At 43.0% G+C, this 144,179-nt stretch overlaps 1 protein-coding gene, 1 non-coding gene and 3 pseudogenes across 2 annotated transcripts; 3 read left to right on the forward strand and 2 right to left on the reverse strand.

Annotated features, from left to right (window-relative positions):
• The first annotated feature begins 21,718 nt into the window (after positions 1-21,718).
• Positions 21,719-96,455, forward strand: AGPAT5 (1-acylglycerol-3-phosphate O-acyltransferase 5). The gene is made up of 8 exons (XM_075556429.1): positions 21,719-22,345; positions 45,559-45,628; positions 52,612-52,727; positions 61,118-61,207; positions 72,413-72,503; positions 86,129-86,290; positions 90,581-90,704; positions 94,028-96,455. Exons 1-8 carry the CDS (start codon positions 22,127-22,129, stop codon positions 94,251-94,253), a joined length of 1,098 nt encoding a protein of 365 aa, XP_075412544.1. The 5' UTR covers positions 21,719-22,126; the 3' UTR covers positions 94,254-96,455.
• LOC142455617 (U1 spliceosomal RNA) lies at positions 81,341-81,503 on the forward strand. The gene has a single exon (XR_012785798.1). It is a non-coding gene; the product is annotated as a U1 spliceosomal RNA (small nuclear RNA).
• A 386-nt stretch (positions 96,456-96,841) lies between the features above and the next one.
• Positions 96,842-100,610, reverse strand: LOC142455438 (heterogeneous nuclear ribonucleoprotein A3 pseudogene; annotated as a pseudogene).
• Positions 100,611-101,641: 1,031 nt separating this feature from the next.
• LOC142455439 (EF-hand domain-containing protein D1 pseudogene) lies at positions 101,642-106,605 on the reverse strand (annotated as a pseudogene).
• A 24,477-nt stretch (positions 106,606-131,082) lies between these two features.
• LOC142454361 (adenosine 5'-monophosphoramidase HINT1 pseudogene) lies at positions 131,083-131,599 on the forward strand (annotated as a pseudogene).
• Positions 131,600-144,179: the final 12,580 nt, after the last annotated feature.

A 144,179-nucleotide genomic window follows, 5' to 3' on the forward strand; every position in this document is an offset into this window, starting at 1 on the left:
TTTAGCAGAGCGGCCAGACGAAAACAAAACCAAAAGGGACGCTCACTGCCATTGAGTTGATTTCAACTCACAGAGATGCTGTAGGACAGAGGAGAACTGCCTCTGTGGATTCCTGAGGCTATAAATCTTTATGAGAGTAGAATGCCTCTTCTTTCTCCCATGGAGCAACTGGTAGATTTGAACTGCTGAATTTGCAGTTAGCAATCCAGTGCCTAACCCTCTATGCCACTAGGGCTCCCTCCTAGATTAAGAATAGTACAAGAAAAAGCCTTGGGATCGATCTACTTTTGAAGATCAGTCGATGAAAACCCCACAGCTTACCAGCATTTGATCTACAACCAATTATGGGCCAAATGCTAGGACCAGCAGTGTTTCATTTCATTTAGATCCATTGGGCATGGTGTTTCCATCATTCAGGGACTAATTTGATGGTCACTACGAAGACAGCAATGAACTGTAAAATATCCCTTAATGACTCACAAAAAATGTCAGAAACAAATTCTAAGACTTCCACACTCTATTGTCTTACCTGACAAAATGAAAATGTTTTTTTTTTTTTATCATTTTGTTGGGTGCTCTTACAGCTCTTATAACAATCCATACATCCATTGTATGAAGAACATTTGTACATATGTTGCCATCATTTTCCAAGTATTTTCTTTCTGCTTGAGCCCTTGGTATCAGCTCCTCTCCCCTCCCTCCACTCTCATGGACCCCTGATAAATGTTAAATTATTATTATTTTCATATCTTACACCGCCCAGTGTCTGCTTCACCCATGTTACTGTTGTTCATCCCCCTGGAGAGGGGGAGGGGAGTTATATGGTCCTTTGCCCTGCTTCTCCCTGTTTTCCTCCTCCCACATTTCCCCTACCTTCCTGGCATTGCTACTCCCATTGCTGTTCCAGAGGGGTTTATCTGTCCTGGATTCCATGCATCCAGAGCCCTTATCTGTCCCAGTGTGCGTGCTCTGGTCTAGTCTGATTTCTAAGGTTATGATCATAGGGAGGAGGACGCCTTAAAGAATTAGAGGAATGTGTGCGTTCCATTAGCGCTGTGCTACTCTCTCTGTCTCATTGCTTCCTTGTTGACCCTTCTAAGAGGGAGTGTCCCATTATCTACAGATGCATATAGCTTCTGTGGAAACTGATCTGGCAATATTTAAAGCAAAGGAATTTATTTTCCTTATAACCCAGCCATCCTCTACTGGGCCCATACTCAGAAGAGGTAAGAAATAGACCATGACCCCTCATCTGCGCTCCAATGTTTATTGCTGCACAATTCACATTCACAAGGAATTGAAAACAACCTAAATTTCCACCTATATTAAGTGGATTAGAAAATCCTGGCATATACACACAATGAAGTATTATGCATTGTGGGATTATAAAGCGACTTTTCCCCAGTTTTGTCTCCCCCAAAGACATGCCAAACATTAGAGACACCCTCCCTGAGGCAGTCAGTTTCAAGACTACTATCTGGTCCCACCATAGGTGGGCCTGCTCCCTGCTGTTAAGGACAATGGGCTATTTCTCCCTAAAGGCTTGCAGTCATGATTTGGCTCCTGTAGGTGGAGTTCACACCCTACCGATAATAGTCTCTATAGTTGAGGCAGGGAACAGGTCAAACCAACTCAGTGACATCCAAAGTTAGGCTGCCATCCTGAATCTAGGATCTGCCCATCTTGCCACATGTATACCCCCATTCCCTCCTCTTCCTATTGCGTGTGTACCCCTAGATCACCCCCCTGCCATTACTGTATTACCTGTGGCACAAACTTTTCCTGTGACTTTTCACCTGTAATTAGGGGGCTTGCATGTCCCCAGAGAATATTAAAGGCTGGGTTAGCATTAAACAGCTCTCTCTCTCCAAGTGGACCACCAAGTGAGGCTGGGGTGAGCATTGCTACTGCTCTTTATGACTTTACTATAGTCTTTACTTATCGCTCACTGTACAATTGCACCTACCAGACCTGTGATGATGTGTTAGGGGCTGGTTCATCCAGACAATGCATCACTAAAAAGCATTGATGATGGCATGAAGCACATCGTCTCATGGGAAGAGTTGGGAGAAATTATGCTAATCAAAGTTAGTCAGTCACAAAAAGACAGGTACAACATGAGTCCACTGAGCTAAGTGTAATCAGCACAGTAGGTATGGAAGAAAAGCCACTTCTCTCACACTATGTGGGCTGAGGTACAGGCAGTCAGGCAGGGGAGAGACCAAACCCAAGGATGCATATATCATGGCAACAAAAAGAAGGGGAAGGGGAAAGGGTGGAGAGGAGGGGAAAAAAGGGGGATGATGACTGGGGAGCAGGGCACTAATCCACCCGGGGGGGAGGCATTGTTTATGTCACTACAGAAGTGGCATACCAAACCTTGAGGGCAACTTAACCACATGGAGCAACTCGTGAACATAGAGGACTACAGGGCCGGCCCCAATCAGAGCCAACTGACCCCTCCCTAGAAGTATGTGCTACAGAGGACAACGCTAAACCCCCAGGTTGGGGGGCCGCCTGCCACACTCACACTGAAGCAAACTAAGAAGGAAAGCGAGGGAAGGACTAGACCCCATCCTGGCACCCCAAGCCCTAAGGATGGAGCTACTTAGGCACAGAGAGGACTGTAAGGCTGACAACAGCTTGGGACATGACGTCCCCTTGCTGGAGCACCCCACAACAGGACCAGTGGGGAGACAGTCATAGAAGTCAGTGGGCAAACCTGGAATTATGGATGCTTTTTTGTTTGGTATTTTTTGGCTAGTTTTTTTCCCCTCTCTTTTTATTCATTCTTTGTTTTCTTTTTGTTTTTTCTCCATTATTGCTGTTTTGCCCACCTAGATAAGACAGGCATAGGAAGCAAGCCCAAGGAGAAGGTAGCAGGACTGATGGTTCTGGAGGGACTTGGAGAGAGGAGAAGGCAGGGAAAAGAAGCAGTGAGCCAACAATGCTATAGACAGGGGAACAACTAGGGAATTAAATCAGTAAGGAAGAGGACATAGAGAACCTCAGGGTGTTGGAGCAACAGCAATCTAGTTGAGAGGAATTACTGAGAAGCAGAAGGGCAAGCATGATGGTAGGACAGGAAGAAGGCAAAAGGAAACAGAGGAAAGATCTAGGAAGCAAAGTTATGGATAGAGGTATAAACATAAGTGTGTACATATGTAAATATATTAATTCATAAAAATAGAGATATTGGCCTATATACATATATTTATATGGCAATATATTGAGGAAGTGGATGGATTTGGGCTCAAACCCTCCCTCAACCAAGAAAACTTTTTTCTAACAATCTGGCATTCTGTGATCCTCACTGTGTTATCCTGGGTTGACCAGAGAAACAAATCCAGAGATACTCACATATGTGCAAGAGAGAGCTTCATATCAAAGAGTAACTATATATCAAGAAAACATCCTGGTCCAGTCTAGATAAAGTCCATGTGTGACACTAGCACCTATGTCCAACACCAGTCCACAAATTCCTCTTCAGACTCATGCAACACACACAATGATGCCAAATGCAGGAAGATCACAGGTCTGTGGGTGGAAAGTCATGTGGATCCAGTGGCAGTGGAAGCATCTCAGAGCTGGTATGGGTCTCCATGTGGTTGCCTCCATCTCCAGGACTCTGGCTGGGAAGAGCATGACTTTATGTGTCTCGTCAGCAGGAAGATGAAGCAGAGAGTGTGTGTATCCTGCCTCCAAGGAGGAAGACCGGAGTTCACAAAATCCTCAGGAGAAGGCCATGCCTCCACAGAGGCTTCATTGGCTATGACCTAATTGACAGTCTAGACTTCACTCCTTCACTCAAGTTGACAGGAGTTTATGTAACTGCCACACTCACCCTCTCAACGAGATCACTGAAGACAAAATGGGTGCATAAACAAATGTGGTGATGAAAGCTGATGGTACCCGATTATAAAAAGATATAGCGTCTGGGGTCTTAAAGGCATGAAGTTAAACAAGCAGCCATGTAGTAGAGAAGCAACAAGCCCGCATGGAAGAAGCACACCAGCCTGTGCGAACTTGTTGAAACATTTAATGGGCACTCCATCCATTCCTGGAGTCTTGTTTTTGGCTAGTGCCTTCAGTGTAGCTTACATTTCTTCTTTCAGTACCATTGGTTCTTGGTCACATGCTACCTCTTAAAATAGTTAAATGTCAACTAGTTCTTTTTGGTATCATGACTGTGTATTTTTTCCATCTTCTTTTGATGCTTCTACCATTCCATATTTAGCCGATATAATCTTCCAATATTTCCCTTGAGGTTTGACTTGTTTCCTCACTTCTTTCAGTTTAAGATGTGCTTAGCAGGCATTTTTCACTTTGTCTTCTTGAGTTGCCCTTTGAAAACTTTTAAGTTACTAGTTCATTTTTCCATCTGCCTTAGTTACTCTAAAATGAAGAGCAAGTCTCAGAATCTCTTCTGACAATCACTTTGATATTTTTTTCTTTCCTGTCTTTTTTATAAACCCCCCCCCCACACACCATTTTTTATTGTCCTTTTTAATTACCTTTGGCTTTCTTTATGTGTGTTCTTGATGTTATCCTACGGCTCATCGGGTTTGGTCACTAATGATCAATATAGCAACACTATCCTTGAGATGTTACTGTGGCTCCTGTGCACTCATTTCATTTTCTTCTAGCTCAACCTGAACTTACATATGAGCAACTGATGGATGCTCCGCTCCGCAGTTGGCCCCTGGCCTTGGTTTAGATGTTGATGCTGAGCTTCGCCAGCATCTCTTTCCACAGATGCAGTCAGTCTGATTTCTGTGTATTTCATCTGGAGAAGTCCACGTGTATAGTTGCTTTCTTTTGGGCGGGGGGGAAGGTATTTGTGATGAAGAATTTGTTGGTCTTGAAAAATCCTATCATTGGATCTCCAGCGTCATTTCTATCACCAAGGCCATATTTTCCAATTACTGTTTTTCCAAATCTGTATTCTAACTGACAATTATTAATGCATGTTGATGCATATTTTATTAGTAAATTCTTCAATTTCGGCTTCACTAGCCTTAGAGGTTGGTGCATAAATTTGAACAGTAGTAGTAAAACTTGATTGGCTTATTTTCGGATACATAATATCCTGTCACAGACAGCATTTTGTTAATTGCATTCTACTACAAGGGTGACCTTATCTGCATTCTTCATTGATGTATTCCCAGGTCCTAGAACAATGAAGCTTAAGATTTGTCTTAGAAGAAGTAAATCCAAAATGCTCCTTAACAAGCAAAGATAGTAAGGCTTCACTTCATGTCCTTTGGACATATTATCAGGTACCAGCCTCATGCTTGGTAAAGTACAGGGTTCATTGAAAAAGAGGAAGAAATGTAGTGAGATGGCGTGACATAGCAGGTGCAACACTCAGCTCAAACACAACAATGATTGTGAGGATGGCACAGGACTTGGCATCATTTTTCCCCGTTGTATATATGGTCACTATGTGTTGGAACTAGCTTAGTGGCACCAAGGGAAACAACAGGGCCTGTTCTGTACTAAATACTCATGTGATCAATGAACAAGCAACCAAGTGCTTAAATGGACACCAACAGGTGGGGAAGAGGGAAAAAACCAGATTAAGTTCTAGGTTGATCCCTTGCATGGCTGGATAGATAATAGAGGAAATAAAGAAAACTGTCTTTAAAGGTAAATAGTTGCTTGCTCAGTTATTTATCTTTAAATAATTGAGAGTCAAAATGGATCTCAAAATTGGTTTGATTCAGCAGCTCAAGGACTTCATCAGAGGCTTCTTGTCTATTTCTCTGGCCTGCCATCTGTGTGTCAGCTCGCTCGTAAAACTGATTCAAAACTGATTCACGTAATGGCAAAGTAGCTCCAACATTGCACGTTCCACCCCAATCAGCCACCATCTAGGGCAGAGGGAGGAGTATCTCTTCTGGCAGCGCCTGTAGTCAAGTAAGTACCATTCTTTTTCCAACTCCCCAAATAATCTGCTAAGGAGTCACAGCATCTCTAAGGGGGTTTTATTTCTAAATGAAATTTTGTTATGAGATGATGGGGTTATTCTGGGTAAATTCGTTGTCCAGGGACCTTTTACATAAAGGTTGTTTTGTTTTACGTGAGTTATGTATGCTGATATTTGCTGCTTTGAAATTTTAAAAAGTATTTTAATACTAATTCCTTAAAAATATTAAAATTTATTTTAATATGAATTCCTTAAAATATCAATAAAATTATTACTCATTAGTATATTATTTCTATGAAAAATACCCATATTAAAAAACAACAAAAGTTATTAAGAGTGACATTGTTTACCATTGAAAAATGAAATTAAAATATATGGCTATAGAATATACTTGAACATGCACATCTGCTCCTGAATTCTATCTGTTGGCATGCTATTTTTCTTTTTGATTGTGACACATGAGGAAATGGCAGTCTCATGCAGATATGTGATTGGAAAAAGGAAAGAGTGTTTGAATAGCTTTTTCAGAAAATGTGGTTATTTTTCCTGATCTTCCAAATATTGACACGTTCCTCATAAAATATTGAAAAATATCAATGGTTTGTGTCATCACAGATCTCATCAGAAAAACAAACCAAAAACCTTAAAGGTACTGGCAAGGTGCAAAGCCCATTGGAACAAACATGTTTCCCAAACATCCAAAATTTACTTGAAAATCTCTTTTAACGTGGGCAACAAATATTGTCAGTTGTTTTTCTTGAAGTGACAAAATAGTTTCACTCATCTTTGAAATATATATCTGCCAAATACAAACAAACAAGAATGTCTAAGAAAAAACAGGAAGTTCAGTTTATAACTCAAAGTTTTTTTTCTTTCAGAAAATGATTGTATTTCTCTCTGTTCATCTCTGGAACATCTTGTGGATCAGCAGAAATGTTGGAAGGAGCCTAGGAAGCAGAGCTGCCTTAGTCTCAAAGGGTGAGGCTGAGGCTCTGGAGTCTCAGAGGACACATCCACAGCCACGGACGTTTCCAAGAGCCAGGTCTTTTCACTTTGGTTCTAAGCTAAGAGGGACCACCATCCCTAAGAGGCAGAAAAAGGGGGCTGACAGGGTTGAGTGTTCAGGCTGCCACTCAGTTGAGCTAGTGGATATGAGGTTATCCTAAATTGAAGGAGTAGAGTTGCCAGCCCAGTGGGCTTAAAGAGGTCTGAAATCCTGGGCCCAGAAGCTTCTATCTAGGATCCAGAGAGCAAGGGAATATTGTATGGTTTAAAATCAAGAAAGATGTGTATTGGGTTTGTAGCCTCCCACCATACTTACTCAGCCTGTATGTTGAGCAAATAATCAGAGAAGCTATATCACACACGAATATAGCATCAGGATTGGAGGAAGGCTTATTAACAAACTGTGATACGCAGATGACAGAAGCTTGCTTGCTGTGAAGATGCTGGAAGAATTTGCTGATGACGATCAAGGATTACAGGCTTCAGTGTGGATTACCACTCATTGTAAAGAAAACCAAAATCCTCACAACTGGACCACTAAGTAGCATCATCTCCTCCAACCATAGTCGAGGTATGTGAATGGCCTTGCCATCAGAGAGAGAGAGAGAGAGCAGTGTAAAGTCAATTACAGCAGGTACAGTTAGCTTAAAATGCACTACCTTATCATTTGATTTCCCTTTTGACCCTTTTTGAAGTTGTTTTTAATATTTTTATAAACCCTTTTTTGATTAGGTTTTTTAGTTTTTCCAGTTATTGTTGTTATGTTTTGTTGTTTTGTTTTCTTCCTATTTGTATTTCATATGATTTTCTGTGTATGGTGCCCAGGATAGGCACACCCAGAGAGGCAGTAAGTAACTGGGTTGGTAATCTCCTAGCAGCATGGCAGGGTAGAATGGGGTGAAATGACAATGAGGACAAGAAGAAAATGTCCTGAAATTGATCGTGGTGATGACTGCAGAGATCTTCTTAATCTAATCTAATGATTGAATTGTACGGCATGTGAAGCATATCCCCAATATATGTATGTAGATATATACATAGATGTGTATCTATGCATGTATATATGTGTATACATATATATAACATGTTAAATGGAGAAAAGGTTGAAAGTTGTCAAGCATTTCATCTTGCTTAGAACTGTAATCCATGCTCATGGAAGCAGTAGTCCAGAAGTCAAACAACACATTGCATTAGGTAAATCAAATTACCTAATTAGATTTAATTAGATTCACCTAATTTGCACTCTTCAGAGTGCTTTAAAGCAAGGTTGTTACTTTGAGGACTACGGTGCACCTGACCCATGGTATTTTCAATAGCCTCAAATGCACATGAAAATTGGACATTGAAAAAGTTACACACAATGCGTTTGAACTACGGCCCTGGTAAAGAACGCTGACAGTACCATAGATTACCAACGAAAGAACAAACAAATATATCTTGGAAGGAGTGCAGCCAGATGCTTCTTAGAAGCAGGAATGACTTCATGTCATGTACTTGGGACATGTTGTCAATAGAGACCATTCCCTGGAGAAGGACATCAGTCTTGGTAACGTACAAGGGCAGTGAAGAAGGGGAAGGCCCGGACAAGATGGATGAACGCAGGGGCTGCAACAATGGGCTCCGGCATAAGCACAGCCGCGGGATAACGCGGGACGCTGTGGTGCATTGCTGTGTTGTGCGTAGGGTGCTGTGAGTAGAAAGTGACTCAAGGACACGGCACCGACAGGTACTGACGGCAAGAAGGGAGATCGGGTAGCACTTGTAGTGACAGTAGAAGGGAGTCAAGCACCAAGGGCTCAAGTAGAAATTGTTTTGGAAATGATGATGGCAACATATGTACGAATACGCTTGATATAATGGATGTATGGGATGTTATAAGAGCCCCCGATAAAATGATTTTTTTTAAAAAAGGAGTTGGGGCAATGGGCGCATACACATCCAAAACTGCACCAAAAAACAAAACAAAACAAATAGGAAGATACACAGTCATAACCTCTGGGTCAGAAAGTAAGATTTGAAAACACTGTGGCGAGTTCTATAATTGCCAATATTCAAAAGAGAATATATTTTGATGTTTTAAAACAAAAGTGCCTTTTCCTTTGTACTGAAAGACAGCATGAATGGGAGATTTTTAATGAGCAAGGAGAAGCAGAGTATTGGCTATGATTTTAAGCAGTTGTCAGTGACTAGATGGTATTCTAACTAAAGATCTTTCCATCCTTTGACACTGAGACAAGCAAGTTTACCTTTGCTGAGGAGAGTATTACATTTACATCAGCACCCTTCTGCTACCACCAAGGGTGGTCAATTTACAATACTGCTGATTAGGTTACAGCTTTCTTTAATTACAGTCCAGGGCTGAGTCCATGTAGGCTGGATTTGAATGTTCCCCCAAGGACTTGAACAAAGCGCTGAGATCTCCTGCTTCTAAGGCTGTCTACATGCTGTCATTTGTAGTATGAAAATGGTAAGTTTTATTCAACTCGACTTTGTCAGACATTCCAAGATCTCTTGGGACTCACTATTTGATGATTTTGGGCCTTAATAAGCCAGGTACCTCAAGATTACAAATGATCATCCTAAATATTTCCCATTATATTTTCCAGATTTTAAAAATTTATATTTTTGTTTAAATCTCACTTAGTATTATTTTGCAGCAGATCGTGATGTTTTTACACAACTTTCCCCTTCAAAATACATGTAGAATTGTACCAATACCTATTTTTGAGTAACCCATCTTTTTCCTCTTTCATAATATACAATGCTCAATACGCAGACACACTGTATGTAGGTTTCCAGAAGCTCCATTCTAGTCCAGTGACCTCTGTTTCATTCTGAATTAGAAAAATGCTAGTTATTGTAGCTTTGTGTTCTTGTTGTTGCTGCTGGGGACTAAAGCAGCTCGGAATCGCATTGTGTAAGGCGGAACTAAGCACTGTCTGGTCCTGTGCCATGCTTATAATTACTGCATCTTTGAGGCCTTTGCCGCAGCCATTGGGCCATTCCATTTCATTGAGGGACTTTCTGCCAAGCATGATGGCCTTTTCCAGGGACTGGTCTTTCCTAATAATGTGTCCAAACTATGTTAGGTAAAGTCTCCTTATCCTTGCTTAAGATGAAGTCTAGTTGTACTTCTGCCAAGGCACATTCATTATCCAGCTTTCATGTGCATATTAGGCAACTGAAGATATCATGGTTTGAATCAGGGTTCCCTTGGTCCTCAAAGCAACCTGTTTGCTTTTCAACACTGTAAGGAGGTCTTGTGCATCAGGTTTACCTAGTGCAATGACTTGATCTCGTGACTGATGCTTCTATGAGCATTGATGTGGATATAAGCAGGATGAAATCCTTGCAACTTCAATCTTTTCTCCATTTATGATGTTGCTCATTGGTCCACTTGTGAGGATTTTGGTTATCTTTACAGTGAGTTAGAATTCATACTGAACACTGCAATCTTTGATCTTCAAAAGCAAGTGCTTCAAGTCCTCTACCATTTCAGCCATAAGGTTGTATCATCTGCATATAGCAGGTTGTTATTAAGCCTTGCTCCAATCTGATGCTACATTCTTCTGTATATAATCTAGATTCTCTGATTATTTGCTCAACTGTCAAGTGAGCAAATAAATTTTATTGGAAGAATTCGAGAATGCTTCTTAGAAGTGAGGATGTACGGATGTGCTTTATACAATTGATGTATGTATATGTATGGATTGTGATAAGAGTTGTATGAGCCCCTAATAAAATGTGAAAAAAAGAAGTGAGGATGACAAGACTCATGTACTTTGTGTTATGAGGAGGACCATTGCTGGAGAAGGGCATCACGCTTTTTAAAGGAGCCAGACCAAACCCAGGGATACATATGGTAGCCAACTAAAAAGGAGGGGGTAAAACAAAATAAGATGGGTAGCGGGTGAACAGGGTACTAACCCACCCAAGAGGAGGGAGTTGTTTATATCTCCACAGGGAAAAAGGGATCAGACTTCAACCTGGTGGTCCAAGATGTTAATGCAGCATACAGTCATGAAGCAGGGTCCCAACAGAGAGGTCTGAGGGGCCGGCCTCAATCCTAACTACGTGGACAGCTCCTGTTTCCCCCAGGAGAATTCACTTCAGAGGACAGCAATGAAGCTACAGCCCAGGGCGAGGGGCATGTTTGATCAGAACACACAGGAGCAAATGAAGGGGGAGGGAGAGAGAGTGGAGCACCTCCTGTGTCACCAAACCTGGGGACGATACTCCTACTCAGAGCAGCCAATGCACAGAGAGGACCCTCTAGGAGACCTGATGTCCCTCACTGACCCATAGTGCTACAGGGGACAACGCTGGAGACACAATGCATGAATTGTGCCAGATCGGACCCCACCACACTGAGGCTAAACACAGAACAGCAAGGAGAGCAGAGCAATGAAATCTCCAGGGAATATCAAAAATAGGCTTTGGGGCCAGGGCATGGCATCCAATCAGACTCGACCAGAAAACACTCCTAAAGGTCAACAAACGGACTGAACTATTTATAGGTTTTTATTTTTTTGTGGTTGCTGTTGTTTTGTTGCTTTGTTTTGCTCTGTCTTATTTTTGCGAATATTATTATCTCTGCAGAGATCTAGCTAGATAAAATAGGCAGAATAAATAATCTGGGGGAGAAAAACCCCAACAGTTCCAGGGAGACATAGGAGAGAGAAAGGCTGGGGAAAGGAAGTGAGTGTTAACAAACCCAGGGGCAGGGGAACAAGTGATCCAAAATCGATGACCAGGAGGGTGTAGGAGGCCTGGTAGGGCTTGATCAAGGGCAGTGTAACCGAGAGGAATTACTGAAACCCAAATGAAGGTTGAACATGATAGTGGGACAAGAGGAAAGTAAAAGGAAATAGAAGAAAGATCTGGGAGGCAAAGGGAATTTATAGAGGTCTAAATACAGGCCTGTATGTATGTAAATATATTTATATCTGACAATGGGGAAATATACTTATGTAAAATTATTAATAGGTTTAGTATTAAGGTAGCAGATGAACATTGGACCTCTACTCAAGTACTCTTTCAATGCAAGAACATTTTGTCCTATTAAACTAACATTCCATGGTGCTCGCCTACCTAACACAATTGCTGAGAACAAAGCAGTTGCATAAGCAAATGTGGCGAAGAAAGCTGATGGTGTCTGGCTATCAAAACACATAACATTTAGGGTCTTAAAGGCTTGAAGATAAACAAGTGGCCATCTGAGAAGCCAGCTGAGAAGTAACAAAGCCCACATGGAAGAAGCACACCAACCTGTGTGATCATGAGGTGTCGATAGGATAAGGTATCAGGCATCAAAGACGCAGAACAAAAAATCATATAATTGTGAATGAGAGTGAGTGCAGAGTAGAGCCCCAAAGCCCATCTGTAGGCAACTGGACATCCCCTTACAGTAGGGTGGTGGGAAGGAGATGAGCCAGTCAGGGTGCAGTGTAGCACTGATAAAACATACAACTTTTCTCTAGTTTTTTTTATTGCTTCCTCTCCCCCACTATCATGATCCCAGTTCTACCTTACAAATCCGGCTAGACCATAGCATGTACACTGGTACAGGTAAGAGCTAGAAACACAGGGAATCCAGGACAGATAACCCCCTCAGGACCAATAATGAAAGGAGCGATACCATGAGGGTAGTGGGAAGGTGGGTGAAGAAAGAGGAAATTGATGACAATGATCAATATATAACCCCCTCACTGGGGGATGGACAACAGAAAAATCTCTAAAGGGAGACATCGGTTAGTGTAATAAATAAAAAAAAATCTTTAAGTTATCAAGGGTTAATGATAGAGGGAGGAGAGGGAGGGGGGAAATGAGGAGCTGATACCAAGGGCTCAAGTAGAAAGAAAATGTTTTGAAAATGATGATGGCAACAAATGTACAAATGTGCTTGACACAATGGATGGATGTTGTATAAGCCCCAATAAAATGATTTATTAAAATAAAAAAATTTAAAAGTTGAGAGTCATTGATAAAAGGGAAGATCCTCAACTAGATGGTTGAGCCGGTGGTTTCAATGATGAAGAGCTGGCTCGTGTTTAATTCTGTTGTATACAGGGACTGACTGTGGGCTGAAACCAACTAAACAGCACCTAATAACTTTACCAGTGCTTTATAAGTTGGGAATTTTACATTTATATTTTCTTTCTTCTTTTGGAAAAAGACACATCCATTCATTCTACTTTTATGCTTCAAAGTGTTATTGATAAGACTATATCATTTGGATTTGTGGATTGAGTTATTACTGTTACCAGTAAACAATTTCATCATCTGTCATGAGATTTGATGGAACCAATTACTTAAATAAAGGTATATTGGAAATTATCTACTAATAGGAGAGAATTAGTGGGTGTTTTTAAATTGTATTTAATTTATTCTAAGATGCATTCATTGTAAAAGAAACAGGATTATTGTGTGTCTCTTTAACGGTCGTCGTCTAATTATAAAATGGCAAGGGAGACAGAAAGACAAGTGCAGGATCTTGGGGCAAACATCAGCGAAGCGATGATCCTCTCCAGGAGGGAGAGACTGCAGCACCTGGGCAGGGGGTGAGGAGGTGAGGAGAGAACATATTTCCTAGTCTCCTGCCTCCTTCTAGCTCTCCCAAGACCTTCCTATTGTGAAACCAGCACCTTGACATAATCTAGACCATCTGCCTCGCAAGGAGAGGTGTGGGAAGTAGCCCTGGAAGGCAAAAGGCAGGTATCTCTGGGACAACACTGGCCTGGAGTCAATGTTGACTTAAGCAACTCGGAAAGGGCGAAACTGCTCCTGGGGTACCGGAGGCTGTGATCTTTATGGGAGAAGAAAGCCTTTCTCTCTCCCATGGTGGCTGCTGGTTTTGAACTGCTGGCCTGTAATTGTAGTAGTCAACCTCAAATACGCTACTTCACCAGGCTTTCTTTGGTCCTATGGCATAGTCACTCTAAGGAGCATGGCAGCTGTAATGCTTCCAAGACAGATGGGTTTGCTCCTCGGACAATCCATGGTATGGTCATGGCATATTCCCAGCAGCATCATAATACAAAGGCATCAGTTCTTCTCAAACATTCTTCATTCAATTTTCTGCTTTCACATGCAGATGAGGCAACTCCTAGGAGGACTCTGGCTGTACATCTTCCAAGACAGATTGGTTTGTCGTTTTAGCAGTCGCGGTCCTTAAAGTGTTCTCCAGCACCACAATTCAAAGGCATCAATTCTTCTTATAAAGTCATACAAACTTCCAAATCCAGGACCCTGGCTTGGCATCCCTCGGCTTCTTATGGAGGCTGTTCCGGCTTTAAGTCCGAAGGAGCATTTCAAAATCGGGAAGGTTGAAGGTACAATCTGGTGCCTTAGTGGAGTTTCCCAGTCATGTGACTTTGACGTGGTCCAAAGGAGTGCGTTGGTGTGTGTTTTTATGGAGCCTTAATAAAAGTAAATTGTAAAGTTGCTCATTGCAATCTAAAATAATTTTATATCTTTCCAATTCAGGACAAGGCAATGGTAAACAATGTGAGGTGGGAGAAGTGGGGAATTTTTAACTGTAATGTTGCTCTGTGGTCAAGGACTCTGTAGGCAGATCAGATTTCATTAAGTTAGAGTTATGAAAATTGAGGCCCTTCCAACTATTCATGGCCTGTCCACTGGAAAATTGTCACACGTTCTCTGGAATCTCCTTATCCCATCTGTTGGATACTGGTAAATGGGGCAAGGGAAGGAGAGAAGGATGATAGTGGTCAAGGAATGTACAAAGAATGATACTAGGAAAATTGGAAGTAATTGAAAATAAAATGGAACACATTTATATTCTAGGCAGTAGTGAGCTGCAATACACTGGTATTGGCCATTTTGAATCAGATAATCATATGGTTTACTATGCAAGGAATGACAAATTCAAGAGGAATGGCTTTATATTCATCATCATAAAGAACATGTTAACATCTATGTTGATAGGAGATGTACATGACAGGATAGTACCTGCAGAGCTGTAAGGTAGACAAGTTAATACAACTATTTTGCAAATTTATGACCAACCATTAGATTCAACGATGGTGACATTGAAGAATTCTGCCAACTTCTTCAATCTGAAATTGATCAAGCATGCAATCTACATGCACTAATAATTACTAGTGATTGGAATATTAAAGCTGGAAACAAAGAGGAAGGATCGGTAATTGGGAACTATGGCTTGATGATAGAAAAGAAGTTGAGATCAAATAATAGAATGTTAAGAAACTGATTACTTCTTCACTGCAAATATCTTTTCCCCCCAACAATGTAAACAGTAACTATACTCAGGAATCAAATTGCCTTCATCTATGGGAATTCATTTGAAAGTTCAGAATGATGTTGAAAGAAATTAAAACAAGTCTATAAGAGCCAAAACACATCCTTTAGTATACAAAAACCACAAACTCACTGCCATGCAGTCAATTCTAACTCACAGTGACCCTCTATATAGATCAGGGTAGAACTGCCCTTCTGGATTTCTAAGACTTTACAAGAGGAGACAGGCTCATCTCTCGCTCTGAGAGACAGGTTCATTGACACTGCTGAGCTACTGCACCGGGGCTTGAGGTCACCTCAAGAGCAGATTTGGCACAATGAACTCTAATGCAATGGTTGGACTTCCGTTCTCATGGATTTGACTTTGGCAGTTAAAAATTGACCTTGCATTATGAGCACATGATGGTCTGCTTCACAGTTGCTCTCTGACCTTGTTCTGATGGATACATGGATCTCCATAATCGATACACAGATGTAGTTTTAAATCTATGGTGCCGTGTGGTGGTTACATAATCTGGTGTCAACTTGAGAATATTAAAAGTGAAGAGGTGGAGTCTAGCCTGTCAATCAGGTCATAACCAATGAGGCCTCTGTGTGGGCATGGCCTTCTCCTGAGGATTCTGGGAACTCTTGTCTTTCTCCATGGAGTTGTGACATACACTCTCCCCGTGAGACATTCCTGCTGACAAGCCAGATAGAGCCAGAGCCTTGGAGCTGGAGGAGCCACATGGAGCCCCACACCAGTGCTGAGATGCTTCCACCACCCAGAGATCCAAAAGACTTTCCACCCCCTGGCCTGTGATCTTTCTGCATTCTGCGTCATGGCAAGTGTTGCGTGAGTCTGAAGAGAAATTTACAGACTGGTATCGAACATACGGGCTAATATCAGACTTATGAACTTGTTCTGGACTGGGCTATTTTCTTAACATACAATTACTCTTGATATAAAGCTTTCTTATACACATATGAGTCTCTCTGGATTTGTTTCTCTAGTCTACCTGGACTGACATATGTAGGGTATTAAATTACTATGGTATATTAGAATCAGCTCAGTGGCAATGGGCTTTTAGGGGCCTATTAAAAAGCTTTATACAATGTGATTTTAAAATGCCATTCATAACTCCTAGAGATTACTTCCTTATACCTAGTTACATTCATGGGAAAACTTTTTTTGTGGTAGTTACATACTCTCTTGTCAATTTGAGACTTAAGAGTGAAGGGGTGGAGTTTAGCCAGTCAGTCAGGCCACAGCTTGATGACCTCATTTGGAGGCTCTAAAGAGAGAAATAGCTTGCTGGAGGCAGGGCACACGTGCACTCCTGGGAGACATTCTTTCTGACATGACACATGGAGCTATTCTAGAGCCCTGGGAGCTGGAGGAGCCCCGTGGAGTCCCCTATCAGCACTGACCTCCTTCTACCGCCTCTAGATCCGAAAGACTTTCCACCTACTGGCCTGTGCCTGTGATCTTCCTGCACTTGGCATTATCTATGGCTGTATGAGTCTGAAGAGAAATTTATAGACTAGTATTGGATATATGGGCTAATATTGGTCTTATGGACTTAATCTGTACTGGACTGGGATATTTTCTTAATATGCTCTTTACTTTAAGCTCTTTCTTACACACACGACCGCCTATGAATCTGTTTCTGTAGTCAACCCAGACTAATACACTTTTTAAGGTATAAATCCAAAAACATGTAAAGGGAATGCATAGCTTTCTCTGAGGGAAATCTCTCGCCTCCCCACAAAGTGCATATATATTACTCCACATTAGTCTTTCAGTGCTTTGAGGACATTATGTTCTCTTTGCTTTATGAATTCCAATATGGTATTCTCCTTAAAAAGTTCTTCCTTCAAACGGGTGCATAAGCAAATGTGGTGAAGGAAGCTGATGATGCCTGGCTATCAAAAGGTATAGCATCTGGGGTCTTAAAGGCTTGAAGGTAAACAAGCAGCCATCTAGCTCAGAAGCAACAAAGCCCACATGGAAGAAGCACACCAGCCTGTGCAATCACGAGGTGTCAAAGGGATCAGGTATAATGTATCATCAGAACAAAAGAATCTTACCATAGTAAATGAAGGGGGAAGTACAGAATGGAGACTCAAAGCCCATTTGTCGGCCACTGGAGATCCTTTGCAGAGGCATCTAGGGGAGGAGTTGAGTTAGTCAAGGAGCGATATAGCACCAATGAAAAATACAACTTTCCTCTAGTTCTTAAATGCTCCCCCCCCCCACACACACACTATCATGATCCAAATTCTATCTTGCAAGTCTGCTTAGACCAGAGGATGTACACTGGTACAGATAGGAACTGGAAACACAGGGAATCCAAAGCGGATGATACCTTCAGGACCAGGGGTGTGAGTGGCGATACTGGAAGGGTAGAGGGAGAGTGGGTTGGAAAGAGGGAACCGATTACAAGGATCTACATGTGACCTCCTCCCTGGGGGACAGACAACAGAAAAGTGGGTGAAAGGAGACGTCGGACAGGGCAAGATATGACAAAATAATAATTTATAAATTATCAAGGGCTCATGAGGGAAGGAGGAGCGGGGAGGGAGGGGAAAAAAGAGGACCCGATGCCAAGGGTTTAAGTAGCAAATGTTTTGAGAATGATGAAGGTAATGAATGTACAGATGTGCTTTACACAATTGATGTATGTATGGATTGTGATAAGAGTTGTATGAGCCCCTACCTAATAAAATGATTTAATAAAAAAAAGTCTTCCTTATCCCAGCATAACTAACTCCACCCACATGTATCATCTTAAAAAAATCATTGTACTGAGAAGCCTTCTTTGTTTGAGTGTATATTAAATCTGCTTAATGTGCTTCCATAGGACCATGAGACATAAGTGCTAGGTGCTCTCACCAAAGGACACTAATCGTTGGGGCTTTCCAGGTGGAAGATTTGATTCTAATTTTTAACCAGAACCCTGCAGCCACAGCCACAACTCACCTATTAGTGGAGGCTTGTGATTTGCTTTGATGACAAACCAGTTTCAGTAGGGTTTCAGAGTAAACAGACTCGGAAGGAAGACTTGGTTATCCACTTTTTAAAAAAAGAAAATAAAGAGCTAATGAAAATGGCCTGATCCTGTCGAGCATGAGATTCCGATGTGGTAGGGGACTCACTCAATAGTAGCTAACAAGGGTGCTATATTTCCCCCTTTCAAAAATAACTTCTAAATGTAATTCTTTGTGAAACCTATGCACATCACAAAGAAAGGTAATCACTAGAGAGGCACAAACAAACTAGTCTTTCCACTGTCACGTCCCAGTGCCCAGCACAATGCAGAAACACTAGGCCAGTTGTACTCTTCAAGAACTATTTACCCTGCTTGTTGCTGACCTCTATGAAGTGATCCCTGAAGATGTGCATGCTATAGGGCACTGTGGTAAATAAACTACCGGTCAATGGTGTTTGGCTATCAGGACAGCGTCTTCGGTCTTAAAGGCTTATCTTAAACCAAGCAGCCATCTAAGTCAGGTATCAGCCAGGTCTATCTATCTATGTGATCTAAAGACTGTAAGTAATACAAACCAAACCCAGAGAAGGAAATGGTTTTAGAGCTTAATTCTGAACACCCAGTTTGCAGAAGGCGATGGATGACAGTGAAAACCCAAGACCCATTTGCAGTGCGCCCCGTATGGATTAAGCTTCAGTGGAATCCCCAATGACTAGGGATCAAGGATGGGGAAGGAGTTGTTATCAAAGAGAGTACTTGTAGGGTGGATTAGTTGTAGTTAGGTAACAATGTGACACCATGTCACTGGATCTCTCTTGATCCAATGTGCATTTGTTCCAGTTTTTAATATTTTATACTTTGTTGTCAATTGAAATTTTTCTGTTTCATTGTGTCATTGTTGGGTTGTGTTTTGATTCTGTATGTTTTTCAGTATATGAAACCTGGGATAGTTAAATCTATAGCGCTAACCACTGTATTAATAGTTTCAAAGGGGCACCACAGGGGAGGTAGGCAGGGATTGGAGCTGACAAAAATGAGTTCATGGATGAAGAAATGTCCTGCAACTGATGGTGGTCATGGCTGCACAACTGTTATGAATTTGATTGAACTGCTGGAATGTATGATATGTGAACAGAATGCCATTGATACTATAAAAAGTAATTAAAAGGAAAAAAAAAGAACCATTTCTGCGGAATGGAAAGGACGTCAGATTGCTGGAATTAACAAAAGTACCAGGTAAGGAAGAAGGCAGAGGGTGTAGGATGATCATAGCTTAATGAATTTGAATACAAAATGGGGAAAAATAAAAAACAAAACAAAAAACAATGCAAGGGAGTGGCAGCAAAGTGGCAGTGGTAGAGGATCTGCACTGTCAATACCAAGAAAGGAGGATAATAATGTTTTGGGTTTGGATATAAACAAGGGATACAAGAAATTTAAGAATGTATTAGGCATTCATTTAATGTTCAACTATCTTGGTAAGAGTTACACATTGAAACATTTTTGCTAACAAGCCCACATGGAAGAAGCACACCAAACTGTATGATCATGAGGTGTCCACAGAATCAGCTAACAGGCACCAGGAGAACCAAAACAAACAAAAACATATTGTTGAGAATGAGAGGGGTTGGAGCAGAGACCCCAAACCCATCTGTAGACAATAGGGCATCCCCACACAGATGGGTTACAAGGAAGCGATGAGTCAAATAAGGCACAGGATAGCACAATGAAACACACACTATTCCTCTGGGCTTTTGAGGCTTCCTCACCTCCCACTACCATGACCCCAGCCCTGCCTTTCAGTTCTGGCTAGACCGAAGCATGTACACTGATACAGAGAAGAGCTCATGACACATGGAATCCAGGTCAGATAAACCCCTCAGATAATCCTGGGAAACTCCAGGAGGGTTGGGGGAAGTTGGGGGAGAAGGGGAGGAAGGGGGAACCAATCACAATAATCGACACATGACACCCCGCCAGGAGGACGAACAACAAAAATGTGGGTGAAGGGAGACAGCAGTGGTGTAAAATATGAAAATAATAATTTATCAAGTGGTCACAAGGGGGTGAGGGGGGAAAAGGAGCTCATACCAAAGGCTCAAATAGCAAATGTTTAGAAAATGATGATGGCAACATATGTGCAACTATGCTTGATACAATTGATGTATAAATGTTATAAGAACTGTAAGAGCCTCCAATAAAATGATTATATATATATATATATATATATATATATATATATATATATATATATATATATATATAACCATTTTTACTGTTAACCAACGGACAGTGGAAAGATCCAGAAGATCTTTAGTTTTGGATTCCCTCCCCTCTTTCTAATCAATAACCAACTTATTTTTTGTGAAGATCATAAAAGTATGAAATATTTAAGTATTATACTCGCACATGTGAACACAAGTACTTTAGGCATTTTACAAATAAGGCTCCACAACAAAAATTAGAAGCAAGGGCCCCGTGGGAAGCTGAGAGCATTTTTTTAAAGATCCTATGAAATAAATGGTGTGGAAAGAACCTGTTAAAAATATGCTAGGCTTTGCACAAACACGTAAATATCATCATTACCGCGGTGGAAGAAAGGAGCTTAAGTCTGAAATACTTTATGAAGAATTAGAGTTAAGGAAGACACTGCAGAGAAGCTGATGTGCGCTTGCTGGTTGGTGGGTGGGTGGGTGGTTCGGCGGGTACGTCGGGGTCTGTAAGAGTAATCTTGAGACAGAACAGGACAATTTTGCTAAGGTTAAGTATTGGGTAGACGATCGCTGGTGCTTTGCCCGTGCTAGGGAACTTTGATAGTAAGTTCCACAACTACTTCACTTCTGTAGTGTTAGCCTTCCATAGAAATCTTAGTGAATTTTAATTAAATTCATCAACTCCCCTTTTTTTGGTATGAATTTTTAATTAACATTAGAGTCTTAATGTAAACAATACTTTTATTTGATACTCAAAATTTTCTAAATAGTCATATATATATATATATCTTCTGCAACTGTCTGTAACAGTGGTTCTGGACCTTCCTAATGCTGCGACACTTTAATAGGTCCTCATGTTGTGGTGACCCGCAAACATAAAATCATTTTCGTTGCTACTTTTTAAAAATGATTTTATTGGGGGCTCATACAGCTCTTATCACATACTTTTATGTCCTCAGCGTGATGTCTCTTGTACCCCAGGTTGGGGACATCTGGAAGTCTCGGCTCAAGGACGCATCCCCAAGGCATGCAAGCAGGAGCTGCGGCGCTCCAGGAGGCCCGAGAAACCTTCCAACTCATCCAAGCTCAGGGATCCACCCGGCGGGTCCCCAGGCCTCCCTTCTCCTTGCCTGCACCCACTTGCAACCCGTTCGCTAAGTCTGCACCAGCCTTTCCCGCGGCTACGAGGCAGGAGGACCTTGCAAGCATGCGCAGTGCCTACGCCTGAAGCCCGCGAGCTCCGGAGTCGGTTGCACTTAACGGGCGCTGCGGCTCGGCCAATCAGGAAGCGTCTTATTGCCCCGGAGTCCCGCCCCCGAGCAGGAGAAATATGGTGGCAGGCGAGGGTCATGCGATGTAACCACTCCTGAACTGCCCGAACCCAGGAAGGACTGCCCCGAGGCCGCGAGCAGCTCGCCCGGCACCGCGGGCGCTTCCTCCTGGCCTGGCCGGCGTCGGGCGCTGCGGCATCCGGGCCGCCACCGCCCCGGCCGGGGACCTGTCCGCCCGCCCGCCCCGCCGCTCCCGCGCAGCCCAGGAGGCTGGCGGGCGGAGGCGGCAGGTTCGCGTCTCAGGTGGCGGTGGGCGGGCGGCCCGGGTGAGGCGGCGGCGGGCTCCGGCCCGGGCGCCGTGATTGGCCGCCGCGGGCAGAGGGAGCGGGGCAGTTTGGGGAAGCGGCCCCGGCCGGGAGCGGGGAGGTGCGGCCGCTGCGGGTGCCGGCGTGGACGATGCTGCTGTCCCTGATGCTCCACACGTACTCTCTGCGCTTCGTGCTGCCCAGCGCGGTGCTCCTGGGCTCGGCCCCCACCTACGTCCTGGTCTGGGGGGCCTGGAGGCTGCTCTCCTGCTTCCTGCCCACCCGCTTCTACCATGCGGTGGACGACTGGATCTATAACATCTACCAGAACATGGTGCTCTTCTTCTTCGAGAACTACACCGGGGTGCAGGTGAGGCTCCTTCTGTCGGATGACTGCGGTCGCCCCTCCTGCCTCCCAAACTCTCCACCCGAGGCCCCCGCGGGGTCTCCGAGCAGTTTTCCCCATTTCAAACTAGCCCCCTCTCCTGACCCCACTCCATCCCACTCCTGATCCCACTCCACCGGGGCTTAAGGTCGTTCTGTTTTATCTGCAGATAGGACCTCAAGCACACGAGCTACCTCGACCCAGCCTCCCGCAGTGAGGGAAGTCTCCTGGTCTTAAGCTTTGGTCCAGTGCTGCACGCAGCCCTCTGTGGTCACCAGGAAGTTACAGTAACATTGCTGACACTGCAAGGGGATATAATCCGCACGTAGACCCAAGAGTTCGTTTTACCCCAGTTTTGAGATATTATCTGTTTAGCGAAGTACCTAAGGGCAGGTGAACATTGAAATAGGGCAAACATTTGACATGTTCTGGAGTTGTGCTCAAAGAGATGGTAGTGCTGCAACATGATATGTTCGAACTAAAAAAAGTGTGCTTCTAAATCTGTTCTTAGAAGACCTCTATTGCAATTTACACTGAGCAAGAAGTACGTTGTTTGGCATTCTTCCTAGGGTAAGTGATATCTAGGCGAGGAAATGAATACATTTGTTGCAATAGAAGCCTTGCTGTGCCACAAAGTTCTTGCCAACTGACTAGGCTTAATGTGTGGCTGCTAATCCTTTGCTGCAATTTTATTTCTCCCTTTTTTTTTTTGTGCAGAGATTGGATTTGTAGATTGAATTTGCAAAACTGAGACAATGAAAGTAAAAGGCCCTCAACATTTGGTTATTTGAAGTCTCATAAAGACAAACATGAATTGTTTTTTATTTCATAGTTTGAGAAAAAAACACTTTCCCCCCTTCACTGGAACAGCTGTTTCCACTCTGCCACAGGATCGAGCTTGCAGTTGCACGGCTCATGATCCTTAATGCTGACTTTGGCAAAGTTGGAAGTTCTGTGGAGGAATGGGAATAGGAGAGGATAGAGGCGAAATTTAAACCTGTTTCAGTAAGTGTTTCATGGACAGACAAACCACTGTTCCAGTTAGGGTTTTCTGGTAGCTTTTGCTGCTGTTGTTCATTTTCTCTTTTAAAAAAATCATTTTATTGGGGGCTCATACAACTCTTACCACAATCCATACATACATCAATTGTATAAAGCACATTCATTATCCTCATCATTGTCAAAACATATGCTCTCCACGTAAGACCCTGGCATCTGCTCCTCATTGTTCCCCTTCCCACCCTGCTTACACCTCCCTCATGAACCCTTAATGATTTATAAATTATATTTTGTCATATCTTACACTGTCCGATGTCTCCATTCACCCATTTTCTGTTGTCTGTCCCCCAGGAAGGAGGTTATATGTAGGTCCTTGCAATCAGTTCCCCCTCTCTACCCCACTCTCCCTCCACCATCCCCTTATTGCCACTCTCACCACTGGTCCTGAAGGAATCATCCGTCCTGGATTCCCTATGTTTCCAGTTCCTATCTGTACCACTGTACATCCTCTAGTCTAGCCAGATTTGTAAGATAGAATTGGGAGCATGATAGTGGGTGGGGAGGAAGCATTTAGGAACTAGAGGAAAGTTGTATGTTTCATTGTTGCTACACTTGCACCCTGACTGGCTCGTCTCTTGCCCGTGACCCTTATGTAAGGGGATGTCCAGTTGCCTACAGATGGGCTTTGTGACCCCACTCCGCACTCCTCCTCATTCACAATATGATTTTTTGTTCTTTGATGCCTGGTAACTCATCCCTTCTATACCACATGCCTTCCATACTTTATGACCACACAGGGTGGTGTACTTCTTCCATGTGGGCTTTTTTGCTCCTGAGCTAGATGGCCGCTTGTTTGTTTACCTTCAAATTTTTAAGACCCTAGATGCTATATCTTTTGATAGCCAGTCATCACCAGATTTCTTCACCATATTTACATATGCACCTTCTTTTTCTTTAGCGATAATGTTGGGAAGGTGAGCATCATGGAATGCCAGTTTAATAGAACAAAGTGTTTTTGCATTGAGGAAGTACTTGAGTGGAGGCCCAATGTCCATCTGCTACCTTAATACTAAACCTATAAATATATGCACATAGATCTAGTCCCTATTGTTATATATAAATATATTTACATATGTACGTGCCTGTATTTAGACCTCTATAAATACCTGCTATAGTTTATTGTGCCAGCCCTTTGCCTCCTAGTTCCTCTATTTCCTTTTACTTTCCTCTTGTCCCACTATCATATTTAGCCTTTATTTAGCTTACAATAACTTTCGGTTACATTACCCTTGATCATGCCAACCCAGGGACAAGGGAGCAACAAGTGATCCAAATTGGTTGTGAGGAGGGTGTAAAGAGGCCAGGTGATCAAGGGTTTTCTGGTAATTTTAAGATTAATATCGTTTATTTATTTATTTAAAATATTAAAAAAAAACATTTTATTGACCTATAATTCACATATCATACAATTCAAATGCTTAATTTCTTTTAAAAATCATTTTATTAGGGGCTCATACAATCCATACATACATCCATACATGCATCAGTTGTGTAAAACACATTTGTACATTCATTGCCCTCATCATTCTCAAAACATTTGCTGTCCACTTAAGCCCCTGGCACCAGCTCCTCATTTTTTCCCCACTCATCCCTCCAGAATCTCATTTTAAATTCCCTCTTAATCCACACCTCATCATTTCTATGTGCCTCACCAAATTCTCTAAATTTAAAGCCGCCTGATAGTTAAGTATCAAATTCACGTTAGATGACAGCTGTCCTAGGCTGGTGTACAGACTTAGAAAGTAGATACAAAATCAGTCGCCTTTTAGAAAGCAGTTCTATTTTGGTTTGAAAAATAGTGGTATGTTCCACACCATATAGTGCAAGAAGTACCATAGAAATTTTTGCTTGGCAAGTTTATTTTTAAAAAATTATAAAATTTCACATTGTTTCAAAAGTTGCATATCTTACCTCATATTCTGTCAGTAAAGAACATGAGTCTATGTCTTGATTTCCTAGCAGGTGATTTTGTTTTGCATGGTTTAATTGAGTTGGCGATAGCCACCCCTGACCCCATGTTCCTGTAAAGCAGCGGTTCTCAACTTTTGGTTGCAACCCCTTTAGGGGTTGAATGACCCATTTCACAGGGGTCTCCCAATTCATAACAGTAGCAGCAATGAAAATAATTTTAAGGTTGGGGGGTCACTACAACATGAGGAACTGTATTAAATGGTCACAGCATTCGGACGGTTGAGAACCACTGCTGTAAATGGATCTAGTAGCTGTAATGACTTCCATGCCTTTCTAACACTATGTTTGATGACTCAAGTGTAATTCCAGTTTCATTGACTGTATGTTCTTTGATGAACTGTATTAGGAATCCTTGGACTGATTGTCCATTGATCTTCAGATTGTGATCATTTTAGAAAAAATATACATCTAAGAGTTCCTTTTCTTGTATTGTTATTAGGGACAAGGAGTTATTTCCTGGTTAGTAATGTAGCCGGGCTTTTTCAACATCTTAGGCTATGTTCTTGGACAATCAGCATAAGAACAAACTTCTTCAAATGTAAAATGCAAAGGAAAAAAGATTCAAAAGAAAGTTGTACCATTTAATTTTATTATTATTATTTTACCTATTTTCCATCAGATATTTTGTGTTAATGTTTTGATTACAATTTAGATTCTTTGTAATGACTGTGAGAATCCTCTTAATTGTTCCATATATGTTATCCCATTTCATAAGATATTTAAGGAGTACGGGGGTCAGCTTCCGCACAAGCGAATGGGTCCAAGGGTCCAATGGCCCCATTACAATTGTGTACTTGGGTAAAATGAAGAAACATTAGACAAGATAAATCGTGCAAGTCCTCCCAGCAGAGAGAGAGAAATATCATCTCACGAGTTTGTATAATTTGGGGCACACAGGCCACAGTCAGTGCGTACATAACAGGGAAAGGTTGTACAATACACATACTTGTAACAGGAGGGGGATGAGCCAGGGGTATACGCACAATAGGAAGGGGAGGTCCTGGGGACACACATGTGACAGGAAGGCATACACCTAACAAGATAGGTGGGCTCGAGTCAGGATGGCAGCCTAACTTTGGTCCACCCTAAGTTGGCTTGATCTTAGGTATCTTGGCGCTCTCTCTCCTTCAGGGGATTAATCCATTTTCCTTCTCAGAAGGGAGTGGACCCTGCTTAGGGTGGGACAATCAGACAGTGGCGTCTGATCGCTTTAGACGGCTGACAACCTTCAGGCAGGTAACCTTCAAGCAGTTGACCTCCAACTGTATAGTCAGTGACCATGTGTTTGCAGATAGCACCTTACATGTGGGATTATTGTGGAGGGACATCTTGGGGACTAACTTATTTAGAAGAACGTGAGCGGGGTGCAACTCCAGCGGCAAACATGGAGGTTCCTCCATGGGAGTCTTGGTCTCCCGGGCTACTTAACTTCTGATTGCTGAGCATTTCTGCAAGCACTCGCTTCCCTGTTCTGTTTCCCACAAAGAAGAATTACTTTTCTAAATGAAAATAAGTTCATTAAATTATATACATTAAAGGGATATTTTTAAATGAAAAAAAATCATTTTCTTCTTTTTAACTCTGGTGTGAAAATGAAATGACTCATAATAGTTGTGACAGAATATTTTCTTTTGAAAAGAAGGCTTAAGCTGAAGAAATAGCAGTGCCTGATCTGTGCTTAACAGACAGACCTACTTTCAAGTATACTTGGCTATTCCTTTGGACTCTAGGTAAACATCTGTTCTTCTCTATTTTCACTCCTCTATTGTTATGTGCTCTCTCAATAAGGGGGGGAAATCAACCACTGTTGCTAAAATTACTAACAACTTGTTTATTCTTTTAGGTTTGCCCAGAATCTCCCATTAGTCCCAAATCTCAGGACCATTTTTACCACATACACAGTGCTATACAGTATATACCATATATACATACATTTTACCAGAATAAACTGTGGATCTTAAAAGTTTTAGGTAACCCACTTAATTGAGATTCAATGAAGACATGAGTTTGGGGTATTAATCTACTATTTTGAGGGTAGAGATTCAAGTAATTACATTTCATGTGGCTACAGTAACAAATCACCTCATCCTCGGTGACTTTACATGAGAATGTTGGCGTTCACAGTTCTGGAGGCCAGCTTTATGAAGCCAAGGTGTCTGTGGGCAGCATTCCCATTGGAGGCTGTAGTGCAGACACTGTGCTTTGCTGCTTCCAGTTTCTGGTGACTTTTGAACATACTACTCTAATCTTACTGCTTCATCTTCACCATGCCTTCTCTTCTGTTTCATATCCCTTTGTGCCTTTCTCTTCTAAGGACTCGTCTTTGGATTTAGGGAGGGCTTACCCTTATAATCCACTGACACAGTCGTTTCAACAGTGGGGTTAAACATAGCATCACTTACGAGGATGGTGCAGGGCTGGGTTTTGTCCATCAGGGGACGCTGAGTTGGAGCGGAGCTGATGGCACCTAACAACAGCCTGTAATCCTAGATGGTCACCTTATCTCAAGATGCTCAATCAGGTGTGCAAAGACCCTTTTTCCAAATAAGGTGACATTTCATAGGTTCTAAGAATTAGGATGTGGACATATCTTTTGGGGGTCCACATTAAACACATTTGAATAATGAACTCTTCTTTCCCCTTATTCAGTGTTTGTTACTGTTTTCACACTTCTCTTTATTTTATTTAATTTATTTTTCTCCTTTAAAAATCATTTTATTGGGGGTTCATACAATTCTTATCACAATCCATACATCCATCCATTGTGTCAAGCACATTTGTACATATGTTGCCATCATCATTCTCAAAACATTTGCTTTCTACTTGAGCCCTTAATATTGGCTCATAAGACTTCTTTATATTTTAGAGCAGTTGTTCTCAACCTTCCTAATGCCATGACCCTTTAAAACAGTTCCTCATGTTGTGGTGATCCCAAACCATAAAATTATTTTCTTAGCTACTTCATAACTGTAATTTTGCTACTGTGAAAGGGTTGTTTGACCCGCAAAGGGGTCGCGACACACAGGTTGAGAACCACTGTTTTAGATCATGGTTCTCCACACCGAGGTCTCTTTTGAAATATTAAAAGGTTTTTCCTGTGTCTTTTAAGCTCAAATGCACAAATTCTTCTGTATATGTAGCCCTTACTTTACAGCCCTTACTTTATGTAGCCTGATGACATAGGACGGAGGTTCCATGTTGGATTGCTAATCGAAAAGTCAGCAGTTTGAAGCCACCAGCTGCTCTGCAGGAGAAAGATGAGGCTTTCTGCTCCCATAAAAGTTTACAGCCAAAAAAAAAAAAATTTACAGCCTTGCAAACCTACAGGGCCAGTAGACTTCTGCTTATGGCAGAGAGTTCAGATTTGAATTGGTACCTACATGTAGGATATTTGCATGATTTTAAAAAAGTACCACACCATCATTACTTACTTTAGTAATAAGGCCTTTGTCTGATGTGTTGTTGCTGAAGATGTTTTTCCAGTCAATGGGCTCTCATTACTCTCCTGGTGAATTCTTTTGATGTACACAGGTGACTTACCTTCAGTATATCCCAATTGTCTATTTGTGACTCCTCTGTATCCTTCCCTATTTCCTATAGCCTATGTATTCCCTGTGCCAAGGTTCTCAGGTTTATCCCAATTCCCTCATTAATGGCCCTAATTGTTTGGGGTTTTACCTTGAGGTCTGTGATCCACCTTGAGTTTATTCTTGTGCATGGAGTGAGGTGAGGATCTTGCTTCTGCAGGTAGATATCCATTTTTTCCTTTGTCACTTATTGAAGAGGGCATCTGCTTCCTATTTGATATTTTTGGGGCCCTTATCGAAAAACAGTTGTCTGTATGCTGATGTTTCTATTGCTGGGTTTTCAGCTCTTCCTTTGGTCTAAATATCTGTCACACCAGTACCACACTGTTTTGACCACTGTGGCTGTATAAGTAGGTGCTACAGCCAAGTAGGGCAAGCCCTCCCACTTTGTCCTTCTTGAGGAGTTCTCTGCTAATTCTGGCCTTCTTCACTTTCCATTTGAAGTTGGTAATCAGTTTTTCTAATTCTTTGACGAAGGTTGATGGTATTCATGTTGGGATAGCATTAAACTTATATAGTGCCTTGGGTAGAACCAACATCTTTATTGAGTCTTTCAATCCACGAGCATGGGATATTCTTCCGTTTGTTGATGTCACCCTTGGTTTCTTGTGATCCATAGTTTTCCTCATATAAATCTTTTTTTTTTTTAGTCTGGTATATCCCTAGATATTTCAGTTTGTGCTTGGCTATTGTAAAGGGTACTACCTTTTTAATCACTTCTGTGATCTTGTCTGATGTGTACAGCAGTCTGATAGGCTTTTGTTTCTTGATCTTGTATCCTGCCACTCTGCCATATTCCACTATTGCTTCCAACACTCTACTTGTGGAGTTTTGGGAATTTTCTATATAAAAATCAGAATAACAATAGTTTCGCCTCTTCCCCAGATAAATACCTTTGATGTCTCTTCTTTGTCTTATTATGTTAGCTAGGGCCTCCAGTATGATGTTAAATAAGAGTGGGGACAGGGGTCATCTTTGTTTGGTTCCCTTTTTGAGTGGGATTGTTAGTCTTTTCTCCATTGACGACCACATTGCCTGCTAGTCTTCATATATGGCTTGTACAATATTGAGGAATTTTCCTTTCATTCCTATCTCCTTGATTGTCTTAAACAAGAATGGGTGTTGGATGTTGTCAAATGCTTTTTCTTCATCTATTGATATTATCATGTGGTTCTTAATAATTTTTCCTGTCCGTGTGGCAAATGATACTAATGGTCTTTTGTATGTTGAACCATCTCATCTCTGCATCTCTGGTACGAATCCCATTTGGTCATGGTGAATTATTTTTTTAATATGCTTTTGTATTCTATTTTGTTAAGGATTTTTGCATCGATGTTCATTAGGAATATTGGTCTGTAGTTCTCAATTCATGCGGTATACTTACCTGCTTTAGATATCAGAGTTATACTAGCTTCATAGAAAGAATTTGGGAATTTTCCATCTTTTTCTATGTTCTGGAAGAGTTTATATAGGATTGGTGTCAGTTCTTCCCTGAATGCTTGGTAGAATTCTGTGAAGCCATCTGGTCCAGGGGATTTTTTTTGTTGGTATTCCCTTGATAACCTTGTCTATTTCTTCAATTGCTATGGGTCTGTTGATTCTTGACACCCATCGGGGATAGTGTAGGGAGGGATTGTTTTTCCAAATATTTGTCCATGTCTTTCAAGTTGTTTAATTCATTTAATTAAACAGTCCTTCGTAGTACTGTGTAATTATCCTTTTGATTTCATTAGGGTCCGTTGTAATGCCCCCTATTTCATCCTTCATCTTTCCTATTGAAATTTGTTCCTTCCTTTCTTTGGTTAGGTTTGCCACCGGTCTGTCAATTCTGTTAATCCTTTCAAAAACCAACTTTTAACTTCATTAATTTTTTTCATAGTTTCCTTGTTTTCTGTCTCTATCTCAGCCCTGATTTTTATTACTTACTTCCTTTTGCTATTAGTTGGGTTGTCCTGTTGACACTGCTCTGATTGGTGTAACTTTTGTGCTAGCATAGCAACCATAAGTCTCTCTCTTTCATGTGTGCACGTATTGCTATTAAACTTCCTCTGATAAATTCCTTTGTTGTGTCCCAAAGGTTTTGGTATGTCATAATTTCATTCTCATTGGTTTCTAGAAACTTCCTGGTTTCATCTCTGATCTGGGCCAATACCCACTGCTTTTGAAATAGATTTATTTATCCTCCAGTTGTTTGCCCTTGTTTTCTTCATCATCGTTTTGTTGACTTCCAGCCTATATGGCATAGTGGTCGGAAAGAGAAGTCTGTATAATCTCTATGTACTTGCACTTACACAGGTCCGACTTGTGTCCCAGCTTGTAGTCTATCTTTGAGTCGAAGAGCACTGGGCTCTTCTCTTTGGGGAACCCGTATGGGTGCTTCTTTGAACTACCTGCAGGTAGCTGCAATTTGGGGTCAGGCTCCTGCTGTATCTTCCTGTGGTTTCACTCTTACCGTCATCAACCAGTATTCTGTTATTTGGAATGTGAGTTGGATAGTCCTCTCATGGGATGCTGGTCAGGTGGTTGTGGTCCCACGAGGATGTTGCTTCACTGGCTGATATTCCAAGAAGCTGTGGTGGTGTGCCCCATGGGGCTTGGAGCCTCTCAGATGGCATATGTGGTTTCCCGTTGCAACTGGAGTTTCACGGAGGGTGGGTGGGTGTATCCTCCTTGGTGTAGAACACCGTGGATGGCAAGTGGAATTACCTTAGTTGGAGAGATCGCCGGTCAGGTTGGGTGGATGTTCCTGCAGCAGCATGGAGCTCTACAAACGGCTGGCAAGAATTCCCCCAGTCACTTGTAGGGCCTTGGGGTGTAGGCAGGAGTTCCCCCAGCCATTTGAAGGGGAGATACCCCAGCCATTTGAGGTACAATAGAGGGCATGATTTCCCCAGGTGTGTGTAAAACTCACAAGTATGAAGAAAAAACAAAACAAACAAACAAAAAAAAACCTCAAGTATGGGTGGCAGCTCCCCCGACAAGGCAGTCAGAGTTTCCCTAAGTGGAGGGCAGTGGCCTGGTGGCCGGTAGTGGCATGTGGAAGGAAAGAGATGTGGAAGAGAAGAAAAAGAGAGAAAGGAGATGACAGGAGCAAAAAATTAAAAAAACAAATTAACACACACACACAAGAGCTAAGACAAAACAAAGTCAAAGGAACAAAAAAGAAAACTACAAAAAAGTGAGCCTGCTGAGACTGTGGTGAGAAAGACAGGAGATAGAAGCAAAGGGGAAAGAAGGGGAAAAAAAAGTTAGCTGAGCCCTGTGCCAGGCCATGTGCAGCTCTGCCTATGTGTGCCCCACTGCCTTAAGCAGAGGGTATGGGGCTGGGAGCCAGCAGTGGCATGTGGAAGGAAAGAGAGGGAAAGGAGAGAAAATAAAAATGTAGAAGAAAGAAAAGGAAATGAAGAAAGTGAAAGAAGGTCAAAACCCACAACTGCTGACTGATGTGGGAGAGACGAAAATAAAGAGTAGAGAGATAGCTGAGCCCTGATCACCTGAATGTGGGGCTGGAAGGGTCTAAACCCTGAACAAGGTGGTGGGTGGGTTGCCTTTTTGTTGCAGGTCCCAGGGGTGCTGGGCGGAATTGCTCCAGTTGACAAGATCACCGTGGAGGCCAGGCAGAGGTTCCCTCATCAGCGTGGGGCGTGGCGTGCTGGAGATGGCTTTTTAGCTGCCTTGTGTGGTGTACAGCACCTGCGCTTTGGGCGGCGTTGCCCTAGAAGCCAGCACTGGCGGGTGAAAGGAAAGAAAGAGAAGAAGGAAAGAAAATGAAACAAAAACAAAACTGGGCCCGCTGAGACTGACTGCATGGGAAAGAGAAGGGAGGGAGGGAGAAGAAAAAACATTAAAAGTAGGGGGATAGCTGAACCCTGATCACCTGACCGTGGGGGTGGGGGCTTCCAACCCTGCCTCAAGGAGTGTGCCTGCCTGGTGTAGGATCCCACAGATGCTGAATGGAATTACCCTTGTAGGCAAGATCACTGCAGAGGCCAGGCAGAGGTTCTCGCAGCCGTGTGGAGAGCTGGAGATGACTGGTATAGCTGTCTTGTGCCTTATCCAACACGAGCAGGCAGGGAGGGTGGGGGAGGGGCGGAATGGAGTTCACTCTGCCTCCTGTTGCGCCCCAGGATAGGCTGGTGATCCCTTAGCCATGTGAAGTACCTGTAGGACCTTCCCACCCCACCTTTCCAACTGTGTGTAGGACCACTGAGGAAGGACAGTAGCTCGTCCTCCCCCCCCCCCCGTCCCCCCCAATTGGGCTTGCAAAGTTGCCCTAGCTAGTGCCAAGACCACTGATGCCCAGGGAAGTTTTTGGGTTTGTTTTTGCCTGGTCAACTGGAGTTAATTTGGCCCCCTGGCTATGGACTCTCTGATTGTGCTCAGTGAGATAACTCTGGGACTGATGTTTGCTCCAGGGGCTCTTTGTTATGTTGAAAGCCACTGTGCTTGGGAGCTAACTTCTGGCATTCTGTAGCTCTGGCTTCCTTATTACAGTAATGTATGCTAAAGGTTCTGTTCTGCAGGTTTGTCTTGGAGTTAAACAAGGAGCCAAGAAAATATTTTTTCTGTTGTGGGGTTCCCTGATTTGGGGCTGTCATGCTGAACCCCAGGGGGAAAGATCTAGCTTATCAGAGAGGTTGTTTTCTTTTCTCGGCCAGCTGGGCTATGGCACCTGCTTATGCTCTGGCACACTGAGATCTGACTCAGGTAAATTTCAGCTGCTGTAAATCTATGGCTACTCGGTGCTGATCCCGACCCCTAGGCTAAGATTGCAAGTAGCTGTCAGCTGGGGGAGCTGTGGTGTGGGGCCTTGTGACTGGTGTTCAGCGGCTCTCTCCGAGTCCGGCATTTGGACCACTTTCAGACAGCAGCCTGGGGTAAGCTCTGCTCGTTTCCGCACTAGAGAGCTGGCAGGAGCTTGGTCCGAAGCTGGTGAGCCCAGCACAATGAACCTAGAGTGTTTCAGTGCATTCTCAGGTCGCTTTGTGAGTGAAAATTTTAAGAAGCAGGGGTCTGGTTAGACCCTAGTACCCTAATTATCATTTGAGACTTGGCCTCCCAGTCTCCTCCTCCTTACCTCTGAATTTTCTGGTCTGGCAGCAGGAGCTCCGGCAGGTTTATCTACCTGGATGCCGTCTTCCCTCTGTTCGCCAATATTTTTGTCTTTTTAATGACCTTTTTCTTTATTTATGTATAGTCCTGATGTCATCCCACAACTCATTAGTTCTTTAGCATTTAATGCATCAGATTAATCTGAGATACTCTCTCAACTCAGGTTGGATATAATCAAAGTCCTGTTTGGACCTGCATGGATTTGGTTTAATTTTTATCAGCTTCACCCTGCAGTTACATATGAGCACTCGATGGTCTTTTTCCTAGTTGGCCTGGGCTTTGTTTGGCTGATGATGTTGAGCTTCTCCATTCTCTTTCGGCAAGGTCCACATGTGTGGTCCCATTTTTGTTGGAAAAGAAAATGGGATCTGCAATGAAGAAGTCATTACTCACTACCATTTAGATTCTGACTCATAGAGCAGGATAGAATTTCTCATTTCCCAAGGATGAATGGTGGGCTCAAAACCCCGCCCTTATGATTAATAGCTCAATGTGCAGCCCACTGCAACACTGGTCTTGCAAAATTCTGTCATCTCCAGCTTCTTTTCTATCACCAAGACCATATCGGTTATCCATAGTGATCCTCTTTGTTTCCAACTTTGACTTTGAAATCATCAGTAATACCCGTGTATCTCGATGGCGTGTTTGATCAGTTCAGCGGTTGGTGCATACATTTGATGAATAGACTATCTGAACTTGCGTGGATATTCATCCTATCACAGACTACAGTGTGCTTGAGGATAAATATTTAGATGATCTTTTTGACAGTGAGTGAGGTATATTTAAATTTGTCATTCCTGGCATATTAAGCCTTATTATGATCGTGGGACTCCGATTGGCCACTGCTTCAGATACTGATCTTTATGGGCTTCATTTCATTTTTAGATGATTGAGATTTTCCTAGATTAATTGTGCATTTCAAGTTCCCATTCTGAACAGATGCTTGTGACTGTTACTCCGCATTTTGAGTTATTCCCTGTCTGCCAATGAAGGTCCTTAAAGTTGTACTCCATCTACCTTCTTTTTTTTTCTTCCATCCACATTCTTAAGATTGACTCCACTTTGAGGGGGCAGCTCTTACCAGTCTTACTGTGAGTGCCCATCTTCCAGTACTATACCTGACAATGTTTTGCTGTCAGTGGCTAGCCCCTTAGAAATGGACAGACTAATTTCTTTTTACTGGTCTGTTTGTCTGGAAGCTCTTTTGAAACATATCCACTATGGGTAACCCTGATGGAATTTGATTGTTGATATGGCTTTTGGAATCACAGTAAAACAAACTGACAGATGATTAGTGGTGTATGTACATATATGTATATACATAAACACATACACTCATACAAACAAGGGTGTTTCAAATGTTCAACCTTCACTTACCATTTTGTATAATTTTTAATTTCCTTTAATAAACTCTGTCTTAAATTTGGTAATTTAGCAAGGAATCTTTAGCAGTTCTCTAATCCTTGGTAACTATTTATAAATTTTGGTTACTGTCTTTTTGGCTTATCTAGATATGTCAAATAAACGTCAAATCATGTATTACTTGCCCTTATGTAAATGACTTATTTCATTCAGGTTACTGTCTTCAGAGTTCGTCCGCGTTGGAACACATATTAAGACGCCATTTGTCTCTGGATAAGTGGTATTCCACTGTATGTATTTACCACGTTTATTTATCCATTAGTCTGTGGATGGATATTTAGGGAGGAAAAGCTGCTTTAAAACCATAACAATAAGATAGCACAGGCATATTTCTAGGTAATTATGTAGTGACTTAATTCATTTTATGATTAATTTTAAAATTATTAGGAAAATACTGTGGCTATCTTATTTATATACCCACTGATAAGATAGTAATAACTGAAGTATTTTGAAAAACCTACATTCTTAAAACATTTTGCTTAAAACTGAAAACAACCTTTCTGTAAACTGTATGGAAGAACTTTGATAATTTGCAGTTAGAATGAAACTCTTGTTTCTCTTTGGAGCCTTGAATACATAAATCAAACAAAAGACTTTAAAAATCTGGTATATTTGGAGGGGCAGGGTATATTTGCATGCCTAAACATTATAGTTATATGTTCTTTGTGTAATTAGCATTTATTTGAAGTATTTAATGATTTCCACATATTATAGGGATAGGCAGTTCACAGTTTTACCTTGCTTTCAGATCCCTTACATATGAAAGATAACTTTTATAGAAAATACTTGTATTTTGTAGAGTATATTCTAATTTATACTTCCATTGATAAGTGAAAATACTTAGAAGCTATCAATGCAAATCTGGACTCAGAGATTCCTGAGCTTTGTTTTCTCAAAGGCATACCATCTTTTTTTTAAATCATTTTATTGGGAGCTCATACACCTCTTATCACTATGTATCAAGCACATTTGTACATTTGTTGCCATCATCATTCTCAAACATTTGCTTTCTACTTGAGCCCTTGGTATCAGCTCCTCATTTAAAAAAAATCATTTTATTAGGGGCTCATACACCTCCCATCACAATCCATACATACATCAATTGTGTAAAGCACATTTGTACATTCGTTGCCCTCATCATTCTCAAAACATTTGCTCTCCACCCAAGTCCCTGGCCTCAGGTCGTCATTTTTTCCCCTCCCTCCCCACTTCTCCCTCCCTAATGAACCCTTGATAATTTATAAATATTATTTTGTCATATCTAGTTCTGTCCCACGTCTCCCTTCCCATTTTTCTTTTGTATGTCCCCAGGGAGGAGGTCACATGTAGATCCTTGAAAGAGGTTCCCGCTTTCCAACCCATCCTCCCTATGCCCTCCCAATATCGCCACTCACACCACTGGTCCTGAGGGGATCATCCACCCTGGCTTCCTGTTTCCAGTTCTCATCTGTACCAGTATACATCCTCTGGTCTAGTCAGACTTGCAAGGTAGGATTCAGAACATGACAGTGGGAGAGGGGAGAGGAAGCATTTAGGAACTAGAAGAAAGTTGTATTTTTTATCATTGCTACATCGCACCCTGTCTCGTCTCCTCCCCAAGACACTTTTGTAAGGTGATGTCCAGTGGCCTACAAATTGGCTTTGGGTCTCCACTCCGCACTCCCTCGCTCATTCACTATTGTAAGATTTTTTTGTTCTGATGATGCCTAATACCTGATCCCTTGACACCTTGTGATCATCACACAGGCTGGTGTGCTTCTTCCATATGGGCTTTGTTGCTTCTGAGCTAGATGACTGCTTGTTTACCTTCAAGCCTTTAAGACCCCAGATGCTATATCTTTTGATAGCCGGGCACCATCAGCTTTCTTCGCCACATTTGCTTATGCACCCATTTGTCTTCAGCAGTCATATCAGGGAGATGAGTACAACATATGATTTTTTTTGTTTTTTGGTGCCTGATAACTGATCCCTTCAGAACCTCGTGGTCACATAGGCTGGTGTGCTTCTTCCATGTCGGCTTTATTGCTTCTGAGCTAGATGACCACTTGTTTACCTTCAAGCCTTTAAGACCCCCAGTGATATATCTTTTGATAGCCGGGCACCATCAGCTTTCTTCACCACATTTAGTTGTTTACCTACTTTGTCATCAGCAGTTGTTCAGGAAGTTGAGCATCATAGAATGCCAATTTAATAGATGAAAGTGTTCTTGCATTGAGGGAGTACTTGAGTGGAGGTCAAATGTCCCTCTGCTACTTTAATACTAACCTTATAAATATATGCACATAGATCTATTTCCCCATCTTCATGTATAAATATGTTTGCATATGTACATGTCTTTATCTAGACCTCTATAAATGCCCTCTGCCTCCCAGCTCTTTCCTCTATTTCTTTTGACTTCCCTCCTGTCCCACTATCATGTTCATCCCTACCAGGGTTTCAGCAATTCCTCTTGGTTACATTACCCTTGATCATGCCCAACAAGGCCTCCCACACCCTCCTCACCACCGATTTGGATTGCTTGTTGTTCCCTTGTCCATGAGTTTATTATTATTAACACCACTACCTTTCCCCCCCACTTCTCTGTCTCCCATGTTCCCACGGAACTATCGGTCTGTTGTTTTCTCCTCCTGATTGTTCATCCAGCCTATCTTACTTACACAGACCTGCGGAGATAATAACATGCACAAAAACAAGACAGAGCACAACCAAGCAACAATATACAACAAAACACAACAAGAAAGAAAAGCTTGTAGTTAGTTCAAGGATTGTTTGTTGGCCTTTAGGAGTGTTTTCCAATCCAGTCTGTTGGGGCATCACGCCCTGGCCCCAAAGTCCACCTTCAGCTTTCCCTGGGGACTTCGCCGCTACATTCCCGTGCTGTTCTCTTGCACCCCCTTAATGTTTGGCCTCGGTGTGGCGGGGTCTGGTCGGGCCCCTCACTGTGTCTCCGGTGTCCCCTGTAGGCCTATGGTCAGTGAGGGACGTCATGTCTTATAGTGGGGTTGGCCATGTGGTCCTCTCTGTCGACTGGCTGCTCTAATTGGGAATATCAACCTCCTGGCCTGGTGGGCGAGGATGTACTCCACTCTTTCCTCCTCCCTCTTCATCTGCTGCCATGTGCTCCGATCAGATATGTCCCTCTTCCGGAGCTGTAGATTCATTGCCGTCTTTTGAAATAAATTCTTATGAGGGGAGGGGCAGGTGTCCACTAAGTAGTTGGGGTTGGGGCCAGCCCCCCCAGACCTCTCCACTGGTTCCCTACTCCACGCCGGCATGTTGCATTCACATCTTGGAGCATTGGATTGAAGTCTGGTCCCTCTTTGCCTGTGGAGTCACAAACAATACCCTCCCCTTGGGTGCGTTAGTGCCCTGTGGCCCCCCGCTACCCTTTTCTTTTTTATTATTATTATCTTTTTCCTTTCCCCACCTCCATTTTAGTTGTCTACCATGTGTATCCCTGTATTTGGTCTGCTCCCTGCCATGTTACCTGGTCCTCACCCCAGGAATATTTTTATACCGTAGCTTTTTCCCTATGCCCCATTAGCCTTTCTTTTTGTAAGCATCCTTTCAAGTCTTTCTTTATTTAAGTCAATATTATCTTGAGGTCTGTTTTCTCTTTTTTGCCCTCTGGGTGAGGTTCTATGTGGTGGTCTCTTATTTAGGCTTGGTAAGTGTTGTTCTTCTGCCCATACTCGGTCAGCAAGGATCTTTTGGAGGGCTGGGTTTCTTCTAACGTATTCTTTGAATTTTTCCTTGTCTGGGAACACTCTTCTCCATCTACCTTGATCGATAATTTGGCTGGATAGAGTATTCTTGGGTTTGAATTGTTTTCTTTCTATTTTTGGAATATGTTACTCCACTCTCGCCTCTTCTTCATAGTTTCTTCTGATAGGTCTGAGCATATTATTATTTGGCAACCTTTATATGTGATTGCTTGTTTTTTCCCTAGCTGCTCTCATGATTTTCTCCGTTTCCTCAAAGTTGGATAATTGAACTATTATGTGCCTTGGTGAGTTCCTCTGGGGATCCAGTCTTGCTGGGGTTCTTTCAACCCCCTGAATGGTTGCCTGATTTTCATTCACTAAGCTGGGGAAGCTTTCCTCCAAGGATTCTTCTTACTATTGTTGCAGATGACTTCTTTGTTGTGTCTTTCTCCGGTAAGCCAGTAATTCTAATGTTCCATTTCATAGTATCAGACATAGCTCTTACGTTTTCTTCAGCTTCTCTGATGATCTTATTAGTGTAAGGTAGTCGAGAGGCGCCAGAAACCGAATCAGCTGAATTTTAAGCAAACAGGCTTTATTAAGGAAAAAAACCGCACCTGGGTAAAGTCCCACAGTCCGCAACATCCTGGCTGGGGAAGTCGCGCCTCAGGGCTACTGGAACAATCCTTTTATTGCCAGGAGATGTGCAGTTGGGCTGGCCCTGGGCCCGTATCTAGTAAGGTGGTTAGGGATTGGCAGGCACTGGCAAGTCTGAGGAAGGCTGCTGGTGATTGGGGGATGCAAGCACGTCCCCGCCTCTCGCCAGATGAGGAAGACTGCTGGTGATTGGTAGACGCACGCCCGTCGTGCTCCTAGTCAGATGAGGGAGCACTTCCTAGTTCCCGTTTGAGCATGCACGTGGCCGAGTGCAAGGTCTGGAGAGAGTTGCATCAGCCAACTTTGACCAGCTCCACATGGTGTGGGGGTTTATTTTTTTGGCCAGACAATTAGATTTTTGTTTGCATTTGTTAAAGTCTGCTTGGCTGTCCTCCAAGTCACTGATGGAGTCCTCTGATTCGTCCAGTCGCTTCTTGAGGTCTGTGAGTCTGCTACTGGTTTTTGTTATCTCCTCACTAAGCTCCTGTATTTCTTTTTGATTTATGGTTTTTACCTCTTCTATCATTTCATCCTTTTTCTGTATTGTTTCCCTCATATCCTCTATGACTCCAAGTATCATTCTGAAATTTTCTTTCTGTGGCAGAGCTCAATGTTTGCTTCCTCTATGCATGTCATTATGTTCAGGACATCTTCTGCCATTGCCTTTTGTTTTTCCCATTTTTTCATTGAGGTCGTTGGGCTGATGGCTGTTTGCATTGCGTTGTTTTAGAGGAGCCAGCTGCCATTTTCCAGGGAGTCGAAGAACATTGGCTCTCTCTGGGAGACTTGTAGGAGTGCTTCTTTGAACTGCCTATAGCTTACTTCATTATGGAATTAACCTACCAATTTATCCTTCTGTGGCTTCTCTCTCAGGGGAGTGACCCAGAAAGGTTGCCTGCTTTGGTGTTGTGGAGGTTGGGCAGAGGTTCCTGCTTCAGCTTGGAGCATTGAGGAGTGTAGGCCAAACTGCCTTATGCCCCCAGGCACACAGGCAGGAATTGCCCAGTAAGAAGTCGAGCAGAGTATCCCTTGGTGGGGTCAGCAAGGCTTTTCCCAGTCTGGCTAGCTACACAGGGTGGAGCTCACCTAGCTGAGTTTGGCACAGGCGTAAGTGCCCTAGGCTAAGGGGAGTGGTCTGGAGGTTAGCAGTAGAGTGTGAGATACCAAGAAAGAGGCAAAGAGGAGGGAAAAAAAAGTTAAAAGGCAAGCCGTGTGAGCCTATGGGGGGAGGGTATAGGGGAGGGGGGATATAGTGAAGAGATGGAAACAAAGCAACAATGTAGCTGAGTCGTGATCCCCACCAGTGGCACTGCAAGGGTTTAGTCCCTGCTCTGAGGCGGCAGCGGCAAGCTGTGGCTGTGTTGAGAAAAGGCCCCTTCACAGACTTCCAAGACCGATTTGGGGACATAGAGGAGACGCAAGGGTCTAGTCCCTACCCCGAGGCGGGTAGTGGCAAACTGTGGCTGTGTTGAGACCAAGCTGCCCTACAGGCTCCAAATGGTCCCGGTTCTGGCAGAGACAGTGGCGGGGCCAAGGTCAAGCCCCAGCTTGCCTCCACTGAGGTAAGCCAAAAGCCCCCAGCCCCTCACTACCTGGTAGGTCTATGCCTACTTATCTTTATGATGCTCTTCCTGCATTCCAGCATTGTTGAATTTCCCTCTAAGCAACTCTCCTGCGCTGAATTCTGTGGAGTCCCTCTGGTATGTGTTACTCTGTTGCCATCTTGCTAGAAGTCCTCCCGCTTACCATCTTTTTTTTGCTTTTAAGCTGGAAATAGCTGTTATTTTAGTTAGATGCCACACATCTTGAAGGATCATCTTAGAATATTTATATGAGGGTAAATCAGAAGTATTGCTAGTAGGCTCCAGTTCCTGCAGCACACACAGGATTATTCCAAGCAACCATGCTTCAGCCTGTCTCTGCTCAGTCGAAGGTTTCATACAAGCTCTCTCAGTAACACTTGTCTTATTATCCTTAGAGTGCCTTCAAAACCAACCAAACATAAAAGGTCCAATCAAACAGTGGTTTCTGAACAGGAGATCTGCTAGGACAGTAAAATTCAACTCACAGAGGTTTGTTCAGAGGTTATGACAGGATGACAGTGGAAGCCCAAGATACCGTATTTACTTGTGTGTAAGCTAAGGTTTTCAGCATCTTATTAATGCAAATTTTGTGGTAAAATTAGGTGCCTTGACTGATATTCTGGTTGGTTTATACTCGAGTAAATATGTTTTATGCATATATATGTACCTATATGTATATAAATATATTTATATATAAATATATATGAGATCTACACAGGAAATAAGCCTCCTGTGATTTCCCACTATCCATAATGAAAGGTTGGGTATAACCTGGTTATCAAACAGTGCATTGGAGAGATGACTATAGGAGATCAAAATGATAAGCTTGTCTTGAACAGTTGAAATCTTGTCACTTGATTCCCCCTGTGATACATGGTAGAACTGATTGGTTTTCAAAGCTGTCTGTGCTTTTGTTTTATTTCCATATTGTGGTTTATCTCTGCTGTATTTGGTCATTGTGGGTAGCCCTCTTGAATTTTTGTTACGTTTTTCTGTTTTGTATGAAACCCAGATTGATGAGCATATAGAGACAACAAGTAGGGTGGGGGGTAGTGTGGGAGAGAAGGGACCAGAGGGGAGCTGATGTCAAGGAGCGCAAGAAGGAAGAGAATGTTCTGAAGCTGACTGTGGTAGCAATTGTACAACGCTGCTTGATGTGATCGAACTGTGCAATGATATGATATCTGTCTTAGCTCCCAATAACATGGTTTTGGGGAAAATAAAGACAATAAAATCTATCTACAAAGGAAATAATCCAAATTAGGGCAGGGTTGGGGTGAAGAAAGCTATGATATCTGGTTCTGGGGACTCCTAAAGAATAATCTTAATCATTTTCTTGAGGGAAACAGAATGATCATAGGAGCTTATGATGAAGAAGTTTAAGAAAACTGAAAACTGCATTGGTGAGAATAAGTCCAGGAAAAGTGAATCAGGCATTCTTGTTTTCTATCATGACAATTCCCCTGCTCATTCTCATAGGGTGGCAAGGGCTCACCTATGAGACTTTCATGGGGAAACCTTATCCTACCCAGTGTATATAGGCTTTTCGACATCTTTATATTCATAATACTCAAAGGATTCCAAAGAAACCCGATATGAGCCCCTCCAGGATGCCAAGCGTGCTGTTTTGGAGTGCTGTAAAGAGCAGCGCGCTGGATGCTTTGGGGGAAGATTAGAAACTTGGAAACACTGCCTTCAGATCTAGGTATAGATCTAGATAGAGGATATATTGGGAAATAATTTTACATTTTGGTATTTTTAATAAAGGTTTCTTCTTTACTTATCCTTTTACATATCTTTATATCTGAGGAAGCTTTTAAAAGTTCTTAAGAAAATCTCATATTTTAATTTTTCCATGCTTCCCCCCGCCCCCGCCAAAACCATGGTATTAGGAGATAATTCAACATCATACGATTCCATAGTTCAATCATATCAAGCAGAACATTTCTTCCTTCTCGAACTCCTAGATATCAGCTCCACCTCCCCGCCATACCCCCTTGTCACCTGATCGCCCTTCTGGTACACTTTGGGCTTGGTAGGTTTTTAATATTTTCTGTGCTTCTTTGTTTTTTTGATATTAAGATTTAGCTATGTTGTATTAACCTTCTTGACTCTGTGGTGTGTTTTTCTATGTTTTCAGTATATGAAGCCCAGGATAGGTGGCGAGAGAGACAACAACTAGAGTAAGGGTTCCGTAAACTTTTGAAGTTCCTTCATTTAAGACCTATGACTTTGCTTGTCCATATCACTTCCGTTCCTTTTTAAGTGATTTTGTTCAGCTGCATTTTACCCAATTAAATTGATTACTTATGTGATCTTCTCTTTAAACTACTGGAGGTCAGTTTTTAAATACCTGGCACATTCAGCTTTGTATTGAGCTAATCAGATAATGTATTGAAAATACCAGTTTTTTCCGAGCCATTTTGGAGTCTGGAAAATTAAAGAGCCTAATAGTGTCTTCAAAAGTAGTTTTCTACAAAGCTTTTAGGTTCATGTTTGTGTCTTAAGAAATTTAGAAGATTGTAGCATTTTTAAAGCCATCCTGTTTGGACTGAATCAATTAAACCACAACTTTTAAATGTTCTGATCCTATTTAAGAAGTGCTTGCTTGTGTGTCTACTTATTTTATAAACGTACAGCATAATTTCAAACCCAGTATATACATTTTTAAATATTCAACTCATTAAATCAATTCTAACTCATAGCATTAGAATTGAGGCCAACCCTGTATGGTAATAGAAAGTCTTATTTGTTTCACTTGCTGACCTAGCAGTTCACAGGCACAAGTGTAACCTACTTGGCCACCAGGGCAAACATAGTAGCCATAAAATCATTCTGGATCTTTGTTCAGAGAATGGTTGCTCAATAAGCCATAACTTCAGTCTAACCTTGAGTAGATCAGACTCATTTTGAAGGGGAGGGGAGGAGATGACAGATAAACTTAATTTCTAACAGCATCAGTGGACAAATACTGAAACACGTTGCTATGTGTGGTTTTTCTAAGGAAGATAATATAAACTTCCATCTCAGTCTCTGACTTCATATCATTTAATTGCATTTATTTTCAAAGATATTAGGCTAATGTCCGTTCCCTTTTCTTTCTTTTGTTAAGATAGTAATGAGTGTCATGACCCAAAGATAATCCATGTGGAGAAGATAGATAGCTAAACATTATAGCTAATTTTAAGTCTATCACAATCTATAATGACTAGCTATAGAAACAAATGCTCTGAAATATTACTAACTTTGAACCCCTGAAAAATGTGCTCCCAGTGAAAAAATTATGGAATATTTAAGCTCTAAAAAATAACAAATTAGTGCCTATAATACCCACCACCTGAAGTAGGAACAAAGACGGATAGGTAGGGGTGAAGCCTACTGTGTACACCCACCCTGTGCACCCCTTCTCTAGAAGTCACCCTTATGCTGAACCCTTATTTATTTTTTCATAGAAGTATAAAGATTACTAATACGTATTATATACCGGATCTATTTTGCATCTTTAACATGAAATAAAGTCTCTTTTGTTCTGGTTCACATCTACTTTTCTGGTCTTGTGTGCTCTCCAAAGGGCGCTCCGTGTTTTGTCCCTGGCACTGCCATGCACCCAACAGATCTTAGGCATTACCACATCCATTTTCCTGTTCATACTTTGAAGGAAGCTTTTCCCTTCATCTTACCCTTTGAAATCATACCTAGTAAAAATGCCCTCTCCTCTTCAGTTGAAAGTTCCACTAAAAGGTAATCCATAAATTTTATGTTATGTCTCAGTTACTGTGTGCATACCTGCTATTGCCTCTTTGGAGGACAATTTATCTTATAAACACAATTTTATATATTATAAGCACTCAATAAAGGCTTGTACTTTTCCTTGGAGGATATCGATCATTCTGTTTTTACTCTATGGTCAATTATCCTGCTCTATACTTAACCACTCTATGGATATGTGCCATTTCTGGTCTCAGACTCCTATGATAAATTTAAATTTTATTAATCATGGGTGGAATATCTACAACAGTCTATTTTGTTAAATTGTGAACAGTCTCTTTTGTGTATTACATGTTTTAAAATATCAAAAATGTTTCTTTTATTGTGTCTTTCAGATATTGCTATATGGGGATTTACCACAAAATAAAGAAAATGTAATATATTTATCAAATCATCAATCCACAGGTTTGTATTTTATTTGCATGCAACCTAGGTTATTCTGCAACACAGAGACATTCAAAATAATATTCTTTCTGATTTTAATGATATACTCTTTAATAACAACTTAAATTTTTAAGTAGATATTATCTCTAACTTACATTATTTAAAAATTTTTATAGAAAGTTAGAAATATTAACGCAGTGAATTTTTGTGAACTTAATCTCTTCGCTTTCTTGGGTATAAATAGTTGGGGGTTCCCCTTCCCCCCTGTTTCTTTAAATAGCTCTTTAAATAGTCTGTACATTCTTCTTTCTGCATTGGTGGAATGTAAGTTATGCCACAGGAAGTAGAAATGGTGGCTTAAAGTGTATGTTGTTACTGTTGGTTCTCTACAGGCAAGTTGTACCATTATATTTTAGTATGTGAGTACTAATTTCATAAGTCCAGTAACAGTTTCTAATGTCGGCAGTTGCTTTTAAAAATATAGACTCAGGTGCACAAGCGGCCCTCTAGCTCAGAAGCAACAAAGCCCACATAGAAGAAGCACACCAGCCTGTGTGATCACGTGGTTCCGAAGGGATCAGTTTATCAGGCATCAAAGAACAAAAAAATCATATCATTGACTGCACACCTCCATGATACGATCGCTGAGGACAAATGGGTACATAAGCAAATGTGGCGAAGAATGCTGATGGTGCCCGGCTATCAAAAGAGATAGTATCTGGGGTCTTAAAGGCTTGAAGGTGAACAAGCTGCCATCTAGCTCAGAAGCAACAAAGCCCACATGGAAGAAGCACACCAGCCTGTGCGATCATGAGGTGTTGAAGGGATCAGGTATAAGGCATCATCAAAAAAAAAAATCTTACCATAGTGAATGAAGGGGGAAGTGCAGAGTGGAGACCCAAAGCCCATTTGTCGGCCACTGGAGATCCCCTCACAGAGGGGTCTAGAGGAGGAGGTGAGTCAGTCAGGGTGTGACGTAGCACTGGAGCTTTCCTCCAGTTCCTAAATGCTTCTTCACCCCCACCCCCACCCCACTACCATGATCTGAATTCTACCTTGCAAGTCTGGATAGAGCAGAGGTTGTACACTGGTGCACATAGGAGCTGGAGGCACAGGGAATCCAGGGTGGATGATACCTTCAGGACCAGGGGTGTGAGGGGCGATACTGGGAGGGTAGAGGGTGAGTGGTTTGGAAAGGGGGAACCGATTACAAGGATCTACATGTGACCTCCTCCCTGGGGGACAGACAACAGAAAAGGGGGTGAAGGGAGACGTCAGACAGGACAAGATATGACAAAATAATGATTTATAACTTATCAAGGGCTCATGAGGGAGGGGGGAGTGGGGAGGGAGGGGAAAAAAGAGGACCTGATGCAAAGGGCTTAAGTGGAGAGCAAATGCTTTGAAAATGATTAGGGCAAAGAATGTACAGATGTGCTTTATACAATTGATGTATGTATATGTATGGATTGTGGAAAAAATAAATAAAAATATAGACTCAGGAATTTGCAGAAATAGTACCTAGGGTTCTTAGTTTCCCCAGTAGTGACACGTAACTGTGTTGTGATTACAAAACCAGGAAATAGACAGTGGTCAAGGTAAGTTCTTAGGATAATCTGATGCAACCCACTTCATATCTTACATAAAGCCTGCTTTTGTTGCATACTTTAAAAAATTCCTTCTTTATTACTTTAAAAAGTACATTATCTAGAAGCTTAAAGCTAAAAGCAACCTAATCAATGAACCTATTCTTAATGGAAAATCACTAATGCCTGCGGCTTTTCTTTATCTTTCTCCTTCAACTGTCTCGTCATGCTTTTGTTGCTTTTTATTCAACATAGTAGATAATCACTTTAGAAAATTCTGCCTTCAATAAGGTCCCTGGGTGGCACAGAGCTTTTATTGCTCCCGTAAGGTGAGTCTCAGAAACCCTGTGTGGTAGAGTCCCTGTGAGTCGGAACTGGAACCGACCTGCTACAGTGAGTTTGGAGTGTGTTGTGTCCTAGCCTAAGTGTCGGCGCCGTGGCCCATGCGGCGGCACAGCAACCTGCGCTTTAAAGGAAGGTAGCCAACAGAACTCTGTGGAAGCCGTTCTGGGTTGTAAAACAGGGTCACTGTGCATCAAAATCTGCTTGAGGGAAATAGTTGTTTTTATGCCATAAGGGATGGAAAGTACAAGATTTCAAAATGCATGTTTCTCAGCTTATTAACTATTGCATTGACTAATAGGACATAGGTTGAAGCTACAAGGGATTGATGGAGATTTTGATGTATAATCCAACCCGAATGTCAGCCAAGGCACCTAATCTTACCACAAAAACTGCATTTAAAATGTGCCGGAAAACTAGGCTTATACAGGAGTATAGACGATATTTGTGTATTTCCCAACTTTTTTTTTTTAACAAATTTATTTTGTTTTATTTAATTCAAAGGATACCCTGGCAAACCCTTCCAGGACCCTATGATTTAGTGTGTTCATAAGATGCACTTTACAATAATGAAATTAATAGATTTTATTGAAAAAAAACTTCCAGGATAAACAGCCCATTTTCAACTAATATCTAACCTGATGTTTAAACAGTTTTTCAACTTTCTACTTTGTGATCACGATTAGAGAAGAAAATCTCTTGGTTGGAAGTGAGGTGACAGACGGGGAAATTCTCTCTGTCATCACTGTCTTCCTAAGTTTCATTTTTATTAACCCCCCAAAGTTGATGAAATAAAATGCTATTTTCCCCTTCCACCAAAAATTTCCAAACACCTCTATACATAGCACAGCCCTTAAATAAAGTTGGTTTGGATTTTAGCGTTCAGTTTCTTCTACTGAATTATTCAGGGATTTATTGAGATGGTTATCACACACATAGTGATCTTTTCTGCTGCAGTGCTGCGTTCAGGCTCCCGGGGCATAGCCTACTTCAGCAACACTGTCGGCTCAAGCGTTCGCCCTCTGGTTCACACACCTGGAGATTTTAAAAGCACTTCAATAAAAGTTAGTGTAGTTCCCAACTTTATTAACCTGATTCAGACTATTAGCTGGAGTTATGTTTGACTTTAGCAAAAAAAATAAAAATCAGAGCAATATTCATGGTTCACATCTCCTTATAACTCTAGTCTATAAACTATAGAGTCTCGTTTCTTCCTGCATTTTGATTGTTTTTCCAGAGGTGTCCTGGTAGCGTGGTGGTTATGCATTGGGCTCCAACAGGAAGGTCAGCAGTCCCAAACTCGTTAGGAGAAAGACAGGGCTTCTTACTCCCCTAAAGAGTGTGCGTCTCGGAAACCCAGGGGCAGTTCTGCCCAGTCCTACAGTGGCGCTATGAGTCAGCGCCGACTTGATGGCAGTGAGATTTTTTTCTTTTCTAGGTATATTGGCTGTCTCTACCGGTGAATTCTTCACTGGTAAATTCATTTCTACCTAATCATAGTTTTAAAACCATATAATGGAGATCGTTCTAGCTTACCGAACATAAAAGTAGGTACACACTGAATAAGTTCTGTGAACTACATGTATATCGCCAAGGCTAAAGTACATCTGAGACATACATGCTGGCATGAATGTACCATGATCTTCAGAATTCACATATCAAATAAACAGGATCTATGGACTCCAGGTAAGAATCGGCTCATAATAACTTTGACCTTCCCCAGATTTCCTTCATAGTGACTTACTTGGTAATTTAAAGCTACTTTTTTTTTGTTCACACAACTCTGTCTTAAAATTTTGTGTCCTATTTCATGCCAAAAACCCTGCTTTGTACAGGTTTCATTTAAAGTTTCAGGGAAGGGGGAAAATGCAATATCATAATAAAGCAGTGGTTCTCAACTTTCCTAATGCTGCGACCCTTTAATATAGTTCCTCATGTCCTGTTGACCCGCAACCATAAAATTATTTTCATTGCTATTTCATAACTGTAATTTTGCTACTGTTATGAATCTGGTGATCCCTGTGAAAAGATCGTTCAACCCCCCCCCATAGGGGTTGCGACCCACAGGTTGAGAACCGCTGTACTAAAGCATACCTTGTTATATTAAGGTCTATAATGTATTTCCAGTGACTTTTTAAAAAAGCATACAGCATAACAATACAGAATTGTTGCAGGAAAATATGCCATGTCTATTTAGCTTCACACCCCAAATAGGTCTCAAGATGTACTTTAGCTTAGGGACATACATTTAGTTCACAGAATTTAGTTCACAGTGTAAGACATGGCAAAATAAAAATAATTTATAAATTATCCAGGATTTGTGAGGAAGGGGAACGGGGAGGGAGAGGAAAAATGAGCTGATACCAAGGGCTCTAGTAGAAAGAAAATGTTTTGAGAATAGTGATGACAACATATGTACAAATGTACCTGATACAGTGGATGGATGTGTGGATTGTGATGAGTTGTATCAGTCCCCAATATAAAGATTAAAAAAGAAAAGATCATTGATAATGATCTCTCTAAAGGGAACCAGAGACCTTTACAAAGGTTAGATTTGGGGCTCACACTTAATTCTAGCCCCAATCTAAGAATAGTTAGTTCTTAGACATGGCCTTGCTTATTGCTTGCCCTCATGAAGAGATTAAAGATATGGGTGCAATATCAAAGTGTGGTGAAGAAACCTGATGGTGCCCATCTAAGTGAGGTGTCAACTAAGTCCACATGGAAGAAGCACACCAGCCTGTGTGATCCAAGGATTATAAATAATAAAACCTAAGTCAGAAGGAGGGTGAAGTATCGGAGCTTAAGTTGTGGACACCTGGTTTGCAGAGATAGGAATAACAGTGTAAGCCCCAGTCCGTTTGCAGGGTGCCGCCCTTGTATGAAGCCTCTGGAGCCTCTCCTCGGAGCACAGTCGGGGTGAATAGCATTGTGAAGGTGATTATGGCAGATGTAGTTAGGTTAAAATGTAGACTTTGTCATTTGATCTCCCATTTGATCCATTTTAAAGTTAAGTTTTTAATATTTTATGCTTTATTTTTGCTCCAAGTTTTTTGTTTTATCTAGTCATTGGATTTTTGTTTGTATGATTATATAATTGTAATTTGTATGCTTTTTTATATATAAAATGTAGGATAGGTAGATCTATAGAGACAGTAACTGGATAGAGGCTTGTCAAGGGAGGATGCTGGGATGTAGAGTGAGAAGAAAATGTTCTCAAGTTGATTGTGATGATCACATAAATCTTATTTGATTGGACTATTAAATTGTATGATATATGTATACCAGTGAAACAATTAAAAAATTAATATTGATGATGGCAACAGATGTACAAATGTGCTTGAAACAATGGATGTATGTATAGATTGTGGTAAGAATTGTACGAGCCCCCTAAAAAATGATTTAAAATAACAAAAATTCAATATCCCAGTAGCACAGTATTTCAAACCGAAAGAGGAGAAATGTTGGAGGCACCGCTATTTATTGGGATGTGTAATAAAATTTGTATACATCAAGTTCCTGAGCTAGGAATATCTGACTCAGGCACACTCAGTACTTGCCATCAATTTTAAGTAAATTGGCCCTCACTTTGAACTGATTAAACCAACCCAACCTGACACAGTCTTCATCAACTTCCTTTTCATGTGGGGCAGCCGAGATGACAGCGGTGCCTGTCTTTTTCTTCATGTCCACATCGCTCGTTTTCAAGGCCGTTCACCCTGTTCCTTCCATTCTCTCTTACTCCATTGAAACCTTCCCTTCTCTTTTCTATCACATGCTCACATTTTGATGAGTCTGGGGGACACAATGGGGAGGTGCTTGGCCATTCTCCAAAAGGGTGTCTGTGTAAACCTGTTTCACAGCTCTGGGGGAGAAAGACCTGACTGCTCCCATAAAGAATATAACCTAGAAAACCCTTTGGGGCAACTCTGCTGTGTCACACGGTGTTGACAGGAATTAGACGGACTCCTCCGCACATAGCAACAAGCATACATTTTTCTGGTTCCTCTGTCTTTGTTGTAGCAAAAGCCAGTTCCTCCAGGTGGAGCTCCTTTTTGAAAACAAACCAACAACTTATTTCTTCTAGGAACTTTTGTTGTGGTCATTATATGGGTATTCTTTAATTATCTGATGAGGGACACATAGCTGCTTAGTATAGTTGTAAGCTTCTTAATCTCTATTTGATTACTCTTATAACCTAGTTGTGCCCTAAAGCTAATCAATAAAGATAAAATCTTTGTTTTTTGCTGATCATATACTAGCATATACAGATTATTTAGTTATGCTTGAAAGTTTCATTTAGCAACTTTTTACTTTTTAAAAAATAATAGTTTTATTGATATCTTACACATTCCTATTGGGTTATTCAATCATCAATGCTATCTGCTCCCCTTTCACATACACACCCTCCCTCCTGTGCCCTCAGGAAACCACCACTCCAGTCACTGTCTCTGAGAGGTCATCCATCCTGACCTTCATGTACCTAGTGATCCTAAATGTACAAATGAACATAGGCAAATCTAATGTGAATCATGAGGTAAAACATAAAAACCTTACTAGCATGGGGAGGGAATATTAAAGAACTCAAGGCTAGTGATGAGGTCCATTCGTGCCATACGGCACCCTGGCTCTATCGTCCGGTCTGTGTGGTCCTTCTGGGAGGGACTACAATCATCTTGTAGGTGGATTTGGGGTCTCCATTGCATTCAAGCCCCTTCACATTGAGTGGTTGCATGTTGCAAATTTTTGCTTTTAATTTCCTATTCTTATGAAAAATATCTTTATATTTTACAGAACTTAAGAAGTAGACACGATTGTTTTATTTGTACCTATTGCTTTTGGATTACTTTGGTTATCGTGAAATTTGTGAATTTCCTTAAATAACTCCTTCAGAAATGCAAATAAACAGTTGTTAAATGGCTGGAGTAGTTTTATCACAGTCTCTAATAGTTTAATTACAGTATTTTAAAAGTATATACGTAATAGAACACCATGAAGCATCTTTCTTTTCCTGTCAGGGAATGCTGAAGTTCATAGGAGGTGGTCTGTACACTAGTGAATTGGTTTTCTTTGCAGTTGACTGGATTGTCGCGGACATCTTGGCTGCGAGGCAGGACGCTCTGGGACATGTGCGCTATGTGCTAAAAGATAGATTAAAATGGCTTCCATTGTATGGCTGTTATTTTTGTAAGGTAAGTTTTTCCATGTTCTTCACATATTGTAATTTATAAAAAGTTAATATATTGAACCACTTAACATCTTTTTTTTTTTTTTTACAAAAGTGTATACTTTTTGGTTTGGTGTTTAATCTGAATTGAAGTAAATTTATTTGATATTTTTAATGTGTTTTTATATACATGTTTGATGACTCAAATTGCAAAGATGTAGATGTACAAAAGTGAAACAAATAGGGAATTTAAAGTCTTAGAATTTGATGATCATGCCGTGAAAAAACTAAATAAAAGTAGTGTTCAGTAGGATATCAAAAAATAGCTATATATGTCAAGTGTTTAACAAAATATTGGGAGCACAATATGTTATTGTCCCAGATTTATTTCAAAATTATACAGTGGCCCATGTGGAGGGAGCACTGTGAGACCACCTTGCATTTCCAGTCTTGCCAATGTTCTACCTTTAACAGGGCAGTTTTAATTACTTTTTAATTCCTCAGTTTAGTAGAAAATACTTGCATTTTCCTTTTCCGATAGGGTCTAGCTTTCCCAGTTCCAAGTAATGGCAGTATCACGGATTTTATTTCATCACACTGAGGTTAACATACTTTCTCCTGCACAGACTGCTGGCTGTGTCCTTTAGGTGGCTGATTGTTTTAGTGCATGCTTTAAAGACCCCAGACCACTATCCTTTTTAATAACTGGGCACCATCTAATTTCTGCTCTCTGCTGTGTTATAGCACCCATGCGTTAGTGACCATCCCATGTGGGTAATTGCAGTGGGCCACAGTGAAAGGTCTAGTTGACCTTTGGTTAGTCAGAAAACCTTAAAGTTGGAGCTTAAGCCCATCTGTACAGTATGCCTTGTCTATATACTTACTGACTTCCTGGGTACCACATTAGCTTCCTGAGAAATCATATGAGAAGTAAACTTTTCATAACATTTAATAACTCTTAATTATAATGGTGATTACAACTAGTATAAATCCAGCGAATAATACAGATCTAGTCCAAAGACCTTCTTTTTCATGGAATGGGCAGTCAGCTTGGGGAAACACATGGAACCATGTTTTACATATATGGAACCATATGATTTGCTTTGTTTCATTTTTCACTTTATCAGAGGTATTAATTTGAGTGTAGCAATAAGTCTGTCAGTTGTCAGCTTGCCCTGCTGTGGTGGCTTGTGCATTGCTATGGTGCTGGAAGCTCTGTCACTGGACTTTCAAATGCCAGCAGGGTCCCCCACAGTGAACACATCTTAGTGTAGCTTCCAGACTGAAAACACAACAACAAAGAAGGCCTCAGCTCCTTGCTTTGGAGGGAGAAGTCACAGAGAGCCTTATGCAGAGCTTGGAAGCGCTTTCAATTACTGAAAGCCTAGGCAAAAGGAACTGAACATTGTCAGAGAGACTGCTGGCAGATGGGATCCTCACGTCCGAGGGCACTGGAAATGTGACCGAAGAAGAGATGATATCTTGGATGGGACGGAACCATGATAATGTGAGTCCAGTAAAGCCTGGTGGAATGGAGCCTCTGGGCTTTTCATTTGCTGATGGTGCATGACTTAAGGTAATATACAAAGGTAATGACTTAAGGCAATATACAAAGTATGAATTTAGGGAAAATTGGAAGTGGTCAAAATGAAATACAACACACTAATCCTAGGCATTACTGAACTGAAATGGAGAAGTATTGGGCATTTTGAGTCAGAAATCATATGATACACAATGCCGGGATTAACACAATCAAGAGGAATGGCGTGGAATTCATTGTCAGAAGGGAACTTGCTAAGTCCATCATGAACTACAGTGCTGTCTGTGATTGGATTATATCTATCTACCTTCAAGGAAATCTAGTCAATATAACTATTATTCAAGTTTTTGCACCAACCACAAAAGCTAGTGATGAGAAAAATTTTAAAATTCTACCAGCAACTTTAGTTGGAATTGATCAAACATGCTGTCAAGATGCATTGGTAATTATTGGTGATTGGAATGCAAAAGTTGGAAACAAAGAGGAAGGGAGAGTAGTTGGAAAATGTGGACTTGAAAGAAAGTATGCTGGAGATCACATAATAGAATTTTGCAAAACCAACAATTTGTTCATAGCAAATACTTTTTTGAATACCAGGAGAAGAGACTACTGCAAGGTTTAAAATCAGGAGAGGTGTGTGTCAGTGTATCTATCCTCTCACCATGCTTGTTCAATCTATATGCTGAGCAAATCATCACAGAAGCTAGTGTTAAGAAGAGTGCAGCATCTGCTATAAGCAGATAACACAACCTTGCTTGCTGAAAGGGAGGACTTGAAGCACTTGCTGAGGAAGATCAAAGATTGTAGCCTTCAGTGTGGGTTACAACTCAGTGAAACAAGGACTAAAATCTTCACATCTGGACCAATAAGTAACATCATGATAAATGGAAAAGGTTGAAGTTGTCAAGAATTTTGTGTTACTTGAATCCACAATCAGTGTTCATGGAAGCAGCAGTAGAGGGATCACAAGCTGTATCACATTAAGTAAATCTGCTGCACAAGACCTCTGTAGAGTATTGAAGAGCACGGAAGTTTCTTTGAGGATTAAGGTGTGCCTGCCCCAAACTATGGCATTCTCCACTCCATCATATGCATGTGAAAGTTGGACATTGAATAAGGAAGACCATAGAAGAATAGATGCATTTGAATTGTGCCGGAGAAGAATATTAATAGTACCATGAACTGCAAAAAGGACAAACTGAGAAGTAAGGCCAGAGTGCTCATTAAAGGCAAGGTTGGCAAGACTTCACCTTACATACTTGAGTTAGTGTGGGTTGACTAGAGAAACAAATCCTAGGGAGACTCATGTGTGTAAGAAAGAGCTTTATATAAAAGAGTAGTTGTATATTAAGGAAACATCCCAACCCAGTCCATATCAAAGTCTTTAAGTCCGATATTACCCCTTCTGTCGGTACTATTCCGTAAATTCCTCTGCAGACGCACACAGCCCTTCAAGGATGCTGAATGCAGGAAGATCACAGGCCACTGAGTGGAAAGTCTTGTGGATCCATTGGTGGTGGAAGCATCTCAGCGCTGGCGTGGGTCTCCATTCACGTGGCTCCTCCAGCTCCAGGGATCTAGCATTGCTCCATGTGTCTTGTCAACCGGAATGTCTCGCAGGAAGAGAGCCTGTATCTGGCCTCCAGTGAATTATTTATTGCTCTTTGCACCTCCCAAATGAGGTCATCAAGCTGTGACCTGATTGACAGCAAGTCTCCACCCCTTTACAAGTTGACAGGAGATTATGTAACTGTTGCACTCCTTTGGATATATTGTCAGGAGAGACCAGTTCCTGAAGAAGGACATCATATTTGGTAAAGTGGAGGGATGGGGAAAGTGGGAGCCCCTCAATGAGATAGATTCACAGAGGGGCTTCATCTGTGGGTTCAGGCATAGGAGCAATTGCGAGGTTGGTGCAGGACTGTGCAATATTTGGTTCTCTTGTGCATAGAATCGCTATGGGTCAGAACTGACTCAATGGCACCCAACAACAAGACTTAGAAGTATTAGCAATGGCCCGAACCTCACCTTGTGCTAATGCCATCTCTTGGGGCAAGCTATCTACTTATATTACTTACCGCTGGTCATTAGTCACTTTTGCACAGGGAAGTGACTGTTGGATTAGATAAGCATTTCATACAATGTTATCTTAGATACCAATTAAAATAGTGATTTACTGTCTAAATTTGTCTCCATCTCCCAGGCTGCTAGTTGAGTGTGTTTCTCCGAAATCAATTGAATTCTTCAAATAGCACAACTCCACCCAAAAATCGGTCTTGCTAGTTGATTTAGACTTCTATACCATAGGTAACAGTTTTTGCCAAGGTTCACCATTAAACCCCTCCTTTTGATATAATGTAAATATTCTTTCTACCTTTTCTTCTAGGTCCAATTTGGGTGCCACCAGGAAATACCGAGCCTGGTGGTTACTTTTCCCCAATCTTACTTTTGATTTTGACTTATCTTAATTATAGCACTTACTGGCTTTATTAAACAGATCTAGATAGCTGACTTCCTCAGTCATTTGCAAGTTCCTTTAAGAAAGCTACTTGGTCTTCTTTTCTGCTGCTTACATATATCTAGGAATGAGGGAAACATCTTTTAATATGCTTTAGAATTAAGATAGGCTTTAAAAAGAAAATTAAATGATTGAAAAAAGAATAATGTGTAAAGGAAAGTCATGTTTGAGGAAACATGTGCTCTTTATTTTTAAAGAGTTATTGAAAGATGAATTTACTCTAATTAGTTTGTTCTCTGTTTGCGTAAACATTGGCATCAGTTGTATAGAGTTTATCTGCACTCAGGTGAGTCATTTCATTGGATATGATCCAGGGGTAGAAGCCAAGGCCACCTAGCTTCTTTGCCTGTACACTGTAGATCTTTATTTTTTCTTCACTTACCTTTCTTTTACCAAGTGCCAAGTCATAGCAATCCTACGGGACAGGGTAGAGCTGCCCCTGAGGGTTTCGAGACTCTAACTTTCTACCATTTTCTTTTCCACTGCACAATATTCTGGCAACATCTGACTTGATCAGTCAATTTATGTAGATTGTGAAGTATATTTATGTAAAAATGTTAGTTACTCGAGTTCTTTAATAAAAATAATTCTTACAGGTTTGTGTAGTAGCAAAGCGTCCACAAATTAAGGTTTTCACGTGTACAATCTAGTTACATTGATTACATTCTTAACATTGTGTAACCATGCTCACTGTCAGTTCTTAAATTACTCCCCTATAGTTATCGTAATCTCACTGTCGACCTAAGGCTTGTCGCCCAGTCTTTTGAGTTGCCATTGTCAATGAGATCTCGTGTAGGAGAGCTTTTGCAAAGAGCATGGGTTTAAGGCAGACATTGTTTATACTAGGCTAAATTATTGTGTGGTTGAAAGATATTTTCAAGGAATAGTTGATATTTAAGGCTTCCAGCTTCCAGTTTATCTCAGGGCAACAGTTTTGGAAGGGTCTTTCAGTTCCAATGGCTCAAAAGTTTAGAATCTGAGAATTTGGAATTCTTGTTCCATATTATTTTCCCTTTTGATCAGAGAATTATTTAGGAGAATTTCCCCTAGGTGATTTCCGGTCAGAATATTTCCAGTTGTTTTGGTGTCTTGGAAATCAAGGCAGTTGTTCATGGATGCAATTTGAGAAACACTACAGTTCCTTCTATTTCAGAAGCCCTGATGGAGTAGTGGTTATGCTTTGGGCAGGGATCTACAGGATCAGAAGTTCAAAATCAGGGGTCGCTATGATTCAACATTGACTCCGTGTTAGTGAATTTGTTTTGTTTTGTTTTGTTTGTCTTCATATACTGCTTCTCCAGGGAAATACATACCAGATCAGATATTTTATTTTAATCTATTATTAATTGGGAGTTAATACACATATCATTCCATAGTTCACTCATGTCAAGCAGTATTACATAATTGCTACCACAGTCACTTTCCAAACATTCTTTTTCTTCCTGTTCTCCTTGACATTCTTTCCCTTTTACCCTTCCCCCCACGACTATATACCCTCCCTCTTCTCACCCCCCAAAACCATATTCTACTTGCTGCCCCTACAGGTGCATTAATCATGGATTCCAGATGCCGAAAGACAAAGACAGATAATAACTTCAAGAGGGTGACCCCTGTGACTGAACACCTCTGAGATAAACCCTAATACAAACAAAGAAAAACAAAACAAAAATAGGTCCAACCTTCATTAGTAGGCGGATCACCTGACAAAGTTTTAACTGTTCAGGCCGACTTTCTGCCTTTGGTCTTCTGTACTCATCTCTCCAATGCACTCTGTTTAGTAACCACTTTCCTCCCATCCCTCAATTATGGATGGAGGGCGATCACTGGAGGCTTATTTCCTGTGCTGTTTCCACAAATGTATCTGGGGCCCACTGTCATCCATAGCCTTCTGCAAACCAGATTCTTACAATCCAGGCTCTGACACTAACCCTTCCTTTGACTTCGGATTATATGGATCCCAACCCTTCAATGCCTGGTGGTGGTGAGCTCTTCCATGTGGACTCAGTTGATGACTGCTTGTTTGGAGACGAGCCTGTAAGACCCCAGACACGGCTTTGTCTGATATCTGGGCACCATTTAACTGCTTCACCACATTCTGCTATGGCGCCTATGTCCCTGGGTCCCTTCCTGAGGGTGAGTACTGAGCAGGGCCATGAGGTAAGCACTAATTGTTCCTAAGTTGGAGGTAGGATTTAGTGTGAGCCCAAAACCCATTCCTGGATGTATGTTTGTTTATTTGCTTGGTGTTTTTTTTTTTTAATCAACCTTTGACTGACTCCCTTTCAAACCCTCCCTGTTAATTTACAGTAGAATTATGCCCCCTGGGGCATAACAATCTTCCATTAATATTGTCCTTGATTAGCCTCAGGTATTAATTTTCTTAAAGCTCTGTTGAGAAATTAATATTGGGCCAATATAAGCTAATTCGATATCACAGGACCTGGATTATTCACTTACATTTTGGGGATGGGTGCTAGTTACGCAGACATTGGGGGTTAATCGTAAGGTCAATGTACAGTAATAGTCACTGAGAATGTCCCAGGTTTTCTGGAATAATACAGCATATAGAGCATTGATGTAGCAAGACCAGGTTTGTCTGCCTACCAACAGTTCAACAGTCTCGTTAAAGCTGTCTTCTGTTTCCTGAGACACCATGTACTTTGTGACTGAAGTCCTCAAGTTACAAGTGTGTCTGAGGCACAGTTCACCTACCTAGTGGAGTTTCTGCAGTGGATCTCACTAATGCAGCCTCTGGAGCACGCAGTGCTCCTTGAAGATCCAGGGTTAATGCGGCCGATTCGGTGCATACCACCAAAAGCACTACCCCGCTAAGGTCCCCAAAAGCATTTTTTTTGGTCATTTATACCCCCAGATGTTTTGCTCCCTTATCCCTCTGATAGGGTTGTCTACCATCCCCATGTTCTTTGCCTGTCCTGGGCTTCTTCCCTCTCCATATGAAGTTGGTAATAAATTTTTCCATTTCTTTAAAGAATAATGCTGAAATTTAGATTGGGATGGTATTGAATTTGTAGATTGCTTTAGGTAGTTTGTCCAGCAATGTTTATTGAAGAGAGTATCAGCTTCCCATTTAATGCTTATTGGGCCTTTGCCAAAAATCAGTTGTCTGTATGCGGATGTTTTTATTTCTGGGTTGTCTGTCTTCATCCATGGACCCATGGATCTGGCATTGAGCAGCACCAGGCCATTTGGGCAGTGGTGGCTGCACAGTAGGTTTTGAGTCTGGGTAGTACAAACCACCTACTTTCTTCTTTTTGCCGAGTGCCTCAGGCAGTATTGACATTTTCACAATATCGAGGCTTCTGGTCCGCGGACATAGGATAGTCTTCCATCTGTGTCGATCCCTTTTAGATTGCGTTGAAGACTTTTGCATCTTATGTTCATGAGGGATGTTGGTCTGTAGCTCTCTATCCTTGTGGGGTCTTTGCCTGGTTTGAGTATCAGACTTACGCTGGCCTCATAGAATGAGTGTGGAAATTTGCGGTCCCTTTCTGTGATCTGGAAGAGTTTGTTTAGGATTGGTGTCAGTTCTTGTTGTAATATTTGATAAAATCTTCTTGTAAAGCCATCTCGCCTGGGGCGTTTTTTAGTTGGGAGTTTCTTGTTGACCTTATCTGATATATTCTTTATTGGGTTGGTTTGGGTTTTTTTGATACTATTTTTTTTAGAGAACTTTCAGGTTTGCAGAAAAAAATTTGAATTAAGTTCCCATATTTGCCCTCTGTGTCCTGTTCTTATTATCTTTTATTATTATCACTTTAAGTTAGTGAGGTACATTTGTTAGAATTGATAAAGGAGTATTAATTATTATTATGATTAACAAATATCCCTAGTTTGCATTAGGATTCACTCTTTGTTGAAGGTCGCCGAGTTTTGACAAATACATACCACCATGAATCTGCTGTTCTGGAATTGTACCGAATAGTTTTACTGTCCTTAAAATGCCCTGCTGAGCCCTCCTCCTTTTCCAGTCTGAACCCCTTGGGACTGACTTAATTTTTACAAAAAGGCCACATACGTATCTGGATTTGGACTAATATTTTAAATACCTAGTGATTAAGAGTGTTGATATTTTAAGGAACTTTTTTAGTTACTTTAGTGCCATGTGTCTACATAGAATATGAATTTAGTGTTATATTTTTCATACAATGTAGCAATATAACTATTTAAATTATGTTGAAACAAAATAATTCCTATATGTTAATATTTGAATTATTGAATATTTGTATTTGAAAGTATAATTTTATTTTTTAAGTTGCCTTTGTAATGACTATAACCACTGGATATTTTAAAAGCAAATACTTTGTTTTCTTCAACTTTCAAAAATTTTATTTGGCAGCATGGTGGAATCTTTGTAAAGCAAGGTGCCAAATTTAACGAAAAAGAAATGAGAAACAAGCTGCAGAGCTACGTGAATGCAAGAACTCCAGTAAGATCATGCTTCATTTTTATTATCTCTGTCCACTCAGTCTTTTCATTTGAGAATTAACTTAAAGTTTAGAATTGTTTTGAAAATACCTTATCTCATGCACAGCAAATCAAGTGTGACAACAAAAATGCTCAAACTATAAGTAAGCAGTTCTTCCTGACCATCAGAAAGAAGAACTCCTGCAGTCACTAGATTCTTTGCTTGTGGTTGTCCACATTGACCTCCGAGAGGCATCTAGAGAGCATGTGGGTGTGTTTTAGAATCTGCCAGGAGGAAAGAGAACTGTACTTGTTATGCGAGACTGCAGCCATCTGAAGAGCTCACCTCGCTCTGCGTGTCCTATAGCATCAGATATATTTTTAAGGAGTGATTTTCTTTTCTCTCATAAGTTTGAATTTCTTATATAAAATTGAGTTACTCCAAAGGCCAAAACATTATAACTATTTACATACAATTACTCAATTTGAATATTATTTTATAGCTCTTTACTCCCCAAATAAGAGGAATTAAAATTTTCTATTTAAAGTGCCAATTCCTGCTAAATGACTTTTCCCCTGACTCCTTTGTAGGATGTAATTGCTTGTGCTTTATCTATCAGGGCGTTGTTATGTTTTGTTGCTCAGAAGCTTTATTTTGTGTGTCCTGGTTCTTTTTTTTACAAATCATATTATTGGGGCTCGTAAAATTCTTATCACAATCCATACATGCATCTATTGTGTTGCGCACATATGTACATTTGTTGCCATCATTCTCAAAACATTTGCCTTCTACTTAAGCCCTTAATATTGGCCACTCATTTTCCCCCTCCCCCCCATGAACCCTTCATAATTAATAAATTATTATTTTGTAATATGTTGCACTGTCCAATGTCTCCCCCCCCCCCTTCTCTGCTGTCTATCCCCTAGGGAGGAGGCTATACGTAGATTCTTGTGATCAGTTCCCCCTTTCTACCCCACATTTCCTCCACCCTCCAGGAATCGCCACTCTCACCACTGGTACTGAAGGAGTCATCTGTCCTGGATTCCCTGTGTTTCCAGTTGCTCTCTGTACCAATGTACATCCTCTGGTCTAGCCAGATTTGTAAGGCAGATTGGGATCGTGATAGTGAGGGGAAGGAAGCATTTAAGAACTAAAGAAAAGCTTTATGTTTCATCATTGCTACCCTGCACCCTGACTGACTCATTTCCTCCCCACAACCCTTCAGTAAGGAGGTGTCCAGTTAACTACCGATGGGCTTTGAGTCTCCACTCTGCACTCACCCACATTTACAATGATATGATTTTTGGTTCTTTGATGCTTGATACCCGATGCCTTCAACAGCTCGTGGTCACACAGGCTGGTGTGCTTCTTCCCTGTGAGCTTTGTTGCTTCTGAGCTAGATGGCTGCTTGTTTATCTTCAAGCCTTTAAGACCCCAGATGCTATATCTTTTGATAGCCAGGCACCATCAGCTTTCTTCACCACATTTGCTTATATACATGTTTGTCTTCAGTGATCATATCAGGAAGGTGGGCACCCACTGGTATAAATTTTAGTTCTTTGATGTCTGATAACTGGTCCCTTCTACACCTCGTGGTCAGACAGGCTGGTGTGCTTCTTCCATGTGCACTTTGTTGCTTCTGAGCTAGATGGCCGCTTGTTTATCTTCAAGCCTGTAAGACCCCAGACACTATATCTTTTGATAGCCGGGCACCATCAGCTTTCTTCATCACATTTGCTTATGCACACATTTTTCTTCAGCAATCGTGTCGGGAAGGTGTGCATCCTGGAATACCAATTTAATAAAACAGTGAGTTCTTGCATTGAGTAAGTGCTTGAGTGGAGGCCCATTGTCCATCTGCTGTCTTAATACTGAACCTATAAATATATTCACGTAGATCTGTTTCCCTACACTCTTATATAAATATATTTACATGTGTACTTTCCAGTCTGTAGACTTCTATAAATACCCTTTGTCACCTAATTCTTTCTTCTATTTCCTTTTACTTTCCTCTTCCTCCACTATCATGCTCAGCCATCATTTGGGTTTCAGTAATTTCTCTCGGTTACATTGCCCTTGCTGAATCCCTACCAGGCCTCTCACACTCTTCTTGCCACTGATTTTGGATCACTTGTTGCTCCCCTGTCCCTGGGTTGGTCAGCACCACCTCCTTACCCCCGCCTCCCCTTCTCCGGTGTCCCCCCGGAACCATTGATCCCATTGTTTTCTTCTCCAGAGTGTTCATCCAGTCTATCTTATCTAGCCAGTTCTGTAGAGATAATAATATGCACCAAAAATCAAGCCATAGCAAGATAGTTGATGAGTGAGAACACAGCCATGACAACAGAAAAGGAAACCAATTACCCATAGAAGGATAAATGAATTAAAAGAAAAGAAAGAAAAACCTGTAAATAGGTTAAGGTCTGATTTTTGATCTCTAGGCGTGTCCTTCAGTCAGGTCCAATGGGGTACCATGCTCTGGCCCCAGAGTCTGTTCTTTGTACTCTCTTGGGGCTCCCTGCTCTGCTCCCACGGTTGCTGTGTCGCATGCTTTTAGTGGTTTGCCTCGGTGTCACAGGATCAGTCCTGACACTGAGTCTCCAGTGTTGTCCCCCTTAGGGCCCAGGGCCATCAAGGGACGACGTGTCTCATAGTGTGCTCAACCATATTGTCCACTCTGTCCATCGGCTGTTCAGAGCAGGGATATCGCCCTCCAGATTTGGTGGAACAGGATGTGCTCCACTCTCTCTTCCTCCCCCTTCATTTGCTCCCGTGTGCTCTGATCAGAAATGCCCTTCTCCCCTAGCTGCAACTTCAGTGCCGTTCTCTCAGATAAATTCTTCGGGGGGGAGGGGCAGTTGTCCACATAGCTGGTATGGGGGCCAGGCTCTCAGGCCCCTCCACTGGCTCCCACTCCTTGCCGGCATGCTGTATTCGTCTGACACTGGCTTTAAATCTGGTTCCTCGTTCCCTGTGGAGACACAAACAATACCCTCCCCTTGGGTGGGTCAGTGCCCTAGTCCCCCATCACACATCTTTCACCTTTCCTCCTATTCCCCCCCCCCCCCCGCCGTTTTTAGTTGTCTACCATATGTACCCACTGGATTTGGTCTGGCCCCTGCCATACTACTGTGTCCAGGTTCTTTTATTCTGGCCCTCTCTGTCCTTCACTTCCATCGCCCCTGCTTTTCTCCTCTTCCTCTTCTCCTACTTCCCCCTCTTTCCTTCCTTCTACTTTCCCTCCTTCCTCTCTGTGTTCTTCTCCCCATCTCCTCACCCATGCTCACAGGTTGCCAGAGCCCCTATTTAAAGAACACATTTCCATAATCCTCTCATAATTTAAAATTTAAAAACTTTTTTTAGCTTTTAGATGACAGAATCCCAGTTTCGGTCATGATCTGTTATAGAATGGAATGAGATAAACAGTGCAGTGTGTCCTGTTGCAGTTTATCCTTGAGGACAAGTATGCTGCTTGAATGGTTTCGTTTAGACCAAAATATCTTGAGAAAATTGGGCAGAATTGGGGTCTTTGCTTCTGTATACATCAAAATAAGAATATAATCGATTGCTGATATAAGTATCTATATTCCTTAGTTTTTTTAGTTTTTATTTTATTGGGGTCTCTTATATATATCCATTGTGTCAAACACATCTGTACATGTTGTCATCTTTTCCAAAATGTTTTCTTTCTACTTGAGCCATTGGTATCAGCTCCTCATTTTTTCCTCCCTCCTTCCCCCATGTCCCCTTCATATTACATTTTTTTCCCATGCCTTACATTGATTGCTGTCTCCTTTCACCCACTTTTCTACTGTCTATCCCTCTGGGAGGGGGGGCATACGTCTATTATTTTGATCAATTCCCCCATACTCCCCCCGCCCCCTTCCCTTATCCCCCTAGTATCATTGCTCCTCTTATTGGTCCTGAGGGGTTTATCTGTTCTGGATTCCCTGTGTTGCGAGATCTTATCTGTACCACTGTACATGCTCTGGTCTAGCCAGATTTATAAGATGGAATTGGGGTCATGAGAGTAGGGAGTGGAGGCCAGGGAAAGAAGCATTAAAAAAGTAGAGGAAGGTTGTATGTTTTGTTGGTGCTATAACGTACCCTGACTGGCTCATCTGTTCCTTGTGACCCTTCTTACAGGGGGTGTACAATTGACTACTGATGGGACTTGGGTTTCCACATTGCTTTCCCCTCAAGTGACAATGAGGTGTCTGGGATCAGGTATCAGACATCAAGGACCCAAAACAAAACAAACAAATAAAAATCTTTGAATAATCTCTGTCATCTCACCTCCAGCTGTACATAACTACTGTTCAGTTTCTTGTGTTGTCTTTGGAAACCTTGCGGATATACATATCACTTCTTTCTTATATAAATGTTGTGTTTGTGTTCTCTGTACACATGTCTTTAGCCATACTACATTTTTCAGTAAACATAATTGAGATTTTTCAAATTAATATCCACAGAGAGTTAGCTCACATATTTTAATGGGTGTATAGTTTTAGTATTTCTCTATTTTAATTTATTTAACCAGACCTTTATTGAAGAACTTTTAGGAACTTTTAGGGTGTTTCCAAACTTAAAACTTCCTTTCTAAGTGTAATCTAAATACTTTGAAATTCATTAATTTTAAGTGTGCCATTCAATGGTTCTTATTAAATTTATATAAGGTTGTCTAAGTACGGCCTGTCACAACCCAGCAAGAACATTTCTTCTAGTTCAGAGGAATTCCTAATGGCTCCTTACAGTCAGTCTCTTTACCTACCCCAGACAACCACTAATCTGTTTTCTTTCTTGATGGATTTCCCCTTTTGGACATGTTTTATACACTGACTTGCACAGCATACAGTCATTTGGATTGTTCACTCCTTTTCTTATTGAGTTGTATTCTATTGAATAGATAATTGTCTGTACATTGTATGGATATCGTATGCAGACTATCATGACAGCAGTGTCTGACCTCTAATTTCACTAGATGGAAAGAGAATTAAAATCCATTGTCCAGGGCTGATTCCGTGGAGGTAGAGGTCAGGCATGCCTCCGCTCTCCAATCTTTTTACCAGTTCGGACACCACACTACCTGCAGTAACACTCTTCTTTTGGATCTGGTCATTTGTTGCCATGGCTATACAGAACTTAGACAATACTCAAATTATGGGTGTATTCAGGAAGTAATACCAGATCTGGTGGTGGTGTGAGATCAGCGTTGGACTGCTAACTGCATGGCCAGCATTTCAGACCCACAAGCCACTCCATGCTCTTATAAAATGTAGGCCTGGAAAGCCCTATAAAGGATCACTGTGAGTTAGAATTGACTTAATCACAGTAAACAAACAAAACCAAATGTACTGCTTTTGCATTGATGCTCACTCAGTAACCGTATAGGACAGGGTAGAACTGCCTCTGAGATTTTGAGGCTAACTCTATTCAGGAGTAGAAACACAAGTTACAGTTTAGGAATTACTTAGGATACCATTGTTCTGTCAGGACAGCTTCTTCTTAATAAGCTGCGGGCAGGCCTCTGCTCTGAGCAAGTGTACAAAGCTCTTTTATATCAGAAACACTCTATTCCCGTGGGAAGCCTTGGCCTGAAAGTGCCCTTGGGTTGACACTCCTAACTCCACCAAGTGCCCAGAGACACTCCACTCTACCAGCAAGCCTCCCACCTGGAGGCACTGTGCCTTCTAGCTCCATGCATCAAGATTCCCAGGGCTCTGTCTTATGCTGATCTCTTGGTTCTACTGCCTCTGCTGCTGCTGCTCACTGACTGCGGTGTCACACTTTTCACCTGCATCAAAATGCTTCTGAGCTCAGGGATTCTAGGTCCACAGAACACCCTCCACTCCAGTTCTTTCTTGGTCAGCGTGATCCCTTCTTCCACCTCTGAGATGGCTCATTTTTAAGTCAAGAAGCCCTGATGGCACTGATTAGGCATTGACTGGGCATTGATTGGGTTGCTAACAGGAAGGTTGGCAGTTCAAACCCCCCAGTGGCTCCATGGAAGAAGGATGAGGCTGCATGCTTTTGTAAAGATTTATACCCTCAGAAACCCTATGGAGCAGCTCTGCTTGGACCTATAGAGTCACTATATGAGTCAATGGCAGTAGGTTTGATTGCATTGAACAATTCCTTGGACCACTTGGAAGCAAACAATGTGGCTGATCATATGATTTTTCCTGCCTACAGAACTGTGAAATAATTTCTGTTCTTATAAGCCACCCAGCTTATGAAAACCATGGAAAACTAATGTTCATACAGTGCAGTGTTTTCTGGTTTCTTTGCATAATGCATTGTAATTTTTTGTTGAGAAACAACATTTTTAATACTAGTATGTAGCAACTCTGAATATCAACGCTTCATCTATTATGGTCTTTGTTACTGTTATTTGTGGTAGTAGTGGTTGTTTGTTTATTGACTTTCCTGAACTGATATTGTAAGCTATAGTCTTTGCCCTGTGTGACTACTGACATTGCTATTGGTCAGTTAGTGATTGTACAGAGATTTACACTCAGAACCAAGAAATGGTCTCCAGAGTTTTATAGGTACGTGATCTTTCATCACTCAACCAGGTGGCTTACAACTGTATTCGCTTGCACTTTATGCTTACCCAGAGCCAGCAGGTCCGTCAGTCTGAAATAAGAGCAGTCTTTCCTAGATCCTGTGTAGAGTGTGACAATTTTATTTTCCAGGAATATGTGGAAACTTTACAAAGCCATGTTCTTTAAAACATGTCTGACCTAGTCTTTCTTCACTAGTCTATTGCTTGTTCACTTTCCTAGGCAGAAGGTAGAGAGTAGTTAGTTGCCTGTAAATATATTTTCCACTAATGCCTCCTGAGTAGTTGCCTCAGCATTGGTGAAATGCAGGGAGGGCACCAGTGAATTTTGTTTTGCTCTCTCCTGTGTGTATCTGTAATAACAGTATGGACTGTTACCTGTGGAATGGGATGCCAGGGTAAGGTAAAACACCAAAAAACTTTCTGTTCTTACCAAAGTTCTGACTTTTCTTGATTAAGCACTTTAATGTTGATAATTTCCAGAGTTCCAGGAAAGATGATCGTGATGGCTTTGTCAAGTTTTATGTGACTTTTATGTAGTCATAGACGCTTGGAATTTCTTACCTGGCCGTTTTCTCTAACATCTCTCTGTTGTTTGACTTTTTTCCTACTTTAGAATCATATTTTGTTGCTTGTTTTCTTGGTTGAATGATGGGCTTTCTGAATTTTCTGTTGAGTGGTTTGATGTCATATTCTTTTTAAAATAAAATTTCTTAGTTCTTGGATTTGCATAATCAAATCACTTAGAATTGCTTCAATTATGTTGTTGCTCATTTTTAGGGTTTGTTAGGATGGACCTACAGCAGTCTTCAAAGGAGCCCTGGTGAGATAGTGAGCCCTACATTAAGTTGCTAACCTTAAGGTCACCATTCTAACCTACCAGTCGCTCTGCAGGAGAGAGATGACTGCCAGCTGCTTCCATAAGGATTAAAAGTCATGGAAACCCACGTGGGCAGCTCTATGCTGAGCTCTGTGCTGCCTTAGAGTGCCTATGTGTCTGAATTGACATAATGGTAGTGAGTTTGGGTGAGAGTAGTCTTTGGTAATTCTTTCACATCAATTCTATTTGTTGTTTGTATATCCCAAAATCTCCCCTTTGATGCGAAGTTTGTTTCAGCTCTTCTGTGATGGTTTCAGATTGTTCCTGCTAATTTCTTTGTGGTACCTACATATGTATATTACTAAATCATTTATTGTGGCCCACTGATTTACATGTATATTCTCACCTCAATATCAACACTGTCTTGATTATTGTGGTTTTGTAGTAAGTTTCAAAATATGGTAGATAAATCTCACCAATTTTCTTTTCCTTACAAAGTTGTTTTAGCTGTTGTATGTTTTTTGTATTTCTCTTTAAATTTTAGAAACAGTTTGTTAGCTTCTACAAAAGTGCTTTTTGGGCTTGTGTGTGTGTGTGTGTGCGCGTGCGCGCGCGGTAACTTTGTAGACCAAACTGGAGGGATTAATGTTTTTAATTTCTGGATACATGAACATAGTCTGTAGCTCTGTTTAGGTTCTCTTTATGGTCTTTTGGTATTATTTTATAGTTTTTAGTATATAGGTTTTACATATCTTTTGTCAAATTTATTTCTGAGTTTCATATTTATGATTCTTTGTAAATGGCATTTTAAAAATTTATTTCCAATTGGCTATTAATAGCATCTAGATATATAATTGATATTTTATATTGACTTTCATCCTATTACCCTAAGAAACATTCATTATTTATGGATGTTTAAACTTAATATTCCCTTGAATTTTTATATTTAATACTTTTTCGTCTAAATGTAATTTGTATGTAAATTGGTATAATTGCATAAATGGCAATGTTAGTTCTGTTTAATTTTTATATCTATTTTGTTTTTTCCTTGCCTAATTGCCCTGGTTAGAATCATTGGTGAAAATGCTAAATAGAATTGGTGAGCGCAAAAGGCCTTTCCTTATCCCCCGATTGTAGACAGAAAGGATACATTCTTCTTACCAGTCTTTAGTGCTTAGTCCAGTCACCCATTGCTAATGCATTTTTGTTATTTTTCTTTTTCTTCTTGAAAAATACTCCTGCTAATAGGAGAAGAGAGTCCTGGTTTTTCTCCCCCTGGGTTTTTGTGCTTCTGAGCCTAGCCATTTAGTGGGGTGGTAATGATAGCTCATTGTATTTTTGATTGATTTTTCCCTAATGACTAGCGCTCTGGTGGCACAATGGGCTAGACATGGATCTACTAACCCACCAGCTACTCTGCAGAAGAAAGATGGGGCTGTTAGAGCCTGCAAAAATTTACCAACCCTACATAGTGTTGCTGAGAATCAGAATCAACTGGACAATTATCTGTAATTACTGATGATGGTTGGACATTCTTTCCATGTACTTATTGACCATTTGTTTAGATTCTTGGGATAAATTTCTCTTCAAGTTATGTGCCTGTTTTTTGTTTTTATTAACTGAGTCTTTTTGTTGCTTAGGAGTAGAAGTTTAGTATATTGTTTACCTTAAACTTGTACTGGGTTTAGGTTTCTAAATGTGTTCTCCCACTCTGTAGGGTATCTCTTCACTTCCTTGATAAATTCCTTTGCTGCATAGAGTTTTACATTTTTATGAAGTCTGCCTTATCCATTTCTTAAGTTTGCTGCTCATACTTTTAGTGTCATACCTAAGAGTCTAGCGCCCAAATCTGAATCCTGGAGCTTTATCCCTGTTTTCTCATAGGATTTTGTCATTTTAGCTTTTATCGTCAATTCATATTTGGTTAATTTTCATATATGGTGAGAGGTGTGGGTCCAGCCTCATTCTTTTGCATATGGAAATTCAGTTGTTTCAGCCCCATTAATTGAAGGCACTATTATTTCCTCATTGATGGTTGTGATACCTTTGCCAAATATTAATTAACCATCGTTGTCAGTTTAACTTTTTCTGTTTTAACTTCCCCAGATAAATGTAACCATTTACATGAATTGGCTACTTAATAAACAACCAACCTGATATTCCTTTTCATTTATAAGTATTTCAGCATGCAATAAATATGCTGTGTATGTGAGTGTGCTTTGAAAAGTTCATGGAAAATTTCCATTATCTTCTCATTTCATTTTCCCATGAATATTTTTAATCCCATTCATTTAAAATGCATGTTTTTGTATATCAAATCATTTAAAATGTACATTAATCTTGAAATATGAGTATTTGCTTTTATATTGTAGAAATTTATATATTTACATATGGTTTTCCTCAAGTGGGACATACTATTAGTGCTTATATTTAAAGATAATGGATTTCTAAATTTTACATCTTTTAAAAACATCATTTTCTAGCACTTTAGAAGTTTTAAAAAAAGCTGTTTCATGAATTAAAACTTGGAATTGAGTCAGTATTTCTTGACCAAATTTTAAATGATTACATTTTGAATGTTATCATGCTGTTAGAAATGTTGTTAAATTCTTAGTGAATGGCCTATCAGTTAACGTAGGACTGCATTTTAAATATAGTCCATGTCATTGGGCCTCCACTCAAGTACTCCCTCAATGCAAGAACTCTTTGTTCCATTAAACTGGCATTCCATGATGCTCACCTTCCCAACACAATCGCTGAAGACAAAGCAGGTGTATAAGCAAATGTGGTGAAGAAAGCTGATGGTGCCTGGCTATCAAAAGATATAGCATCTGAGGGCCTTAAAGGCTTGAAGACAAACAAGTGGCCATCTAGCTGAGAAGCAACAAAGCCCACATGGAAGAAGCCTGTGTGATCACAAGGTATCAATGGGGTCAGGTATCAGGCATCAAAGAACAAAAAATCATATCATTGTGAATGAGGGGGAGTGCCCATCTGTAGACCATCTGTAGATGGGCCCAAAGCCTATCAGGATACAGTGTAGCAACGATGAAACATACAACTTTCCTCTAGTTCCTAAATGCTTCCCTCAACCCTCCCCACCCCCCAGTATCATGATTCCAATTCTACCTTATAAGTCTGGCTAGATCAGAGGATGTACACTGGTACAGATAGGAACTGGAAACACAGGGAATCCAGGACAGATGAACCCCTCAGTACCCAGTGGTGAGAATGGTGATACTGGGAGGGTGGAGGGAAGGTGGGGTAGAAAGGGGGAATCGATCACAGTGATCTACATGTAACCTCCTCCCAGGGGGACAGACAACAGAAAAGTGGGTGAAGGGAGATGTTGGACAGTGTAAGACATGACAAAATAATAATAATTTATAAGTTATCAAGTGCTCGTGAGGGAGGGGAGCGGGGAGAGAGGGGGGAAAATGAGGAGCTGATACCAAGGGCTCAAGTAGAAAGCAAATGTTTTGAGAATGAAGATGGCAACAAATGTGCTTGACACAGTGGATGGATGTGTGGATTGTGGTAAGAGTTGTATGAGCCCCAGTAAAATTAAATAAATAAATATATATGTATATATACATGTGTGTATGTGTGTGTATTCCGTGTTAGGGAATCAATGGCAGTGGATTTGGTTTGGTTTGTGGTTCAGTTGAAATTTAAATGAATCTTTGTGTTTGGGTGGTTCTGTTTGTCATAAAAGTCAGATGTAAATGAATGCATATTTTTCCACTGTAAACTTTTCTTTTAGCCTTAATAGAGTTAGCATTTGCCAGTTAACAACAAAATAAAAAGCACACATACAAAACCCAAATGTTCTTTATACCCACAGATGTTTCTTGTGATTTATCCAGAAGGAACAAGAATTGATATGGGACTAACCAAAGTTCTTTCAGCTAGTCAAGCATTTGCTGCTCAAGAAGGCAAGTAAAATATGACTGTATTTATAAAATTGAAAGACTGTCTTCTCTGGTCTTTTTCTGGAGATGTTCTAGGCAAACTTAGTTTTACCGTGCTCCACTTGATTACAGTTTGCAGAAACTTTGTTCTTTACAAACTGAATGTTCGTGGCAACCCTACCTCAAGCATCTCTGTTTAGAACCATTTTCCAACAGTGTTTGCTCACTCTATGTCTCTATGTCACATTTTGGTAATCCTCACAGTATTTCCCACTTTTACATAATACTGTTGTGCACTTAACCCACTATATAAGGATGTACTCAAATCAAAATAGTCACGTGAATCACTTAATCGGGACAATCACTTTATTGCAGTAATCGATGTATGTCTGCATTTATGTTTTGTGACAGTTTTGGAATCTATGTATCATGTGATGGGTCGTGGCTTCTTAATTCATTTACATATTTTAATGTATGTCAGAGATCTTCAACATAAGTCTGCTAATGTATGTATATATTCTTGTGCTTTGGTACATAAAACCTTTCCTATGCAAATGATTATGTCACTAGAACATTTTTCATTTTCAAACTGATGTGAGAGGTGTAAATAATGAGTGGGGTATGCATAATATGAGGGGAGTTCAATAAATTAATGGGGAAATTCCATTATATTTAATTCCATTTTTTAAATTTAATTCCATTTTTAACAAACTTTTAAATGCCCCATTTTTGTGTGTATGTGTGTGTACACATTAGCCTGCCTCATGAGTATACTTAAACATATTTAAATACTGAATTCAAAGATATGTGGAAAATCCTACTAAGACTATTACACAAAGTTGGTTCATAGTACATGGAAGTTATTAATATTTCTAGCACTGGGAATATTCTTAAATATTATCCATATTCTAGATAATTGGATAACTGATACCCATAAGCTTTAACCAAATTGGAAAATAAACAGAAAGCGGTGAACATAGGGCTGCATTTTAAATATCATCCAAAACAGCAATAATACTGTACTCTTGGGGCTGTCATTGAAGATTGTGAATTAATATGTAATCTCCAGGTATTCATCAGCAGGCACCCATGGAGAAAATCCCTTGCTCCTGATATTTTGCCAGGGTCTGTGATGCAGGTTCTGTGATGAGCCCCGAGTTGGGACAATGGGTTTGGTTTTGAGCATGATAGAGCTGTCTAACAGAACTTTTCTGCAGCAATGGCATTATCTAGATCTGCTCTATCCAACCCATATTTGGCAATTGAACTTCAGAAGAATGTGGCTGTGCCACACCAGAAGAAATGGCTTTTTAATTTAAATAGCCACATATCTGTGATTACAAAGTGGGTAAAGAGAAATTCTCACAAGATCCTTTAAAAGCAATGACAGATGCATATGAAATAACTTAGAATGATAAGGATTTTCTTAATGGTAAGCATGTTTAACATGGTAGTTTGTTTATCTTATTACAGATATGCAAACCCAGTAGCCAGGATGCTCAGGAATAAGAGGGCTCATGTAATTTTCTTTCCATTCTGTCAACGCCCCTTGGTCTATCACCAGGGTGGACCAGGCCTGTTGCTCTTTAGCCATAATGTTACCTTTGTTCCCCTTTGCCATTAAAAAGAAAGACAACCTTCTTTCTCAAATCCTTATCTTCTTACTGCGAGTATGTCTGTTCCCTTACTCGCAACGCCCTCCGCGTGCATAATCTACGTTTTTGGATGCACTTTCTCCTTTCTTATTCTTTCTCAGTTCATTGTGACTGGATAGGAATTCTTCATACTTTTCCAGTGAAACCCCTCCCTCCGACTTGTGCTGCTGTTCTCCTTATCTTGTCGCCTCTCTGGCAGTTCTTTCTTAGTCTACTTTTTTATTTGTTCGACCTCCTCTCTGATGCACTCTTTCTAAATAATGTCTTTTATGTTGTTTCTAACAACGTTCACCTTCACCTTAAATGTTTTTCTTTGTGGCCTTCATTTAATATTGTGGCTCTAACCACCATTTATTTGACCTCTAATGACACAAAAAAGATGTTTATTCTTTATACCTCTTTGTCTAACCCTAAATCTGTATAACTAGTCCCCCTATGAAGAATTTCATTTGTCTGGCCATAAGCAGATCTCAAACACAGTATGTTGAAGATGCACTTTCGACATATTTCCGTATTTCCTAGTTGGTAACGCTATAATTCACCCAAAGCCTAAGAGTCACCCTAAACTCTTTCCTTTTAATCATCAAACATCTAATAAATCAATAAATCCTGGATTAACTCTCCAGCTCCACAATTACTGAAATGTTTAAAATATTATCACCTTTTTTGTTGAATTTTCTATGTAAGGAAGCACTTAAGAACCTAATTGATTACAAATAGTAACAATCATTTATTTTTCACAATTCTGTACTATGGGCCAAACTCAGTGGGAATGGCTCACATCTTTCATATGATCAACATTATTCTCTTGTGTTACATTTGGCTGGAAGCTTGGCACTAATGAGAGAGAGAGAGAAAGAGTGTGTGTGTGTGTGTGTGTGTGTGTGTGTGTGTGTGTGTGTGTGTGTGTGTGTGTAGAGAGAAATTGAAATCAAGAAAATGACCCATACAGTTGTAGAAGTGGACACTAAGAGACCCCACAGACTGCTGGTGGTTTGCAGAAGTGAATGAATCCAAGTTTAACAGGTGATGGTGGTAACTGGAGAAAGTATTGAATCCAAAGTCAGCAGCAGGTCAGGTGGCAGGCCACTGATGTCTCTCTCCTGAGATCACCAGGCAATATGCAGACCATTCCACTGGCTCAAAGAACTGAGCTAAGTTCAGGATCCAGACACAGCAAAAAGCACAGCAGTTGACAGTTGATGACATTGTGTTATCTCACATCATGAAGTGTGCGGGAAGGCCACCCCCGCCCCTGCCAGCTATTGTGGGTTCGATAGGTACAATTATACAGCAATAATAAGTAACGATTATAGTAAAGTCATAGACAATAAGAGATATATAAAAGAGTAAAATAATGGAGTCAGATACATTTCATGGTAGTATGCTCACCTGAGCTCCCTTTGGGCGGTACAGGCCAAGAGAAAGAGAGATTTACTGTTAACCATGGCTTACATATTTTTTGGGGTGTGCATGCCTCCTAATTACAGGTAAAGACATACGTCACCGGAAGGGATTGTACAATAGGCAATACAAGCAATAGGAGGGGGATATACAATGGGCATAGGTGTAACAGGAAGGGGATGAGCTAGGGGTGTACATGTGACAAGAAGGGCGGACCCTAGATTCATGATGGTGGCCTAACCTTGGCCACCCTTGAGTGGGTTTGACCTCCCTGGGCTCTCCATCAGGGAAACAATCTACTTAGGGTGGGATAGACCATACAGTCTGATTGCTCCAGATGGCTGATAACCCTTAGGGAGAATAACCCCTGACCTACTTCAGTTGACCTCCAAGTGTATAGTCATTTACACAGTGGAGCAAGCAGCTAAGTTTGGCATATATTTGGGGAGACAACTTGGGAGAAATCTTTCTGTTTCCCACAATGAAGGATTACTAATCCTTAACTGCCAAACTACTGAGAATCCTAGCCCAACCAAGTTGACCAAAAATTATCTATTAGGAAGAGCTAACCCAAGTAGACAGCAATGTAGCTAGCTAGTGAGCGCATTCCTGCTTTTCCCTTTGGAGGAAGAGCGGTCACCTTGTTCTGTAGCATCAATGTGTTTTGACTAGAAATGCTTAATAGCTTTGAAAGCCTTGAAGCTATTTTCATACTATTTTCTTATAAGCTTTTAGTAAAATAGATGTTATTTTTGTTTACTTCTTCTGCCTCTTCACACTTTTTTCAGCTGCCCTTTTGTGAATTTTTGTTTCTCTCATTTTATGGTCTAAACCAGCGGTTCTTAACCTGTAAGTTGCAACCCTATTGGGGTCAAATTGCCCTTTCACAGGGGTCGCCTAAGACCATTGGAAAACACATAAATATTTCACAATATGTAATTACATATTGTTTTGTGATTAATCGTTATGCTTTAATTTTGTTCAGTTTGTAACACTGAAAATACATCCTGCCTATCAGATATTTACATTACGATTCATAACAGTAGCAAAATTACAGTTATGAAGTAGCAATGAAAATAATTTTATGATTGGGGGGGTCACTACAACATGCGGAACTGTATGAAAGGGTGGTGGCATTAGGAAGGTTGAGAACCGCTGGTCTAAACTCTCAAGTTAGTGTACCTGTAGCAGCTGTACTTGAAATACAGATTCTTCTAATCCAGCCCGCATCTGTTGAGCTTGGAATTCTAGAGGGTGGACTCATCAGTTAATTTCACAAGCCTTCCAAATAATTCTGAAGCATTCTAAAACTTGAAAACCACAGGTGTAAATACACATACAAGTTCGCATGTCCCCAGGTTACCAAAATCAGATTCACTGTCAAGTCAATACCTAACTCACAGCACCTCTGGGTAGTTTATGAGGCTGTAAATCTTTCTGTAAACAGCCTTGCCATCCTCCTGTGGGATGCTGCTTATCTGACATTGTCAAATATTGTTGCTTCAGCCACACCTTGTGGTTACAATATTTATAGAGGAAACCTCAGTTTCATTACAAAAAAGAAAAGATAGCACTTAGAAAATTACAGGAAACATGGAAATGGAAAATAAGAAGATTAACTGAGGTCCTATTCAGGTACTGGTTTAATATTTAAACCTTTATCAGTGATAAGAAGTATCGTAGAACCCCAGACCTGGATGCTAATCTGTTCTAGAAGGAGCATTGAGATGCGATGCAGTTGAGTTCTGAATAAATTTTTCCCATAAGAAATAATGAGAATAGAGATACCAGGAAGTTAAGGGGGAGGTAGGGGAGAAAGGGGAAATCAATCACAAGGATTGACATATAACCCCTTCCCACAGAAAAGTGGGTGAAGGGTGACAGCGGATGATGTAAGATATGAAAATAATAATTTATAATTTATCAAGGGTTCATAAAGGAAGGGGGAGTGGGAAAATGAGCCGATTTAAAGGGCTCAAGTAGAAAGAAAATACCTTGAAAATGATGATGGCAACAAATGTACAAATTTGCTTGATACAATGGATGGTAGGTATGGATTATGGTAAGAGCTGTAAGAGCCCCCCAATAAAAGTATTTAATGAATAAATAAAAGAAATAACTGAAAACTGATTAATCCATTCTTGACCAAGGTTTTACCCTAACCTTACCTTTTTTATATAAAACATTACACAGAGATTTCAAAGTAAGTAAGTACGTTCAGAGTTAAATAATACAATTTAAATAAAAAACACATTAAAAACATTTTTAACAACTACAGTATGGCCCATACCTTGAGACTGATGAGGATCTGGATCTGTGGACTTGGACGTGGAGAGGAGGGATGGAGAGAGAGGCGTTTTTAAAAAGTCCCGATTTTTGGAAAGAAAGCACGACAAGCTAGGCTGTACAGTTTCCGGCCGCCACGTGGCTATTCCGCCAGGATATGAGTTTTATCGGTGGTGTCCCGCTTCACCAGTGTTAAAATCTGGCCACCTTACCCAGTACCCAACCTTGCTTCTCCCTTGCAATTCACGTCGTGGCTGGTGTGTTAGCTCTGTCTTGCCTTTTCTCAGTCCTAGGTCATTTCGTTTGTTTTCTCCTTTCAGCAATTGGTAAATTCTTAGAATCTATGCTAATCGACTCTACCATCCAATCTCCGCTAAGCCAACACTGCTCTGTTTGGGAGTTCATTTATTGAGTTCATTTTGATTCTCTTATGGTTTCCAGATGTTTTTGTTTCCTCATATCTTAAAGTTTCTTTACTCTGAAGAAGCTATGTTTCCTGCGTTTGTCGGGTGCTTCCTCTCACTGACACTTGGCTTCGGTAATCTACTGCTGTGTAATCTGCCCGTGGTCTCTGAAGTGTTCTTATTATTTTTTCCATTCCCATTTTTTATTTCTACATAGCTGTTTATGGACTTAATTGCTTTTATAAGCAGCTGAAATTTGGCTTTATTGTAGAAATAAATAAGGAGTTGCATGTATACTGCATGGGAGATTTCAAAAGGTTCATAGAAAAATTCCATTTCCTTGTCATTCCATTTTTTCTGTGACTTCTTTGAAGCCTTGTCCGTTCAGGTGCACACATTAAGGTAAATATCGTACCTCCTCTTAACGTTCTCCTGGATTTTTCATTACTCGGGCGTCCTTCTCTCTAATGAAGCATGCTTGCCTTTTTGTCGCTCCTCCTTTAGTTTTCTGAGCACTGGCGTTACTTTGGTGATTTTGGCGCTTCCCAGAGGCGTGCCTCTGGCTCACCTGTGCCCTCTTACAGACTATCCTGGCTACTGATTCATCAGTGTTTGACTACTGCAGCTGCAACCTGTCCAATTCAGACTCCTGCTCTCCTTCTCTACCTGCCACCCATTACCCACCTCGCTTTGTGTGCCTCCCCCACCCCGCCCCCACACAGACGGTCTCTCTCCCACCCCCAGCTCTTCCTGACCATTCTTTCTGTTACAGCACTACCTTGTCACTGTCTCTGCTCCTCCGTCCCCACATTAAATTAGAGTGTGTGTGTACAAATTTAAAAGAGAAAGCACAGACAGCTAATACTTAAGCATCTATAGTTTTAACAGATTTTTATATAGATATTTATGTATCTCTATAAATGTATATGTATCTGGGTATTATGTCCTTGCTTTCTCTTTTAAATTTGCAACACTGCTGTCTTAATTCAGACTTCATTGTCTTTATTTCTTAACCTCTAGACTTATATCTCTGCATTGGCCTTTGTCCTACAAGGCCCCACAGATCAGTAAGTGCAGAGCCTCATTTTTAAGCTCCGAGCAATCTGACCCCAGTGTACTTTTCAGTGTTATTTCTGACTAGCTCCTTCCATGTGCCCAACAGACTGTCCGATTTCTCTCTTCCTTCCCCTTGTTATGCCCAATAATATCTTATCCTTTCTTCAGTGCCCTCTTATTTTTTGTGAGGATTTCACCTATCAGCAATTAGTAATTTTTTAATGTAATATATGAGAAATATTTTTTAGAGGGGCTATTTTTTTTCTTCAGACATTCTATTTCACCTCTATTTGTACAGAGCAGTGATAAAACCAACAGACCCCTCATGGCATGGTGAGTGTGGAAGACCTTATACCCAGTAAACTCAGGTTGTCAGTCCTGCCGAGATGGGTACTGTATGAGACAGACCATTATTGTAAAACATGAAAAATGAAGAATGGAGAGTTCTTTATACCAAAAGAAATAGACTTTTATGATTATGGGGAGGTCTTTGGGAGGAGGGAGAGAGAGAGAAGGGAGCAAAAGACGGACACACAAAGAAGTAAACAAAAAATATAAAGCAAATGACTATTTTACCATGTGCTATGGCTATTCTTTTTTTATTGCTTTTGCTTCATTAATCTCTAACCTATATATTTATAGTTTTATTTTGCTAGTCAATAATTTTTTTTAGCTAGGCTGTTGGCTAGTTGTATGACTGTGAGCAAGTTACTCTATCTCATTGAGCTTCAGTTACCCAATTATAGAGAGCTATGATAATATATTAAATACACTGCAATTGGAATTATTTATGTAAAATTTCCTAAGTGAAACATGAAGCTTCTACTGTCTACTGAGATTGTAGTTTCTAAAATGGAATTAATTTCTATATTTCTAGAATATAATACAGCTAAATTTCTGTTGTACCCAGCCACTACCATATGTAGCCTTTAGAAAGAAACATCGGAGGTAAAGCAGGTTTTCTTTGGTCTCCAATAGACATTGAGGCAACCTGGAAATGGAAACAAGTCAAACAGATACTAGGTATTGTCTAGGGAAAATGTATACATCATTTTATTTCTGCTTGGGGCTCAGTCCCTCTGTGGAGTTGTCTGGAAGCCGATGAGTTTTCACTGGAGCAGTTAATTAAGACCTCCTCATTACTGGGCGGTGCACACAGAGTGGAGCTGCTCCTGTGCGTTCCCAAGTGTGTAACTCAGCTTGGTCTTTCTCCCACAGAGTAGCTGATGGTTTCCAACTGCTGACCTTGTAGGTAGAAGCCCAGTTCTTACTCCACTATGCCACCAAGACTCCTTTGAGTCAGAATTGACTCAGTGATGATGAGAGACTATTTGATCAGAGATTATTAAAGATCCAGCATGGAACAGTTTATGGCCCTAATTTAGGATTGTAATATGACGTCTCAATCAACACAACAAACAAACCACTGCCATCTATGCCATTCTGACTCATAGAACCCCCCCCCCCCAAAAAAAAAAAAAGAAAAAGATTTCTGAGGCTGTAAATCTTTACTAGAACCGAAAACCTCCTTCCAAGTGGCTAGTGCATTTGAACCGCCAGCCTCACAGTAGCAGCCTAAGGTGTCCCTGGCAGCACTTCCTCGGGCTATTCTGAATCAACAAAAAAGGGCCACAATCTGATTGTTTCTTTGGTGAAGATATTTCACGCTAACCGAACTCTCAGAAATTCATACTAGTGTATGTGGGTTTACATGGTTTATCCATTACTTGATGGGCATTTGGATTGTTTCTACTCTTTGGCTATTTATGTATAATTCTGTTGTGAATATTCATGTACAGGTTTCTTATGAATATGTGCTTTTAATTCTCACAAATCTATGTGTACTAATTTAACTGAGAAAATACTGCAATTTATATAGAAAACTAATCATATGCTTATTGTCCTCAATTAGCTTTCTTTCCTTTGATTAGATTATTTACTGAGATGGTAACAGACAGATAGCTTTCCAGAGTGTAATCAGACATGAAAATTTTTTATTTGGATTTTCTACTGCCTATTTCCAGAGAAAAGTAGCTGCGTAAGAAAGAGCAGCGATATCCGTACCTGGCAGGGGAGGTAGCATGCTCAGGAAGGTGGTTTTCCCGGGCCAGGCTTGTCCATTGCACTGCAGGTGTGCTGACCCCTGCGACTTCCCCAAATGTGGGAAACTCGACTGCATACTTTGTGGTATTGGGGGACTGTGTTTACTCTCTCCCCTAAAAAAAAAAAAAAAAAAAAGCAACTATAGTATGGTGAGGTATTTCAGCAGAAGAATTTTTTAAATGCTGGGTTGGTGTGGGAAAGAAAAAGATTCCCACAACCACAGATCTGATTTAAATCCCCAGGGCAGAAGCAGTGTAATTTATTCATAAACTAGTAATAAAATCTGAACAGTAAGCCAGACTAGGAAACACTTTTTGTCTATTAAATTAGCTAACACTTGCCTTATGTGCTACTGAAACACATTTTATTAACGTCCAAAGTTTTATAGAATTGGCTGATGGATCAACCATGTGTACCCATACAATGGGATATTATTTATCCATTTTAAAAAGTGAAACACTGAAGCATGTGACAACATGGACGGACCTCAGAGACATTATGCTGCCGAATGAAAGATGCCAAACACAAAAATGCAGAATAAGAAGATTTATGAAGACCAAAAGGGTAAATTATTGTAGCCAGGGACAAGGAGGAAAGGTGCATGGGATATCTACTAGGTAATATGATGGCTTTTTAGGACGAGGAAAACATGTTGCACAGGAGTTAAAGGCAACAGAGTTAAATACTATCGTGTACAAAATCCTACAGTAACAATAATAACCGTAATCTGCAGATGGATGATAGATATACATAAGTAGAGAAACTAAACAGATGTAGGAAGGTGACTGGGGTTGTACCAAGTATATAGGTAGGCTTGACAAAGTATGTATTTACATGTATTTATAAGTGATGCAAATATATACATGTATACAGTAGGACATTCATGGCACATGGGAAAAGTTATGAAAGTTTCTCAGTGATACTGAAACACCATGAAGGGCATGAGTCACTGGGGATGGGAAATTAATGACCACAATCTCATCTCGGGAGACTTCTAAGTCAATTAGCATAATATAGCCTACAAAGACAGTGTTCTACAGCCTAATTTCCTAAAGCATACAAGTAACCATTTAAGATACAACTATTGGTCTTTCCTCATCTAGAACAAAGAAGGGTGCAGAAAACCAAAGATGTGAGGAAACTTGTCTAAAGGACTAGTGTACATTGCAAACATCAGCCTCCAGGACCCAGAGATCAGACGGAGTAGGTGGTACCCGGCTACCATTACCAATGTCTGATTCAGATCACAGTGGAAGGTCCTGGGCAGAGGAGGAAACAAATCTGGAACAAAAATCAAAATAATTTTTAAAAGACCAAATTTAGTAATCAGACAGACTACTGAATCCTGTGAGATTATGGCTCCCTAGGCACATTTCAAACCTGAAACTGACTGTATCGCCATACAATGGCTAGACCTATAAAGTAAACCATAACCTGGGGGACGATATTCTAGCTCAGAGCAGCCAGTGCACAGAAAGGACAATAGGGCCAACCCTACTACGAGACACAGTGTCCCCTCCCTGACCCATAACGCTACAGGGGACAGCACTGGAGACACAGTGCGGGAATTGTGTGCGATCTGACCCCACCACACCGAGGCAAAACACTAAGGGTGTGCATCAGAAGAGCACGGGGAGCAGAGCTATGAAGTCCCCAGGGAACACCAAAATTAGACTTGGCACCAGGGCGTGGCACCCCATCTGGTTCAACAGAAAACACTCCTAAAGGTCAACAAACAGACCTTGAACTATTTCTAGACTTTTCCTCTTTTTGTCATTGGTTTTTATTGTTTTGTTGTTGCTGTTTTGTTTTCTTTTGTTGCTTAGTTTTGCTCTTTCTTGTTTTTTGTGCATATTATTATCTCTGCACAAAAGGTCTATCTAGGTAAGATTAGCGGGATAAACAATCTGGAGGAGAAAACCTGCTGTTGGTAGGGGGTGGGGCAGCTGGGGAAGGCTGGGCAGGGGGAAGGAAGTGGGTATTAACAAACCCGGGTACAAGGGAACAACAAGTGATCCAAAATCAATGGCCAGGAGGGTGTAGGAGGCCTGGTAGGACTTGATCAAGGGCTATGTAACCGAGAGGAATCACTGAAACCCAAATGGAGGCTGAACATGATAATGGGACAAGAGGAAAGTAAAAGAAATTAGAGGAAAGAACTAGGAGATAAAGGGCATTTATAAAGGTCTAAATGCAGGCATGTACGTATGTAAATATATTTATATATGGTGATAGGGAAACAGATCTACATATATTTATAGGTTAATATTAAGGTGGCAGATGGACATTGGGACTCTACTAAGTACTCCCTCAACACAAGAACACTGCGTTTTGTTAATCTGGCATTCCATGGTGCTTACTTTCCCGACACGATTGTTGAAGACAAAGCGGGTACATGAGCAGCTATGGTGAAGAAAGCTGATTGTGCCCGGCTATAAAAAGACATAGTGTCTGGGGTCTTAAAGACTTGAAGATACACAAGAGGCCATCGAGCTGCGATGCAACAAAGGTCACATGGAAGAAGCACACCAGCCTGTGTGATGACAAGGTGTCGATAGGATCAGGTATCAGGCATCAAAGACTCAGAACAAAAAATCATATCAATGGGAATGAGGGAAAGTGTAGAATGGAGACCCAAAACCCATCTGTAGGCAACTGAACAACCCCTTTCAGAATGGTCGAGGGGAGGAGACGAGCCAGTCAGGGTGCAGTATAGCACCAATGAAACATACAGCTTTCCTCTAGTTCTTTAATGATTTTTCCCTCCAGAGTATTACGACCCCAATTCTACCTTACAAATCAGGCTACGCCAGAGCATGTACACGGATACAGATAAGATCTGGGAACACAGGGAATCCAGAACAGATAGACCCCTCGAACCAATACTGAGAGTGGACTACCAGGAGGGTAAGGGAAAAAGTGCGCAGAGATAGGGGGAACTGATTTCAATGATCTACCTATAATTCCCTCCCAGGGGGATGGACAACAGGAAAGTGAGTAAAGGGAGACACTAGTTCAGTGTAAGACATGAAAAATAATAATTAATAAATTATCAAGGGTTCATGGGGGAGGGAGGTGAAAAATAAGCTGATACCAAGGGCTGAAGTAGAAAGAAAATGTTTTGAAAATGATGGCAACAAATGTACAAATGTGCTTGACACAATGGATGTATGTATGGATTGTGGTAAGAGTTGTACCAGCCTCCAATAAAATGATTAAAAAAGCAGAAAGAAAAATAACAGAGAGGAACACATTCCTTAAAACAATCAAAATAGCTAAAAAGGTAATCCTAAGAAAAAGTAAAATAAAAGTAACTAAAAAGGTGGCGTTTACCCTGAGATAAAGCTCAGAAGACAGCAGGTGCAGTAAAGGCCAAGTATAAACGGGGACTTGAGGGTGGAAACGGGCATCACAGTCGACGTCGTAAAGCAAAATGCATATAAGTTGTTGAGTGGAAATTAAATTTGTGGGCCCTGTTGGCTCAAGTGGAAAGCAAATGTTTTGAGAATGATGATGGCAACAGGTGTACAGATGTACTTGACACAATGGATGTATGTATGGATTGTGATAGGAATTGTACAAACCCCCCCCAATAAAATGATTTATAAATAAAGCCATGTTAATCTAAAATATACAAATTGAACAAATATTAAAAGATAGTTTCTCCAAAAATAAAAAGTTTACATATTAAAGTGCAAAAAAAATTATGAGCCCTGTCTGAAAAATCCATAGTAAATATCTACATCATTTTGGAGAGTCATTTATTGTTCCTTTGTATATCGCTCTATGTAAGACTGCAATACTTCAGGTCCTACTTTGATGTGGATTGTAAAAGCAATTGTGACATTAAAAGAAAGACAAAATGAAATTCAATTTGTTCTTTAAAGTTTCACCAAACCACAATATAAATTGAAAGAAAATGTGGATTTAGACAGGGTTGATGGTTACACGACCTTGTGAGCACAGAGTGCTCCCAAACGTCCCTGGGAAAAATGGAATTGTAAGATAACATCAATTTTTCATGAGCTTTATGATGTCTACTTTAATATAAAATATGACAGAATTGCCTGTTTCGAATGGTAGATTGTATGGTATGTGAATTGCATGATTTTTTCTAAGCTCCTATAATGAAACTCAACCTAAGTGTACCAGACTTATATTCACTTTATGTAGATCTCATTAGCACTTATTTCAGATATTATCTTCACGGAGGGCCATGATTTAGGTGGTTTCCCAACACCCACTTTTCCCCCACCTCTCATTGAAGAGAAGTAGAACTAATGTAATCATGGAGCCATCGAGTCAGAAGCAAATATGAATTGTGCTCCTAAAACATCTTGAGTGACAATGGGCAAGATGCTTCCACTCCCCTCTTTGTTTAATATCCAGAAATGAAGGCATTAATGCTTATCTTTAGCAAGGTTTATTAAATTGTAGGGTCTCTGATAGGTCATAAGCTTCTTGAGGGCCTATTTCCCCACAGTGTCCAACACAGGACATTCTATCTGGAAATATTTAATAAACGTGTGTTAAATGAAAAATTAAAACCGGACTCACTGCCATTGAGTTGATTGCAACTCCTAGCAACCCTGTTGGATTAAATTTTTAAAGGCACAGAAAGTGTTTTTTAAGCTTAAAGCTCTAAAGATATGAGGCGACGATGTTAATATTTTCTGATATGACTCTGTTGTATGTGCTTTGTACCTGACTTTTGGCCATACTGAACCAACTTCTTTTCTAGGTCTTGCAGTATTAAAACATGTGCTGACACCAAGAGTAAAGGCAACTTATATTGCTTTTGATACAATGAAAAATTATTTAGATGCAATTTATGATGTGACAGTGGCTTATGAAGGGACCATAGATGATAAAGGGCAGCGACAAAAAGCTCCGTCAATGACTGGTAAGACCTGTGGTTTTAATGAATTTATATTTGTGAATGTTGAATTTCATGTTTAAGAATAGGTAAGTGCTCTTTCATTACATTTCTCTGATATATTTTAATAGGCTATTATCATGTAATAGTTGAAATTTCATCCGTCCTGCTAATTTTCGTGCATTTTAGACGCCATACTCATCAATTGTGCTTGCCCATTGTCATTAACCTAGCTTCTTCCTATCTGAAATCCACACAGAAGAATGGAAAGCTATATCACTCGGAGGAATAAGTGAGGAAGGGACATGTTAGCCTAGGGTTGTAATCATATTTTGTATGCATTTTTATAAAGTATTTTTGAAATTTAATGGCATTGTTTGGCAAGAAGGAAGTGTATGTGTGATTCCTTTTCCACCAGTGCGGTAAGCTTAAAGACATCTGAGCTACGGTCTCTGTAAGGTATAAGAAAGAACAAAATGAATTTTAAGTGAGCAAAATATGTGAAACATAACCAAAGACACCCTTGAGTGGTAGAGAAAACTAAACATGGGATAATGAAACAGGGAGGTATGGAGACACTGTCCTTGAACTCACCCTTTAGCACAGCTTCTCCTTTTGAAGGGATCCTTCGGAGCTCTAGTCAGTAGTTAAGAGCATTGTTCTAGACTGCATTGACTTTGTATTTCACCTTGACAGCTGTTCCAGGTTAAAGGAAATGCTTGTCTGAGTGCCTATATTAGTAGGCTCTCTGGAAGGCAGATATTAAAAATACAAACCACCCGCACAATTTGTTTTAAATTTATACCTAGCTTCTAAAGCATTCTTCTGCCTTTTTTTATAGCATAAGATTCTTAATTTCAGTATAACATTTACAAAAATAAACATTATTAAAATATTTCAAATAAAAGTGCCTGGTTCATTCATGTACCGCCAGTCTCTAACTTGGAGTTCTTGTTCTGTTATTGTGGTTACTGACCTCTTCCATGTGCCTCCATCCATGTTGGTTGTCATTACATGGATTCCGATCCTTGCTGACCCATGTCTTTCAGCAGAGTTGTTCCATGGGTTTTCCTTGGTTTTCATCTTAACAGGGAGTTCTTGGGTGACACAGATGACTAGCTAAAAGGGTGGTGGTTTGTATCGACCCAGAGGTATCTTGAAAGACGGGCCTAGAAATCTGCTAGCAATGGGGTCACCAGCCTTGGAATCATCAGTGGCAACTAACAACGATACTCCTTAGGGAAGCAGATCACTAGGCCTGTCACCCAGGGTACCGCCAGACAGAAGAGTGGAAACCATTGCTGCTACCTTCTACATCTTCTTTATTTTAGAATGGTGACTTCTAGAGAACAGTCAATTTAGCAGGATAGAGATAATGTAGCCTAACTTTGCATTTCAAGCTCTCTGGATATGGACAAAATTATGCACTGTTAAATTATTTAGTAATATTGTGTGTGTGTTCATGCCTTTCCCAAGTTCAATTAAAATACAGAGAGCCAGAAACCCACAGGGACAGTTCTACCCTGTCCTGTATGTACTATGAGTCAGAGTCGACTTGATGGCAGGCAGTAAGTTTGGAGTATATTGTTTGTGTTTAAGCTTTTCCCGAAGTGCAATTAGAATATAGTTGTAAAAAAATTTATTGCAGTTGGTGCTCCATATCTGCAGGTTCCCCACATGTGCATTCAACCAATTGCAGATAGAAACTACTAGGGTTGGAGGAGGCAATTACTGGATATACTTGTGTATAAGCCAAGTTCTTCAGCACATTTTTAATACAGTTTTGTGGTAAAATTAAGCGCCTTGGCTGATACTCAGGTGGGCTTATACTAGAGTGTGTACTATAAGTAGTCAAAGCAACCCCACAAGGTTAAGCAGGAGTGTAAAGTGCCAGTTACATCGTATTTACATTATATTAAGTGTTGTACATAATGTAGCGAAGATTCAGAGTGTACTGGAGCTTTATATCTTCTTATTCTGTGAGTGTAACTGTGGTGTAACTGAGTGGGGATCGGAAAAATTGGCAACATTATAAAGTTTCATAACAAAATGACCAAAAATGAGTTCTAAAAAAATCAACATGTAGTGAATCAGGCGCTTCTGGCAGCGCTTGCCGGTGGTGCAGATTGTTCAGGCGGAAAGGTGCTGCAGTAGAAAAAGCATGAGAAGGTGCCCTGCACTGGAGGATGTGTGCAGGTTACGTGCAAACGCATGCCGTCTCGTATCAGTGACTTGGCCGTCTGTCGAAGTGGGCCTTGGCATCCGTAGGATCCGTAGGAACCGGTTCCCTGCAGTTAGCAAGGAGCCACTATATTTGGGTAAGTCAAAGTTGCTACGAATCATGGAACCCTTTATTAACAAGAATATCAAAATGTGAAGCTGTTGTTTCTCAATGTCCTCCTTCTAGGTCTATGCACTTCTGAAGGTGGTGAGAGCCCGGTGGCATAGTGGTCTGGGGTTGGACTGCTGACGGCATGGTCAGCAGTTCACATCCACCAGGATTTCCCCTAGCGGATGGTGAGGCTCCGATCTCGTACATATTTACATTTTCTGAAACCCAAAGGAGCAGTCTTATTCTGTCCTGCAGTTACTCACTGTCAGTGGACTGGACCAGATAACAGTCAGTTTGATTTTTGAAGCCCTTCCTCGAAGATTGGTGTGATCTCTGACTTACACCATGTCAAAGCAGCAATAATTAAATATAGCTGAAATCAGTTGACCAATTGTTACTAATATCCTCCATTCACATTCTCAAATCAGCGACTTTGTGCAGGCTGTTTCTCCTTTCCAAATGAAGCCTGTTCCTTTAAAGCCGCCAAACTCGCTGCCACTGAGTCGATGCAGACTCACAGTGACTCTGGGCAGGGTGGAATGGCCCCCGTGGGTTTCCGACACTAACTCTTAAGGGGGTAGCAGCTGGTGGTTTCAAACTGCAGGCCTTGAGGATCGCAGCCCACTGTCTGTCACCAGGGCTTGCTCTCTTCTTCGCTGTAGCATATCATTTCTGACATCCATTTCAAGTGCCGGTAACCCAGAGAACGTGGCCTGATTTCACACCTGGACGGTTCTCACGTTATTCCTGTTCGCTGGCAGAAAATGCCCTCCAAAATGGGGCTATAGCCACAGGTGTATGAAGTCTAGAACTATATCACATTAGTAATGATGGCTGGAAAGGCCATATTAATTAACTCTAACTGAAGTATACATAGACGCAAACAGACACGACACACACACACACACACATATAGGTTTGGCAGAGAACATTTAGACATGTGCATTGACGTTTGCTGCAGCATATGTTTATGAATGTGGTAGAACACACAGGGGGCAAAGCTATGCAAATATTTTAGACATAACCAAACGAGTTGAACAAATGAGTTGTTGGGCCTGGGACCTCAAAATTAATATCTTGGGGGACATCAAGGTCAGCTAGTAGGCCACAAAGATGAACTTCTACCTCGTTTTTTATGTAACAGCTACTGGGGTATTCTGAGCTTGTGGGTGTCATCTAAGGTGCGTCTATTGGTTTCTCCCTGTCTAGAAAAAAGAGAAGTGATGAGTCTTATCAGTGGACAGAGAACTTATCAATGCAAAGATTTAAGAAAATTGAAGGCTACACTGAGGATTTCCACCACCACCACCCCATTACTACAGTGCACTTGTTTATTCTTTGAGGGTTACAGTGGCTGTCCTTTGAGAATTTCATTGGGACAACTTACCCCTTTCTTTTTGTGCTGCATATTGGCCCTTCAGACATCTTTTTGTTCTTCGAACCCAAGAACATGACAGTGGAATGTGATTTGAGTCCTTTGAGGACGCCAGCTATGTCTTTGAGTATAGTTTTTCAAGGCAGGGAAGGGAGCTAGAAACACTGTCTTCAGAAGTCTCCAGACCTAGATGGAGGTATGCAAAGAGACAATAGGCTTACATTTTGATATTCGGTTTTAATAAAAGTTTCTATGAGTTGGTAGCAATGCTATTGGCTTACCTCTTGTATATTTCCAGTACAGTCTAATAGAGTCCGTCTTCTGATTGTTGAGTTACATGTAAAAATTTAAAATATGAAAAAAATCATATACCTTTACCTTAATGACAGATTTAATTGGTTTAGACTTGGCTTGAAACCATAACAAATGCTTTATCATCCTTACTTTTTTGTACCTTTTTTGGGGGGCCCAGGGAGATAAGTGAAAAATATGTTTATGACATTCTATTAGTTTTTGCCCTTTCTTTGGCCTAATTTTCTGTATAAATCCTTTCATACGTAAGTCAGAGCTATGAAAATCTAAGAAATGAAGTATTTTTGTTCTTTTTTAGAATTTCTCTGCAACAAATGCCCAAAAATCCATATTCACATTGATCGAATAGACAAAAAAGATGTCCCAGAAGAGCAGGCATATATGAGAAGATGGCTTCATGAACGTTTCGAAATCAAAGATAAGTGAGTACCAATTGTAAGACTTGAGACTGATTTCAATGTAGCGAACAATCTGAACTGACGTTCTTATTATCCTGACGTGTTTCATTAACGCAAGTCAAACTTGAATTATGCATAATGGGTTCATGTTTTAAGCTTTAATTTTTAAGATGCCATAGAAGAGCCTCTCATTTTTCATTTATACTATTTCCTTGATTATACTATGTGGTATGATATAAGACTTTTCATTTTAAGATGTGCAAAATCCTGCTTTGTGGATCAGGCATTGTGTTATTGTCCAAGGACTGTTACTATCCCACCAACCAACCAAAAACATGAAAATCACTTCCATCCAGTCAGTTCTGATTCATAGTGGCCATGACTTCCCCTTGGAGTGGTCCAAGACTTTAAATCTTTACAGGGGCAGATAGCCTTATATGTTTGTATAAAAGCAACTGGTAGGTTTGAACCACTGGTAAGTGGTTGGTGTGCTTAGAGGCTCAATGCATAGCCCACTACTCCCCCAGTGCCCTGTTATTATGCCAGAGGGCTGGAGACCGAAGCCAGGAGAATAGAGAATGGTGCTCAGTATATATTCTTACTATATGTTTTAGAAAAGGAAAAGGCATTTTATGATTACTATTATTTTACTTTTAAAATATCTTCTTATACTATTTGTAGTATTAGAAAGGTACCTGTTAATAAATTGTGAGTATATTCATATGTCTCAGAAGTAAGACACAGTATAAACAGTTAAACTGAGCAACTGAGCTAGTGTGGAATGCCCATATGACAGAAAATATTGAAACCGTGTGCGTCATTAGTATAGTACCTCTTTGATTAAATATAAAGAAAATTAGATATTTGATACTTAGAAATTAAATTTTGTTATATGAGAATTTATTGCTCTCTTTTTACTTTTGGTTTTGGTATCTATACAAGTTTTACCTTTTTTGATGCATTTGAGAGATTTGTTTTAGGCAGGGACTCTGGTGGCATAGTGGGTTACATGTTGGGTTGCTAATCATGTCTATAATTTTTCTGATCTTATTATAAAAGTCAATTCATTAGTTTAAGGTATGCACCATTTACTAAAGTCATCTTGGAAAGTAATTTTTAGAACCTAAAAGCAAGCAATCCTACAATTACATCAGTGTTGAGAAGATATACCCAAAGATTTTATTCTCCTAATAGATAGGCTTCTTCTGTGAAGGCTCTCAGTGCTCTCTCTTTCCTTGTTTTATTACAGATGTTTCTTGTTAACCACTTTTTGTTTAGCTTTAATAAGTAGTGTATATAATTTCTATTTATAAATGTGTAATCAGTGTGTGAATTGTGTCTATATTTCACTTATTCTCACTTGTACATAATTTACTAAATGAGTGATTCAGTTCCTTCTGGCCATAGAGGAAATTTTAAAAGTAAGAACTATGTCTGAAAAAAAAAAAAAAAGAACTACCGTATATATTCGAATATAAGCCAACCCAAGTATAAGCCGAGGTACCTAATTATTACCTGGGAAACCAGAAAAACTAATTGACTCGAGTATAAGCCTAGGGTGGAAAATGCAGAAGCTATTGGTGACTTTCAATAATAAAAACAAATGAAATAAAATTACTAAAAACTGAGACATCAATGAGGTAATGTATTTAAATATTTATTTTAAATAAAAAACATAAATAAAAGGACAAGTCATTTAACATTAGTAAACCAGCACAGTAAGTGGAAAATAGGTTCAACAAAAACAATAAGGTATCAACAATGATACCTTAAGAGGACTATTCCCTGAGCTCAATCAGCAACCAAACTAAAATGTAAAGAGTTAAAATCCTTCAAAACTGGATTCTTCATCATCATCCGTATCCCAGTGCAGAGCTTCAGCTGGTGTGAGGTCATCATAGACGCTGTCCTCACTGAGATCGCCGTCATCATCATCACTGCTGTCATTTTCGTACAGAGCGCAGTCTTCACTGCCATCCATAGCGTTACTAATACTACATTTCTGGAAAGCACGTCGCACCATGTCTTCTGGAATGTCTTCCCATGCATCTCGAACCCACTTTGCTATTAACTCTATGTCAGGCTTCATGAGATTTCCTCCTTTTGCTAGTCGGGCTTGACCAGATGACATCCATTCATGCCACATCCTTCGCACATGGTGTTTAAAAGGCTTATTCAAAGATACATGTCACAGGACGGCTCTGATTGGTTAGATGTGAGTAAACAAACATTCAAAGCCCTGCAGTGTCAGCGGGGCTTTGAATGAACAGTGAAGAAACAGCAATCACCCGCGAGATAACGGGCGCTCATCCCATTACCTTGTGGGGGGGCCCAGTGAGGTGTAACATCTCGCTGGGGTACCACTGACCCGTGTATAAGCCGAACGCCAGTTTTCAGCACATTTTTGTGCTGAAAAACTCGGCTTATCCACAAGTATATATGGTATGTATGAAAATACATTCTTTTAAAATTACTGAATAATACATACTTGATTGCCATTTAATCTTACGTGGGCTTCTGTGTATTTAGTATGTGTCTGGACATTTCTAAACAATGGTTATTTCTAAGAAATATGATATCTAAGGCTATACAAGGGCTTTTCTGCATGTTAATATTTGATATTTTATGTGGAGTGCGCTATTTTTTACATTTTTAATAAGATAGGAAAACAAGTTAGCTACAACTTTTTTCACTTGCTCTCATAATTCCATCTACATCGATTTTTTCAGAAACTATGTGATTTTTACAAGCTGCTCTTTTCGCTTATTTAGCGTGGAAGCGGTAGGAATAAGGAGGCGTGAGGGATGGGGAAGCACAAAAGCTGAGTTGAGTCTTTACTCACTCAAGACTGAGAGGATCATTGCAAGATTTTATAAACCTAACGTTAAAAATCCAAAATGGTCTCTATCTGTTTAAACCTTCCGCAGAGCATAATTTATATATGCTAATCAGAATATGGAGCACTGGTGGCATAAGTGGTTAGCATGTTGGACTGCTAACCACACGATCTGCAGTTCAAACCCAGCTCTCCCAGGGGAGAGAGATGAGGCTTTCTGCTCCAGTGAAGGTTTACAGCTTCAGAAACCCATAAGAATAGTTCTCCCTTGAACTACAGGGTCGCCGAGAGTTGGAAAAGACTTGTTGGCAATGAGTTTAATCATAGGACATTTAAAGCTATTTCAAAAGTCTTAGAAACTCCTTACATATTTCTGATAATTTCCTTACTCATACTTATTTGTCAAGGACTTGCACAGAATTGTCAACCATTAGGAATATGTTGAATTGAAATATTGATATGACTAAAATTGAAACTTGGCCTTTTATTTGTTAATTTCATTCTGGCATAGGTTGCTTATAGAATTCTATGATTCAGTGGATCCAGAGAGAAGAAACAGATTTCCTGGGAAAAGTGTTAATTCCAAATTGAGTCTTAGGAAGACTTTGCCATCAGTGCTAATCTTAAGTGGTTTGACTGCGTGTATGCTGATGACGGATGCTGGAAGGAGACTGTATGTAAGAACATGGATATATGGAACATTAATTGGCTGCTTATGGGTTAGTATAAAGAAGTAGCCATCTCCATTCAGTAGAAGGTGCTACACTTTCTATTATTGGTGGCTGCACATTACATCAAATTGTTTCCCGGATTTATTAAGAAATGTAAATAAAGCCTTGTTGATTGAACGTTGGATAAAAATAGAATTTCTGGTGAAAGCCTGTATGCAGTTGGTCTTGGGAAAACATACATGGTCTTACAACTTTAGTGCTGATGCTACTGGACAGGTCAAAGCTAAATGAAATGTATGCTTTACTTTGCATTTCCCATGAACTAGTGTCAACTGCAAGGGATTGTAAGGCTGTAATTTGTTAGAGGCAGCTGTATTTAAGCACGGCAATGCAGTGTGTATCGATCACTGTGTTATATTTTCGTTTTTACAGCTGATCCCAAAATCTTATCACAAAAGTCTCTAGTATCTTGCACATATGTAATAGTTTCCTTTTTGGTTAGTTTCTTAAAGTCATTCAATCAGAGAAATTGTATTAAATATCAGAATGTTCCAAGAAAAATGCTAAACAATGTTCATGCGGAAGAAGCTCTGTTAGTGCTTGTTTTTATTGTAGTGCATTACTAGCTAACTACGTTTTTTTATATTGCAAAATAATTTAACATTTCTAATATTTATTAAGACAGTTTAATTTGCAAACGCTGTACTGTGCACAAAAGAATGTTTAAAATGGGACGATTACATCTAAGTTAAAATTGTGACAGATTTGGTCTAGCAGAACTTTAAATGGCCCAGCTTTTAAAGGCATTTTAGATAAGCTGTTAGTGCTTTCCAGCGTCTGTGCTGTAAGTGTCTGAGATATCTTGTTATTTTCTTCACATCAGAATAATCAGTGTAAACTTTTACTGGACTCTGGGTTCAGAGATATTTGAAGGAGAAGCCTTCAAATGTTCCACCTAGATTCACTAGCTGTGCCTTTTGCCTGTTGCTCTTTGATTTAACAATGTATTTAATCCAAAAATCATTTTTAACGTTACCCTGATGTAGACTTGCGCTGTTGCTCATTTGAATTCAAGTCTTCGGTGCTATCCAGTGGCTTGCCCAGTAGACTTGCTCGGAAGGAGTATACAACCAACCAGTGTTCGTTCGTTTTGACAGTCAAACTCTTAATTCTTGTAAGCAAGTTTCACCAGCTATTTGCCTCATGTCAAGAAAGCCACCCTCCTCACGTCAGTGATTTGATTCAACAGGATGGAGTGAACTTGCTTATTTCCCATTGATTTTAATGGGCTGCATGATTAACATGCATTGTCTCAAAACGAGATCTACGTCCCAGGAACCAAATTACACGATATTGAATCATGGAAAAATGTGGATGAGGAGCTCTTTTAAAAATGTGCTTTGCTCGATTTTATCACTTAAATTTCGTTAGTGTTTTAAGATAATAAGATACTGCGCATGGATTTTGTTGCAAAATTGTCAGTGACCCAGTGAAAATACACCCATTGACTGCTGACAAAATGAAAAGGGAAGTGTTGTCTGTGTTACACTACTTCTCCCAAAGCAGGGCAGGAGCCGTTGCAAGCAACAACTTGGGGTGAATCGGTGTGTGGGTGTGAGGATGTATTACACCCATTCATGTACACTCGTGTATACAAGATACAATTGGTCTAATTATGAATTAGGCATAGCTAAAACCTTTGAAAAGCACTCTTATGTCAAAGTGTAATTTTTCTTGTGAAGTGAAATTTAGATGAATTCCATGTCTTTTGTTAAATAGCAGTTAACAGTGCTGACGTGAGAACCCATCTCTAACTAGATCAAAGCACCATGTCGCTTGTGTGCCTATCTTGAGCACCGTGGATGGATATGTTCTAACTTGCTGCGATGCCCCTGGGATTATGTGTTTTAACTGAATAAGTGGGGCGTAGATCACCTCATGTTTCTTCTGATTGTACTTATGTTCTTTTCCCAAGAGGTCTAGAAATGTTAGTTATAAATTTTATCAGAATGTGTGGAAAATTGGAAGCCTTACCTTAACATGCAGTGATATTTTATTGGCATTTATTTTTTCTAAAATTAGAAGCCCTGCGCTTTCCTGTAAACCTTTTCATATAATATCATTTAAGCTTTTATTTGAATTGTTTATTTTCAGCTTAGTTGTTACATAGTCTTTTCTTTGTAAGAATGCCACCAATATGCTTGTTTTTATGTTTTTTGCAAAGGGTGTGTTTGGATGAAAGTTAAAACAATAAAATCTTTAACTCTCTCTAATGTCTGTGCTATTTTTTTTAAGTTAAACATTTCTTAATTTTTTTATTCCTGGTACCACTGCCACAATTTACAGGGCAATACCTGATATAATGAAAAGAAAAAGGAAAAGCTACAACAGACAAAAGTCCTCCGAAATGTACATATCCATTGCATGCGTCAATAGCTGCACTTTTGGCAAACTGCCCCCGACAGTCCTGAGCAGGAAGAGCTTCCTGTTGAAGCTGCAGTAAGTTTCTGACTGCGGATCGTGGCTCCTTCTGTGGCAGACTTTGCCAGTTGCTCTACGCACTCAGGACGGCTGTCTCTGAGTGACCTGCAGCTTTCCTGACAGCGCCTCGCTCTCTCTCCTGCTGACAACTGAAGTCCTTTTCTTGGGAAGTTTTAGAGCCCTCCATGACCACCACTGTCACCACCAGAGCCATAACCACCACCGGAATGACTGCCAGAGCTTCTTCCACCAAAACTAACACCCCCCCCCCCCCCGCTCATGGGTCCATAATTTGATTTCTATTGTCCACTGTAATTTCCACATTCATTATAGTTCCCACAAGCACCCGAGTTACCACCGCACAATTTCCTCCCTCATTGCAACCATCATACCCTCCACCTCCACCACCATATCCACCACCTTGGTTCCATATCCTGGTCCTCCACCACCACAGCCCCCTCTACTACTGTAACCAGGACCTCTGCCATAGTTGCCACCAGCACCTCCAAACCCCTTATAACCACCATCACCTCCTCCATAACTCCCTCTGCTGCCACCACCTCCACCACCATAGCCTCCTCTTCCACCAAAGTTCCCACCGGGACCAAAGTTTCCTCCAGCACTTCCAAAGTTTCCTCCTCCACGGCCCGTAGAGTTGCCAGCTCCACCTCCACAACCTCTCCGATCCAGCAGCCTGTATCTCTTGTTTTGAAGGGGCCTTTTCACGTCACAGTCATGCCCATTAACAGTGTGATATTTCTGAACAACAATTTTATCAATGGTATTATCATCAAAGGTTACAACGGCAAATCCTCCCTCTTTTCCACCCTGCCTGTCCTCCATGACTTCTATGGGTTCACTCTTGCCGTACTTTTCAAAGTAGTCTCAAATTTTATTCTCTGTCTTCTTTTATGCCACCAACAAGCATTTCCTTCACTGTTCAATGGGCACCAGGCTTCATGGAATCCTCTCTGGACACAGCTCTCTGAGGTTCCAGCACACGCCCGCCAACCTTGGGGGCCAGGCACACCCTGCTGCTTCTACTCATCAACACGAGGAAGTCGCAAAACCAACGCCCCTGGAGCGTTTTGTTGAGGGGTTCTCATCACCACACAGTCTGTGAGTGTGCCCATTTCTCAGGAGGTTCCTTAGACTCTGTCTGTGGTTTCTAAGCTCAGACCAGCAAACAGTTTCCACAGCTTCTCAAGTGCCTTTGGCTCCGACCCTCCATTTTGAGATGGGTTTCGCCTCTTCCAACTCGAGTTCTGTATGAGACCTGTCTGCTATGTGAACCCAAAATTCACTAGTAGCATCCTGTTAAATAAGACAGGGTTCATGGCTGAATCCTGCACGCTCAATTTACACGAACCATGATGTTTGTTTCTTAGGTATTGTGCAAATTAATATACTCAAAATTGTAGAATAATTATTTTAGTTTGGTTATATAAACTTAATATAATTTATAAGATGTATGGCAACTTTCAACTTCTTGGAAACTGTGATGGGTTTGGGTAGCTCTAATAAAATTTGTCAGTTGTCTAAAATTGTCCAGAGTTGATGTCTAAAATGCCAATCTATTCGTGACATCATACATACAAATGATTTATTTCATGCTTCAATTCCATGCGTGCACGCGCACGTGTGTGTGTTTTAGAGTGACACCACTTTTCCTGAAATCAAATGGCAATGGCATTTTTCCGTGGACTTTTTTTTAAACACCATTGTGTTTATAATGAACCACATCCTCAGTCAATAGCGAATCCTATTTATCTTGTGTTCTACTGTGCCCATACTTTCTGTTTGGGCCAAAGACCAGTCTCTTGATCATTTTGAACAATTCGCCAACTTGTCTTTGTCCATCCCTACTGCTTTTGCGCCTCTCACCTGTGCCAGTCGTTTACATGATCTTGGTTTTTTTCAGGTAGAGACGATGGCATAGAAAATTATGTCCTTCCCACCAACTAGCCTCATCCCAATGAGTGATCACTGACTTGAATGGGAAATAGCCAGTGTTTACTATGGGAGAGCATATTTTGTCAGGATAATGGAAACTGACGAGGAAAGCACCTCATGTAGAAGGGCGTTGAGCTGATGTATATAAATTCTTAAAGGGCACTTTGAAGAGAGTTAAAACTAAAAGGATTTCGAGGTCAAGCTGTTGTTCAGGAAACATGCGGCTGTTTTGAACAATTGTGAAGGTGTGCCTAGTAGTCTAGTGGTGGACCTATAAAAAAAGCTATGGGCGGGAGGGCTGATTCCAGGAACCCAAGTGGAAGGCGAATTTTGAGAATGACAAGGGCAACGAATGTATAAGGGTGCTTTGCTCAATTGATATATGTATGGATTGTGATGAGTTGTATGAGCCCCAATAAAAATTTTATTAAAATTTTTTAAAGGATATGAAAATAATAACAATTTATAATTTATCAAGGAGTCATGAGGGTGGGGGGAGTAAAAGAAGAGGATCTGATGTCAAGGGCTCAAATAGAAGGTAAGTATTTAGAAAATGATGGCAACACGTGTACAAATATGCTCGATGCAATTGATCTATAGATTGTTATAGAGCTGTAAGAGCTCCCAATAAAATAATCTTTTAATTTAAAAAAAAAGCTATAGGGATTCTTTATTTTTACTAGACCAAGGGGCTTCAGAGTAGCCATTGAAAAATTCCATTATCTTTTTATTTTTAATTTAAAAAAATCTTTTTATTGGGGCTCATAAGGCTCTTATCACACTTTGTACATACATCAATTGAGCAAAGCACCCTTATACATTCGTTGCACTCGTCATTCTCATAATTCACCTTCCACTTGGGTTCCTGGAATCAGCTCGGTTTCCCTTTTTTCCCCCCCCGTCCCCCTCCCTCCCCGATCCCACCCCTGGTCCCTTGATAGTTTATAAATAATTATTATATCTTATCTTACACTCCCCGGCGTCTCCCCTCACCCGCCTCCCCCTTGCCCATCTCCCAGAGAGGAGGTTACACATAGATCTCCGAGATCGGTTCTCCCTTTCTACACCCCCTTACCTCCTGGTGTCGCCACTCCCACCGCTGGTGTTGAGGGGTTCGTCGTCCTAGATTCCCTGTGCCTCCAGATCCCCACTGCACCGCTGTACATCCTCTGGTATAACCAGGTCCGCAAGGCAAGGTAGAATTGGGGTCATGATTGGGAGGGGAGAAAGTGTTCAGGAACTAGAGGAAGGTTTTGAGTTTCATTGTTGCTACACTGAACCCTGAGTGACTCATCTCCCCCCCACTACCCCTCTGGAAGGGGTGTCCAGCAGTCTCCAGATGGGCATTGGGTCCCCATCACGCACTCTCCCTCTTTCACGGTGATGTGATTCTCACCACCACCCCACCTTTGTTGTTGGAGACCTGGTCTCCTCTGCCCTTCACGATCGCCTATGTTGGTGTGCTGCTTCCGTGTGGGCTTGGTTGCTTCTGGGCTAGATGGCCGCTTGTTTTCTTTCAAGCCTTTAAGTCCCCAGATGCTATATCTCTCAGTAGCCGGGCACCATCAGCCTTCTTCACCACACTTGCTTATGCACACTTTCGTCTTCAGCGATTATGTGAGGAAGGTGATCACACTCCATTATCTTTTCATTCCATTTTTCCTCAGACTTTTTGAATTGTAGTTGAAGGCCAACCTCATGAAAAGTCAGGCAGAATTGCTAGTAGCACACCTGTTCAGAAGGTGTCCACAAACATTAATTTTATGTTACCATGTGTTAGGTGCTGTCCTATGAGTTGACGTAGCACAATTATGTCCTGAGGTTTCTACTTGCCGAGGAAAGAAAGCTTGGTGGGGATTGCAGCAAAGTCCGAGATGCTGCTGCTTTCCTATAAAAGCGGTCTGCGTCCACTCCATCCTGCATCTGTCTGGCTAGACTGAACGTGATACTCAGGGAAGGTGGACAACAGCTGTTTCTGACAGAGTCCATTGTTGGCACTCTGTTTTAGTGTGAGATGATCGTTTATTTAACACGAAGCAGCTGTAAGGTAGAACTTTCCTTTATTTAAAAGATAGAAACTTAACTTTAAAAGAGAATAAATATGACATGAGTAATTGTTTTTCTTGAAAAGACAGCAACCCCCTGGTATTTATGATCAAAGCCAAGAGCTTACAACATCATGGTTTTTTGTTGGTTGGTTTGTTTCTTTCAATAGTGGAGGTAAGGAGATTGTCTCCTTGTATCCTTGGAGCAGACGTTGGGAGTTGGCTAGATGATGACCATGGCCATGACTTTTCAGGTTTGGGAAGGCCCTGGGCTTGTCGCTTTGGAACGTCAGAGATCTAGAATATAACTGGCGTAGAATTCGAGTTAAACAAGAATTTTTCTACTCAATGTTAATTCTACTCTTTCACTCATCATTAAGTCCCGCAGGAGTTAAGGATAGGAATTTTTTTAAAAAGATGAAATGGGAAAATATCAAAGGGGAAGGCAAAAGGGACGGGAGTAAGGCTGGTGGGAAGGAACTGAACTCCCCACATTTTCTCTATTTAACATCATCTCTACTTCTGGTTCCTTCTGTGGGAGCTGAGGTGGGAGGCAGGCTCCCTTAAAGCCCACCAATACTGAAGGAGAGGACAGAGCAGCAAGCTGAGCAAGTGACAAAGAACAGTGACTGGGGAACAAAGGGGAAAGAATGCAGAAAATTCTCCAAGAAGACAGGGTACAGTGAAACTACAGACCCTTGGGGGCTCTGCTGTGAGGACCACAAAAGAGGGGTGCAGTGCACGGGAGCTCAGCACACCACTCTGGACAGAGGCACCGGCAGAGTGGTGAGCAGGGCATTTGGGTGGCTCCCCACTGGGACAAGGGAAGACTGCTACCACTAGAAAGCTGTCAAGTTTGCACTGGGCAGTGAATGGGTGTTGAGGGCAAGGAGGGCCCATTAAAGTGAGGGGGCAGGGCCATATCTTCCTTTAAGGCACAGCTGTAGGCTGAGGCTAAGGTCAAGGCCAGCAGGACTATGTACTGCAAGCCGCCTTGAGCTCCCAGACTGCCGCCCTGAGGACCCTCCTCTCCTCTTCCTCTGGCTTCCGCTCTTCTTGCTTGGCTTTTAATTCTGCTTCAAGTTTACTGGCAGACGACAAGGGTTGGACCTTGGCTTTGAAGAAGTCCTTGATGCCCTCGAGGGTGACGTCAATCTCAGTTTGGCCAGTGCCATCAGCCCACTGACCTGCAGCTCCCTGCCTGTGACCTTGTGGAAAATGAGCAGGAACTCTGGGAGGTGGAGCTTGCTGTCCAAGTCCTCGTCCACCTCCTTGATCATGCCCGTCAGGCCCAGGTGGGTATGGGGGCCCCTAGCTTCTCTGTCATCAGCCTCAGCTCTGCCAGGTCGCTGTATCCATCCCGCCTGGCATCGTACTGCTTGAATGCCTGGGGGAGTGTGGGCGCAGGCTCCGCTCTGGCGTGTGTGTGTGTGTTTAAGGTCAGTGATATTACATGAATCTGTTAGATCTCTCTGGAGCTAGAGTTATACCTCAGTCCTTGGCCCCGCACGAGAAAGAATTCACGCCGAAGCCTGGCTTGTGATCCATGTGAGTTTTATGATAGAAGTTTCAGGTTTACACAGCACCCAAAGGACTTCTCCTGACCATGCAGCCTGGTGGGAGCTGCTCAGCGTCTCACAGACAAGGTCTCTCGACTCTAGGCCCCTGCCTTTTCAAGGATTCCACAGGGAGGCGTGGTAGACGACCCCTGGTGGACCCCATTGGCTGAATTGAATTCACCTGGCCTAGGTGGGCCAATCCAGGTTTAGCGCCCACCCATGCCTACCGGCGGAAAACCTGAACCTGTGAGCATGTGCAGTGCGCCACTCCTTTGTTTCCGTGGCTTGGCTCTCTGGGTATGCATTAATGGACATTCCTTAACCCTGTGCTAGCCTACCTAACATTCCCCACTTGAAGAGATATGGACCCAAATCTTTGGGGTACTGGACGACAACATCTCTTGCTACTTCCTGCTGGCAAATGGGGTGAAGTGGGGTTTTGGGTCCATACCCTTCCTACTCTGTTAGAAGGGGTTGTCCATTTCGAGCCCAGGATAGATATGGTCAAGGTGGGTCTAGGAGACAGTGGTCCTGGAGCTAGCCCACTTGGTTCAGAGGCCTTAGTAACCTGAGAACTGGAAAAAAAACAAAAACCAACAGGTGAACAGTTTAAGCGAGACATGGGTAAGATTGGAAGGTGGCCAAGGGGAGGGTATTGTTTATATCTCCACAGGGAAAATGGGACCAGACTTCAACCCAGTATCGCAAGGTGTGAATGCAATATCCCGGCGTGGAGGAGGGAACCAGTGGAGAGGTCTAGGAGGCTGGCCCCAGCACCATAAATTAAGTGGATTCCTGCCCCTCCCCCAAAAAGAATTTGTTCCAAATGACGACATTGACTCTGCAGCTCTGGGAGACGGACATATCTGATCAGAGCACACGGGAGCAGATGAAGGGGCAGGAGGAGAGAGTGGAGCACAGCCTGACCCACCAGGCCGTGATGATGATGTTCCTGAGTAGAGCAGCCAGTCCACAGAGAGAACAACATGGCTGGCCCTACTATGAGACATGATGCCCCTCAGTGACTAAGGGCGATACAGGGGACAGCACCGGAGACACAGTGTGGGAATTGCACCTGACCTGATCCCACCACACCGAGGCAAATCACTGGGGGAGTGCAGCGGAACAGCAAGGGAATGGAGTGGCAAGGTCCCCAGGGAATGCTGAAAGTGGACTTTGGGGCCAGGGCGTGGTGCCCCAACAGACTGGACTGGAAAACGCTCCTAAGGGCCAGCAAACGATCCCTGAACTAACTACAAGCTTTTCTCTTGTGAACTGTTTTGTTCTGTTCTTTGTCAGTGGTTTGTTTTTGTTGTTTTGTTGTCTGGTTGTATACTGTTGCTTTGTTTTCCTCTGTCTTGTTTTCGTGCATGTTAGTGACTCCACAGGTCTGTCTGAATAGGACAGGCTGGATGAACTATCTGGAGGAAAAACAACGGGACCGACAGTTCCGGGGGGACTTGGGGTGGGGGGGTAAGGAAGTGGTGTTAACAAACCCAGGGACAAGGGAAAAACATGGGACCCCAAATGGTAGAGAAGGGGGAGTGGCAGGCCTGGTGGGAAATGATCAAGGGTAAGGCTGCTTAGAGAAGAGGTATACTCTAGCCCAGGTGGCGATGAAGCATGGTAGTAGGGCAGGAGGAAAGTCAAGGGAGATGGCGGAAAGAGTTAGGAGTCAAAGGGCATTCATGGAGGTCTAGACAAAGACATGTACATGCAAATATATATAGGAGGATGGGGAAATAGATCTATGTGTCTATATTTATAGGTCAAGTATTAAGGTGGCGGAAGGACCTTGGGCCTCTACTCAAACACTCCCTCAATGCATGAATACCTTCTTTTATTAAATTGGAACTCTATGATGCTCACTCTCCCGACACAACGGCTGGAGCCAAAGTGGGTGAACAAGTAAATGTGGTGAAGAAAACTGATGGTGCCCGGCTATCAAAAGAGATAGTGACTGGGGTCTTAAAGGCTTGAAGATAAACAAGCGGCCATCTAGCTTAGAAGCAACAAAGTCCACATGGAAGAACACACCAGCCTGTGTGATCGAGTGGTCCCAAAGGGATCAGTTACCAGGCATCAAAGAACAAAAAATCATATCATCGACTGCACACCTCCATGATAGGATCGCTGAAGACAAATTCGTGCATAAGCAAATGTGGTGAAGAAAGCTGATGGTGCCCGGCTATCAAAAGAGATAGTGTCTGGGGTCTTAAAGGCTTGAAGGTGAACAAGCGGCCATCTAGCTCAGAAGCAAAAAAGCCCACATGGAAGAAGCACACCGGCCAGTGCGATCACGAGGTGCCAAAGGACCAGGTATAAGGCATCATGCAAAAAAAAAAAAGATATAAGTGTGTGTATGTATGTGTATATATGTGCATATGTATATATGTATGTGTATATATGTATATATATATCATATTAAATGAAGGGGGAAGTGCAGAGTGGAGACCCAAGGCCCAAGTGTCGGCCAATGGAGATCCCCTCATAGAGGGGTTTAGGAGAGGAGATGGGTTAATTAGGGTGTGAGGTAGTATCGATGAAGAACACAGCTTTCCCCCAGATCCTGGATGCTTCCTCCCCCAACTACCATGATCCGAATTCTACCTTGCAGGCCTGGATAGGACAGAGGCTGTACACTGGTACATAGGAGGGCTGGAGATACAGGGAATCCAGGGTGGATGATACCTTCAGGACCAAGGGTGTGAGGGACGATGCTGGGAGAGTGGAGGGTGAGTGGGTTGGAAAGGGGGAACTGATTACAAGGATCCACATGTGACCTCTTCCCTGGGAGAGGGACAGCAGAGAAGGGGGGAAGGGAGACTCCGGATAGGGCAAGATATGACAAAATAACGAGGTATAAATTACCAAGGGCACATGAGGGAGGGGGGAAAGGGGAGGGAGGGGAAAAAAAAAAGAGGACCTGATGCAAGGGGCTTAAGTGGAGAGCAAATGCCTTGAGAATGATTGGGGCAGGGAATGTATGGATGTGCTTTATACAATTGATGTATGTATATGTATGGATGGTGATAAGAGTTGTATGAGTCCCTAATAAAATGTAAAAAAAAGAAAAGAGAAAAAAATGATTAGGGCAAAGACTGTACAGATGTGCTTTATACAATTGATGTATGTATATGTATGGATTGTGATAAGAGTTGTATGAGCCCCTAATAAATTGTTAAAATTAAAATTAAAAAAAAAGATTGGAAGGTGGCAGTGCCCTTGAAGTTAGGTTAGTGTCACAGGAAATCAATAGAAATCTTGGGACTAAGAGGCATGAGAGTTTGGTCACTGTAAACACAGGAACGGGGTAAAGGCATTCACTGACCTAAAGGCTGTGAGGGGTCTGAGGTAGAATCGTCTGTGTAGCCCTCATCTGTCCTGGGTGGCGATGAAATAACATCCTAGGACCGTCCAGTGGCTCACAGGAGTATTCGTCTGCAGCCTCTGCCTCGGAGGGCTCAGATGGTGAGGGTGTCCAGGGTTTCACTCGTGTATGGTGGATCCAAGCACTCTGCCTCGGAACTTTGACAGCAGTGGGCGTAGAGAGAATTACTGGCAAAGGTCCTTTCCAAACAGGCTGGAGTTGGGAATTGGGGGGCCCGTTTTTCCAAGTTTTTATAAGAACTAGATCTCCCGGCTGGCACAATGATGGTAACTTTTCCTCCCCTTGGGTCTGAGTGAGCCCAAACTGATGGAATGCCTCCTGACACTGGGCTACTTGGGTGGCATATTGCTGTGCTAAGGCTCCCTCAGAGTCTGTAGCTGGCTCTGTTACAAGAAACGGCCGCCCATATAAAACTTCATAGGGGCTCAAACACGTAGGTTGCCATGGGGCAATCCTGTAGCAGAGCTATGGGTAGTGCATCTTTGAGGAAAATCTTTACAGGGGTAGCATACTTAGCTTTGCCAGGGCCTTTTGTGTCCCAAACCTTAGGAGTTATGGCCTGTTCCCACAGTTCCTGTCGGGGAATCTGAGGCTCCTCCACTGTGAGGAACAACTGGAAAGCTGTAGAGGGACGAGGATGAGGCCCGATGAATATGCAGGTGTGCAGCTTGGACAGTAGGTCTCGGCCTAGGAGAGGAGCTGGACATTCAGGGATCGCTATGAGAAAAATAGAAGTTATCCCAAAGACATCTGAGAAATTCAGTAAAATATTTAACTACAGGTTTTCCTGACACTCCCTGGATGGAGCAGGTGTGGAGTGCCAGGGGTCCAGGGAAGGAAATAAGGACAGAGAAGGTGGCCCCAGTATCCAAAATGAAGTTCACTGACCTTCCTGCCACGTCAATGCTCACCCTAGGTTCCAGACCAGTAACAGTTATCTTTTTCTGCTGGGCCGTCCGAACTGGGTGCATTCGATCCTCCTCCTCCATTACCAGTTGCACATTGGCCTGTGGGCGCCTCCCCTCCAGGTTTTGGGCCTTAGGACAGAGGCCATCCCAGTGACCAGTCTGCTTGCAATGGACGCATGGCGTCTGAGGAGGATTGTTCCAGTTAGGGCAATTCCTAGCCTAAAGACTTTGTCGCCGGCAAATGTAGCACTTGGTAACTGGTTCAAAGGTCTGGGTAACCTGGGAGGCATTCTACAGGTGTCTGTTATTGAGTGCAGCTAATACCTGGGCTTGCCTAATGTCCTTTCTTCTCTCCTCCCAGGCTCGAGCCTCCCCTTCCTGCTCCCTATTGTAAAAGGCCGTATTAGCACAAGCGACCATCTCCTCTAGGGTAGCTCCTTCAGGCTTCTGCACTAGTTTTTGGAGTTTCTTGCGAATGTCCTGTGCGGACTGTGTGAGAAGCTTGTCCCTGAGCAAGACTTGCCCCTCATAGGATTCTGTATCCACAGCAGTATGATCCTTTAGGGCTTCCTTTAGCCGCTCTAATAAGCTTACAGGAGACTCCGTAGGTCCCTGGTGAATCACTGCCACCTTGGCATGATTAATGGCCTTTTGCCTGCCTGCCTTTAGTCCACTTGTGATGCACACCAGGAAATGTTCCTGTGCGTACTTGTCCTGAGGCTCACTATGATTCCAAGCAGGGTCTGTTAAAGGTACAGAAGTTTCCCCTACAGGGTACTTTTCATTCATCACAGGTAACACCTCTGCAAACTAACTAGCAACTTCGAGCACTCGCTTCTTCTCAAAGTCTGTCACATTCTGTCCTAGTATGACCATTACATCTTTCCAGGTTAAATCACAGGCTAGAGTGAGGTGCTGGAAGTGTTCTGTGTACTGTTCGGGTTTGTTAGAGTAACTGCCCAAGTCAATTTTAATTTCCTTGAGTTCAATTAGGGTAAAAGGCTTGTAAATTACCTGGGGACAAAATTCCCCTGCTGTCTCTACTGCAGGTAGATTATTCAGGGCTGCTTCAGGGTTGGGGTAATAGTTGCCCTCTAGTCCAGGGTCCCTTAGGGGGTTCTGGGTGCACTGGGAATAAAGTTCTTTGTTCTTCCTCAAAAGGAAGAATGCGCTAACATACGGCATCTCCCACCACCTCTCCATCGTTTCACAAAAATGGTCTAACTGTTGCAAGGCTGGAAGGGAAAGTGTACCATTGGCTGGCCACGATTCCCCTTTCTCTAAAACATACTGTGGCCAAATAGAATTGCAAAGAGTAATCAGCTTCTGTTTGTCCAGCTTTTCCGGATACATTCTTTCCCAATTGAACAGGATACATCCGAGGGGCAATTCCTGGGTATCGAGCTGGTAGGTCACATCTAGAAAACACACCGCAAGGACGCTATTGAGAGCTTGATGCCTCAAGGTCAGTAAACACCGATTCAGTGCTCACCTCTGGGGTGCCATGAATCTGAGGCCTCAGGCAGGTGCCCCCGTCCAAGGGAGGAGTCGAAGACCAGTTCCTGCAGCCGACACTTTGGTCCAACCGTTTTCTAGAGCACAAGCTAGGAGGGCTACTGCGTGGTGTGGCCCACGGCCTTCAAAGACGCCTGCCGGCAGGAGCAGACTCTCAAATCTCTGAAGGGAAGGGGCGTCTATCTGGAGGCTCAGGGAACCTTTAAAGAATCGGGATTTCTGGCTGGAACATCCTGGCGGTGGAGCTGTATTAAGAGCTGTCCCAGAAAGTTCCAGAGGCAGCATCACTGGAAGGCGAACTTACCAGTTCTCGGGCTCGGCTTCCGAACGCCTTTGGCCTAGGCCTGGGCAACGGAAGGCCAACCGGTAGCAAGGAACAAACCCATACCGGTCGAACACTGAAGCAGCTTGTTTGGAAAACCAGGAGAAAGCGAAAGGGAATGGAGGGGAAAAGGGAAACATTTGGCTCCCGCGATAGAGCGGGGGCTAGCTCCCTAGTCACCGCCCCTCCACGTGGCTGGAGCGGTAGGCGCCGTCTTGGCAGGGTCACGTGCTCCGTTGCCCCGGAGCCAAAATGGCAGACACCAGGTGGCGTTATGCTGCCAGGACGCGGTGACTCACGTGCTCCGGAAAATGACGGCCGCAGGTTGCGGCCTAGAGGAAAACCAGCATGGGGCCAGCCACCGGGGCCAGAGCACAAAACAGGCAATTGAGATGCAAGGAGGTTTTGAGGATGGCAATTCTCTGAGCCTGCAGCCCACAGCGTCCCAGCCCCCTCCCAGGGACCCAGCCTGGGGACGGCATGCAAGCTCCGGGAAGGCGAGCACAGAGGGGCAGATGTAAAATCCCGACCACCAGCAAGAATAAGCAGACAGACACAAAAGGATGGGGCTGCGTCAGTACATTACGAGTGTCCCCATGAGTCGCTTCGGGGAGCCATCCACCTCCCAGATGTTGCCGGAGCAGTTCAGCCTGGCTCCTTTCCAGCTACGTGCTGTCTCCCGAGGGTGGTGAGGTGAAAAGAGTCCAGAAGGTGCCCGAAACCAGTGACACCAGGATGGGACGCCCGCCCTTGGAGCTGGCTTTACCTTATGTATCCGAGTCATGGTACCATTTAATGTTAGATCTCTCTGGAGATAGAGTTATACCTCGGTCCTTGGCTCCGCGCGAGAAAGAATTCATGTCGAAGCCTGGTTCGTGATCCAAGTGAGTTTTATGAGAGTTAGAAGAAGTTTCAGGTTTACACGGCTCCCATAGGACTCCTCCCGACCATGCACCCTGGCGGAAGCTGCTCAGCGTCACGCAGACAAAGTTTTCTCTCCTCCTTGCAGACCAAGTTCTCTCTCCTCGACTCTAGGCCCCTGCCTTTTCAAGGATTCCAGGGGAGGCGTGGTGGACGACCCCTGATGGGCCCCATTGGCTGAATTGAATTCACCTGGCCTAGGTGGACCGATCCAGGTTTAGCGCCCACCCATGCCCACCGGCGGGAAACCTGAACCTGTGAGCATGTGCAGTGTGCCACTCCTTTGTTTCCGGTGACTGGGCTCTCTGGGCATGCGTTAACGGACATTCCCCAGCTCTATGCTAGCCTACCTAGCAAATCCCAAACAGATTAAAGTGCTGGCAGAACAATACATGGCTCCTCAGAAACACATCATTGGAGACCTTTTCAACCCCGGACTTCTGTCTTAAAATAGGCACCTTTTGTTGGCAGGTGACCGAAACAAGGCTCCCTACCATTCATTTTGTCTCTGCCTGTCTCCTGTTTATGAAGGAGATTTGAAAAGGCATGGCCAGGAAGAAATGGACAGGGGGGACGGGAGCATCCCTTCTGGAGCAGGCTGCTCAGGTGTGAGTGCCCTGCCAGCTGAGGGACCTTGATCAAGTGCCTTAATCTCTGCACCGCACTTTGTGTAACTGTCAAGTGGAGACGGTGGTGCCTCCCTCGTGGGGTTGCTGCTCGGGCTAAGGAGCCGCCTGTGTAAAGCACTGGGATCCGTGGCGGCACACCCCAAGCCCTCCAATCGTAGCGCTTGCTGTGGCCGCTGTGCCAGTGTGAGCTGACGATGACATCAGGAAGTCCAGTGTAAGATGGGTGAGTACATTACATAAAAGCCGATGACGGCACATGCGCCCGTTACTGTAAACTACCTCAGAATTCATCATCTATACCTGGGTTCTGTCTTCTTGTGCATATAACATTTTTGTTTTTGGGTTTGTTTTTGGCCTAAGTCCGCATGTGATGGGTACAAACTAGATATTGTGAAATGAAATAAAATATATGAAAAAATCCCAAAACAGTAAATCTATTTCTGCTTATCTACTGATGTCTTCCTTCCTTTGTTTTTTTTCTGTTTCTAGAAGTTGAGATAAATGCAGGGGTTTACATCTATAGTAAATCCGATACAGTCTCTCCCTGTGTCATCGCAGACCCTGGCCCTGCTCTCTTGCATGCTTTTATTCCTGCCCCCACTCCCGGATTTTCTGGTTGTTTTCTCTCTTTGTTGTGCCATTTGGTTTGCTGCCATCACTCATTATTGACTGCTAGCTCTAATCTGACAGAACACTGCCTGTGATGCTGCAACTGAGCTCAGCCTCAAGGCAGTACAGTCTACAAAGCGATTGATCTGAAAGTCAGTGGTCGGGATGGTAATGAAGCGCCAGCTCTGTGATAGTCGCCCTCCCGCCCCTCCTCCCATTCCTGGACCTAAGCATAGTAAATGACAGTTGCCAAGGACCTTCCATCTTTTACACTTGGCAAACCCTACACTCCTGGATTTCTAAGGCATTCTTCCAGCCACTTAGGCTTGATAGTAATATATCCTCCACATCTTCCTCTAATCTCCCTGAGCAAGTAGACTAAGCAGGTTTTCCTATTACCTCACTTAGAACTCCTAAGACACAGCCCCAATCTCTCTACCTATACTATAAAAAGTATTGCTATGAAATTATGTTGTTCGGTGCTGTCCAGCCAGTTCTGACTCATTTTGAGCCTACGAACCACAGAAGCTAACTGCCAGTCAGCCTTCCAACTGTTGTTATGTTTGGGCCATTGTTGCAGCCATGGTCCCGATCCAAAGTCTTCATCTTTATTGTTGACCCTCTACCTTTCCAAGCATGATGTCCCCCAGGCACCGAGTCCCCCTGATGGATGTCCATAGTACTTGAAACAAAGTCCTACTATCCTCTCGCGTTATGAACATTGTGGCTGTACTTCTTTCAACACAAATTTGATGTCTGTATATTCAGACTTCTTAACCAGCACTATAATTCAGAGACATCAATTGTCCAGGTTTCGAATGCATATGAAGAGATGGAAAATATCATGACTTGGGTCAGGCTAACTTTAGGCTCTAACATATCATAGAAACCTTTATTAAACAAAAATACCAAAGTGTGGAGCCATTGTTTCTTGACATAACGACTATTTAGGTGTAGACATTCAGGTGCAAGGATAGCAAGACTTTTTGTCTCATGTACTTTGAACTGATCTGGAAAGACCAGGCCCTGTGGAAGGACACATCGTGCTTGGTAAAGCAGAGGGTTAGTGAAACAGAGGCAGACCCTCAACGAGCTGGACTGACATGGTGACTGCACCAACGGGCTCCAGCACAGGAACCATTGTGAGGGTGGCCCCGGACCAGGAGGTGTTTTGTTTACAGCAGGTCACTGAGTTGGAACCAACTCAGACCACCTAACAACAGCCCTTCCCTGAAGAATTCACAGCCAAATGGCAATTAGGGCATCGCCAAAGGACTACAATTATGTTCCTTTGACAGAGTCTTTAGGATAGGGGAACAGAATGGGGTCTGTGTGGGGGTAAGATGAGGGCGACCGGGTGACTAGCATAAGGTTTCCCAGTGCAATTCTCACGGTCAGTACCTGCTACCCCCCAAAGAATGAGCAGGTGTATTCCAATAGAAATGGCTTGGCAAAATTTCCTGCCCTTTTTCTCACTGGTGCGTTTTCCATTTTCTTCATCATAAGCCCTTGTGATTGTCCTGTAACTGCTGGGAAAAAAATTGACCAATTTTGCCCTGAAAACCTTCACCATCATCTTGTGAGCCGGCCCAGCAAATTTATCTGGCCCACTACTTGGGAGCCATGTTGAGATTGGCCGCTTTCAAAAGGCACCCTACCAAGTCTAGGATAAGCATATCACTGAGACACCGTCCATGCAGAACCACAGCCACTACCACAGAGTCAGGTCCGACTCCTGGGGTGCCATTGGACAGAGTTGGACTGCCCCTGTGGGTTTCTGAGACTAACTACAGGAGTAGAAAGCCTCATCGTTCTCCCACAAGCAACTGGTGGTTTTGAACTGGGGCCTTGGGTTAGCCCCCATCATCGACTAATCACAGAGACATATTTGTATACATGTTTTATTTGGAATAAGCCCAGGCATGTATGAATGGGAACCCTAATAGCATTCATAGCATTTTTTGTTAACCCTCATGTGATTTCATATGTGAAATAATTGTGTGTGTATATATTTGCACATATATATAACCCAAAAGTACCCATTGCCATTGAGTTTATTGCATTTCATGTGGGCCCCTATGGGCCAGTAGAACTGCCCCCCTTGAGTTCCTGACACTGTAGTTCTTGCTGGGAGCATAGAGCCTCATCTTTCTCCTGCATAGCATCTGGTGAGTTTGAACTGTGAACCTTAATGTTAGCAGCCCAAGCTAATGCCCAGTGGCTATATCTAATTATATATATGAATTACCATTGAGGCTACAGAGCTTTCAAAGTAGCAGATGTGTACCCTTAGGGAGCCTTCTCTACTGACTTTCTTTGACAAACCTTCTGCCTCCTGAGTATGTACTCAAGGACTCAGTGAAGCCAGCCAGCCCCTGCTCCCTGAGCCTCATTTGGAGACATTGATATAAAGGGCATAGCCTTTGGGATACTTGAGGTTTTACACGTGCCCAATTATCTTCCAGAGACAGTGTAAAAGTCTTTACTTACTAAACCATTGCTGCATAATTTATATGCTTATTCAGGTGTCCCTCTGTCATCCCCGTTGCTCTGATTTCTGATGTAACTCCTCAGTTGAAAAAAAGTTTTAAAGCATCAGCTTTCTCACATTCGGATAATGGCCCAATTGAAAATAATTAGAATAATAACTTATTGCGTATTGACTACTCAGTAGATAATATACAAAATATTTTAGATACATTGTATGTAATTCTCTCAACCTCATGAATTCCCTTGAGGTCCCCACATGTCCTACAGTAAATGGTAATGACCTTTGAAAAATCTCAATATCCACAAACGGGAGTCTGAAAGGAAGCCTCATAGTTGCTCTTGGGTCACATGGTGAATCATGTCCACGGGGGGCCTGAGGACCCCAATAACCAACCCTGGCCCCCTGTGCTGCAGACACAATTGTCTGTGTATCCTGTGGCCTGCAGCGAGGGGCAGGCCTGGAAGGGGGGAGGGGGGAGACAAAGTGAGTGTTTTCCACCAGTTTCCTTTGCAATTAGGGGAGACGTGCTTTCTCATTGATTGTTTCATAAACTGAAGGCCACTTGGCCCAACTGGCTTAAGTGAGGATCTGAAAATCCAGTGTTCCCATGACGGGGCCACTCAGCTAATTTGTGTGAGCTTGCTTTACACTTGGAGATGGAAGATCACCTGCAGAGGCCTTCTGGAGATTCAGTGAAAGAGTCTGACCTATGAGTTGATGGTGAGCATGGAATCAATGGTGGAAAATGGTGCTTTCTTGCAGGTGTGGCTGTGAAAATGAAATGTAAGTGAAAGCACTTCGTATAATTGCCTGGCACCTAGTAGCTGTGCAGGGGTGTTTTCAGTCATAAATATCTGGTGTTCTGAGTAACCAGAGAGCCCCATTTAAGTTATCTGCCAGCTCGGACTATTGATGGCGGTGATTATTCTTATGCGGAAGCAAATCAAAATGGAGAAAAGTGCCCCGTGGGCAATCTGGGGAACCGTAGACGTATTCTGCAGAGCGTGGTTTTCTTCAGTTTCCTTCTGGGGGGTCCTGAGGCAGAGGACCGGTGTGCTGAGATCGGACATCGTCATCTCTGCAGCTTCTGCCCCAGGCACCAGAGAGGGGAGGCTGGGACATGGCTGTTCAAAGCTGTAATGCCCGGGTGGCTGGGTATGTCCTCAGGACCCTGCCCACGTCATCTCTGTCCTGTCCAGCCTGCCCCAGCCTTTGTAGCAGGCAAGGACCCAGAGGCAGCCAGAGGTTACATCATTTGGCCTGCATCGCTTAACTGGCGAGTCACACGCTTGGTGGAGCTCCTAACTGCTTACTGAAAGGTCACAGTTGAAACCCCAGGGCGCTCTGGGGGAAAACACCTGAAGAGCCGATTTGACCCCAGAAACCCCCTGAGGCAGTTTTACTCTGCCCTGCATTCTGGCGACGAGGTGCCTGAAGGGCCCACAACATCCGCAAAGGGCCCACAACATCCGCGTAAGGGCCCCAACAGGTCTGAGGCCAGAGCCCAGCCTGCATTGCCCTGAGAGCGTCATGCAGCTGGGAAAGCCAGGGCGAAACTAGCGAGATTGGCATGGCACTGGCACGTGTGGCCCAGAGACACAGAGGGAAAAGAAGCCAGTGGGATTGTATGAGGGCCCTTCAAAAGTCTGTGGGAAAATGCAATTTTAAACAAGAATGGCATTTTGGAAACCACCCCTACCCTCCCCACTTCCACCCCCCCTCCCTTGTATTTGAAGCCGTGAACATGCACGAGAAGGCCTAATTGATGGTATTTAAAACACAATACACACACTTCAGACTTTCACATGGAATGCTACCTGAAAGCCTCCCTCCACAGGCCACTTGTTGTTGAGCCCATTCCCCTTTGCGGACAGACACGTGTTCTCAGAGGGTGACTAGCAAGCGCATCTTGGGGCCCTGCTGTCTGTTTACCACTGCAGGGGTGGGGTCGGGGTGGCTGCTTGGTGGCAGAAAATGTTAGAAGTCCCGGGAGACAAGGACCTCCAATGATAGCCCGACACCCTTCAGCCCCTAGCCTGTCCTCCCAGATGGTCTCCAGCACAGCTGGGCTTCCGGCACACTGGTCTCCCACCCAAAAGGAGCGGATCTTCGGTTAATTCCGTACCTCCCTGCCTCAGGTGTGGCAGCTTGTCCCCTGAAAATGTTGCCGTGCTGGACAGTCTGTGTTGTGCTTGTTCACAAGTGACAAACTCCCTTTATCTTGCCACTTGCCCCTTTCTTCCCCTTGGAGGTCACTAACCCCAGGCTCGCGCCCAGCTGGCCGCTTGGAGTGCACAGGTGCAGCTTTCACGTCTCAGCCACTTGAATGGGGCAGTGGACCAGCAAGGAGGTCTCTGTGGATACTGGCTTTTTCAGCTGTTTTCTGTGCCCTATAAAATCTTTCAGCTCCGTTTCTGGTGAGATCATAATCTCCCCGAGGCAAGTTCATAAACACACCGCCGACGTGGAATCCCTGCCCGACCCTCTGCAGATGGTCACGCGCGCACACCAGCCACGCCAGCCACGCACATGCTGCCTGGGTTCAGACGAGGGGTCTCTGGTCTTTGGAGAATCACAGATCTTAGAACTGAAGAGAGAATACTGGGCCCATTTCTCGCGGCTTGCCGGTTTTCAGCGGAGGAAACGGTTTGCGGGCGAGTGGTTAAGGCCCAGTGTCATGACTGGAGACAGAGGCGAGGAGAGGCTGGCTGGAATCCAGGGTCTACGGAGCAGCAAGAGGATGAGGGCGTGGAGGTCCCCTCCTGGCCCAATGGAATGGGGGTAATAGCCAATCCTTGGAGATGAGGCAATGCATCCAGTCGTGAGACACCCTGCAGATCTCGCTAGATCCACAGATGCTACAGCCTTAGGACTTGACAGCCGGGGTCCATCCAGGCTCAGTCTGCACTCAGCACCAGTCTCCTCCCCACCCCCATCCCCATCCCCATCCCGAGGGCCATTTTTGCCCACTCCAGTCAATGTCTGGCCCAGGGGACTGCACACAGCATGCTGAGCACAGCTCTAGCCTCGAGGCACAGTCCCAGCCAGTATGCCCCGGCCTCCCTTAGCTTCCGTCTGCCATGCCTGAAAGGGTTTTGCAAACGTGTGTGGGAGCACAGTGTGTCACAGAGCAACCGAGGCCAGTTCCCAAGACCCTGGGAACCTCCTCGACCCTGCGGCGAGGCCCCCACGCTGCCTGAGAATTCTGGACAGCTAGGTCATAAGGAGCGCCTTGTGTGTACCACATGCAGAGGGAAATCTGCCAGGCTTTCTTTCTGGTCTCTGAAAGTGTCCTGCAGGCCTTGCACATTTTGTCAGTTCGCTTGTTCCCTAACAGCTCTGTGAGGTGGTCTCACGTTTACAGCTAAGAAGACCGAGGTCCAAGAGATAAAGACTTGCCCGAGATGACATCCCTCACTCAGACTCACTGTCACTGAGTCGATTCTGATGCAGAGTGGCCCTGCAGGACACGGTAGAAATGCCCCACCCCTGCGGATTGCCAAGGCAGAAACTTCACGGGAGTAGAAAGGCCCGTCTTTCTCCGGAGGAGGGGCTGATGAGTTATTTCATTCCCTCTGTTCTCCATTCTGTGAATGAGGTGAAAGAGGTCAGAAAATAAAATCAAACCTGTTCCCCTCCCCCGAAAAGAATTTGTTCCAAAGGACGACATTGACTCTGCAGCTATGGGAGATGGACATATTTGATCAGAGCACACGGGAGCAGATGAAGGGGCAGGAGGAGAGAGTGGAGCACAGCCTGGCCCACCAGGCCGTGATGATGATGTTCCTGAGTAGAGCAGCCAGTCCACAGAGAGAACAACATGGCTGGCCCTACTATGAGACATGATGCCCCTCAGTGACTAAGGGCGATACAGGGGACAGCACCGGAGACACAGTGTGGGAATTGCACCTGACCTGATCCCACCACACCGAGGCAAATCACTGGGGGAGTGCAGCGGAACAGCAAGGGAATGGAGTGGCAAGGTCCCCAGGGAATGCTGAAAGTGGACTTTGGGGCCAGGGCGTGGTGCCCCAACAGACTGGACTGGAAAACGCCCCTAAGGGCCAGCAAACGATCCCTGAACTAACTACAAGCTTTTCTCTTGTGAACTGTTTTGTTCTGTTCTTTGTCAGTGGTTTGTTTTTGTTGTTTTGTTGTCTGGTTGTATACTGTTGCTTTGTTTTCCTCTGTCTAGTTTTCGTGCATGTTAGTGACTCCGCAGGTCTGTCTGAATAGGACAGGCTGGATGAACTATCTGGATGAAAAACAACGGGACCGACAGTTCCGGGGGGACTTGGGGTGGGGGGGTAGGGGGGTAAGGAAGTGGTGTTAACAAACCCAGGGACAAGGGAAAAACATGGGACCCCAAAGGGTAGAGAAGGGGGAGTGGCAGGCCTGGTGGGAAATGATCAAGGGTAAGGTTGCTTAGAGAAGAGGTATACTCTAGCCCAGGTGGCGATGAAGCATGGTAGTAGGGCAGGAGGAAGGTCAAGGGAGATGGAGGAAAGAGCTAGGAGTCAAAGGGCATTCATGGAGGTCTAGACAAAGACATGTACATGCAAATATATATAGGAGGATGGGGAAATAGATCTATGTGTCTATATTTATAGGTCAAGTATTAAGGTGGCGGAAGGACCTTGGGCCTCTACTCAAACACTCCCTCAATGCATGAATACCTTCTTTTATTAAATTGGAACTCTATGATGCTCACTCTCCCGACACAACGGCTGGAGCCAAAGTGGGTGAACAAGTAAATGTGGTGAAGAAAGCTGATGGTGCCCGGCTATCAAAAGAGATAGTGACTGGGGTCTTAAAGGCTTGAAGATAAACAAGAGGCCATCTAGCTCAGAAGCAACAAAGTCCACATGGAAGAACACACCAGCCTGTGTGATCGAGTGGTCCCAAAGGGATCAGTTACCAGGCATCAAAGAACAAAAAATCATATCATTGACTGCACACCTCCATGATAGGATCGCTGAAGACAAATGGGTGCATAAGCAAATGTGGTGAAGAAAGCTGATGGTGCCCGGCTATCAAAAGAGATAGTGTCTGGGGTCTTAAAGGCTTGAAGGTGAACAAGCGGCCATCTAGCTCAGAAGCAAATAAGCCCACATGGAAGAAGCACACCGGCCAGTGCGATCACGAGGTGCCAAAGGGACCAGGTATAAGGCATCATGCAAAAAAAAAAAGATATAAGTGTGTGTATGTATGTGTATATATGTGTATATGTATATATGTATATGTATATATGTATATATATATCATATTAAATAAAGGGGGAAGTGCAGAGTGGAGACCCAAGGCCCAAGTGTCGGCCAATGGAGATCCCCTCATAGAGGGGTTTAGGAGAGGAGATGGGTTAATTAGGGTGTGAGGTAGTATCGATGAAGAACACAGCTTTCCCCCAGATCCTGGATGCTTCCTCCCCCAACTACCATGATCCGAATTCTACCTTGCAGGGCTAGATAGGACAGAGGCTGTACACTGGTACATATGAGGGTTGGAGGTACAGGGAATCCAGGGTGGATGATACCTTCAGGACCAAGGGTGTGAGGGACGATGCTGGGAGAGTGGAGGGTGAGTGGGTTGGAAAGGGGGAACTGATTACAAGGATCCACATGTGACCTCTTCCCTGGGAGAGGGACAGCAGAGAAGGGGGGAAGGGAGACTCCGGATAGGGCAAGATATGACAAAATAACGAGGTATAAATTACCAAGGGCATATGAGGGAGGGGGGAATGGGGAGGGGGGGGGAAAGAGGACCTGATGCAAGGGGCTTAAGTGGAGAGCAAATGCTTTGAGAATGATTGGGGCAGGGAATGTATGGATGTGCTTTATACAATTGATGTATGTATATGTATGGATTGTGGTAAGAGTTGTTTGAGTCCCTAATAAAATGTAAAAGAAGAAAAGAGAAAAAAACGATTAGGGCAAAGACTGTACAGATGTGCTTTATACAATTGATGTATGTATATGTATGAACTGTGAAAAGAATTGTATCAGCCCCAATAAATTGTTAAAATAAAAAAATTAAAAAAAAATCAAACCTGTTGCCAATGAGTCTATTCGTGACTCATGACAAACCCACGCGTGTCAGGGAACTGTGCTCCTTAGGGTTGTCATGAGCGGCGACCTTTCAGAAGTAGGTCACCAGACCTTTCTTCCCAGGCACCTCTGGGTGGATTCGAACCTGAATCCTTTGAGTTGGTTGGTGCATTTAACCATTGGCACCACCTGAAACACCTGATAGAGAGGGTAGGATCCTCATTCTACAGATGGGGAAGGGGAGTGGTGGGTGCATGTCCTCAGCGGGCAGAACCATCTCGGGAAGGCCCATTCTGCTTGAGCTTTTGAAGGCGCTCTCCAAGAAGAAGGGCCGTAGGAAGGGAAGAGGACGTGGTTCACACCCATCTGTACATCACAGGGGGATGGGCTGCAGCTCCTGCCCTCCTACTCCCCACCAGCCTCCAGGATGCCCCTCCAACTTTGTTTCCCCTTTGAGGCTGATTTCAATATTTATGAATTTCAAACTTGAGGAAGGGGCAAGGAGATAAGGTGTTAAGCCTAATTTTTATTTCTTTCAACATTAGACCTTGCTTAGGGTCTCCCTGGGATCCCTGGTGGCGTGTGGTTATGCGTTGGGCTGATAACTGCAAGGTCAGCAGTGTGCAACCAGCAGCTGCTCTGGCGGGGAAGGAGGAGGGTTTCCCGCCCCATAAAGAGTTACAGTCTTAGAAACCCCCAGGGAGTTCTGCCCTGTCCCGTAGGGTTGCTAAGAGCTGAGCTTGACATGATGGCAGTGTGTGTGTGTGTGTGTGTGTGTGTGCGTGCACGCGCGGGCCATTTTTTAGGTTTTCCCTGAGTGTGTTAGACAGGGTTCTCTAGAGAAAACCAGGACACTAATAATTTTGTATAAATTTATAGAGATAGATAACATAGGAAATAAACAGTTAACTAATCTCTAGAGCAGTACAAATGGCTCAGTGCAACTCACTTCCGTGAGACAGCGAGTGCACTGGCAGTCCCTCAAGTCTTGAGGGCCGCTGGGTCGTCCTCTGTGGTGCAATGCAGGCTATCCAGCCACAGGCAGCAAACAGCAAGGCAGGTCACCAACAGTCAGCCAGATGACAAGGTCTGACAGTCCTCAGCTCAAGAGATGTACTTTCCAGTAGCGTGGCAAAGCAGGTCTTGAAGGAACCTCAAGTTACAGCAACACAGTCCACGGTTTAGGCATCCCACAGGTAGTGTAGCTTGCAAATGGCTGGACAGAACCAGCAAGGCAGCTGCACACTGGTCCGACGATCAAAGAGCAAGAGAGAATGAGGTGAGGCTTGCCGAGCCATTTATCTCTCTGCCCTTCAACCAATCTCCTATGTGTTCATTGGCCATATTGGCACAACAAACCTACCTATCACACTAAGATACAACCTCCATCAAAATTTCGGTCAGTTGACCCATGACCCTACAGGGGACAACACTGGAGACACTGTGGGAATTGCACCCAATCTGATCCCTCCACACCGAGCCAAAACACTGAGGGGGTGCAACAGAATAGCAAGGAAACGGTGTGGCGAGGTCCCCAGGGAATGCCAAAGGTGGACTTTGGGGCCAGGGCTTGGTGCCCCAACAGACTAGACTGGAAAACACTCCTATAGACTGGAAAACAAAGTCCTGGAACTAACTACAAGCTTTTCTTTCTTTTGCTTTTGTCATTGGTTTGTTGTTGTTTTGTATTGTAATGTTGCTTGGTTTTACTCTGCTTTGTTTTTGTGCATTTTGTCTCCACAGGTCTGTCTAGATAAGATGGGCTGTAAAAACAATCTGGAGGAGAAAACAATGGGAACGACAATTCTGGGGGCACATGGGAGATGGGGAGGTGGGGGGAAAGGTAATGGTGTTAACAAACCCAGGGACAAGGGAACAACAAGTGATCCAAATCGGTGGTGAGGAGGTGGGGCATGATCAAAGGTAAGGTAACCAAGAGGAATTACTGAAACCCAAATGAAGACTGAGCATGATAGTGGGACAAGAAGAAAGTCAAAGGAAATAGAGGAAAGAGCTAGGAGGCAAAGGGCATTTACAGAGGTCTAAATAAAGGCATGTACATATGTAAATATATTTATATATGAGGATGGGGAAATAGATCTATGTACATATATTTATAGGTTGAGTATTAAGATAGCAGATGGACATTGGGCCTCCACTCAAGTACTCCCTCAATGCAAGAATACTTCGTTCTATTAAACTGGCATTCTATGATGCTCACCTTCCCAATACAATCGCTGAAGACAAAGCAGGTGAAATAAGCAAATGTGGTGAAGAAAGCTGATGGTGCCCAACTGTCAAAAGACATAACATCTGGGGTCTTAACAAGAAGCCAACTAGCTCAGAAGCAACAAAGCCCACAAGGAAGAAGCACACCAGTCTGTGTGATCACGAGGTGCCGAAGGGATCGGTTATCAGGCACCAAAGAACAAAAAATATCATTGTGTGCTCACCTCCCTGATTTGATTGCTGAAGGCAAATGATTGCATAAGCCAATGTGGCAGAGAAAGCTGAAGGTGCCCAACTATCAAAAGACATAACATCTGGGGTCTTAACAAGTGGCCATCTAGCTCAGAAGCAACAAAGCCCATATGGAAGAAGTACACCAGCCTGCGTGATCACCAGGTGTCGAAGGGATCAGGTATCAGGCATCATCAGAACAAAAAAATCATATCATTGTGAAAGGGGGTGGGGGAGTGCGGAGGGGAGACCCAAAGCCCATTTGTATGCCTCGGGGTCTCGGGGAGTAGAGGAGCCAGCCAGGGTGCAGTGTAGCAACAATGAAACATATAACTTTCCTCTAGTTGCTAAATGCTTCCTCCCCCACCCCCTGCCACTATCATAATCCGAGTTCTACCTTACAAATCTGGCTAGACCAGAGGATGTACACTGGCACAGATAGGAACTGGAAACAGGGAATCCAGGGTGGAGGACCCCTTCAGGACCAGTGGTGTGAGTGGCGATACTGGGAGGGTAGAGGGAGGGCGGGTTGGAAAGAGGGAACCGATTACAAGGATCTACATGTGACCTCCTCCCTGGGGGACAGACAACAGAAAAGTGGGTGAAAGGAGACGTTGACAGTGCAAGATATGACAAAATAATAATTTATAAATTATCAAGTGTTCATGAGAGAGGGGGAGCGGGGAGGGAAGGGAAAAAATGAGTAGCCGATGCTCGGGGCTTAAGTGGAGAGCAAATGTTTTGAGAACGATGAGGGCAATGAATGTACAAATGTGTTTTACACAATTGATGGATGTATGGATCGTGATAAGAGTTGTATGAGCCCTTAATAAAATTATTTAAAGAAAATCTCGGTCAGTCTGATGACTAAGTAGGCAAAGTCATGTTGGCCCTGCCTCGCCAGATTTTAAGCTCACTTCAAGGATGACAATGCTTTCCTGGTGCTCATTGAAGAGTGTGCTGGCTGCCTTGGCAGCTCCCCCGAAGGCTTGGCTGGCAAAATGTGACTGCCATGGCCCACAGTTCATTTCGCAAGTCATGACCCAGAGCAGACACTAACTTCCTAGCAGTTCCCCAAGAGCTGTCATCCGATCCCCTGTGTACCTGCTCTGGGCATACGGATCCCAGCCTTCAGCTTCCGGCCGGCGGTGACATCAGTAGCCTAAGAAATGACTTAGGATCTGTAAGTTCCAAGGAGAAATGGAGCTTCATGGAGAACACCAGTCTTGAGTAAGACCTGGGTAGCAACAATTACAACAGCAAGTAACTTTCATAGGCTGAAGGCCTAGATGCTTTCCTTGTTTAATCCTCACACTTGTATGCAGCGGGCACATTATTTTCACTTCACAGCAGGACCGCTAAGTCTCAAAACCCAAGGTTATATAATTTACAAGCTGGAGAGCTGGAAAGAGAGGGAATGGAAAAAAATATATATATATATGGATCTGTCTACAAAGCTTTAGGAAGCAAATCAAACAGAGGGCATGGGTGGGGGAACACTTCAGGCAAGGTGAATGAGTGGGGAAGGTCCCAGGGGTCTACAGGTGGAATAGGGCACGCAGCACACTTGATCATCATGTTGAGACGGGGTGTGGGGATGGAGGGGGCTGCTTGGAGAAGGAGGACAAGGGAAAATATAAGGAAATGACTCAACATTAGGTCATGTTTAGTACATGCCTCACACTGTATTGGAAACTTAACGTGTTCATTTCTTACAAAACCTCAATGAAACAGAAATTAGTCCTATTTCTGCAGCAGAGAAAAAGGAAGCTCAGACAGATTTAAAAATCAGTTCGAAGTTGCCAAAAGAATAACTGACAAAGTTAGATCCCAATCGGTTTGCTAGACACCCCGGCTGGGACTTTCCCCAGACCCTGATTGTGCTTCATTGTCAAGGAAACAACAGGGCCTGGAAATTAGGAGATAGGGATCTACCCTCAATCTTTGTTCGACTTGGCAAGACACCCATCTCTCTGCGCCTGTTTCCCTCATCTGTTTTTTTTTTAATTTTTAAATAAAGGTAGTTCAAGATAATCTCCAAGGTCTCTTTCAGCTATAAAAACAACAAAACCCTAACTAGCTTGCTATTGGGATGTGTGGCGCACACTGGTGGCTGAGTGAGTTCTGAGCAAGAGGGGCCTGGGCTATGCTCCCCCCATGGTCGGTGGAGACCACGGACCTCCTTCCTCATTCTACAGTCAGGACCTGCTGAGCAGGGCTGAAAAGTGGCTTCTGACAAAGAGCTGTTTGTTCTCAGTGCCAGCCTCGCCTGGCTTCTGATTGTTCATTTTGCTTACAACATATCTGCCCGGGGTGGCTGTGACTTGGACAACTCTACTCTCGTCTTCCTCAATCCAATCAGAAATCCAAATGGGACGGGCCTTGATGATAACGTACTCTTAGTTTCTCTCATCTCTTATTTTACCCTCTGGCGGATTGCCAGCCTCATCAGGTGAACTGGGTGCACATGCGTTAAGAAAATAGGCCGAGGATGTGAGTGAGAAGCTGGCTTTGCTTCTATGCATTTGTGAGTGAACAGTGAAGAGATCGATTCCTTTTCAGGGGATAGGCATCTATTCCTTATTTGAAAGGGAGGCATTCCAAAGTTGGTCACCATGGGTCCTCGCAGGGAGGCTGGGAATGTTGTTCCTGTATCCTCAGCCCCATGCTTTCCTGTTTTTCCTGGGACCAACGCATCCTGCCGGCGCTGACGGCAGAGGATGTGGGAGTCACAAGCCAGCGGGGAGCCAGCTCACGGGGAGCCGCAGGGCCTGCTGTGTCCTAAGTCAAAAGTCACGGCCACACGACCGGAAAGACAGTTTCCCCAGCACGAGTCACCAAGGGGCAGCTTCTTTGCCCATTGGAGGGTGGGCCCGGCTGTGGGTATGAAAAGATTTACCGCCGGCCTCGGAAACGCGGCGGCCCGCAGTCCACGGCTGCTGGGGGGATGGGGCCATGGGGGTGGGGGGGCTCCGCCCCCGTCCGCGCCGCAGGCGGAGGGAAACGGCGATGGGCTTCCTGCGGGGCCCGGCCGCCTGGGAGGCCACGCTGATCGAAAACAAAACCGGCTTCCGGACCCAGGGCTCTTGTTTAGAAAGCACTGCAGGAGAGCGGGAGCCCGGTGGGGTGAACCGGGGTGACCTGGCTGCTCCCTGGATCCTAGGGCTTCGAACTGGGGAGGAAGGCCCCGGAGCTGGACGGACACGGGGCGTCGACCAACGTGGGGATGGCGCTGGACCCGGCCCGGCGGGGTTTCGTCCTGTGGAGCGATCCGCCGGCACACACTTGCAATAGGTCTATTCAAGATCTTTACATCGCTGCCTCTTTCCCTCCCTTCCCCGCCCCCCACTTTCTCCGCCCCGCGGTTCCCCCCCCCCGTTATTCCTTTGAAATTCTTTTCTAGATTCACATCTTTTTGGGGTGCTCTCTCTTACACGACTCGCCCCCCCAACTCGCACAGGTGGAACACGGGTCAAGGGTACAGACCAGGTATTTGGCACCATCTAGTGGCCGGTGTGAAGATAGCAGTTTAGTTTGGGCCACTTGAGGTGGCAACTGCCTAAAAAGGATTATCAGCTATGGATGAGGGTCATTACGCGATGCATTTCATTACAAAGATCAATAAACCAAACCGAACCGAACCAACAATAAAGTCTGGGCACTTGCCCTGTACCAGCACTGACGGGCGCTTCGGTGGTCATTGAGACGGTGATGCAGCCAGCTCAAGGCAGATCCCAGAAGTCTAGAGTTGATCGGTACCCACCTTTTAAAAAAGGTGTGACCTGGAACTGATCATGATCAAACACCCTGCTGGGGGGAGGGGATGTTCTAGGATGGATGTAGTGGCCATTGTACAATTCCCTCTTGATATGTTTGAACGCTGGAAATATTCAGGTCTATGATACGTAAAGTATGATATGTAAATTATGTGCCAATAAAACTGTTGAAAAGTGTTGAAATGCAATGTTAAATGTTCTGTTACATATTCTTCCACCACAATAAAAACAGAGCTATTGGTAGAAAAGAAAAAAGAGGTGTGACTAGGTTGCCCGGTTTGGCCCTGGGCGATTCCAAAACTCCCCTGCCTCCTCCCTCGGCAATGAGCCTAGGACAGAGCTGAATTTTTAGAATACTTCACTTGTTTAATTGTGGCAAATAAAAACGCAACCTTTCCGTTTCCAGGGTTTTCACATGTTCAACTCAGTAACCTGGATTGAGTGCATCACCACTATCGGGCTGCAAAATTTCCACCATCCCGTAAGCGGCGAGGACCACGGTTGGTTTCCACTCCCGCCCGCCCTCCTCAGAACCACGAGCTTCATTGTTTCCATCAGCTTTGCCCTCTGTTGGCATGCAGCGCTCCAGCGCCTCCCCCAGCCATCAGTCATGGGCCTGGGCCAGTGCGTTTCCGGAGAGCAGGGAAGAGGATGGGGCTACTGATCGTTAATCCTACCAGCTCCGCCTTCTGAGTCTGACTCATTCGACAGGTCGGAGGTGAATCCAGAAACCTGCACCTCTAGCAACCTGTCGGGCGATTGTGACACAGGTGGCGTTTGCTGTAGGAACCAGGCCCATGGAGGTTGAGAAATGGCCCCCAAGGGTAAACCTTTGCTATAGAACGCAAGTACCAATGTCACCACTACTTAGATCTATGGAAAGCGATACAAATCAATGACGGGCAGTAGTTAAGCCCTTAGCTGCTAACACTGAGGTGGATAGTTTGAATCATCCAGTGGTTCCTTGGGAGATCTGACCACCTGCTCTGTAAACATGACCGCCTACAAAACACGACGGGACAGTTCTACTCTGTCACGTGCAGTCACAACGAGCCAAAAACCAATTCCACGGGGTCATTTAGGAAGCCAAAAGATACGCAGGAAGCCTGCCACAGAGATCCCCCATCCCATCATCCCCTTTCCATGCATGGAACGGAGGGGGAAGAAGGTATCAGGAAGAACTGCATCACAAAATGGCATTTGTTACCACTGTCCCCAAACCCCCCACTCCTGAGTCAGTATCCACTCACAGTGACTACATGGGGCTTCTGAGTCTGTGAATCTTTGTGGGAACAGACAGCCTGGTTTATCTCCTGAGAGACGGCTGGTGAGTTTAAAATGCCGACCTTCCGGTCAGCAGCTCAATACCTAACCCACAGGGCCACTAGAGCTCTTTAAGCACTGTTAGGGTCCCTTTGATAACCTGCTGAACTCCCAGTTCTTTGGGTGACTATTCTGTCTGCCTCCAGGCTGAAGGAAGTTGTTCTCACCTGCGGACTTTCTCCCCCAAGCAGCCGCCCAGTGCCCGGTCGCTGGAGGCAGGCCATACCTGAGCTGGAACTCAGTGGCCTCTGCTGCTACTGGGGCGACTTTGATGAAAAATGTCACAACTTCAAGTTTTGGTTTCTTTGTAAAATGGAGACAAGTTCCTTCTGTTGGGAGAATCAAGTGAAAATGCTTATTAAAGTGTGGTATTAAAAACCACCCGCCCCATCCTTCAGAAAGCGTTGATTCTGACTTGCGGCCACCCAACCATGGGTGGTGTCAGAGTAGAAGTATCTAACAGGGTGTCCAGTGGCTGGCCCTGCAAAAGTAGATTAATCCAGTCTTGTTCCGGAGGGCCTTGAGGTAGCCTCAAACCTCCGGCCTTTCAGAGAGCAGGCGTTCGGCATGTGCCCCACCTCGCATTCCCTAGTGGGTGAAAGGTGGAGCTTTTTCACTGATGGCCAGCGACGGGCTCAGAAACTCACAGGGGCAGCTCCACCCTGTCCTACAGTCACTGTGAGTCTGCATTGACTAGATGGCAGTGAGAGGATTCCCTGGGGCTTACTAAGTGCTGGCCATTGTAATCTGGAGCCAAGCTAGCTCATTCAAAGAAGTCCAAGGAAATCTGAATTTTAAGCAGGTATAATGCATGTGGATGAGAAGCTACTATCTTTGGGTTAAACACAAGAACTATTTTATTTTTAGTTTTCACTTGTTAAAAAAACAAAAACCCCCCAAAACCGGGCCCCCCCAAATGTAACAAGCAAATGAACTAGAGGAAATTTACCGGGAGTCATTAAACTTTGAAGGCCTCCCCTGGGACTGGGTGGGTGTCCATTGCTCCAGCCCATGGAATCTTTCAAGAATGTCCTTCCGGGGACTGGACAAAATGATGCAGGGCTGATTTTCCATCCATGATTTCTGCGATGCTGTGGGATGGTTCCCACTGACTAATCGGAGACATGAGGTGCTGTGACTGTTTCCTTCCCACACGGAAAACCGCACGTACCAGCTGAAAGCACAGCCCGGAACCTTTGCATTCCATGTTGGTAAGAGCCATTTCCTTTTCCATTTCCCCAAAGTCCAAATCACCAAAAGACACTGACCCTTTTGAAAGGCAATCTGCTGTAACCAGAATTTTCCCCAACTCCAGTCCTTCAGCTCCAGGGGCAAAGTCCTCTTGGGGTGGACTCCGCTGGTTGGTATTAAAGCTACCACTTGGGAAATCCGCTTCTGTACAGGCTGTGTGGTTCAAAGAGCACTGCTGGGCTCTGCAGTCCTAAGATCTAATTTTGAATCCTACTGATAAACTGTGATTTTTAGGACTCTTTTTGTTTTGTTTTAATCATTTTACTGGGCTGATACAACTCTTATCACAATCCATACATCCATCCATTGTGTCAAGCACATTTGTTGCCATCAACATTTTCTAGACATTTTCTTTCCACTTGAGCCCTTGGTATCAGTTTCTCAATTTCCCCCCTCCTTCCCTTTCCATGAACCCTTGATAATTTATAACTTTTTTCATGTCTCACATTAACCAATGTTTCCCTTCACCCACTTTTCTGTTGTCCATCCCCCTTGGAGGGGGTTATATGTAGATCATTGTGATCGGTTCCCCCTTTCTCCCGCTACCTTCCCCTTACTCTCCTGGTATGGATACTCTCAATATTGGTCCTGAGGGGTTTATCTGTCCTGGATTCCCTGTGTTTCCAGCTCTTACCTGGACCCATGTACATGCTCTGGTCTAGCTGGATTTGTAAGGTAGAATTGGGGTCATGAGTGGGGGGGAGGTAGCATTAAAGAATTAGAGGAAAGTTGTATATTTCATCGGTGCTATACTGCACCCTGACTGGCTTGTCTTCTCTCTGCGACCCTTCTGTAAGGGGTTGTCCAATGGCCCACTCCACACTCCCTCTCATTTACAATGATAGGATTTTTTGTTCTGGGTCTTTGTTGCTTGATACCTGATCCTCTTGACACCTTAAGATCACACAGGCTGCTGTGCCTCTTCCATGTGGACTTTGTTGCTTCTCAGCTAGATGGTTGCTTGTTTATTTTCAGTTCTTTAAGACTCCAGACACTATATCTTTTGATAGCCAGGCACCATCAGCTTTCTTCACCACATTTGCTTATGCACCCACTTTGCCTTCAGCGATCATGTCAGGAAGGTGAGCACCATGGTATGCCAGGATAATAGAACAGTGTTCATGCATTGAGGGACTACTTGAATAGAGACCCAATGTCTTGGGAAAGTTTTCATTTGTTTAGCCTCTGTGTGTTTATAAGGTGCCTTGGTGGCATAGTGGATTTTATGTTGGGCTGCCAGCAACACGGTCAGGAGTTCAAACCCATCACCCACTATTGGGGGGAAAGATGGAGTTGTCGGTTCTGAAAGGGTTTACTGTTTTAGAAACCCTAGAAAGGGGCTGCATCAACTCAGTGTCAATGGGGCTCAGATGGAAAGTGAGGTAATGAAAGAGCTGTTTGCAGGGAAGAATGAAGCTGGTCTACGTGAACTTTTCTTGTATGACGCTTGATGCATAAATATTACTTGAATCTGAATATGTGGGAAGAAAAAGGTTGATGGCTTGGTAAAGGTAAGATCACAATGGGATTGTAGAAACATGAAAATCAACTCATATGAGACGATTCTAAACAGATGGCAGACAACATTTACTCAATAAAATCAGTCTTCGCAGGGTAACATGTTCAGTATAGGTTTAAGAGGACTTTGTCTATTTATTAGACATATTCAGAGAGGTGTAATTTTCTGCCCAAAAGGGTGCTTCAAACTAGATGGTAGCAAACAGCCCAATCGTATCTCTCTTCGCCAAAAACCAAATTCCCCGCTTTCACATCAAGTCTGATTTCCAGAGCCCCTATAGGACCTACTGGAATGGTCCCTGTGGGTTTCTGAGTCTGTGAGTCTGGACGGGAGCAGAAAGCCCCCTCTCTCGTGGCTGCTGGTTTCCAGTTGCAGACTCCGTAGTTAACACTTGATGCAGGGAGCCCAGAGCAGCAGGTCCTCTTGAGTTAGGCTGCCTTCAGAGTTGCGCTCCATCTCCGTCTCCCTTCACATGCACCTCGCTGTAACTCCGAGTCTTAGAAACCAGGTCTCAGTACAGCGGGCTGCCATCCAACGGCCCACAGACCTTTGGGTGAGCTCCCCACCAAGGATCATGACAGCCGCACGATTCTTGCTGTCTTTAGGAGCCATGCCAACATATTCTGGCTCTAGTAACAAAGAATAGTTACTCTATACTATCAGGCAATACCAAATAGCTCTTGTTTGAAAGCACTCAGATCCCGGAGAAGCCATATTTAAAAGATATGAAATTCAACATCCCACTTGGGAAAGAGGTGGATCTATGTGTGTTAAAATATACGTAATATAAAAGCTGGTATTTTAAATCCTTCCCAGTCGGCAGGTCAGTGCTTCTGGCTGCATGTGCACGGTTGCACAACTGTCAGGACTCTCCAGTTCCAACACCTCAGGATCCCTGACTGAGACTGTGCTTCCTAGGCAAGGACGCTCCGGTCCCTCTCCCCGCAGTCCTCAGGGCCCTCAACAGGTGGGTTATTGAGGAACAAGGAGGCAAGACTGCAGGGAAATCTGGTTTTCTTGCTAGGAGATCTCCAGGGTTCCACGGGCTTCCCTTTACTATGCAGCTGGGACAGAGGCAAAGCAGAGAGTGCTCAGCGAAGCGGGATTCGAAGCACAACTGCGCCGGAGGGTTGAGGCACAACCAGCTCCTCAAAACGTTGGTGCAAAATCTATCAGAGCTTCTGAGCTGCAGGAAGGTCCGGGAACAGCCGAGCTGTTGAGCTTCTGAAAGTGGCTTAGACGCCTGTGCTCGAGTCACGTCTTAGGGACAAAGGCTGCACGTGAGCTGTGGCTAGACTTGCTTAAGAGTGTTCTTATTTTGACACATTTATATGTTAAAATATATTCTCTTTAGTAAGGACTTCTAACCCCTTAGAAAATAAAATTAAGTGGGGGAAGTTGCCATTCTCTTAAGTTCAATGAACCATTCTGATTTTTGGATCAAAGAAAAATCTACTGCCCAATGCAGGTAACATTGTTTACAGGTGACGTTTCTGAAAATAGATAAACGTGTGAAAGCTGGCCTTGCGGATCAAAGTCTGTAAGAAGATTCACAATGCATACCTGTTTTCTAGATGAACTGAACCAGTAAATTCAAAAATTACTGTTTGCGATAAAGAGCAATCACTTCATAGGATGTCTTTAAATAGTGAGTTTGCTAATGAGTTTAAGATTACGCTGTTGTGCCTCCTACCTCCCCAGCCGCGCCCGGAGGTCGAGATGGCCGAGGAGATCGCCAAGGCTCAGGTGGCCCGGCCTGGCGGCGACACAATCTTCGGGAAGATCATCCGCAAAGAAATCCCAGCCAAGATCATTTTTGAGGACGACCGGTGCCTTGTTTTTCATGACATTTCCCCACAAGCACCAACACATTTTCTGGTGATACCGAAGAAGTACATTTCCCAGATTTCTGTCGCAGAAGATGATGATGAAAGTCACCTTGGACATTTAATGATTGTTGGCAAGAAATGTGCAGCTGACCTGGGCCTGGACAAGGGATATCGAATGGTGGTGAATGAAGGTTCGGATGGGGGACAGTCTGTCTATCACGTCCATCTGCATGTTCTCGGTGGTCGGCAGATGAGTTGGCCTCCAGGTTAAGCATGCTTTCAGGGAAACGTATCCCTTCTCTAGGCAATGATCAGGTCAGCAAGTTAAAATGTATTCAACAGTACCCTTAAATTTGCCTGTGTATGGAGAGATTAAGGGAATACTGGGGGGGGACCCCATATGTAATAAAAGACATTATTGAATGGTTAAAAAAAAAGATTACGCTGTTACAAATACTATTTTATTTATACACATGTTTGATCTATACATCAATTACATAAAACGAGAAGTTTAAATCGTTCAATTTCACATGGACTTACCAGTAACAGTGAGATGTAGCTGACAGGGGTTGTGCCTGCCCGGTCTGTCTCTGTCTGTTCAGATCAACTCCTATGAGGGGCGTATGATGGATCTACTTCCCGGTATGAGGAGCACCAACCATCATAAAACTTCCCTTTTAAAGCATCTGACGCAGCTTGAGAAGAAAGTACACCAGGAAAGCAATAGACTGCATAACATAACATTCCAGCTTTTATGGTTTTCCTTATAAATCACAGACTAGAACATTTCATTGATCATCCCCCCCCACCCCCACCAAACAGAATGTTTGGACAAGAAAACAATGAATCATCATGCAACAGAAACACCACGGAAACTACGCAGGTTCTGAAATAGTACCATACCAGGGCAGATAGGGGTCAAGATGGATCGATTTCTATGTAGTCTTCTTAAAGCAAACCGAGCAGATTTAGCCTTGTCTATTCTTGCTTTGTTGGCATCCTTGCTAAGAGGCACATTGAAATAAAAGTACTCGGATCCAGATGCCTGCTCTTCCTGCCTACTGACATTTAGCAGCAACCAGGAGGAGCTGGTGGGCAGCCGCTGACACTCTTCCTTCTTTGGGCAGTGGTTAAGCTGCGCGTGAATGGATAAGTGCACCTGACATTTGGGTCTTCTGTCCCATTTAGTCTTTGAGCCTGAGCTCCCTCAGCCACTGCCCACGCTTACACCTGTCTACAGGAAGAAGGACGTTTCTGTGGGAGGTTCCAGTAGCAGAGGACTTTGTGAGCAATGGGATATACTTTTTATTAAAACAAAGTGCCTGAACCTGCACCACCGTCACTGCTTAGTGTTTTACCTACATAAAGATAAGAAATTCGCTTTCTGTTCTTCAGGTAGCACAGCGTCATCCTCTCTTTAGGAATTGGAGTTGTAGCTTGCTTGCCCTGTAGCTTCCCCCCGAGCTGTCAATTACTCCCCAGAGCAGGTCACATGTCAGAATCTGAGTTTTTGAGAGTTAGACCTCTGTTTGCTTTCATCCATTTATCCACCCACCCATTCAACTATCATTGACTAAGCAACTTCTCTGCTGTGCCTGACACTATTAAACCTTCAGCTAATGTCTTTATTTCTCAATGTGCCTCCAAGTCTCAGGGGGTCTTTGAGGTTCATCTCCAGGAGACAGATACTGGGCTGTTCTTGGCTAGTCAGTTTCTCACACTGGGCTCAGGCAACTTCACCAGAGGCAGTTTTCCCTTCAAGTTCTCCACTCAGCACCTTGAAGAATACTGTTTAGTCAACGAGAACTAGAACATCTTCCCTAGTCCTTCAAGTGCCTGACAAGACCCCTTAAATGTCAGTCTAGCCTCTAGACCAGCAGTTTTCAACCTGTGGGTCTCGACCCCTTTGGGGGGGGGGTCAAATGACCATTTCACAGGGGTCGCCCGATTCATAACAGTAGCAAAATTGCAGTGATGAAGTAGCAACGAAAATAATTTTATGGTTGGGGGTCAGCACGACATGAGGCACTGTAGGAAAGGGTGGCGGCATGAGGAAGTTTGAGAACCCCTGCTCGAGACTCACTGTGCTGTTCCTGGGTCATTCAGGACCTCAGCGGGACTCCAAAAGCCACCATGTCATTATAAAGTGGCTCTGGAGGATTCACGGCTATTAACAAACAGCTGGTGTAGACAAACACCAGAAAGATGGTGCCTGGCGGGGAGACAGGAAAGCATCTCTCAGACAGGAACCCTTCCCAGAGGGAAGCCGATGGAAGTTGAGACAATAAGGCTGTGGTGACGGACAATTAAGGAGGAGATAGTGCAGAGTTTCCTTGGCATCATCCCCCAAAGAATGTTTTCTTTTTCCCACTCAAGGAGATTGGGTCACGTTGTCTGGGAAACAAGCATGTCGTGGTGTCTAGAGTCCTGTGGGGACAGCGCCACTCTGATGCCCTGAGCGTGCTGGCTGCCTTCGGATGCTGCTGGTTTAGCCCAACGGAGACACTCTTTGATGTTGTTTGTGCCAGGGATATAAGTGAGACTGCTAGGTAAGCAGTAGCAGAAGCTGTCGGAGAGGTAATTTCCTTAGTATTCCTCAAAACACAAGTTACAGGGTTTCTTCTTCAACGATCTTATTCATTGCTGCTGTCTTTACCATTTTCCAAGTACATAGCACCCTGGGGACCCACAGAGATGAAAAACCTTTAATAAAGTCACCATTCTACTAAGGTTCGGAGCTGCTAAGCAAGTTGCTGTTTGTTCTCATATGATCGGAGGAGCCCTGGTGACCTAGTGGGTTATATAGTGACCTGGTCATCACAAGGGTGTCCATGCAAATCCACTAGCCTTTCTGCTCCTGGACAGATTGACAGCCTTAGAGACCTACAGGGGCAGTTCTACCCTGTCCTATTGGGTCACTTTGAGTAGAAATTGACTCGATCGCAGGTAAAAAAGCGGGTAACAGGTTGCGATAGTTTATTGTGCCAGCCTGGCCGATAAACACAAGTAGGATTAACTGAAGGGCAGAGGGATAAATGGCTCGGTGAGCCTCGCCTTGCTTGTTCTGTGCCTCGGTTTAAAGGGGTACACTACCTGTGGGATGCCTAGCCTGTGGACTGTGTTGCTGTAAGTTGAGGTCCCTTTAAGCCCACATGATTGCAATGTTCATCTCTGGAGCTAGGGACTGACAGTTGGTGACAGTTGGGGACCTGCCTTGCTGTTTGCTGCCTGGGTATCTATAGTCCAGCTCTCTCTACAGAAGGGGACTGGCAACTGGCAGCTCTCAAAACTTGAAGGACTGCTAGTGTCTCACTGCTTTATAATTTAACTCTTAATTTCTTTTATTATCTATCTGTATATTATTTAACAGTTTATTTCTTGAATTATATATCTATCTTTATAAATATATTTATATATAATTACTAGCAATCTGGTTTGTCTCTCTAGAGAACCCTGTCCAACACACAGGTGCAAATAAAGTCTCAATTTTTATCCCAACTCTGCTTCAGCCATAAGGGAAAGCACATGTTAGTAGAATGTAGTAGAACACGGGATCCACACACGGGAGCTGGAGGGATTCGGACAGTGGTGTGGGGTAAGTAGTATCCATTTTCGAGAACTGAAGCTGATAATGTATACTTCTTCCCAATTCTGTGCCCAGTGATGCCATATTGATAGTTTGATTGGTCTGGTGGTAGCATTTATATCGTAATAATTGGAAAAAGCTGTGGGGTACCAGCCCCTACAATCGGACGGGTCCAAGGGGCAGTTGTGTAATTGAGGGGTAAAATTAAAGAGACATCAGGCAAGATAAAGTATTCAATCACACACTTCTGGGACGACCATGATCTCAGCAGCCAGGTCAGTGCAGAGAGCAAGAATATATTTCCAATCACGGCATATATACACTTTCGGGGACATGCAAGCCACACCCCACCCCCGATTACATCATAAAGGGAAGGGGTTATAGAGTAGGCATACATCAAATGGAGGGGGACAAGCTAGGGGTGTACACGCAATTAGAAAGGGCGGCTCTAAGGGTGCACATGTTACCAGATGGGTGGACCCTCGATTCAAGATGGCGGCCTAATCTTGGTCCTCCTTGAGTGGTCTGAATCTTGTCTCTGGGCTCTCCTTCAGGGAAATAATCCACTATCCTCATCAGAAGGGAGTGGGCCCTACTTAGCGTGGGACAGACAGATAGTCTGATTGCTCTAGATGGCTGATACCCTCAGGGAGATAAGCTCCAAGGAGCTGATGTTGACCTCCAAGTATACAGTCATTTACCTTTTGTTGCAAGCAGCATCTTAGGTTTGGCATATATTTGGGGGGCAACCTGGGTAAAAACCTTTCTGTGTCCCATGAAAATCTACAACTCTGTACTCCCCATAATCCTCCCCTGTTGAGTACACCACTGGATCTAAGTTAGAGTATTGCCCTGCCACTGTTAGGTGACCCCCACCGTGACCAGTCTCTTACCCTTCGGAGCCTGATTTTCTCTTCTATAATTGAAAATGAAGATACCGACCTCACACGCTTGTGATGAATTTTTGAAGAATGCATGCAGAGCACCGGAGACAGAGCAGTGGCTGTGCACACCCCACTGACACCCTTAGTAAGGTGCCCCCCTCTATTCCGTTACTGGGGTGGAGGAAATGACCGCTTTAAGGAGGGAGGCTGTGGAGATGGGAGGGGCCAAATGTGTTCTGTACATGCCTGAAGACAGGTACTGAGACCCATGTCTTGAAGCACAGCACAGGGACAGACTGCGTTTCTGCTGGACATCAGTTTGCTCTGAGTTGAAACCAACTCAGTGGCCCCTAAAAAGAACATGGACACCGCGTGTGACTGGCACAGGCCTGCCCTGTGGCCCGAGCTCTGGGAATGTGCAGAACTTTCCCAAAAGGTCCATGACAACGTGTCTTTCTTCAGATCTGACTAGTCCTTGAGTAGACATGATTCAGGAGATTCCAACCTTTTCACAAATTATCGTGTATAGGTAAACATTACTCTAGAGTTGGAGTCCTTGGCTGGTACAAACAGCCAACACCCTTGGCTACTAACCCAAAGTCAGTTCAGTCCACTCCAAGATGCCTCCGAAGAAAGACCTGGGGACCTACGTCCCAACCTCAGCCAGGAACAGCCCTGAGGGACACATCTCCACCTTAACCTACATTAGAGCACCAGAGTCGGCATTGACTCCGGGGCATCTGCATTGGACTCTAGATTTTCCATTTTATTTCAGCTCAATAAGAAAAAACAATTTAAAAAATTTTAAAATAAGAAAAAACAATAGAGCAATAAACACACAAGAAGACAGCAGAGAGACAGAGAGAGCAGTAAGCTGGGGGTGAGGTGGGGGTTTCTAGCCTAAGCTTCACCTGTGTTCATTATATTAGTCTGCATATTCTTTTGTCATGTCTAAACCATGAAAACAATCGTATACTTCAGCCTAGTAGTTTTCCACTTTGGTTTCGAGGGGGTGGAGTGGGGGTGCAGTGGCTACAAATCACGAAGGACTTGGCCGAAGTTCACCCAGCGTTGTTTTTCTTTTTCCCACAAGAGGCAAAGGTCGCCCCCTGCTCCTTGGCAAGCAGGTTGGATAGAGCAGGGTGGGCACACAGGGCATCTTCCTCGCCAGTGAGCTCTCCCTTGTAAGCTGTACTGCTTCTTTGTGTGTCTCCACTGGGCCTCTCAGCACCCCTGGCACAGCCCTGGCTCTGGTGAGCCGGCCTGCCATCTGGACTCACAAGGGACCACCCATGGTCCTCCTGTCAGCACCCCCCTCTCCTGGTCGCGGCTGCACCGAGAGCAGCATCGCCACCCGGGTACCTAGGCGGTGGGGGGTGGGGGATGCGGGTCTCCCACCTCGGAGTGGGCCTTTTCCTCTCTGACCTCCGACGATGGCAGCTGCGCAGCGTGCAGATCACTCTGCAAGTCAGGGCAATTTCTCGACAATGCAGCCCACGTTTCCTTTTCCTTAATGACATCCCATCACTCCGACTTAAGACGCCTTGTGCCAGGCCAAAGAATTCCTTTTCCTGCTGTTGATACCTTGTAGATGTTTTTAGGTTGTTGACATATTCCTTTCCCTCTTAATCCTAATTTAGCGCCAGTTTACAGATTTAACTGGCCTAAACTTTCTTCACAAACAAAAGCCGCCTATCTGTCCATCGTTGGTTGTCTTTTAAACAGGCCCCGCCCCCCCAGTCACCACATGCACACAGTAACTGGGTCATGCCCCATGCCTTATCTCTCACCCCAAGAGGCCCACTTCCCTCTCTATTCCAGTCTCTCTCTATCTGCCTCTAAGAGTTGAGGACTCTGATTTGGCAACACAGATAAAATTCTTTTTTGCCAGTCAAGCAAACACATTTTAAAAAACCGTGAGTGCATCGTGCTGCGGGCAGGGAGCGTTGGGGCTGGGGTAGGACCCCCACCTTCCGCGTGGGAGGCCCCGCTCTGACGCTCGGCCAGCGCATCGCCCGCGCAGCCACACTGGGTCTGTCGATGGAGATGGGCGTTGCTGTGGAGATGGGCGTTGCTGTGGAGATGGGCGTTGCTGTGGTGCTGAACAGGCTTCAGCGGCGCTGCCAGACGAAGACAGACTAGGAGGAAGAGTCGGATGACCTGCTTAGGGAAGGCCAGCTGCAGGACAGCGTCTGTACCATAACACTGGGTGCCCGTGGGCACGGGTGGCCGTGAGTTGGGTGGGGCTAGCTTGACAGCAGCTAACGGCGGCTTTCACTTCTTGATGCTGACAGGAGCAGTGTGAAACAGCTAGCCGAATACCGATTCAGTGGGAATCGTGTAAGAATGGGAAGCCATTCTCTCGCTCGACATCGCTTTTATTTGAGTTGCATTCCTTCCACTGGCAATTGTTTGCTAAGTCTCCTTATGTGCTGGTTGCTGTCAGATGCTGGCATCTCATGAATGAAGCAGACATGGCCCACACGCTCAAGGAGCCACTGTCTAGTGGTAGACAAGAGTACAACCTAGTCATAAACAAGGAAGTGGATATAGTAATCAATTCTTCAAGTTCTAAGACTAAAACACACAACATAAATGGAAGCTACATTCTCAACACCCGTAGTCCTCCCGTCTTTCCAGGATCATGTCCTCCATCCTACTCGGCTGCTCTTGCCTGTAGACATTCCCCTATTACTACAGCAAACACAGTCTCCTCACAGTCCCTCGTTCCCGTTTCACATTCCTGTTTCATACTCCTCTGATTTCTCCCCCTTTCACCCCACTTAAGTGCCACCAACCCAAACCAAACCCAGTGCCAGCAAGTCCGTTCTGACTGGCACCCAGTTACAATCATTGTCTGTGCTCCCCACAAGCTGTACCTTTACCATTCTCTTCTTTGGCACGTGGTTGGTCCAGCCAGGTCCCTGAGTAAGTCTGAGTCTCTGCTTGGCAGCTGTCTAAGTCAGTGAGGCTGGAGAGAACCACCCAGCCACGATGGTGGGTCCTTTCTAGGTCTTGATCATCCACTTCCCATCAGCTCTTAAAGCTGCCCAGCAATTACATTGTACTTTTCAAAAGGACAATAATTAGTCACTCTCTTTCTCTCCCAGGTCATTCTCCTCAACCCAGGCACCCTTCTACCATCCAGGTCCTCGGTTTTAATTTCAATGAGGAAGATTGCAGCAATTCAAAACAGACTTCCACCACATCCCTCTACCACATCTCTCCACTTACTTGCACCCGCCCACCTTCTGTCCTGTTTCAATGGGCACTGTATCCAGTTACTCCTCAACCACCCAGACATTTTGCTCCAGGAGCCTCTTGTTTCTTTTCCGCAGTACTGATTTCTCCCCTCTATTGGCTCAATCCCACATGTGCAAAAATATGCCGACCCCTCTCCTCGTTTAAAAGCAGAGCAGAGCAAAACCCAGCAAACCTTCTGTGAGTCCACTTTTCTTTCTGACTACTGTTCCATTCTCCCCTTCTCACTCCTCCACTATATTTTTTATAAAAAGCAAACATTCCTCAAAAGAGTTGTCTCTACCTATTGCCACCAATCCCTCAAATCGGGTGTTTTGATGGAAGAAATGATGACGTAAAAGAGCTGCCCAGAAAATGTCCAAAGGCAGTTCAACAAAGTGTCACATTATAATGAAGCGCATAAAACACGGGTTTAGAAAACCAAAAGGGAAGAACGCGTACAGCATAGCTCAAGTGAAAAAGCAGTAGAAAAGTAATTCGAGCCTCAAGGAGGCCACAGACAAAATATTGAATGATACAGGGAGTATTGAAAGGATGTGAAGGGTGGGGGCGGGGTAGGGAACGCTCAGAGTCACTGTACCAGAAAGAGTCGGGCAACATTTAACAATTTTAAGAGGTAGGTTGTTTTCAAGCACAGATAATATTGAAGGAGGAAGTCCAAGTGATAACGAAGGCATTATCCAAAAACAAGGCTCTGGGGATTGACAGACATGCTTGACATGTTTCACCAAAGCGGTGCAGCACTGGAAGCCCTTACTTGTCGACACCAAGAACTGTCAAAGGCATCTACCAGCCAACAGACTGGAAGAGAGATCGCTATTTGTGTCCATTCCAAAGAAAGGTGACCCAACAATGCAAAAATTGTTGAACAATATCATTGATATCCTAAGAAAGTAAAATTTGCCAAAGATAATTAAAAATGCTTACAGCAGTACATTGGCAGGGAAATGCCAGAAATTCAAGCCAGATTCAGAAGAGGATATGGAATGAGAAATATCATTGCTGATGCAGAGTTGGCCAAGATCCATCTGAAATCAAACAAACACAGAAAGATGTTTACTCTTGCATTGATTCCGCAAAGGCATTAGACGGTGTGAACCCTAACAAACCACGGACAGCGTTGCGAAGGCAGGATTCCAGAACACTTACTTGGGGTCATGGGTACTTTGTGCAAAGACCAAGAGGCAGCCATGTGACCAGGATAAGGGGCTACTGTGGGGTTTAAACTCTGGAAAGATGTGTGTCAAGGTTGTATCATTTCAAAATAATTATTCGATTGGCATGCTGAGCAACAATCCGAGACAATAAGAAGAAGACTGTGGCATCAGGATTCAAGGAGGGCTCCTTTATAACCTGTGAGATGCAAATGACACCCGATGCTTGCTGAAGTGCTGAGAATTGCAACACGGACTGATGCATTTCTAAGACTAAAGTCTTCCATAGAAATTATAACTCAAATCAAAATAAACAAATGAAGAAATAAATAAATAAATTGCAAGTCAATGTAGAGAAACCATTTACAATCAGACCAATGACAACCTCATGATGAATGGAGAGAAAATGGAAGTTGTCAAGGACTACATTTTATTGGATCCACAGCAGCACTCGTGGAAACAACAGCCAAGAAATCACGTGACATATTGTATTAGGCAAATCCAAATCTTCTGTACAAGGCTTCTAAAAATGTTAGAGAGCAAAGATGTCACTTGTGAAATGAGGTGGCTGACCCAAGCCATGGTATTTTCAATGATTACATATGCATGTAAAAGCTGGGCAATGAGTGCCGAAGACCAGAGAAGAATTGATGCATATTGGCAAGAATGTGGAAAGTACCCTGGATGACCAGAAGTACAAACACAGCTGTCTTCCAGGAAGAACAACCTGTATGCTCCTTAGAAGCACAGATGGCCAAACTTGATCTCAAATACTTCGGGCATGTTATTAGGAGAGACAAGTCCCTGGAAAAAGGCCATCATGCTTGGTAGATGGGAAAGAGAAAGGTCCTCACTAATATGGGTAGACACCAAGGCTGCAACAACAAGCTCACACAAAATAACAATTGTGAGGATGGCACGGGATTGGGCAGTGTTTTGTTCTCTTGTACAGATGGTTACAGTGAGTTGGAAGCAAGTCAATTCCAGTAGATTTAGTCTGGTTCAGTTTGATATTCTCTCTTGGAATGGAAGTCTGTTTGTACAAGGGTTAAATGATCATCTGGTAACAGAAAGGTTGGTGGTTCAAACCCACCTGTTGGCTCCATGAGAGGAAAGACCTGAAGACCTGCTGCAAGCTTACAGCCTAGGCACTGCTTGGGTGCAGTGCTGCTCTGCTGGAGGGCACACAATGACAAGTCCTCTCGGCAAAGCCCTCTAACTCGATATTATCCTGACCCCTCCACCAAAACCACTCTGCAGATCTCACATGACTCCCTCAGCTTCCATGCAGTTTGGCTCAGGTGTCTAGGACCTCCGCAGCCTGGCTTGCTGCTGTTGTAGGTGCTCCTTCTCCTCCCTCCTCTTGTTTTAAATACGTCACTCTGGGAAAGACTGGAAGGCCATGGCAACCGGGGCTGATGAAGCTAATTTAAGAACAACTGTCAGAATTTAGCAGTAATACTGCGTAGTCTCTGAACAAAAAATTATCTTTTGGAAGTTGTCAAAAGCCCTGGGTCTTATGCTGAGAATTTCTCAAGAATCACCCGTAACATTCCTATGCATCCAAAAATTATGCCAGGTTCTTTTAAAAAAAAGAGATCATCATTTTTTCCTTTACATTTAAAATCACACCTGTTTTTGTGTTTTAAGAGTTTTCTTTATCAGTATCAAACACACACCACACATTAATACATTTCTTAATATGGATTACCTCAAGTGGTATCTCAAACATCCTTTTCTCAATTAGATGACTAGAATCCTACACAGACATTGGAAAACAAATTTTTACTGGTGTCTTCTACATGTTAAAAAAATATCCAGACATATTTAAGATTTTCTAATAGTCCTTAAAAAGATAGCAAGAAAGAAATAAATTTCACTAATATGGCCAAATAAATCTGCTTTATATTTCTGAACATTAAAGAATGTCGAATTAAACATGAGCATTTAACATTTTTTTGCATAATTTTTCTCTATAGACCAGTGGTTCTCAACCTTCCTAATGCTGTGACCCTTTAATACAGTTCCTCATGTTTGGTGACCGCCCCCAACCATAAAATTATTTTTGTTGCTACTACATAACTATAATTTTGTTACTGTTATGAATTGGGCGACCCCTGTGAAAAGTCATTCGTTCCCCAAAGGGGTCACGACCCACAGCTTGAGAACCACTGCTACAGACCTTAAGATCACATAAAATCAAGTGATTTTACCTTCTCACATTTCGAATGAAATGTTGGCAACCTAAAAGCTAGCAAATGTATGCTAAGTGAAAGTAGGCATGGGTAGCTCATACCAGCAACGTTCTTTCTGAGCGATCAAATGTCACTCGTAAACAGCCTTCTTGTCTGTGAGCCCCAGCCAGGCAGCGTTTCCTTCCATGCACTCTATTGGAGTGCATTTGAGAGGCGGTCACCCCTTTGCCACGAGAGCACTATTCACTACACCAGCTGCCGGAACCCAATTAGGTGCTGCATTTTGAGGACAGAAGCTGCCCAATCCTTCCCTCTCCACAAAGCGAACTCCATCGACTGTTCAAGTTCAGTGAAGTAAGATGTACCTTGAGCCTGACTTCTTGTTCTAAGTATGAAAGGGGGAATCCTTCTCTCGTGAGCAAAGGCTGTCATATCATGTCCGTAATGATGATCCAAAATACTACAATAAGGAACACTGACACTTTCCACAATTGTGGAGAACCTCTACATTGTGAAATGTGAAATGGTGATAAGGTCTACAGCAAAGAGTTCCTGAGGCAAATTCTGCAACTCTGGATATTTCTCTATAATCTTTGGATATTGCTTATAAATTGCACCAGAGGTATCCAATTCACATCTCTTGACTTGGTAGAATATCGGTTTTCACTCAAACCCCTTATTGATCTTAGCCTCTGGTTTGCCAGTCTGGAGATTTTCTTTCTTTCTTTTATCATTTTATTGGGGGCTCTTACAGCTCTTATCACAATCCATACATATATCTATTGTGTCAAGCACATTTGTACATATGTTCTAACATCATTCTCAAAACATTTTCTTTCTACTTGAGCCCTTGGTATCAGTTCATTTTTCCCCCTCCCTCCTTCACCCACACTCCCTTCCTCATGAAACCTTGATAATTTATATATATATTTTCATGTCTTACACTAACTGCTGTCTCCCTTAACCCACTTTCCTGTTGCTTGTCCCCCTGGGAGGGGGTTATATATAGATCATTGTGATCAGTTCCCCCTTACTCCCCTGACCTTTCCTTACCCTTTCAGTATTGCTACTCTCATTATTGGTCCTGAGGGGTTTGTCTGTCCAGGATTCCTTGTGTTGTGAGCTATTATCTGTACCAGTGTAAATGTTTTGGTCTAGTTAGATTTTAAGGTCAAATTGGGGTCATGATAGTGGGGGGCATTAAAGAACTGGAAGAAAGTTGTGTTTTGTCGGTGCTACATTGACCCTGAGTGGCTCGTCTCTTCCTTTTGACCCTTCCATAAGGGGATGTCCAACTGACTACAGATGGGCTTTGGGTCTCCACTCTGCCCTCCACCTCATTCACATCAATATTATTTTTTGTTTTGTTTTGTGTGGGTCTTCGATGCCTGATACCCGATCCCATTGACACCTCATGATCACACAGGCTGGTGTGCTTTTTCCATGTTGGCTTTGTTGCTTCTCAGCTGGATGGCCACAAGTTTACCTTCAAGCCTTTAAGACCCCAGATGCTATATCTTTTGATAGTTGGCACCATCTGCTTTCTTCACCACATTCATTTATGCACCCATTTTGTCTTCAGTGATCATGTTGGGAAGGCTGGTGGATGCATAGATTCAAAGCCATTGGAGTGAATCCACTGTCAGTAGTGCTGGGAGGGGCGAGCAAGGCAACAGGAGACAGAGGAATCTGACACAAGATCCAGCAGAAGGAAAAGGGCCAAAGGGGATATGACTCTGCTCAAGCTCTCTGATATAAAAAGTTTATGACACCAAGGAAGTGTCACCAGGCTTCAATCCAATTGACAGGCTGGGCTCTGTGTCTACTCTTACCCAGCAATCTATCTACTTGACATAATCCCCAACCTCACAGTCCTTGAACCTGCT

Source organism: Tenrec ecaudatus, chromosome 8 (assembly GCF_050624435.1).
Source record: "Tenrec ecaudatus isolate mTenEca1 chromosome 8, mTenEca1.hap1, whole genome shotgun sequence".
Classification (NCBI taxonomy): Eukaryota; Metazoa; Chordata; class Mammalia; order Afrosoricida; family Tenrecidae; genus Tenrec; species Tenrec ecaudatus.

Excerpts from the sequence above, each read along its gene's own strand:
- AGPAT5 (XM_075556429.1), top strand. The coding sequence starts at position 22,127 with ATGCTGCTGTCCCTGATGCTCCACACGTACTCTCTGCGCTTCGTGCTG. Across the intron at positions 45,629-52,611 it reads ATCAAATCATCAATCCACAG|TTGACTGGATTGTCGCGGAC; the intron begins GTTTGTATTTTA and ends TTTTCTTTGCAG. Across the intron at positions 61,208-72,412 it reads ACGTGAATGCAAGAACTCCA|ATGTTTCTTGTGATTTATCC; the intron begins GTAAGATCATGC and ends TTATACCCACAG.